The sequence below is a fragment of the Brachionichthys hirsutus genome, chromosome 10, assembly GCF_040956055.1.
Source record: "Brachionichthys hirsutus isolate HB-005 chromosome 10, CSIRO-AGI_Bhir_v1, whole genome shotgun sequence".
NCBI lineage: Eukaryota > Metazoa > Chordata > Actinopteri > Lophiiformes > Brachionichthyidae > Brachionichthys > Brachionichthys hirsutus.
The window spans coordinates 14,290,753-14,434,931 of record NC_090906.1 but is presented as its reverse complement, the minus strand read 5'-3'; the positions used below and the strand labels follow the sequence as shown (position 1 = coordinate 14,434,931).

At 47.0% G+C, this 144,179-nt stretch overlaps 1 protein-coding gene across 1 annotated transcript; it reads right to left on the bottom strand.

The window, feature by feature from the left end:
• Positions 1-28,866: 28,866 nt before the first annotated feature.
• cadm1a (cell adhesion molecule 1a) lies at positions 28,867-136,381 on the bottom strand (the record flags this gene model as incomplete). Its single annotated transcript, XM_068744569.1, has 11 exons — positions 28,867-28,985; positions 29,961-30,089; positions 46,680-46,712; positions 70,296-70,379; positions 79,522-79,694; positions 86,065-86,161; positions 95,382-95,540; positions 102,992-103,129; positions 103,836-103,988; positions 119,768-119,914; positions 136,360-136,381. Coding segments are annotated over 11 exons (1,254 nt in total), but the record flags the coding sequence as incomplete, so codon positions are not given.
• Positions 136,382-144,179: the final 7,798 nt, after the last annotated feature.

Here is a 144,179-nt window from a genome sequence, read left to right as displayed (position 1 = left end):
TGCTAGCGAAAGCCACCACAACGATGTAAATGGTAATGCTGCTTGTTTCTGTTTTCTGTATCCAGGACCGAGTGGATCTCAGAAATACATCGCCACCCAGCCATTCTAACTTTCTATGTTTCAGCTCCAGTCTCCAGCTCAATGTTCTTCACACAAGGATGGTTGATCTCCGGGGCTGTTGCATGCTGGGCTAACTCTTCAGGGGCTGTCCCCGTGGCTTGATATGTGCAACCCGGCTCCTCTGGTCTCTGCTGGGTGGCGCATGCTTCTCGGGCGGCCGCCGGTGTTCCGCTAGGCTGCCATGCGGGGGTGCTGGCCTATGCGTTTGGGATGGCACTGAGCTGGCGCAGTCTGTCACTCCTCTGCTGGTAGTAGCGGCCGGGGTCCGGCTGGTGACCTGGCGTGGCCATGGCCCCCTCACCTCCCCTCCCTCCACCCTGACCTCTCTCCTCCACCCTCCCCGTCCCCTGCACGCCCTCTTCTCCTTGGTCTCGTCTCCTGTCCTGCCTCCCCCTCTCCCCTCTCCTTCGCCTCCCTTCCTCTCCCCTCGTGGTCTCCCCCTTCCCCTCTCTCCCCGCATCTCCTCTTCCGGCATCCTGCCTCCCGCCGGGGCCTCGCGGCTCCCTCCTTCCTGGGGGCTTGATTATGGGGGATGGGTGGGATGCGTCGGGGGCGGCGCTCGATCCAGGCCCTGTGCATGGTTGGGCCCTCTGACACATGTGGGTGGGATGGGTGAGGCTGGGGACTATGGTCGGGCTCCCTCCTCCCCCCGCCTGGTTGGCTGGGGCCTCATGTGCTGCGCCTCTTAACTCACCACCTTAGCACAACACATTTGTAAATATACACATAGGGATGCACCTGGGGGGCCTGGTGCTGGGGGGCGTTCACCGAGCGTCCCTCTGCAACCCCCCCCCCCCCCATTTTAATGCACCACATGGGGTTACGTGGGTGCTAGGCGGGGAGATAAGGGGGAGGGCGCAGGGCAGGAGTGCGCCGTTGCCCTCTTCCGCATCCCCCGTCTGGCCCCTCCTGCCCCAAATTTTAACGCACTACATACATGTGTATATAGCACCTGGGTGTCCACACATTCACGGTGTTGGGAGGGTTCCCCAGTCTGGGATCTGGGGAGCCATATAGACAGGGTATGGGGGGGGTTCACAATCAATTTATTTATTTTTGGCCTTGGCGCGGCATGTGGGGCCTTAGCGGGCTGGGCTTGGGGTGGGACGGTGGTCCGGCCTCCTGCTCCCTACTCTCCATCCCAGGGAATAATACTCTCCTCCCAAATGGCTGTATAGGGTCGGATAGGGCTGAAGCCCCTGCACTGTCTACTCCCGTTCCCCAGACGCTGGTTCGCTGGGTTGGGGGGTTGCCCGAGCTCGGCGGTGGGTTGGGTGGTGGGGGGGAGGGGTGCGGTGGGGGGGAGGGGGCGGGGGGGCGCGGGGGGTGGGGGTGGGGGGCGGTGGTGGGGGGTGGGGGGTGGGGGTGGCTGGGCCGTGGGGGGGGCTGGGGGACTGTGGGGGGTGTGTGGGATGGGTGGAGGGTGCTGGGCGGGTGGTTGGGGGGGGCGTGGTGTTGGGTGCTGGTGGGGCACCAGGCCGGCCCGCTGTGCCCCGTGCCGCTGCGCTGGCCTAGGTTTCGTCGGCTGTGTTGGTGTAAGTCGCCCCCGGGCCCTGGACTGGTTCTTCTGCGTGTGGTTCTGGTGGGGCCATGGTGGTCGTTCTTGGGTTGCTGTAGCTGCTTGGGGTGATCTGGGGGCTTATGTTGCCATTGTTGGGTCCGGGATGGCTGCCCCGTTCTTAGGTGGAGGTTTCACGCATGCCAGATCCACCACTCCAGCACCTATTAAAACTCGTTTAGAGAGTCAACCCCGCACACAGATCTCTGAGTTGGTGGAGGTTGCTGGGTTAGTGCTTGTGGCTCTCACTATGCTCTCTCTCTTTTTCCTCAGATCTGAGAACTTGGTGATCCATACTTTCCTCTAGAGGCTGATGTGAACCTGGTGTATTGGGACAACTCTTGGTGATGATTGGATGGAAGGGGTAGAATTAAGGGGCACAAATAAATCCATTGCACTTTCTTCTCAGAACACTGTGTATTTGTCACTTTTTGTTTGTTCATGTTGTATGTTCACTGCGGTGTGCACAGCCCTCTACGACGGTAAGCAGGTAATAAAATCAATAAAATAGGAATAGGCTAGGCTGCCAAGAGGGCAGGTGACGGTCACAATCACTATAAGAATAAAAATTGCATAGAACTCCAGCAGTGACTGACGTTATGTCCGTCACTGTGGAGCACGAATGCAGACAAGGTAAAAAAAAAAAAAAAGCTTGTTAGTAGCACTATCAATGCTATTTAGTATGAAATAATAAAACATATTCACATACGGATAATATAATATAACCAATAAACCGTTGGTTTAGTGTCAGCAGGCTTCTGCAGGGATTCGTGATGATCCTTTTAATCACGTGTTCTGGACGAGGGACGTGAAGAAACCAGGAAACCACAACGTTTAAATCGGTACGTAAGTAACAACCTGGAATAAAAAAGCATAAACTAGTCGCTGAGTTTAAGTGTTACCAAATGTTCGTTCTATGGTTAGTTAGACAGTCACCAGGATTACTTAGCAAAGACAAAGATTAAACTAGTGAGAAATACAATCTAAAAGACACAATTAGTGCACTTTATCCACAGAATATGGGTCTAATTTATACTGAAATATATATTTATGTCACGGCCGAAGGCAGGTAAGAACCCAATTGCGAGGCGGTTGAGTGGGAATACCAAAACAGCTTTTATTGTCGGTTAGGACGGTCAGGCAGACCCGAGGGGGCAGGCAGAGGGAAGGTCCAAGAGGCAGGCAGGGGTCACAAACCAGGAAATCCAGACAGACAGACAGACAGATCCCAAGGGGCAGGCAGAAGGAAGGTCCAAGAGGCAGGCAGGGGTCACAAACCAGGAAATCCAGACAGACAGGCAGACAGATCCCAAGGGGCAGGCAGAAGGAAGGTCCAAGAGGCAGGCAGGGGTCACAAACCAGGAAATCCAGACAGACAGACAGACAGATCCCAAGGGGCAGGCGACGAGACAGGGTCCGGGAAGCAGGCAGGGTCAGTACACGGGAGGCCGGTTTGAAGTGCTGACAATCTGGCAGGGGTGTGGTGACTGAGTAGAGTCTATGTAGTGTCCGGGCTGATTGCTGATGTGATGCAGGTGATGATGGGAACACAGATGCAGATTACAAGATGGCGGCGCCCGTGCGTGCAGCGGCTCCATGCTCCCCGGTCTGGTGCTTAGTTTTTCTTTATTTTTTAGTACTTTTTACAGATTTCTGCGAGGCGACTCTAACATACAGTCGGCAGGATTTACTGGACATCGGCCTGAGGCTCAACATTACCGTTAACTCGGAATACCAACGCTCACACGGAATCCCGCAGGACATAGCGAGGCTACCGGGATCTCCGTGGATGTTGAGCCCGCCTAGCAAGCGACGGAGACGGCGGAGGCACAGGAAGCAGAAGCGAGGATGCCGGTCGGGCCTAAAGGTTAGGCTACAAAAACAACCACTCAGACCAACGCTCCCGAGCCTCTTCCTGACCAACGCCAGATCCATCACTCACAAAATGGACGAACTGGATTTACAACTCGCGACAAACAGCTTCGTCCAGGACTGCAACGTTATGTTCATCACGGAGACGTGGCTACAACCGCTGATCCCCGACGCTGCAGTCCAGCTAGCGGACCGGACGCTACACCGGCACGACAGAACGGGAGACTCTGGTGAGAGCAGAGGGGGGGGCTGTGTGTTTACGTGCACAACGGGTGGTGTTGTAACAGCAGGACCGTTGAGACCCATTGCTGCCCTAATATCGAGGTTCTGGCAGTCTCGTGCAGGCCTTTTTATCTACCAAGGGAGCTAACGGTTGTCATCGTGATAGCTGTTTACATCCCGCCCGATGCTAACGTTAGCATAGCCCTCGGCCTGCTGCGTGCGAGTGTAAACAAGCACCAGCTCGCTCACCCCGACGGAGTCCTGATCGTTGCCGGTGACTTCAATCAAGCATGTTTAAAGACTGTTCTGCCAAAGTTCGTCCAGAACGTGAAGTGTCCCACCAGAGGGGACAAAATCCTGGATCGTATTTATTGTAACATTAAACACGCTTACAAGGACGCCCCCCTCCCCCACCTGGCTGGATCAGACCATCTCTGCCTGCGCCTCACCCCCGCTTACACCCCCCTCCGGAGGAGAACAAAGCCACAAATAAAGACAATAACAACGTGGCCTGAGGACGCTCTCCCTCAGCTACAGGACTGTTTCTCCAACACTCACTGGGACATTTTCGACAGCGACAACCTGCAGGAATATACAGACACCGTACTTTCCTACATCAAGAACTGTAAACGGATCCGGGTTTTCCCCAACCAGAAACCTTGGATGACCAGTGAAGTGCAGGGACTCCTCAGACTCCGCAACACCGCCTTCAGGTCTGGCAACAAGACCCTCTACAGCAGGGGTCCCCAAACTTTTTCCTGTGAGGGCCACATCACTTTTCCCTTCTCTGATGGAGGGCCAAGGCCAGTTTGTACAGGAAAATTGTGATGATGGCAGGGGGGCCTAAACATTCAGGGGCCGAATGTGGAGGCAGGCTGTAGTTTAGGGTTCATCTCACCATCACAACTACACACAGTGACATGAACGGAGTGTCACACACGCAATGCCTCTCACACCCAAACTCAGTCTCTCTCCAGCACTATCAGGAAGTGCAGAGGGGAAGAACGACTGGATCAATCAGCTGATCCAATACAGCTGCAGAGGAGCAAACAACAAACCTCAGATTATTGTAAAACACCTGAATGCCGCACGCCTTGGTTTCGAACCCAGGATCTTCTAGCAGGGAGTCGAGCGCACTACCCACTACACCACCTAGATGTTACCCCACCAGACATTAGGATACATAGACAGTAGCATTGTTGACTTTAGACCAGAGGCACTGGTTTAGAATCCAGTACAACGTCACCTGGTCTGAGACACGCCCACTCCACATAACACAAAAGGAAAAAGCACAACATAACAACACAACAACACAGCAACACAGAACAACATAACAACACAACAACACAGCAACACAGAACAACATAACAACACGCTGTGGTCTGAGATGTCAACTTATTATTTGACAGGTACGACTTTAGTAATACCTAAAGTTTCCTCACCTATACGGTGGCGTAGTCGGTAGGGTTACCGGTCTACTGCCAGAGAAAGTGGGTTCGCATCCAACTGTGGGGGTGGAGTAGGGGTGGCAGGGTAGGCCCGGGGCCTTACCTGGGCGGAGTGAACTGGACCACTGGTCCACTCCAGAAGATTGCCGGCTGAGGTGATCTTCTGAGGAGGAGGATGGACAGGTTTGTCCATCCTCCTCTTTGAAGTGTCCTGTTCAACTTTGTTCATTTCTCTTTTCACCAAACCCCCAAATCTATAACTTTCAGATGTAACAGCATCAAAATATGAATTCGAAGGACAGTTCATTCAAAGTTTCATTTTACACAAATGCTTTGAGCCTAAAAAACAAAGGAACCAGTACCTCAGTTTTATTTAGGAAGTTCTCGGTCATCCAGGAGTTAATGTCCTTAAGGCACGTCTGAAGTCTAACCAACTGATCAACTTTGTCTGGCTGAACTGACAGGTACAATTGTGTATCGTCTGCATAGCAGTGGAAATTTATGCTATGTTTCTTAATAATGTTACCGAACGGAAGCATATACAGCGTGAACAGAATAGGTCCAAGCACTGAACCCTGTGGAACTCCATATTTAACTTCAGTGTACGTAGAAGATTCATCATGAACACGTACAAACTGGAATCTATCAGATAAATATGATCTAGACCAGTTCAATGCAGATCCTCTAACACCAACAGATTGTTCCAGCCTCTGTAACAGAATCTGATGATCTATTGTGTCAAAGGCTGCACTGAGATCTAATAAAATAAGCACGGAGACAAGTCCATTATCAGACGCTATTAAAGGTCATTGGTGACTTTAACTAATGCTGTCTCTGTGCTATGATGAGCTCTGAAACACGACTGGAAAACCTCAAATAACTGATTGTCTTGTAAGAATTCACACAGCTGACTGGAAACTGCTTTCTCTAGAAGCTTTGACAGGAATGGAAGGTTTGAAATTGGCCGATAGTTAGCCAAGATATCAGGATCCAATGTTGGTTTTTTGAGAAGCGGTTTAATGACTGCTGTTTTAAAAGACTTGGGTACATAGCCTGTGAGTAAAGATAGATTAATTGTATTTAGCAAAGCAATACTAATTGAGGGGAAGACTTCTTTAAGTAGCTTAGTTGGGACCGGGTCTAAGAGACAAGTGCACGGTTTAGATGAGGCAATAGCTGCACTCATTTGCTGCAGGTTAATGGGGGTGAAGCTATCCAAGTAACTCTCAAGAGTAACAGTCGTATCTCTACTTCCATCACTCAGGGAGGGGTCAATGCCACACGAAGGCAGACGCTGATGAATGACGTCCCTAATAGATTCGATTTTGGTACTGAAGAAGTTCATGAAATCTTCACTACTGAGACCTGTCGGAACAGAAGGGTCAACAGAGCTGGAACTTTGTGTTAGCCTAGCTACGGTGTTAGAGAGAAACCTTGGATTAGATTTGTTCTCTTCTATTAGATGAGTAATATGCTGCTCTAGCTTTGTGTTAGCCTAGCTACGGTGTCAGAGAGAAACCTTGGATTAGATTTGTTCTCTTCTATTAGAGATGAGTAATATGCTGCTCTGGCTTTGTGTTAGCCTAGCTACGGTGTTAGAGAGAAACCTTGGATTAGATTTGTTCTCTTCTATTAGAGATGAGTAATATGCTGCTCTAGCTTTGTGTTAGCCTAGCTACGGTGTCAAAGAGAAACCTTGGATTAGATTTGTTCTCTTCTATTAGAGATGAGTAATATGCTGCTCTAGCTTTGTGTTAGCCTAGCTACGGTGTCAGAGAGAAACCTTGGATTAGATTTGTTCTCTTCTATTAGAGATTAGTAATATGCTGCTCTAGCTTTGTGTTAGCCTAGCTACGGTGTCAGAGAGAAACCTTGGATTAGATTTGTTCTCTTCTATTAGAGATGAGTAATATGCTGCTCTAGCTTTGTGTTAGCCTAGCTACGGTGTCAGAGAGAAACCTTGGATTAGATTTGTTCTCTTCTATTAGATGAGTAATATGCTGCTCTAGCTTTGTGTTAGCCTAGCTACGGTGTCAAAGAGAAACCTTGGTTTAGATTTGTTCTCTTCTATTAGAGATGAGTAATATGCTGCTCTAGCTTTGTGTTAGCCTAGCTACGGTGTCAGAGAGAAACCTTCGATTAGATTTGTTCTCTTCTATTAGAGATGAGTAATATGCTCCTCTTGCCTTGCGGAGCGTCTTCCTGTACATTTTGAGGCTGTTTTTCCAGATTAAACAGGACTCCTCCAATTTAGTTGAGCGCCACCTTCTCTCCAGTCTTCTGGCTGTTTGCTTTAACAATCTAATTTCAGAATTGAACCACGGAGCTTTCCTTTTTGGTTTTAGTTTTTTAATTCTTAAGGGGGCGATGGAGTCAAGCGTTGTGCGCATCAAGTCCCCAGCACCACCTACAGGATGATCTATGTGGGAGGGGCTAAAGTTACCACACGACTCCCCAGTAGACTAGCAAACTAGCTTATCATCATCATCCCGGGTGGATTAACCAAAGAACTCCAACCGTTCAACGTTAAACTGCGAGCTGCGTGGGAGCGCTGGACGACAGACGGAGAACACAGTTTCACTCAAGAGTGGAAGGCAGCGCAGCGCCACAGTTTGTAAATGGAGGGTAGCTGCTAGGGCTAACTGTCTGCTAGCATTGTTGTTCGAGCCTTCGCAAAAGCCGGCATCATTTCCGAGGCGCCGCACGGCACGGAAAGTGACTCTGACAGTGAAGAAAGAGGCCGGCATGTTTGACGGAGATCTAGCGCAGCTGTTCAATACAGAAACAGAGGATGAGGACTTTGATGGGTTTGATTAATGACGATTAAAAAAAGATGTGTACCAAACTCAGTTTTCCTCCTGCTCTATTTTGCGCACCTATCATGCCCGCACCTTTTGAGCCAGCACGCCCTATGTATGTTTAAAATACAGAAAAAGCAGCCGTTAATGAGACAGCGCCTAATCACCAGGTGCGCCTTATGGTCGTGAAAATACGGTAGTTCCTAAACTGCACTTTCTAAACGCCTTCTCTCCCTCCGATTGTTGCAGGGGTCAGCGTCCAACAAAGGTTTGCAGATGAAATGGACTAATTGTGTCGTTGTGGCCCTGTCCCAGTTTGAGAGCCAGAGTTTGAACTCTCTTCTGGTTCAAGGTGGAAGACATTTCATTTGACAAGGAGGTAATGAACCCGTGCAGCCATTATCTCAGATAACCCATTTGAGAGACTGGTGGAGCGCTGATGAGATTTCTATTAAGCATAGTTGGCTGATTTCTCTATTTTGTTCAGTGGCAGAAAAGCCCTTTTTACACGTTGCCAATTTACTTTGAACTCTCAGAGTTGCCAAGGATCATTATATCAAGGAGCTTCAAACGCTCACCCTTTACTTAATGATTCAAAGGCAACAACAGCCGACTGCGAGCTAAGAACCTCTGATGCATACTCAAGACACAGAGACAAACGCTCGACACACTCCTCGTTCCTCTGTGTGAGTCGGAGCAGGATTCTGCTCGCAGGAGGAACCTTTTGAATTTCGGAGAACTTTTCTGGTTTTAAAATCCATTCTGTTTCAGACTCGGTCATTAAATGCCAACTTTACCTCAGTTTCCAAACAAGAACCACAATCAATAACATCTAGCATAGTATAATTAATGTGTAATAACAATCAGAGATTATGTTTAGTGGTAATAACATGATATCAGAGGTGCGTGTTTGATATCATCACCCTCAGATTTATAATCTGGCCTCTGCGCTTTGCTTACTCTGTAAGTGAAGCAACACAATGAATGCAGTGACTCGAAATGAGATAACACACAAAAAGCAACGCGCTGAATTCTGAATGGAAATCAAAGCCCGTCTGTAAATAACGCACGGCTCTGATCTAGCTCTCGCAGTAATGCAGAGTGTAATGCATTATTAATCGGCACTTCAAAATAGGCTAATCAATTCATTATGAGTTTACGTGATTAGTTAACACTTTTAGTGGATCGACACACGCACAGTTGATTCATGCATTTATTTAGCTGGAATCCATACAGTCCATTATGCACAGACCGGGAAAGAGCCGCGCATCGATGAGCCTCGAGGGGAGCAGAACCACAACAGAAAGCAGACTCCAGAGTCCAGGTGAAACCGCTGCAAACTGCAAGGTGCTTCTGCGTGAACGTTTATGCAGGATATGCAAATGAGGGGACGAATGAGAGGGTCACCGACCGAACGCCACGACACTCACAAGCCTCTGAAGAATAACCAGAATGCCACTACAAATCTGGTGTTTGTGAAGAAGTCTGCATCTGATCAGCCGGTTCAATCCCTGCATTGGATCTGTGGCTCGGGAGGCTTCGCAGCACGAATGCTCAAATTATGAAATGGTAAAATCTGAAGCCATGTGTGCCCCAATTAGTATTTATCAGCTCCTGAATGCACGTCAGTCTTTATTTGTTCCTTGCCTCCTTGTATATGCATGATATGAATAATGCTGTGTATGCTAATCAGCTGACGGACCGAGAGCAGCATCTCAAAGCATCCTTCTGGAAAATCAATCGTCTGTGTGCAGCCTCCTGAGCATCCACAGCGGCGCTCACCACACCCTGCTGGACTGGGCTCTGATTAGCAGCATCCCTCCTCCCCTCACAGATGCTTTGTGCCTGATTTTAACCAACTGCTTTACATTAGCTAGCCCTTCCTTCCTCTCGGTGGCCTTGCCTCTGCTTGCTCTCTGGCTTTGGCAGACCAGTGCAGAAAAAAAGAAAAGAATTCAGGGAACACATCTATCAGAAAGCAGCCGGCCAGGCGCCGGCGCTCTGAGCCAAGACAGAAATATTGACAAAATGTCTGCTGGCCATCTTATTATCTTGCTCAGGGTTGCAGTTGGTAAAATGCTGGAGGCAGCGGCGCTGAAGAGGGTGGAAATAAGTCAGTGTTTGCAGAGCTGGAAAACATGGACACTCTGTTGTTGATATGATTATTCGAGCTGGAAGCAGAACCCAAACTAGAATGGATCCGATAAGAATTGATTCGCCCACGACTGTTCAGCTCACGGTGCGAGTTGATGGGATATTGCTGTGGGGAAATGGGCCAGACGCCAGTTGCTCTTCTGAGAATACAGTGTCCGAGACACGTAATGAAATGAGCCACGATCTCATTGGTGGTGGAGGGGTGAGGGGCGGAGCTGAAACAGGAATCTGTTGGACACTGAGGACGGAGCGGCGCAGTGGAAAGGAAGCAGAAGGTGAGGAAAGCATCGCATGCAACACGATGACCTGAAGCATGAAGACACGCGGACACTGCGTCATCCGAGGACGGGACAAAGGGGAACTGACCTCTATTATGACTCGTTCTATTTAACTTTCCATCATCCTTTCATTTCTTTCATGAGCAGCGCCTCTTTTCAGACACTTGGCGGATGCTGGTGAAGATGTCTTCTTGTCACATTTTGGGTTTCAGCAACACGGCGCAGAGCGACATGAGTCAGTGGGACTGGCGACTCATCTGGGCCAATGAGGGGCCAGAGTTTTAAGCATGTCACCACCTGATTGATCTCAGCTGTAACAATATTTAGACTTGGTTAGCAGTTATTATTTACAATCACCCAATGTAAATAATCAATGACATCTAATCAACACGTGATGACGACTTTAAGAGGACGTTTGCTGCGCCCGACTTTAGAGCTGTATACAAAGCGTTCTCGGTCTGACTGTCGGGCGAATCATCAGACATCGTTTCTGGGTGCATCATCACAATGACCCTGGAGAGCCGCGGAGATTCCCTTCACACTAACAGAACTCTGGCCAGTGGTATTCACATCGAATGAAACAAAATGTTCCTTTCTCTAGCACATTACGTTTACTAATAGAAACGAGAGAGAGACATCGGAGGTGCAAAAGGTCAAATTAACATCCGGTGGTGACCACTTAGAATGGGTCTCTCACCCAAGAGGCTCATGGGTAATGGGCGTGGTGTTGCGCCCATAATGTTTTGGCGCTCCGTTTGCATTCAGTCTGTCGTTGGGATCTGAACAGTAAAGAGCTAATCCACCTCCGTCTCTGAGTCGTTCCTCATCCTGCCACATTGGTGACCCCGAATTGAACATGTTTGAAGAAGCAGAAGGCAACGTTTCCTCGTCGGCCATGTCGCCCCGACTCGCACAACCGTCCGGTTTCACCGCGTCTGTGAAACTCCCGGAGTTCTGGCACAACGACCCGGCTCCGTGGTTCCAGCATGTCGAGGTGCTTTTCCACCTTCGAGGAATCACCAAGGACGACTCAAGGTACCCCCTGGTGGTCGCGGCCCTGGACCAGCAGTCCACACGCCGCGCTCAAACAGCTCCTGCTCCGGCGGTTCAATCTGTCCGCCGCGGAGAGAGCGGACAGACTCCTGTCTCTGCCCGGATTGGGCGACGGTTCAGCGGTCGACCTTATGGACAATATGCTGTCGCTGTTGGGCTCGGATGAAGGCGGCTTCATTTTCCCACAAATAAGTGTGAACTTGTGTGCACTGTCGTTGTGTCCTTAGGCAAGGCACTTCACCCACATTGCCCGGGCGACCAGCAGCAGACTACAGTTGAAGTGTAACTGCTGTAAACCAATTCTACCTTCGGGTACAAATAAAGTCACCGTTTTACCTTTGTGGCTGTAGGTTTGAGTGGGACTTCGTTACAGCCTCCACGACTGTTCCCATCATCGGTGCAGATTTTCTGTGTGCAAATGGTTTACTGGTTGATGTTGCTAATAGACGATTGATGCTGTGTCTTTTGCAACTTTTCCATGTCTGACAGGGGGATCTGGGCCGCTGATGCATGCGAGTTTTTCAACATCGGGCGGTTCGTTTCTGCGGTTACTGGCAGATTTTCCGTCGTTGACCACGCCGGCCTTTTCTACCGCGGTTGCTAAGCACGGGGTAGAGCGCTTCATTCCCACTGCAGGTCCACCGGTCTTTGCACGCGCACGGCGCCTTGACACGGTCAAGTTGACTTCGGCGAGGGAAGAGTTTGCTACTATGGAGCGTCTGGGCATCGTGAGGCGTTCGAACAGTCCTTGGGCATCGCTGCTCCACATGGTACCCAAAGCGGATGGGTTGTGGCGGCGATTCTCGCCGCTTAAACAATAATACCACGCATGACCGCTATCCCATTCGGCATATCCAGGATATCCACCCCAGCGAACACTTCCCCAAATAGCAAAAGTCACTGGTCAGTAAGACGATTCACATTTACTTGAATTAAAGGCTTTATTTCATTTATTGCTGCCCTTTGTTGTTACTATGCCATGTCAGATTTCACACAGTTCAGCTGCCCTGGGGTAGATACAGTTACCCTGGGGCAGATACAGCTGCCCTGGGGTAGATACAGCTTCCCTGGGGTAGATACAGTTACCCTGGGGCAGATACAGCTGCCCTGGGGTAGATACAGCTTCCCTGGGGTAGATACAGTTACCCTGGGGCAGATACAGCTGCCCTGGGGTAGATACAGTTACCCAGGGGCAGATACAGTTACCCTGGGGCAGATACAGCTGCCCTGGGGTAGATACAGCTTCCCTGGGGTAGATACAGTTACCCTGGGGTAGATACAGCTTCCCTGGGGCAGATAGTTACCCTGGGGCAGATACAGTTACCCTGGGGTAGATACAGCTTCCCTGGGGTAGATACAGTTACCCAGGGGCAGATACAGTTACCCTGGGGTAGATACAGCTTCCCTGGGGCAGATACAGTTACCCTGGGGCAGATACAGCTGCCCTGGGGTAGATACAGTTACCCAGGGGCAGATACAGTTACCCTGGGGTAGATACAGCTTCTGTGAGGGTCATGTGGCTGTACTGGCTGATTGGCCTACGACCCACACCTGGTTGCTGCCTCTCAGCCCAGACACACCTGAGGCTGATTACGACCGGCCTTCATAAGCCCTGCTCCGCCCGCTGTTCCTAGTCGGACTATTTTTCATGGATCGTGTCCCTGCTTACAGAACGTCTTTCTGCCGCTCCTCATCCCTGGGATCTGCCTTTGTTAGAGTTTGTATTTTGAGCTTGCTTATTTGCTTTGTTCTTTTGGCTGTGTCTTTTTGTTTAACCAGATATTTTCGTTGGGCTCCAGCCACCCCGTAACCCGTGCGCAGCTCCGGGATAGTGACTCAACTGATGAACATTCCAGTAAAGCTTATAGTCACGTTTGTACTGTCTCCGTCCTCTGTTTCTTGGGGTCCTCTCGCACCAGTCCGTAACAGTAATAGTCCGACCACAGTAACATGGACCCCGCAGAGACGGAACGGGTACGTCAAGCCCTTTCTAGCCAGGGCCTCCTAGTCCGGCAGCACGATGCCTCCCTCAGGGGTCTCGCTGACGCCCTGGACCAGCTCAGCTCTACCGTGGCGCAAATGGACGGCCGAGTTGAACGCATTGCCGGGGCCGCGGCGGGGATCCCTCCACCCACCTTCTCCCGCGAGCCGCATATCCCCACGCCGGAGAGATACGCCGGGGAACCGGGGAGGTGCGCGCAGTTCCTGCTGCAGTGTTCCTTGATTTTTGATCACCAGCCGGCAACTTACAGCACCCAGAGCGCCAAGATCGCCTTCCTGATAAGTCTCCTCTCTGACCGGGCCGCCGCCTGGGCGCTCGCCGCCCATTCCAGCGGGGCGGCCTTCCTGGACTCGTACCCGCTATTCGTGGCCGAGATGCGGAAGGTATTCGACCACCGCGTCTGCAGCAGGGACGCCGGCAGCCGCCTCCTTTCCCTTCGACAGGGCTCCGCCACCGTCGCCCATTTTTCGGTAGACTTCCGTATCACAGCGGCAGAGAGCGGGTGGGGACAGACTGCACTCCAGTCAGTTTTTTTAAGGTGCCTAAACGACGATGTCAGAGACGAGTTGGCGGCACGGGACGAGGCCAGGTCACTGGAGGAACTGGTGGCGCTCGCTATCCGTCTGGACGACCGCCTCAGAGAGAGACGCCGTGAGCGCGCTGAGACCCGGGGAGTCCGTGGATCCATGGGCCCCCGGCCATTACGGAGGCCCGACTTGGGTGCCTTCGTCCCCCCGGAACCGGCTGCTGCCACCGCTTCTCCCGGTTCTGGTGAGGAGCCAATGCAGCTGGGGAGAACCAGCCTCTCCAGGGTGGAGCGTCAGCGTCGCCTTCAGCAGCACCTGTGCCTCTACTGTGGTGAACAGGGTCACTACCTCGCCTCCTGCCCCATACGGCCCAGAAGCGCCACTCCGCCAGCCGGGGGACGGGCCCTTCTGAACCGGGCAGCGTCCTCCCTCCACACAGTCAGCGGGGTTACAATTCGAGGTACGATCCGTTTTCTGCAAGATTCTGTTCCGGTGCACGTTCTGATCGACAGCGGATCAGACGATAACTTTGTGGACTCTGAACTCTGTACCCAAGCCGGCATCCCGCTGGTGACGCTTGCTAGTTCCATGGACGTCTTGGCGTTGGATGGGAAGCGCCTATCCAAGGTCACACACCGCACGGCCCCTGTCACCCTCCAGTTGTCAGGAAACCACGCTGAGGTCCTTTCTTTTTATGTTTTCTCGTCACCCTCTGCTCCGTTGGTGCTCGGACTCCCCTGGTTACAGATGCACAATCCCCACATAGACTGGTCCACCGGGTCGGTAGCCAATTGGAGCGTTTATTGCCACTCTAACTGTCTCCGGTCAGCTATCCCTCACTCCGGTCACACCCCTCCGTCCACTCCGCCACCGGCCGACTTATCCAATGTTCCGACGGTGTATCATGTCCTCCGTGAGGCTTTTAGCAAGACCCGCGCTCTGGAACTACCGCCTCACCGACCCTATGATTGTGCTATCGATCTGCTCCCTGGCTCACCTCTCCCTTCGCAGAGGCTGTTTAATATCTCCAAGCCAGAGAGGGAGGCCATGGAGACGTACATAACCGACTCCGTGGCGGCAGGCATCATCCGTCCGTCCTCCTCTCCGGTCGGGGCGGGGTTTTTCTTTGTCGAGAAGAAGGACAAGAGCTTGCGCCCCTGTATCGATTACCGTGGCCTCAACGCTATCACCGTGCGCAACAAATACCCCCTTCCTCTCATAGACTCGGCGTTCGGGTCGCTTAGTCAGGCCACCATTTTCACTAAGCTCGACCTCCGAAATGCCTACCACCTCGTCCGTGTCCGCGAGGGGGACGAGTGGAAGACGGCGTTTAACACACCTCTCGGTCACTTCGAGTATTTGGTTATGCCGTTCGGGCTCACCAACGCACCGGCGGTTTTTCAAGCCTTAGTGAACGACGTGCTGAGGGATATGCTAAATCGGTTTGTTTTTGTGTACCTCGACGACATTCTGATCTTCTCCCGCAACCTGGACGAACACGTCCAGCAGGTGAAGTTGGTCATCCAACGGTTGCCAGAAAACAAGCTGTTTATCAAGGCCGAGAAGTGTGAGTTCCACACCACCTCTGTACGGTTTTTGGGTTTTGTGGTAGAACAGGGACAGATCAAGGCGGATCCGGCTAAGGTCCGAGCTGTGGCAGAGTGGCCAGTCCCTGATTCCCGCAAGCAGTTGCAACGGTTCCTCGGTTTCGCCAATTTCTACCGCCGTTTCATCAGGGACTACAGCAAGGTCGCCTCCCCCTTGACTCGGCTCACATCCCCTAAGACACCGTTTGAGTGGTCCACTGCCGCCGCCGCCGCGTTTAGCCGTTTGAAGGCCCTGTTCACGTCGGCCCCCGTACTTATTCACCCTGACCCGGCCCTTCAGTTTATCGTGGAGGTGGATGCTTCCGACACTGGGGTGGGGGCCGTGCTCTCGCAACGGAACCCGAAGGATTCCAAGGTGCATCCCTGTGCGTTTTTCTCCCGACGCCTATCGCCTGCAGAACGGAACTATGACGTGGGCAACCGGGAGCTGCTGGCTGTGGTTCTGGCGCTCCAAGAATGGAGGCATTGGTTGGAAGGCGCAGTACAACCTTTTGTGGTGTGGACGGACCACAAGAACCTGTCCTACCTCCGCTCGGCGCGCCGCCACAACTCCCGCCAGGCTCGGTGGGCGTTGTTCCTGGGACGGTTCCAGTACACGCTCACCTACCGCCCTGGTTCCAGGAACACCAAGCCGGATGCGCTTTCCCGGCAATTCGCCCCCATGATGGAGGAGGGGGTGGTGGAAGCCATCGTTCCCCCATCTTGTGTCGTGGGCGCCGCTCGCTGGGAGGTGGAGCGGACCGTCCAGGAGGCCCAGGGTGATCGACCGGTGCCAGGCGATTGCCCCCCCGATCGGATGTTCGTCCCACCAGCAGCTCGTCCGGAGGTGCTACAGTGGGGGCATGCCTCCAGGGTAGCCTGCCATCCTGGAGTCAACCGCACGCTGGCGCTGCTGCGCCGGAGCTTTTGGTGGCCATCCATCGCCGCCGACACCCGGGCCTTCGTCTCCGCATGCGCGGTTTGTGCCCGCAGCAAGGCTTCGCATCGGTTGCCGTCTGGACTTCTCCAGCCGCTGCCCATACCCGGACGCCCCTGGTCCCACATAGCCCTGGATTTCGTCACCGGCCTTCCCCCTTCCGGTGGTAACACTGTCGTGTTGACTGTTGTGGACCGGTTCTCCAAGGCAGTCCACTTCGTTCCTCTGCCGAAGCTCCCGTCTGCCTTGGAAACCGCACAACTCATCACACAGCATGTATTCCGGCTCCACGGTATCCCCCTGGACATTGTGTCGGACCGGGGCCCCCAGTTCATCTCCCAGGTCTGGAAGGCGTTCTGCCGTGAGCTGGGTGCTGCGGTCAGCCTGACGTCAGGGTACCATCCCCAGTCCAATGGCCAGACGGAGAGGGCGAACCAGGACCTTGAGGCGGCTCTCCGTTGCGTCTGTTACCAACGACCTTCGTCCTGGGCCGCCCAGCTGCCCTGGGTGGAGTACGCTCACAATTCGCTGGTGAGCTCTGCTACGGGGGTGTCGCCGTTTGAGGCGTCGTTGGGGTTCCAACCACCCCTGTTCCCGGCCCAGGAGGGTGAGGTGGCAGTTCCTTCTGTCCAGGACCACTTGCAGCGGGCCCGCCAGGCCTGGCGGGACACCAGGGAGGCCCTGACCCGCACCGCGGCCCGGAATCGGCAGTTGGCGGATCGTCGTCGTGCTCCAGCTCCCCCGTACCAACCGGGCCAGAAGGTCTGGCTCTCCTCCAAGGATCTCCCGCTGCAGGCGGTCAGCAGGAAGCTGGCCCCGCGCTACATCGGCCCCTACGAGGTGGAGCGCATCATCAACCCCAGCGCCGTCCGCCTCAAGCTGCCGCCCGCGCTGAAGGTGCATCCTGTCTTCCACGTCTCCTTGCTGAAGCCGGTTGCCTCCAGCGATCTGTGCCCTCCGGCCGACCCCCCTCCGCTCCCGCGTCTTGTCGACGGCCATCCGGCTTATACTGTCCGGCGGTTGCTGGACGTTCGCCGGCGGGGTCGGGGTTTCCAGTACCTCGTGGACTGGGAAGGGTATGGGCCTGAGGAGCGGTCGTGGGTTGCCCCGTCCTTGATTCTGGACCCCGACCTGTTGGTTGACTTTTATCGGGACTTCCCGGACAAGCCTGGTCGGCCGCCGGGTGGCGTCCGTTGAGGGGGGGGTACTGTGAGGGTCATGTGGCTGTACTGGCTGATTGGCCTACGACTCACACCTGGTTGCTGCCTCTCAGCCCAGACACACCTGAGGCTGATTACGACCGGCCTTCATAAGCCCTGCTCCGCCCGCTGTTCCTAGTCGGACTATTTTTCATGGATCGCGTCCCTGCGTACAGAACGTCTTTCTGCCGCTCCTCATCCCTGGGATCTGCCTTTGTTAGAGTTTGTATTTTGAGCTTGCTTATTTGCTTTGTTCTTTTGGCTGTGTCTTTTTGTTTAACCAGATATTTTCGTTGGGCTCCAGCCACCCCGTAACCCGTGCGCAGCTCCGGGATAGTGACTCAACTGATGAACATTCCAGTAAAGCTTATAGTCACGTTTGTACTGTCTCCGTCCTCTGTTTCTTGGGGTCCTCTCGCACCAGTCCGTAACAGCTTCCCTGGGGCAGATACAGCTGCCCTGGGGTAGATAAAGTTACCCTGGGGCAGATACACTTGCCCTGGGGCAGATACAGTTACCCTGGGGCAGACTAACCGGAGCGAGGCTGCCAATTTGTGCCATCGGCCCTCCTGACCACCACCGACATTCACACAGGCAATGTGGGCGAAGTGTCTTGCCCAAGGACACAACAACAGTGTGCCGGAGCCACACATGCCGGAGCTGGGAATCAAACCGCCAACCTCTCGATCATAGGACGACCCGCTCAACCACCTGTGCCACCGTCGCCCCATTAAGGAGTATTTTATAAGTAGAATTTGTTTGTTGTCCTTCATCACCTCAGGACATTAATTACGGATCCATCTCCTAAAATAATTGCATAGAGACATACAGTAATACTTCAACATACGAGTATTCCGAGACACGAGCAAAATATTTTATTTGAGCATATTTAACACCTGCAGGCTGGTGGTTCGAATCCGACTTGTGGCTTTTCTGTGAGGAGTTTGCATGTTCTCCGCGTGTCTGCGTGGGTTCTCTCCGGGTTCTTCGGAGAGAACCAAAGACATGCAACTTAGGCGGATTGGTGATGCTAAATTGACCGTAGGTGTGAGTGTAACTGATTGTCGGTTACTGTGTTTCCCTGGCGGCTTGTCCAGGGTGTACCCCGCCTCTCGCCCATTGACTGCTGGGATTGGCTCCAGCTTGGCCCGCGACCCGGTAATGGACAAAGCTGTTAAAAATGAATTCATATTTAACAGCTCACAAGATGTGGAGCAGCTAAATATTCTTAAATATGAATTGTGGCGAGAGCCCAAAGTACAGTAGTAGCTTTAATACGTAGTGTAAATCATTACGCCTGCGAGAGCACGGATGTGATTGTGCACGTCCTCAAAGCGTCACAGCGAGGCTATGGGAGCTCAGCCGGCTAGCTTAGCAGCGGTGTTAGCATGTAAAGTCAAGTTTCTCACTGCAGAGCAAAACATGGAAACCCATTCACTGACGGAGAATACATAAACGAACGAGGCTTTCCTGTAGACTGCGGTAAGTTTTACACTGATTTATAGATGAATGTGTTTAAATACTGCAAAAAACCCCTCTAAAATCAGATAATTTAGAAAAGATTTTATTTAAGTCGTAAGTGTTGGCACTCTGGGCTTGAGAATATTGTAAAGTGGCACGCGTCATGAAAAAGGTTGCCGATCCATATATATATATTTAGTTCTTTATGACGTCATGAACCATCTTGTAGTCGTTAGAGGAAGTGCGGCGTTGCTCTTGATACTCTTCCTCGGTGGAACACGGCTAACTTCCACCCTTGCCGATGGAGCTAAATGATACAACGCAGGTTAACGTCAAAGTTTTTCAAGTTGGTTTGTGACTGATTTAATTTTTAACATCCTTGCATGTCCTAATTGCTGCATATTTCTTCCAGCGATCAATGAAAGTCGGTGGGTTGCTCACCTCGCAGACCATCTAGCGCTCAGCTCCTGCTGCTGTCCCTGCCAAAGAGCACATTTGTAAACTGTCATCTTTTGATCCAACGTGAGGCTCTGGTAACTTTGAAGGTAGTGGCAGGCATGAAACACGATCGAAGGTACAGTGATGTTCAAAGGGACATCAGAGGGAGGTCGCTTTAATTGCGAAGTGACCTGAGAACTCGTCCGTTTCCTCTGGACGCCAGTCAGCTCGGATGTCTCGTGTCTGCTGGGAGGCTGCCCAACGCTGCGAGGGTGACGGAAGCATTTAGAGCCTGGTTGAGTCCCTGAACAATATACAAACAGTTGCCTCGCATCCGTCCGGCTGGGAGTCCAGCAAATGCAATAAGATGAAACGCCATTGATGCTTCATGTTAGGAAAGACTTTGTTACGACATGTACAGCAACGTGACAAAAGCTGCCAAGAAACATCACTAATGACGCTGAGACCAAGTTCAGATGGGTAGGCCGTCTCTCAGACAGAGGTCCCGAGTGCGATCACTAAACCGGGGCGGCAGCGGCTCAGTAAGTTGGGCCTTGGGCTGGGAAGCAAGGTTATAATAGTTCTTGATTTTTTTATTATAGTTTAGTTTAGTTTAGTTTTGAATTTGTTTTCTTTAATTCAGTTAGTTTTAGTTAGTTTTTATTAGTTTTAGTTTAGTTTTTATTAGTTTAATTTAGTTTTTATTAGTTTAGTTTAGTTTTTATTAGTTTTAGTTTTTCATACTTTGGGTTATTTGTCAGATGCAGGATTAAAAAATAATAAAATAATACAACTCAACAAAAGATAACATATAAAACATTTATTCAGTAATTTTAAACAACCAACCGTAGCTGCTAACGTGCTACAGAGTTTAGCCTTCTCACTCTGGGCTTGGCCTCTGTCTCTTAGCAGCACCATTATCTGTCACAATGAGCAGCACCACGTCTTCTTCTAATGTCTCATTGATGCAGAGAGCAATGCCCCCCCCCCCCAGAGCCTCCAGGTGGATGATACAAACATGAAGGATGCTGTTCATCCCTCTTGCTCCAACCATCCACACAGAGGGTCATCTTCCTCGCAGCCTTTAATGTCTCTCAGTTTGTGCTTTGCCTTTTCCATCTTCGCTCCAATAACGTTATTCCCTCATGCGGCTGATCTGAATTTTGCCTCGAGTGAAAAGGGGGCTGCTTCTCTTACGGGGGGGCTACTCAGAGAGGACATTTTGTCCAGGTACTCGCAGCTAGCTTTCTTGTTTCTCTCCATCGTAATAAACAAATCCCACACGGGGCTCTAGTGCTTCCTCCCAACTTTCGTCACCAACCCGACTCTAGACGAGCAGCGACTCGAGGCGCCGGACGGAGCCGCCAGCTCACGTAAAACTCCTCGAGCAAAATAAATCCATTTCAAAATTGATATGGATTCCAGGTGCGCCGATCATGGCGGCGCCTTCACCCTATGCCCTCTCCGCATGCTCTGGGGAGCCTGCATGTGTGTGTTTCAAGGGGCCCGTTGTACCAGGGTGTAAAGATAATGCCATTGTGTGTTTGCATTGTATCAACGACAGAATAAAGCTTTCTTCTTCTTCTTTTGTGCACTTCTAATAACTATTAAATGATTATTACACCAATATCTACTCTCGCTCATTTGTTGTAGATGTGGCCTCAATAATTACCTCCAGCGAGGAGGAGGCTATGTAATCGCCACCGTCTGTCCGTCCGGCCATGAGCCAGATAACTCAAAAAAGCTATGGATGAGATCTTAAGGAAACGTTGGTAATGTGGCGAGAGGCCTTAGAGTGATGGCGCCGCCTTGATCGGCACACCTGTAACAATTTGGGGGCAATTGCCGGCCCCTCTCCAGCCAGCGGCACACATGCTTCACTCCATCCGGGCTGGGACTCGAACCGGCAGACGCTCCGCTTCCCAAACCAAGGCTGAACACACTGAGCCACCGCCGCCCCGACGCGTCAGTAATCTCTCTCTCTCCCTCTGTTTGTCCCTCGTTCTGTCTCTGTCTTGAGCCTAGGTTCTGTCCAAGTTTTTTCTTGCCTCCATCTCCAAAGTTCTTGCAGAATGGATTTGCCAACAGATGTGACTATTTTAGAGCTCAAGTACAAGGACTGTACAATTCATGTATCGAATATCTGGAAGAGGGTGCTGTTGGAGGAGTTCTCTTGCTGCATGTGGATGGACGCCTGACTTTAGTGATGTTGAGACCTGCATCCAGCATCCGTCAGTAAAAGGTACTCTCTCATTCATTTTGATATGGAGTGCAATTATTGTTTGTTGTGTATTGTGCACAAACATATTGTAATCCTTAGGGGATTATCATTATAGAGTTTGTGTTGTACTGTTCCTTTAAATGGCGTGTTATGTGCGCGCGCAGAGCGGAGAGCAGCGCTGCAGCAGAAGCTTCCTGACGTGACCCGGTTAACTGCTCTGTGACGCTGGAATAAATCCTGTTCATGAATCCTCCTCTCCTGATTCATGGTTCGCACCGACGTTACAATATTCAACATTGTTTCTTCTTTAAGGCGTGACCATTAATGATGTCAAAGTGCTTTGATCAAGTCGTTCACCTAAAGAACTTCATGGAGAAGACTGATGAAGATTTTGTACTACAGTACTACAAGTACATGAAAAGCAGAGCAAATACTGTCAAAGTTCTAAAAACACTGACTCTCATTCTGAACTACTTACGATTGCACAGTTCTTTTTTGCTATTTCTGTACATAGAGAGAATATTTTCACTGATGCGAAGGACAGGAATGAGTTGTCTGTACTTTATCTACTTCAGTTTATTTCAAGCACATGTCATTCAAAGAGTTTCATACATACCTGACTAGGAATGAAAGAGTGCTACAAAGGTATGCGGTGGCAGACCAGGAGTAAAATACATAGTTGATATTTGCAGTTGTGTTTGTTTACATTGACTCAAAAAAGCAGTTTATAGGTTTATTCATTGTTTGTTTATGGCTTTGGCAATAATAGCAGTTAAATTATTGTTGGCTGTGTTGCGCTGCTACTGTGATTTGATTGCACTGTTTCTACACGTTTACATTTCTGAGCCGCATTTAAAAATACGTTTTACCACACTCGATCTTGGTGTCCATCTTTTTGCTAACCACAATCTGGTCACCCTATGTTGTGCATGTTTAAAAAATGACATTTGAAAATCTGCTTTAGCATATTATTTTGATTAAAGTATTTTGTCTGCGTGGGTTCTCTCCGGGTTCTCCCTGTGTCTGCGTGGGTTCTCTCCGGGTTCTCCCCGTGTCTGCGTGGGTTCTCTCCGGGTTCTCCCTGTGTCTGCGTGGGTTCTCTCCGGGTTCTCCCCGTGTCTGTGTGGGTTCTCTCTGGGTTCTCCGGCTTCCTCCCACCAAAGACATGCAGCCTAGGCTGATTGGTGACACTAAATTGTCCGTAGGTGTGAGTGTGTGTGTGGCTGGTTGTCTGTCTCTGTGTTGCCCTGCGATGAACTGGCGGCTTGTCCAGGGTGTAGCCCCGCCTCCCGCCCATTGGCTGCTGGGATTGGCTCCAGCTTGGCCCGCGACCCGATAACGGAATAAGCGGTTGGAAAATGAATGAATGAAATGACCATAACACTGTAGACCACCCCCCCAACCTTTTTGCCACGGACCGGTTTCATGCCGGGAAATATTTTTGCGGACCGGGGAGGGTATTAAATAATAAAAGAGGAATATAATCTCACCAATAAACTTTATATAATGCACTTGCAATAACTATTACACAAGTATTACACCAATATCTACTCACCATTAGTTGTGCTCTCAATAATCGCTTCTGTCCTTCATGTTCACATTTTTTTGTGTCATAAATTCCACATTCTTGTTTTTTAATTCGGGTTCTTGTTTTTGTGCCGAAGCTGTTTCGAACCCTTCATTGCTCGTTATCGATGCTAATCTGCTGTTGGAGATGAACCTGAGTTTTAAGTCTGACTCCCGGTTTGTCTGTTAAAATAAGTTTTCTTTTCTTCTTCCTCCTCAGTTGGACCTTTCCCATTAGCGAAGAAGCTCTCCAAAGAGGTTTTTTTGTTTGTTTTTATTAATTTTCGCTAGTTAACGTATCACGTGACCAAGAAAATTCACAGGTGAATGTTGCTGGAAGGTTGCCAGTTGTAATCCCCAGACTGCCAGAGAGGGGTTCGGAGGAGAAAGTGAATGATTGGAGCTCTTTGTGTTGGTGTAGCAAACAATACGAATAAAGCTCAGAATGAATTGGACCTACAGTGAAATTTGATTTGGATGAATGGACCTTGATGTTCTTTTTCTCTGTCCCCCAATCACTTTTAATTTACTGGTGTTGTGGAGGATATGGTTCTCATCATTAATCAGAAAGACAAATGAGTCCCCAGTCGCCCCAGCATGAACGGGCCAAGGAAACAGAGCGGGAGGAAGGAGAGGGGCGGGGTGTATAACTCCAGCCTGCTTTGATTAATTCACCTGGATCTAGAGGACGTGGCTGATATTCTGGATTCTCGTTTATAGCGCTAAACGGCAATACAAAAACAGGTTGCATCATTCAAAATAGTTAATTACGCAGGAGATACTGAAAGTCTTTTCATTTTGATTGGGTCATCTCTGCGCATTTAGGAATGTCCATGTGAAATTACAATCATTTACTAATCAGTGGCTAATTATCTTGAAGAGGTTCTGCCTTGTGAGCGAGTTGCTAAAAGCCATCAATCATGTGATGAATACGCAAAACATTCACTCGCCGTTTGAACACAACCATTCATTTTGGAGGCTTTGTTGAAGTTAGAGGGGGAGTGCATTTTAAATCACCCTACTGGATGAAGCCCGCTCAATTTGTCACACACCATAATATTGACTCTTTTTGCCCACCGTTCCCCTTTAGATGCAGTAATTTCTGTGCGAAGGAGCAGCCATCATTGTGCACTTCCATCCCAGGCCACCAGAAGGCACTCAAGCACCTGTTCCAGAGCTCAGCTGCAGAAACACTTCAGACGGAGGTCTGAGAGGCAAGAGTCCTATTCTAAGAAGAATTCCAACATCTGAAACCTCTCTTTATGACTGTAAGAAACACGTAATCTGTCATCGAAATGCAAATTGATTGGGTCATCTCTGCGCATTGTTAGGGTTTTTCCTAACCCTCTCCCGGTTCTTGTTCTCCTTAGTGGGTGCGTAGTCAATAAGGAGGATTTGGATCAAGATTAAGATATTTATATAATTAACAGATCAGTACAGTTGATTTGGATTATCAGCACTGAGATTCCTCCATGCGTCTCGTGAATGTCCCGTGGCGGAATAAAGACATTTCCTGCTTCGTCCTCGTCATTCCGTCCCCTGTAGGCGGGGATTTGCCCCAGCCAGTCTAAGCCCATGTTTATCTGTGTGTGTGACGTCACTGTTGTGATGCGTTCAATTGAAATCAGTCATTACAACACCAAACTAAATGTGGTGCGTCCCTAGTGGTGTCGGCATGTAATTACGTTGCGGAATCCCATCTAATATGGAAATTCCCTACAAGGTTCATTTATTTGTAAATCTGACTGTGCCTCACCGCACGTCACTGCTAGGACCCCACACTTCAACACGAGCTGAAATGAATCATAGATCTAATTCTCCCAGGTTTCACCTGAATATATTTACACTTTGAGAGAAAATAATACCAACACTGATTATTTTGGACATTGATATCTTTTCCTTTTTATTAAGACAAGAACTCTTCATTGTTTCGTAAAAATGTCTATTTCAGAACCAATACAAAATGTGTATGTGAATGTGGAACTCTTTTTCTCTGTTAAAACATATCAACATTTCCCCAAAACAGCAGAGAGAAAAAAATAATCAATCTAAAAACAATGACTGGTGAAACAAACGAAACAGTTTGGGAATTAAACAAGCGCTCGAAGGCGGTGGTGGTGACGGTAGTACAGCCAAACAGGTTTCTGATCCAGAGTCATTCCAATAGTGTACTCTTTATGACCTATGTCAACACAAAGCAATACTTAACACATATTTTACAGTACACCAAATATTAAGGAAAATACAGAAAACATGTACAACATATATGCAAAGTATCAACATTTCTGCCTCTTGGCACTAAAGTAGTGTGTTGCACTTGATTCAATGATGATGCAATGTACTTGCTGTCACTTCGATTGTAGGTGGGGCCTAAACTTAGCATACTACCTGAGATGCAGTCAATCGGTCAGAAACGGGCCAATATCAAAAAGTGTTATGTTTTATGTGGATTTTCTACTTTATATGGCATTTGTGATATTATATGTGAAATTAAAATGATACGTACAATAATCCAAGATATGACTTATTCAAATTGAATCTTCACCATATCTGAAATTTTCAAATCCACTCAATGTTGTTGCCATATTGTTTTAGCTGTAAATAAAAAAATTGTAGAATTACTCCATCTGCTCCAACGCACAGAATAATTTCATATCCACAAGTAAAATATTAATGCATCAGCCTGAAGGGAGAACACAACAGTCAGTTATATTCCTTTATTGGTAAATACATATTTTGAAGTCTAATTTAAATGGAAGCTGTCACATGCCAATGAAGCGAAATAGTGCTCACTGTAAAATACAAATCACACAATCGCAGTCTGACAAATAATGTGACATCTGCTCTGTACGTCATAAAGCAATAATAACAAGTCTGTTAATAACTTTACCAGACCGTAAAACACCTAGCCTAATCAGAACCCCTCCCCCCATCCTCACCTGTCCACATAACAAACAGAACAGTATCATCAGCATACAGTGTTAACTCTGTGGTAATTCCATTCGTGAGTACAGAACTTTAAAATTAAAGTTTTAACAGGAGAATAAACAGTTGGAGAGAGAGTTGGACAAATCATCTTTGAACCTAATCCACAACATCACATCTGAAGACCACATCTGCAACTGCCCCATCCCTAAAGCCCACGGCTGCAACTGCCCCGTCTAGTGAAAAAGCGTACTCTTCTAGTGAAAACATCGCCCACCTGGACCTCCTACCATCATTTAAAACTCCATAAAAATACACAGATTCCTTACGCTCAGGAAATAAACTGCCTTTCACGAGAACCCTTCTCAAATTGCCTTTGAACATCCTCAAAACCACAATTTCATTATGGAAAGACTGGATGCATGCATGACTATGATATATTAAAGCTATAACATTGTAAATGTGTTGCATTCTGAGCTGCACATTGAAAAATTCCAATCAGATGCTTTAACATGGTACATGTACGTGTCCACACAGCAAGTGGCACAATTAAGCCAAAATAATCCATTCATTTTCCAGTGTTCAGTGTAAAAGTTCCATTTCTTTGACATTGTAATAAAAACCTATTTCAATATGTGATGTGATTTTTGTTGATATATCATATCAATTTCAAACAATGATTTAATCAAATCGTGTCGTATTTCAGTACAAAGTTTGGATTTTGCGGTAAAGTACACTCCAAGTATTGCATGTGGACAGTCAACAAACTTGAGGACAAAGATAAGGCGCCAAATCAGGCCGATAGTAAAGAAGGTTTTTTTTGTTTCTCTACTTACAAGTTTCGTTTTGTGTCCAGTATTATTCTGTCTTTCTCGATCTTCAGAACTTTAAAGTATGGACTCATTTAGTAAACGGCGTGCTGTGTGAACACATAATAATGACAAACCGGCGCGTTGATGCTCCCGCCACAGAGCACGACGTGTGTTTGACCTTTGCCGTTCCTCAGCGCTCCCCAGTTGGCACAGCAAAAACAGAGCCTTGTTTAATTGAAGCAGGTGATACATAAGGAAGAGGGAAGTGGTGAGGATTGGGTCACACATGCAAAAACATGGATTTAGAAGGTGTGATGGGAGCGGAAAGACCGGACCGCCATCCCGTAGAATTTCAGTTTGACAATATCTACTTAATTGGACATTTGCTTGTGTTACATTTTGACAAAACTCACATTGAGCATGACACCAAAGGTACTCTGTTGTAAATCTAGCACATCGTAAAAAAGAATTTCTTAGTAAGGAGTAGTGTAAGACAGGCGTGATTCCATTGGCGTGTGTGAGACACGAGTCTTCTGATGAAACGTTTTACATTGTGTATCTGAAGTTTGCCTTTGGGGATTGGCCGAGGCTGAATCTGTTCTCTGTCTGAGTCTTCTCGACCGACCAAACAAGAAAGCCATTTTCCCTTCCCTATCTTTAAGAGACAGCTATTCAACGCTGAGAGCAGATGGAAATCAATTTTAATCTCATTAAAACTCAATAAAAGATGTTGTGAAATCACGGCTTCCATTCATGGAGAAGTAAAGTACTATTTGTCCTCACTGAAGCACAGACCTGTTTAGAAGAGGTTGAATCTCATCTGAAGAACAAACTGAGGCTGCGAGTCACCAGTTAACCAAATTAGCCCAATAGAATCATTTAATATTGTCCACTTCCTGCTTTTGTCTTGATTGTGTTTTAAATGTTGTGGTCGTCAGGGTTGGAGCAGGACGGGAGTATTGACTACATCAGAGTCGTTTCTAATATATTTCATTTGTACGATGATATGTGTAGGATTCCATGCATTTTTGGAGTTGTCAAAACTTCACGGATAAACAAGTAATGGCTTGAGACAAATCACAGTATACTGGAAAGGTTCTTTTTAATGTAGATGCGTTTTGGAAATGAAAAGTGTCTGTGTAATTTAAACGCTCGTACAAAAGCACACTGATAATTACAAGTGAGAAAAGATGAGACGGGAAAGCGGAGCAACAAGGTTATGCAAAAGAGCATCAACACGAATCCAAAGTATGGAGAGAACAAGGCACAGAATTTTCTGCAAATGGTTGAACAAAATAACATTTTCACCAGCAGTGAGGGAGGTGTTGAATGGTGAAGCTCTCTACAGTGGTTTCTGGCAACGTCTGGCGTGCTTTCCCCTCCCCTCCCCCGACCCCTTCCCGTTCTCAGTTTACTGAAAACCCAAACCCTCCCATTTTTTTGGTCCTTTTTTTATTTTAATTTGTGATTTTTTTACACACAAAACATTCCTGCATCTGCAGACTAGACTAAACAACGGCTTAAAACCATCTTTAAAACCCCGCCTCCGGTCTACCGCTCAAACCCCTCTACTCTCGCGAAAGGTGACCCTCAACAAACCCTAAATCCCTCAGTGGACCTCCCACGCCCGGCCCCCTAAACCGCTCTGGGTCCCAAACAGGGACACTAGAGTGAGGGCTCCCATTTTGATTAGATGTAGTACTCTTTCTTTTCGTCCGAGTTGGTGTGACCACCCTCCGCGTTGATGATGGCTGTATCGGCGTCCGCCGCATCGTCCGCGCCTTTGGCTTCGTGTGTGAAGTAGGTTCCTGGTGGGGGGGATGAAGGACAGTGTCACGGACTGGGCAATGGCCTGCTGCTTAGATGATACAAAAGATTAAATGTGTCTCGACATCCTTCTGCGTGTGTCCTTCACCATCGCGCCGCCATCATTTTCTCTCTTTTTTCACTCGAGATTGGCAGATGAAAATCAGGGTTTTGAAATTACCTCGAGTGTGGCGAGGAGCGTGGCTCACACCTTCAAATTAACCTTGACAGATTCAGCAAGAAAGAAAAGGAACAAGGCAAGCCACTTGAAACGTAATTTACGAGATTCATTGGCTTTGGATCGCGGCAGAGATTGATAACGAAGGCGATGTTCTGGCTCCGGTGAGGAACGGCGCCATCGAATGAGCCATAATAGAAAGAACAGATGCTGCTTAATCCAAAGAGAACGGAGGCAAGATGTTCCGCAGTGCCGGAGATTTAGTGGCGACACTCGGTGTGTAAAAATTAAATGTAAAAAAAAACAGCATCCGCTTCAATCACCTCTTCAGACATTTAATGCAACTCGGGGTTCTGTCTGTTGCTTATCGGGTTGCTTCAGGGAAGTTCTTTGTCTACAAATGGTGAAAATGTGCACAAATAATCTTTCACTTCTGTGTGCTCGTTGCCACAATAAAGATATAGCGTGCGTTCTTAACGCTATACCTTTATATATCTACCATGATTGTGCTTTAATAAACTTTACGTCCAGCGTCTGGTCCACTTCCTGCAGCATTTAGCTCACACCATGCTGTTAGCTAAAGGAAGCAGCATTCGTGTGTTATATTATGTTATTTGAAATAATTATGTGAAGAAAGAACAGTGACAAATCATGAGTGAGTAATAAAAGACAGTTTAAGCAGTAATAGAAGTTTAGTAGTAGCTCTGGGCATCAATTCCAATCGATCAGATGCATGATCACTTTATCACTGAAATGATCAACTGATGCAGAGTTGATTCTCAAAATAAAATAAACCTACCTTTGTGTCTGGCAAAGTATCGTCCCAAGATGATTAGTAGACAGAGTACTGCGAAGACGACCACGGCCACCACGCCCCCGATGACGGCGTGGTCCACCGTTCTGGGCGCTCCCTCTCCGGCTCGTGAGTCTGAAGTCAAAGGAAACGGCTGAATGTGATCAAGGAGCTTAAATCCATGCTGCAGTATCGGGATTGATCGGCTACAAATAAAAACTGATTCTATTACGACAAAGCTTTAGCATTTATCAAATTATCAATACATCAGGGGGCCGGTTAAGCTCGAGACATTTAGAATCAGAATCAGAATCAGAATCAAAAGTGGTTTATTGCCATTGTCAGTGAGGGTTCACAGACGAGGAACGTTTCTCGGTGAAGTCCTGCTACATCTAACATTAATGACAGAATACAAGTGATCTAAAGTTTAGAAGCTCTTCACGGGTGTAAGAGCACGCAGACGCACAATTAACGTTAAAAAACAGACAACACAGAACGCACGAGAGCACCAGGGAGACCGTAGGAGGCGCCGTTACTTAGTAATGTCTTCATTTGTTTTCTAATATAAAAGCCTGAATTTATTCCCCCTTCTTCTCTGGGGCACTTCTAAATCCCATCAGCACCGTGTCGACACCTCCTGATAGGAGTAAATAGCTTGACCTCAGCCTCTCCTGCAGAGGCTGCAGAATACATAATCAATCCCCGGTTACCAAGTCCTCTTCTATGATAGTGTTTGACGAGGGGGGGGCTCTTGAAATGCCTTTGTGATGAGGACAGAGGGGCGCCTTGTATCCGCGCACAGAGACGACGTGGAAACTGAGATGATGATTGCAGAACATTTACATTTCGTCTCGGCATGTTTTTGCACTTTGTAGTGATAATCGGAAAACAGGAACATCTCGGCGTGTAAAACGTGTCGGGGACTTGACAACCAGCCCTTGGAGCTCTGCTGTAAAGGTATTGATCAGGTGAAAGGATCCACGACAGCCCAAAGTTAATTTCCATTTGTTAATGCGATTGGCCCAAAGGAGGAGCAAGTTGTCATCAATAGCCCACGGAGAGAGGGAAGCGAGGAGAGAGGGAAGCGAGGAGAGAGGGAAGCGAGGAGAGAGGGAAGCCAGGAGAGAGGAAAGCGAGGAGAGAGGGAAGCGAGGAGAGAGGGAAGCGAGGAGAGAGGGAAGCCAGGAGAGAGGAAAGCCAGGAGAGAGGGAAGCGAGGAGAGAGGGAAGCCAGGAGAGAGGGAAGCGAGGAGAGAGGGAAGCGAGGAGAGAGGGAAGCGAGGAGAGAGGGAAGCGAGGAGAGAGGGAAGCGAGGAGAGAGGGAAGCGAGGAGAGAGGAAAGCGAGGAGAGAGGGAAGCGAGGAGAGAGGGAAGCGAGGAGAGAGGGAAGCGAGGAGAGAGGGAAGCGAGGAGAGAGGGAAGCGAGGAGAGAGGGAAGCGAGGAGAGAGGAAAGCGAGGAGAGAGGAAAGCGAGGAGAGAGGAAAGCGAGGAGAGAGGGAAGCGAGGAGAGAGGGAAGCGAGGAGAGAGGAAAGCGAGGAGAGAGGGAAGCAAGGAGAGAGGGAAGCCAGGAGAGAGGGAAGCCAGGAGAGAGGGAAGCGAGGAGAGAGGGAAGCGAGGAGAGAGGAAAGCGAGGAGAGAGGGAAGTGAGGAGAGAGGGAAGCGAGGAGAGCAGACGATGCCGCTGCACCTAAATATGACCGAGAATTCATTCTATCATCACCAACGCCTTTGAGCTTGTTACAGCTAAACTTTTACATATTAGAGAGAAAATAAAGAACGCATCATTTCACGAGCCTCTCCGATCCAGGAAGTGGAGACTGAGACACCTCTCCAGTCCTGCACTCGGAGACAGAAAGAGCTGGGCCACACTTCATGAACGAATAGAGGGCGAAACATGGTGCACACCCCGACACCCCCGACACCCCCGACACCCCCGACACCCCCGACTCACCCAACCTGCTGGAACAAAAGAGGTCTGTCAAACTCAACAAAATGGATCTGAAAGGTTATTTTGACATTTCTTTTTAGTTGTGGGCAGATTGAAGTAAAGTGAGCAGGAATCCCACTGACTCCAATTCGCTGTTGTCGGGTTGTTAAAGCTGTGCGTTAACACAATATATTATTACAATGTGAATGTGGGCTTTGGCTTTCAGGAGTGTTTTCCTTGTTTAATTAATTAAGACCCTCTTTTCTTCAAGCTCAGCAGTACTGGCGGTAAGAAAATATAAATCCACTTCACTTTATGCCCGACTCGCCATCTCTGATCTCTGCTAGCTTTGTTTATTAATTTACCAAAACCTGGTTTTTATTTTGCATCTTTTCCGTCAGTCCCATCAGTAATAAGAACATTTGGAAAAAGCGTCTCTGGATCTGAACGATGAATACGATCTTTCCTTTCTTTACATTTCCACGACTTTAATGGTTAACTTTGCTTTCTGTGCTTTGCAGTTGACCTTTCATTATATTGATGAATATTGTTTCTCATTGCTTTGTTTATGTTTTTACTTTACTCATATTTTCCAATGCTACTTCCTCCCTTAGAGGTCTTATGCATAAATTGTGGCTCTGGATCTACAGAATCAGAGATTTGTAAAAGAAACAAATTCATCAACAATAAATAAGGAATTGTTATATAAGGAATATTCATGTTATAAATATATGTCAGTAATCTCTCTCTCTCTTCCCTGTAGTCTTGTGCTCTCTCTCCCTCTGTTTGTCCCTCTCTCTCTTTCAGGTCCTTCTGTCCGTGGTGCTGCAGAACCTGGACCTGTGTCCCTCAGCGCTGATGTCCACGTCGCTAGCATTAGCATTTATAGCTTTATACATTTCGTTTTGTTTTCCATTTTAGTTTTCCATCTCCTTGTGTTTGACTCTCCTCCCTGCAGGTCTTTCCCTGCTAATCCTGTCAGGATGCTGTCAGCTTCTGAAAGCACTCAGTCCCAATAAAACCCTAAAGCCATTTGCACGTCAAATCAGTGAGTATCACTTATGAGCAATTAGCGTCACCGAGTGAAGCGCAGTACAGTATACGTGTGCTATTAGCTCACGCGGGGATTCAAACTTCAAGTTGCACTGTTGTTGGTCAGCGAAGAAAGTAGCGTAAAAATCTATCAGGTATTTGGATTTCACCAGAAAATTAGAATCAAAATAGCAACATTGAAAAAATACTATTGATTTGACAGTTGGACTAGAAAGAGAATTTTCAGGGGAGTCGGACACATTCGTCGCCAAATGCTGCCGCGCTCAAGCAAGTTGACTTGATAGTCTTGGTGTCCTGTTAATGAAATTGAAATAATCAAATAAATATCAGGAGGATACCAAACAAACACGGTGCTGAAACTGCCCCCGAGGCAAGAGCTAGTTAATGAGCTGATATCGAGCTCATCAGTACGAGACACCGGGGACAGACTCTAAAACAGAGCCCCCAATTAAACAAACCTGTCGCCCAGAAAATACATTTATGCACAACTAACTTCCAACAGGAAATGCACTAAAGGAAATGATCTCTCTGGGTTTCAGTGACGGGGAGAGCGAGCTGGAGTCCAGCTTCCAGTTTGTGGATTTAATTTGTGACAGGTTTCCAAGAAAAACAAGGATTTTTGGTTAAATGTTGCAGAAAACAAATGATGCTTTCCTAAATATCAGAATGTTTGGAAACACTGTCTTCATAAAGACAGTTGGTACTGCAGATTAGCTGCATGCAAAAGAGTTAATATAGTGATTTAATTTTACTATACAGTAGTCCCTCGATATAATGCGGTTCATTTTCTACGACTTCGCTGCTTCGCGGAGTTTTTTAGTGCAATTTCAGATTTTATTTTTGCACTTGAACGCGCCTTGAAACGGCGCAAGACGAAGGGGTGCGGTCGGAGGAACTGTGAAATACGCGCGAGTTGCTATTAATCATTTCTCATGTGTTCAACCTCGTAGGTTGATCATTAAAATTAAATTCGTTATTTCTAAAAGCTATCATGTTTATTTGTTAAGCGTTTGTTTTATAGAGCTCTTATTCTCTGTGTAAAAAGAGGCTTTTATTTTGTAGGAGCATAAACGTCACGTCCCTTTTGGGTTTTGTTTCTTCCTGTTGATACATGTAGCCGCTGCCGTTCCGCTGTGCTAAGCTATCCAATAAAGCAGCATGAGAGGCTAAAGACAGCACGAGTAGAATATTTGTTCTTCTGCACTCCAAGCGGCTCTTTCCTCGACCTGCACGCCTTAACATTATTAACAGAAAAACGTTTACTGTACGTACTATATATTTATATTTCTCAAACAAATGTTTAGTTCTGAAAAGGTTTTGATCTTTGGTTTCATTCTATAATACTGAAACAATCTATTTAGATTAATGCCTGACTGTTAAACGTGTATAAAGTGTGTGGTGAGGGGTTTTACAGCCTTAAAACATTTATGTACATGTATAATAATTGAAAAAAAATAAATAAAGATGACTACATTGCGGATTTCACTTATTGCGGGTTGTTTTTGGAACGTAACCCCCGCGGAAAATGAGGGACTACTGTATCTGCAGTACGCCTTTTTGCCTGCCAGTCACGTGATGCGTGTCGAGGTGCCGCCATTGTTTCTGCCAAAATATAGAACAGATTTTGGAACTGATAACTGGCAAATATAAAAGAAAGGCGTAACTAGACCAAACCAGCTAACGGTTTGGCAGCTAATGTTAGCTAAGCTACACCCATGAGAATCAATAACAGTGTAGTTGAAATTTAAACTTAAAGAACATTGTTTGGAAATATGCTTTACTTCGTCAATAAGCTGATGCAGTAAAATGGTCAGGGATGTTTATTTATTTAAAAGCTGCTGGCTGAGCCTAAAACTGATGGAGAAGATGGGACTGAATCATTTTCACTTAGCTAAGCAGTCATTAGCCTTTGTTCTTGTCCGGTTTGTAGTGCTCCAGTTGCAGCTGCTGCTCATTCAAGGAGGGAAGCTCATTTAGTTCTGGCCTACATCATAAATGTTACACAACGCTAGTTGTTTTAACAAACACAAAGTCGCTGCGGATCCGTAACGTCTCGGAATGAAAACGCTTCGGGTGTTTGATGCTTTTATGTTTTATGTCAATCAAAGAGGGAATCCAATCATAATGCCCCACAGACGCTGGTGGGCGGGACAAAGCCCAGCATTGATCCAATGACCGTCCTGTTTCGACGCTCACGCTTGGCTGTGCTCCGTGGCGCTGCGGGGAGAAGTTGTGTCAGTTACCGGTGATAAGTACCGGTAGCTGGTTCTGAACAAAAGATTAAAGTATTATAACGTATATTTAGTCAAAGAAATCTACACCCAGCAGTACATATTTCATCACTTTGAGATTTTCTGGTAGCTGAGAGCAGCTTGGAGTACTCGCTGTACTTCCTCTACCGGAGCGTCACTACGTACAGCTGATCCTGCATTTACTCCGGTGAGCTTTCACACCGCACACCAACCGAACCAGGGTTCACTTTGAAACAAACCGAGACCCACGTATTCAGGCGGACCTTTTTGATCCTCACCAGAGTTCGGAGGAGCTTTCACACCAGCCCAAACGGAGCGGACAATCCAAGGAAAGGAACTCTGGTGAGTTTGGTCCTGTTTGGTCCCGTTTAAACGGGACCAAACAGTGACTGTGAAAACGACATAAGTCAGTCCAGAACTTCTCCTTCTCCTCTAACTCACCTCCTACCTGTGGAGCGTAAGAACTTCTCCTTCTCCTCTAACTCACCTCCTACCTGTGGAGCATAAGAACTTCTCCTTCTCCTCTAACTCACCTCCTACCTGTGGAGCGTAAGAACTTCTTCTTCTCCTCTAACTCACCTCCTACCTGTGGAGCGTAAGAACTTCTCCTTCTCCTCTAACTCACCTCCTACCTGTGGAGCGTAAGAACTTCTCCTTCTCCTCTAACTCACCTCCTACCTGTGGAGCGTAAGAACTTCTCCTTCTCCTCTAACTCACCTCCTACCTGTGGAGCGTAAGAACTTCTCCTTCTCCTCTAACTCACCTCCTACCTGTGGAGCGTAAGAACTTCTCCTCCTCCATTCCTCTTTCCTCTCCTCCGTTATAAACAACTTGAGTCCTGCTCCTCAGCTTCTAGCTTTGCTCCTGGACACACTTCAACCTTCCTCCTCCTCATCATCATGTCCACCAGCTCTCTAGCTTTTCCCTTCATCGTAGGGTCTGTAAGTTGGACAAAGGAGGGACACTTCGCAGATGCCAAACAATTATTATTATTTCCAGACATGATATATTTTGTGTAATTAAGTGTCCCTCAGTATACATTAAGTTGTGCATTTAAAGAACTGCGTATTTGACTTGTTCCGAAGTCTTTTATTTTATACAACCTTTTGAAAAAACATGTAAATAAACATTCCACAAAGAATGGGGCTATCAATTGTTGTGTTTTCTAATCTTGTGTTATTTTAACAGGTAAAAATAATAATATAAAAACTAATTCAAACAGCAGGTCTCCAACCCCAGTCAGACCTGCTGCTGCAGGATGATTCCAGAACGGACTGAGAATCCTCCTGAGCTGCTTCTAGCAGGAATAAACTTGTTCCCGGTCACGAGTTTAGCAGCAGCTGCGTTCTTTAGCGGATTGTTCCGTGTTTTTCCCCGATAAACGATCATTTCCTGTGGCGTTAGTGGCTTTGTTTGGGGGCGGGGCTTATCAATGTTGTGGGAAAGTAGAAGCGCATGCAGTGAACGATGACAGGCAGCTGTCAATCATACCGGAAGGACAGAGCATCCAATCAGAAACGACCTCGCCCGTTTCTGTTGCTTGTGTGAAGAGAGAAAGAGAGAAAGAGAGAAAAGCGAGGAGCAGTGAACCCCACGCTGGTGTCGCTATGACTTTAAGAATTAAAATAAAATATGTGGCGGTGAGATTAAAATGCGGAACACAGCTTCGATTTGCGCGATGCCGGATTTAAGACAAAATGCGCTGCAATCCCGCCCAAAGCGGGACGTCTGGTCACCCTACGTCATCGTCCCGACATTCAGAGTCTCCTCTCAGTCCGGAACTCTTCCATTCCCACTTCTCTCGCTGCTGATGCACTCGTCTTCCTCCTCTTCTTCGTCTCTGTCTTTGACCCACAGTAACTCAATTTCAACCAGCGTCCTGTCAGTGAACAGTGCTGATGGCGGTCGTTGTTAACCGGGCGTCGACCGATCCAGTATGACTTTCATATTTAAAGTTAATGACAAGCTTAATTCTGGCAAAGTTTTAGACCAGATGCCGTTCCTGCTGCAACCGTCTGTATTGATCTGGGCTTGGGACCTGCTCAAGGGAGACACTGGCTGCGCTATGCTAGCTACCCATGCTACCCATGCTACCCATAAGGCAGCACTGGTGGCTTAACATCATGACACACTGAGCTCCTCCCCCTTTATCTGATTATTCATGTTATAAATATATGTCAGTAATCTCTCTCTCTATTCCTGTAGTCTTGTTCTCTCTCTCCCTCTGTTTGTCCCTCTCTCTCTTTCAGGTCCTTCTGTCCGTGGTGCTGCAGAACCTGGACCTGTGTCCCTCAACACTGATGTCCACGTCGCTAGCATTAGCATTTATAGCTTTATATCGCTAGCATTAGCATTTTGTTTTTGTCTGCTCCTGCTCTGTCTCACTATCACTTCCCTATCCATCTCCTTGTTTTTGACTCTCCTCCGACCTGCCATTCTCTCTCTCTCTCTCTCTCTCTCTCTCTCTCTCTCTCTCTCTCTCTCAACCCAGCCGGCCAGACAGATGGCCCTCCACCATGAGCCTAGGTTCTGTCCAAGGTTTCTGCCCGTTAAAGGGAAGTTTTTCCTTGCCTCCGTTGCTCTTGTGGGTCAAGTTGGGTTCTGTGTTTCCCTGCAGGTCTTTCCCTGCTAATCCTGTAAAGCCTTGAGATGACTTTATGTTGTGATCTGGCGCTATAGAAATAAAACTGAAATGAATAAGGCTGTATTGGGCAAGGTCTTTTTACCACACTCCATAATTGAATGTACCGGTACATACCAACCCAATAGCAGGAGATTCTGTTTGGGCCTTGTCTCATCACTGACTCAGCTCAGTCTCCCCCCAAGATGGAGCCTGAATTATAAATGATGAATCACAAGCTGGCTTCAAACAAAGTGTCCTCAGGGCTGAACAAAGCAAGTCAATCAGCGATGGTCAGAAACGCCCACCTGGACTACAGACGTGGAGTAGCTCATTTTCATAAACCAGGCTGACAGAAGCTCGATTAGAGACAGAGGAGATCTCCTAATTGGATCTTCTAATCTGCTAATTAAGCATCAGTGATTTCACTGCCGGGTGATAGAGGGGCAATCAGGAATAATGCGGCGCTACGTGGGTGGGCTGTCATAAGATCCACTTCCATTGCCCACAACACTCTGTTATTAAAGAGTGAATGTAATTACATTCCCAATGAACCTATTTGTTGAACCTATTTAAAAATGTCAGTGAAATATTTCGCCTCTCGCGTGGCTTGCATACAGAGGGAAGGGACTCGGCCCAAGATCCATCGCTTTAAAACATCAAAAGGTGTTTGGGTTGACCATCAAAAAAATCAAAGGCCCCTGAGTTGGCTTTAGGATGAAACCAGCTATGGGGGCGGGTGCCACATGTGTGGGAAGGTTCCAGGAGTGAAGGCGGTCGAAGCCAAAGTCTTTTGCCACTCCTAGCATCACACTCTCAGAGGATGTTTCTCACAAAGTGAGATTAACATGAGAGTTCTAGTCCCCGGTGTCGGTTGGGCTCAGACCTGATACGGAACCAACGGTATGGCGTCGTTGTAGAGAGGCAAAGTCTCTTCTCTTTTGTTACAGGATTCTAAAAGTCGATAAAAACAGTAATATAGGATGGCAAAACGTTTTAATAGATACGTTTCACAAACTGGTACCGCAAAAGTTAGAAACATTTCCTAAAGCAGTTCTTGATTGGAAACATATCTTGCCAGTGATTTGTCTCTGCATTGACGACTGCTGTCTTCTGATATGAGGTCCAGCACTGGTTGCATTATGGGAAACATAGTTTCTATGGAGCCTGAATATTTTCTTTCAAAAATGTCATTTGTGAAACTTTGTGCGAGTTCAAATTTGGGGTTGGAGTCTTTTCAGGCAAATATAAACTTTTGATTGACATGGGAGTGAAGGAAGTGATTTTAATGTAACCTTGCAGCAACTTCTAAACAGAACAAACTTGACCTTTTGATTCAGGATGCAAAAGATGGAAGATAAACTCCTTAATTTGTTCAGAGAAGTGACCAAAACTCAGATTTATCATCCCGGAGCACAAACACAATGAGCCATCGTTAAAAAGACGTTTCTGAAGTCTTTAAATGCAATTCAACTAAACAGAGAAAAGAGGACACTGAATCCTTATTAGCTCCGCCGAGGCGAGGCGGAGGTTATGGAATCGCCGTCTATCCGTCAGCAAGATAACTCAAAACGTTCCGGAGGGATCTGGATGACATTTTCAGGAAATGTTAGAAATGTTACCAGGAACAGATGACAATCCAGAAGAGATCCTGGATTTTGGGTCACTTTGACATTTTCATTAGCATTTGAGCTTCAAATTTTGTTCCTCAATATCTCGGTTAATTATGTTTATGGAATTTTACACAGTTATGTCAGGACCGGGGGGGGGGGGGGGGGGTTCTAGCTCCCGAATTTCATCCGGATCGGATCCAGAATGACGTTAGGAAAAAATATTACATTTTAACAATGAAAACTCCATTTATGGATTCAAAAATCAGTTAAAAATACACATCAAGTCCGATTCACGTTGACTTTTCATGGTTGGTGTATAAAGATACCAAGAACCATCAAACAAACAAAAGAAGATGACATTTTCTGAACAACATAAACTCTCTTCCTTGTAATGAATAACTGTTTGATGCCAAACAGGAGAGGGAGGAGAGGGAACGCAAACGTTTGGGCTCCTTGATGAAAATAAGCCGACAGTACGTTATCTCCTGAGGAACCTTGTTTTTTTTCCGGATGGATCTATTCATCATTTCTATAATCACAGACGGTATTCATCTAAAATGTAAAATGGCGTAATTATGGGCTATAACTGCTCAGTATCTGGGCCACGCCTAGCTCGATAAACACCTTCTAATGGCCTTTAGTGGTCTCAGGAGGGGCTTATCCGAACACATTGAGGACTCTCTGTGGCCCCCAAGGCCAAATGAGTTTGCAGATGCACAGCAGTCCTGTTAATGGGGACAGTGTTGGGCAAAAAAAGAAAGAAGCCCAGTGGAGCTTCTCTCCATCCGCCAGGCTGCCCTTTCTGCGCTCATCAACAACCCCCCCCCCCAACAGTCTCCTCCCCTCCCACTGTCACTCAGCTGCCTCCAGCCTCGGTCATTTCAACAAGGGCTGAAAAACTCCCTGAGATTTCTGCTTGTGGCTGTGAAGCCCGGTTTGTGTGTCTATGTGGGTGCGAGCTCAGGTTGAATTATTTATTTTTAGCCCCCTGACACCAGAGATCTGAACTCCCGCTGTGTTAGAGAGGTCAACTGATGATATGTATGACGTATGTATGATATATGGAGAGTGACATGGCTCATCATCATCAAAAAAAGCAGAAAGTAAATAACCGTCAAAGAGATGTGGAGAGAAAAATACCATCAAGGCCAGAGAAAGATGCTGATTAGATGATCTCCCTTAAGTCAACTCCTGCCCCCCCGCCTGGTAGGAGGAGACAATGTGTATCAATGAAATCTGAGTACACAGCAGAGAGCACCGGGCGAAGGAACTGTGCCAAGGAAATGAGGGACTAATCCTGGAAAGGAAGCCTCAGATAACGGCCGCGTTCACATAGAAGCAGCAAAGAGACGAAACCGGAGACGATGTGCCCAAACGGGCTTTTCATAGCCGACCTAGCCGAGGCTTAAATATGTCCACACATGGAAAAAGTGAGGCTGATGTTTCTCATTTTCGGCATGAGGTTTAGGATCCTCATCAACAGGGAATATCTTTAGTTCAGCAGCTAGTCGGGCTCAAGTTTCAATGCTTGTAGAGGAAGTCCTCGTAGTTCAGCCGGCAGCAACGCGGGGGGGGTGCAGATATTCTGCATTGGCTTCAATCTCTTTGTCAAAGAGAGATGATGCTGAGGAGCCAATGACTCGGAGGAGTCGGGTCTGGAAGAGTTCGACTCCCGTTGGCTACAAGTCAAAGATTAGGATCTTGATTTCCCAATTCCAAATTGGAGGAATCGAATGAACCACAAATAAAACTTCCTTCAAAGCCTTTGACAAAAGAAACAGGAAGGGGAGGGGACCCAACGGAGGAGCAGTATGAGCAGCTACCACCGGAGAGTACGAGTCGCAGTATGAAGACGATGATCACGATGAAATCACGACACCTGATGAGCGGCGCCACACTCACGGGTCAAATGATGCTTTGAGTTCGGATTGGGATGGACATAGTGAGCCTGACCCGGATTCGTCAGAGGAGCGGTTCCGTCTGGATCGGCGAGTAGCCGCTGTTGTACAGTTGATATATTGTGTATAAATAAATGTTATTACAACATCAACAGCTTTAACATCTGCTCTGAGCTCCTTGAAACGCTCTCCTAGTCCGTCGTATCCAGTGTGTGCCAGGAAAAGGGACACGACATGTCTGGGCTGCTTCGTTGGACTGAGCCAGGAGGCGGACAATGTCAAGACTCCTGGATAATCCTGGACAACACCAGCCCCCCCCCCTGCACCGCTTTGTAGCAGAAGAGAGATTCAGGGGTCCCCCCGTGCCTTAAGGGGGTACAATGCCTTGCTAGGGAGTGGGAGGAGGGCCTCAGTATGACAGAGGTGTTACTTGGGGAGGAATTGTAAAAATAAATCTTTTGACAGATGGCCGTCCACCATGAGCCTCGGTTCTGTCCAAGGTTTCTGCCTGTTAAAGGAAAGTTTTTCTTGCCTCCGTCTCCAGAGTTTTTGCTCTTATGGGTCAACTTGGGTTCTGTCTTTCCCTGCTAATCCTGTAAAGTGCCTTGAGACGACTTCCTGTTGTGATCTGGTGTCATATCAATAAAAATGATTTGAATTGAGTCGATTGGTATCTATCTCCGAAATCGTGTATTATATGACAGTTACGTATTGTGAGGTCAGTGGTTTGTATTTATGCTAGGTTAGCTGTGTGTGTGTGTGTATAGTATATACGTGACATGTTATACAGAATTTCCTTTGTGATAAATGATCCATCCTTCTATCTATCTAGCTGTCTGTCCGTCCATCTATCAGCATGCCACACAGATTATGATATGGATTATGTTCAAGATGTGCATCCTGGTGGATTGTTAAATTAAGTCTGGGTATTTTTGAGCAACATTCCCTTCAAGCTTTGTGAAAGCGTCCGCACCTGGACCCACCTCAAAATGCAATCACCTTTTCTGTGACTTTTACCCGCCCCTACATAAAACAGTCTTTGCTGACCCCCTGGTGAGGGTTCTTTAGTAAAGACTGAAGAACACAACGCTCCCTCCCCGCTGGTGGAGATCAGATGATGATATTTAGCGTTGGAGTGTAGCGAACATGTCTCTCACAAACAAAACGCGTAAAGACTGGCTGCTAAAAGGAAAACAAGCCCGTGTGCAAACTGCGTATTCAAATCTACTGTTCAAATCATCGGAAATGCTCATTAAAAAGTAGCTACACCAACCGACCTGGGGATGCTATTTAAGCTTTGAGGAGCGGCGTCGTGTCACGCCCTCCGGCGGGTGCAGCAAAGCAGCGACGGTAAAATCCTTTAGCGGGGCTGAGAGCACGGTGTTGGTCGCTAATCCAAGCGTCACCTCTCTGGAAAATCAGACCTGCTTACAAGAATGGATGGTGAGAAGGGAAAATGGAAAAGGAAATCTGCTGTTCCATATCCAGCTCGCACTGTAGGAATCTTAGAGGCGCTGCTAAAAGCGAGCGACTCGAGAGACAGCGGATGATCTCCAGGACTCATTTACACATCACACATCAAAGGCCCAGGCAGAATAGAGAGGGAATCATTCCACCTTGCTCTGCTAAAAGGTGTTTCCTCCCACCTCACCGTTACCTCTTGTCTGCCCTGTCATCCTCCGTGACAGCTAAGTTGAGTTGATCTGATCCAAAGGAAATGCAATTCACATATTCATGCTGCGTCTGACACAAGTCAAAACCAGGTGACACCCTGCACGAACATGCACTTTATCTGGATGTGTTACGTAGTTATAGCTGATCACTCGGATATTCAAGATCCAGACGGGATTAAAACAACGAATTATCTTCCATTTCTGACCTTCAGGTTGTTCAGTAATTTGCTCTGCAAAATGAGTTGCATACTAACGTCCTGTGAACATGATATATGATACCTGCTATCAACATGATGATGAAGGTGCAGCTTCACAGAGGTGTGAGCAAGGCTGCCAGATGTTCCTCTAGCAACATCATAGGGCCAAAATTCAGTCTGGGAATGATCAGAGAATTGAACCCATGCCTGGAGGCCGGAGATTCTTCAGATTCAAACAGTGTGTTCAGGTTTTTGAAGGGGGGAAAAGCAAATCCTCTAAAACAGGTTCACCGGACCAAATCCATCTCTTCATCATCAAACCAAGTCAATCTTCAAACTGCTGCTGTCCAGCGAAGAAGCTGCCACTGCGTCCCTGTAAACCACCAACAGGGTGGTTTACAGGGACGCAGTGGTGAAGCCGCCTGTCCCTTTGCTCGTCAGGCGACCTGAACCTCCACTCAAAACGAAAGACACCTTTCCCGAACGTGAACCGATCCTAATCCTCCCTGAACAAGAAGACTTCACCGAGCCGGCTGGCCCGGACGGCAGATCGCCGTGATCCGTACCTGACCAAGCATGAGTCCTGCTTGATTCTACCCTGAGCAAAGTGGCCATTATGCCGCTGCATTCCTCTCCAGCTCAATTATACGGCCGCTTTCGCATGCTCGCTGACAGCCGTCCTTTCCCAACGGCCTCACCTCTGGATGGGAAGTTAGTCAGCGCGGCTCATCATCAGCTGAAGCAACTGACACTCCTACCGCCACGCACTTTCATTAGGAACGCTGAGGGACGTCCACCGCCGGAATGACGGCCCCAAAACCTTTCCGTTATGTCATTGGATAAACTTTGTAGACATACAGTACGGATTGGGACTTGCTGTCCGTTTAAACTGTAGGGAATTTCCGGATTAAATGGGATTCCCAACGTGGTTACACGCCGACCAGGGAGCACCACATTTATGTTTGTATCATTATTACTGATTCACCTGAACGCCTCATCTGGTGACGACACACAATGACGCAGATAAACATGGGCTTGGATTGGCTGGGGCAAAGTCCCGCCTTCAGGGGACGGAATGATGTGATGACGAAGCAGGAAGCGTCTTCATTCCACCATAAGGCAGCCACGAGAAACATGGTGGAATCCAGCGCTGATATCTGAACTAACTGTTAATTATATAAATGTGTTAATCTTAACCCACATTCTCCTCATTGACTACGCACCCACTACGGAGAACAAAGAACCGGGAGAGGGTTTGGTAAAACCCTACAGAACACACATTAAAAACAGGGGTTGGCTTCAAATTGGCACCTTTACCTCACGGGTGAAAATATCTTTGTGGCTCAAAAGCTTCTGGGAGCCAGTCGTGCAGCGACGTTTATCGACAGACGTAATAAGATTTGTCTTTATTTCAGCGTTTTACCACTTTCCGGGGTCTCTCATTGTGACTGCCAGGGCCAAAGCTTAATTTATCCGAACATAATGTCTCCACAGCCACTTGTCCGGTGTGCTGGCAGCTCATTTCAGAGCCTCTTATTATCTCTGCGGTGCGTTTAATTTGTTCCCTCCTTGTACCTGCCCTATTTCAGTGCGGAATGGACAATCTCTGGAAAAGCTTTCAGCTTCAATCGTTTCTCAGCTTCCTCTCCCTTTCAGTCATGACAAGCAGGGCATTACCATGGCAACAACATTTGAAAAAATATGGCAAACCAGGCGGTCAGTGCTGAAGCCTCTCTAACAGGAGCTGACTTGGTTTCTCATGCGAGGAAAGGCATGAATTAGCATTTTCCAAATCCATCAGCATTTCCGGAGGCTGAAACCATCTGAGCAATAATTTTATTATTATACGTAATACACACATAATCGGGCTTCAGTTTAATCCACCAATGGATTCTGCATTACCATTAATCTGCTCTTCAACTGGCTGAATCCCGTTCTCCTAACGTTACACATTTACTCATTTAGATTTGTATATATTTGTACTCACTCGGGGAGGAGCAGTGACAACGTTTGATATTTTTCAGCAGGTTGTAGTTTAGAGGTTTCTATGGAAACATTGGTCACCTTTTTGTGAATTCCTAATCTGCACATTCCATCTTCAAAAAATTAAGATTACAACTGATCAAGATCAAAATACCACATGATTAAATTAGTTTTGGGGGAAGACCTACATAAAAAGATCACCAGAGTTTGGATTTTAATTCCCAAAATAAATGAATCCCTCACTGTTGCACGCGATCTGAAATTGCAAATGAAAAACGTCAGTATGAGAGGTGCCTTCGTACACAAAAATAACTCCACGAGGATTAGAAACCGGGAGCAGGGCAGGAACTTCCTCATCTTAAGCGTCTCTATTGCTTCTGAAACTAAAGCCATCCTCTCGGCACTGTTATCAGTCTCAGTCTATCATTTAAAAAGATAAGACGCTGCTTCCACGTCATTTACCCTCACACACCTCAACAAGCCATCAGGCTGCATTTTAGATTAGGATTAAATCTGACCATGAAGCGAAAAGAACGTCTATTGATAGAAAAGAGAGAGAGCTGACCTTTGACACAAACAGTTCATTCATTTAGTCGATCCTGGGGTTATCTGAGGTCGACCCTCACCTGATAAATGAATAATAGCAAGAATAATCTTTGTGTCGCTGGATGAGCAAGAATCAAAATAATTTAATTCAAGTAATTTACCCATCATACACCTTAATTTAAATAAATGTCCCAAGCATAGGTTGGGGAAACTGATACCACATAAAGTCATGAAAATGGATGTAAATGATCCAAAATGGAATTAACGTCAGCAAGTAAATGAGGTCTGTTTTGTCTCTGAACAAAAAGAAGGCATGTCATGCTGGTGATGTCATCAATTCTGGATTCGAGGGTGGGCTATTCCTCTCTTCAGGGAGATGTTGTGATTGGTTAGCCGGTGCCACCGCTTCACAAGCGTTAAAGCAGAAAAGATTTGATGCTGTTGGTCTCAATACATTACAGCTCCCAGACCGACTGGGAGTGTGAGCATCAACCCTGTAGTGGAGCAAAGACCACACAACAAAGACTTTGAGTGATTTGGACAAAGCCAAGACCAGAACCAGGCCCACAGTGCACTATTAGGTCTCTCGGCTGGCCTGGGTATGTCTTGGGATTCTCCCGGAAGAGGTGAGATGTCTGGGGAGAGGGAAGTCTGCGAGTCCCTGCTGAGACTGTTGACTCCGCGACCTGGCCCTGGACAAGCAGTGGAAGAGGGATGGATAGATGGATGGAGTCTTCCACAGAGAAGAAACAGTTGCTAATGCTACGCCAGGCCTCCATGCAGTGTCAGCCAGTGGCGTTAGCATCAAATAGCACATCTCGATCAATCAGTGGATGACTGACGCCGGCCGCGTGGCAGACTGGGCAAACAATGTCAGCTATGCAAAAGTAAAACAGTCATGCAGCAGAAACAGAGTTCAAGATGTAAAAAAGAGGCATCCAGAGGAAAGTAAAGATACCAACCATGAGCTGCAGGTTCGGTCCAGGGCGCAGTGTCTGGGCATACAAGAAGTAGGCAGTTGTGGAGGGAGGTGTGGAACAGGAGGAACAGCATGCAAATAAAGGAGAAACGGGGGAGAAAACAAATGACACCCATAAGCAAGCATTCAGAAGACCAAAACATGACAAAAGACAGAAGGCTGAAGGGAAATCAAACAGAGCCGAAGGCAGTGCAGATATAAACACAAGCTTTTACACACACACACACACACAATGGTGCTGGAGCAGGGCTGCCCACACTTTTTCAGCATGCGAGCTTTTAAAATGACCGAGTCACAAAGATCTACCCACTAAAACATGCTAAACATAGAAGTATTTTCAAATATATCGAGGATTCTTTATGTACAATGTATGCTGATGTACCCTGCGTACCCGCATGAGCTAATATTGAACAACACAATTGAATTAACTCTGAACATGTTTTTGTAATTGCATCAGGTTTGGAAGGACTTCTTGTTATTAATGATGATGTGACTCTCGCAGAACGATGCCTCGGTGGCGGCTTTCGCTTTTGAAGTATGTTGTGTGTAAAATGGCTGCTGTCCGGACAGCTGGGATCTTAATTCATGAACCTTTCTGTTTCTCAGCTCGCTTTTCGGTGGAAAGTCGGTGTCGTATTGTCGTTATTGCGATTGCAGACTGGCAGTGTAAATGCAGCGCAGCTGCTTGACGTTTATTTTGAAATGTGCGCTCTTATTTTGTAGTGCAAGGGGAAGTTGCAGCTGTACTGGAGTTAGCGGCAGAGAGGAACGCTCAGGTTTCATTAGTTTCATTACTCCGAGTATCTGATGAAGAGTACTGCAGGAAGAAAACTGCCTCTTGGTCGTGTTGAAGCAGCCGAAGTGTTCTCCGGTGATCAATAAATAAAACATCTGGAGAGCCATCGATGGGCGGCACAGGCAGAAAGGCGTTTAAACGACATCGTGAAACAAACTCCGCCTCCCATTCCGCGTTAAAGTGATGTGTTTCTGTCTTCTTACTCGGTCCAGCGATGGTGATAATCTTTCTGTAGTTTTAAAGAAAAAAGCGAGGGCTGAAGATCGGACATAACTCGTGACTCGTGCTGTGAGTGAGTGTGTCTGTGTGTGCGTCCAGCCCCTCCCCCCCGGGAGCGAGCGAACGAGTGAGTGAGCAAGAGAGAGAGAGAGAGAGCATGGCGCAGCGACGCTGCACTTAGCGCCTATTTGCGCATGTGCGGTCAGAAAAAACAAGTCGTCATCTGACTGGCTGCCCTGCATGTCAATCAAAAAAGATGTCACCCGGTCGATCGCGATCGACGTAATGGGCACCGCTGTGCTGGACGGTCCACTCAGAGGGGAGTGTGACTACTATTGTGAGAGACTATTATCATGTGCTGAAGGCAGCTTTGGTGTGGAGAGAAGCCAGACTATCAAGAGGAAATAACAAGAGCAGACAACTCAGGGAACGCTCGAGCATCGATTTACAGAGGGGACTTCCTGTTTGCAAGGAGTCCAGGGAAGTTCCAATGCCTCGGCGGCGCCGCTGATTCTGATGACCTTCACCTTCATCTCGTTTTTAAAGCACAGTACAGGACAGTTAGTGAGAGAATAGAAACATCTGTCAATTTAGAAAATGGGCTTTCAGATGCTATCAGCTTCATTCCAAATGTCTGTGCAGGTTCTTAATCATCAGGTCATGTTAAATCCCGAAGAGCAAAAAACCAAGCATCAACTGGACTTGTTCAAGTTTGTTGCAGACATGTCACCTCTCATCCAAGAGGCTTCTTCAGTTCTGAGAGACTTGTCGAGGGTCCAGATGCTTATACTCCTGTTGGTTGTGGATTTTGGGGACAGAGGTCAATACTGCATTGTGTTGCTTTCTCCAGTTTGACAAAAATGACGTGTTTAACTCCTCTCTCAAACGATCAGTCGTCCCTGGCTAAAACTTGGTCGTTACTGTCCTCAAAGTCAAGATTCAGGTCAAAAGAAACAAATGTTTTTGTCAAACTGGATAAACCATCCCTGAACAGAGGAGAAGGATTCGATGTAAAATCAGATCTGTCTTGCGTAGACTTGTGCCAAATATTGATGTCTTGATGCCCTTCTCCCTGTACACCAACTGCTGCACCTCCAGCCATCAGTCCATCAAACTGATTAAGTTTGCGGACGACACCACCCTCATCGGGCTCATCTTGGACGGTGATGAGTCGGCCTATAGGAGGGAGGTGGACCGGCTGGTGTCCTGGTGTAGCAGCAACAACCTGGAGCTGAACAGCCAGAAAACAGTGGAGATGAACGTGGACTTCAGGAAAGTCACAGCCCCACCGTCCCCCCTCGCCCTCACAGACTCCCCTACCCCCATCTCCATCGCGGACTCTTTCCGCTTCCTGGGCACCACCATCACCCGGGACCTCAAGTGGGAGCCGACCATCAGCTCCCTCACCAAGAAGGCTCAGCAGAGGATGTACTTCCTGCGGCAGCTGAGGAAACTCAAGCTTCCAACCCAGATGTTGGTGCAGTTCTACACCTCCATCGTGGAGTCCGTCCTCACCTCCTCCATCACCATGTGGTACGCTGGCGCCACCACCAGGGACAGACACAGACTGCAGCGCATTGTACGTGCTGCGGAGAAGGTGATCGGCTGCAAGCTGCCATCGCTCCAGGACCTGTATGTCTCCAGGACTCGGAGGCGTGCAGGTCATATGAAACTAGAATGAACTATGAGTGTGCACACCAAATTTGAAGTCTCTAGCTCCAAAATTGAGGTCAGAATGGACTCCTGAAAAATTCAGATTTTAGAAAGAAAATTAGCTCTCAGGTCCGGATTGTGATCCAGATCAATGCCATTCTCGGGGAGGACCGAGCCACGGACAGAACCTTGTTTGTGTAAAAATTTCAAGTTGATTGGGTTACTAGTTTTTGAGTTATGCGCTCGGACAGACAAACAGACAAACAAACAAACAGACAGACAAACGCACCCAATTGCAATACCCTCGCTTCCGTTTCGGCGAGGGTAACTATTAGACCAATATCTACTCACCATGAGCTGTGCTCTCAATAATCGCTTCTGTCCTTCATGTTCACGTTTTTTTCTTTCATAAATTCCACATTCTTGTCTTTTAATCCGGGTTCTTGTCTCTGTGCCAAAGCTCTTTTGAACCCTTCATTGCTCGTTAGCGATGCTAATCTGCTGTTGGAGATGAACCTGAGTTTTAAGTCTGACTCCTGGTTTGTCTTTTCCTCCTCCTCTTCTTCCTCCTCTTCCTCCTCCTCAGTTGGACTCTCCCATTAGCAAAGAAGCTCTCCAAAGACGATTGTTTTTATTAATCTTCACTAGTTCACATCTGTTTTTAGTAACGTATCACGTAAAGCATGAAAATTCATAGTCCAATGTTACGTTGGAGAAAATCCGGTCGTTTTTCAAAATAAAACACCTTTTATACGCTAATAATCGATACAACGGAAATTGTATAAATTAGTTATTCTTTCTGTGCGGCCCGGTAACAAATGCCACACGGACCGGTACCGGGCCACGGCCCGGTGGTTGGGGACCCCTGCATTAGAGCACTCTATGGTTCCTTGAGGGATAAAGTGTGTGCAAGTTATCACGACGCAGACAGATGTTTGTACTAGAGAGGTAATAGTACTGGGAGGAGGAGGAGGCCACTGCTATGTCTTCACTGCGCCGACAGGCGGTTCGGGGAATGGAGAATGATTAGCCATATTGAGACCCTGTTTGAAGAACCGAGGGTGCTTGAGTGGGTCAGCTAGATCAATGCTAAATAATAACGCGGGCCAGGTTTAGCACTGATAAATTCTCAGCATATTCGGTACACATTAGCATAACCTTTAGAACAGATCATTTCTCCATATGCACTCAAACATGTGTGGATTATGCAATGCTAACTCAAACTTTGCTGCAAGGTGAAGCTGCTACAAAGATGAGAAGCAGCTCTTCTACCCTTTTAATTTTTAATTTATTGTAATCTTGCATCTGTGGTGTAATTTATTTTGAACTTATTGTTATTTTATATCTGTGGAGTAAAATATTTTATTTTATTTTTATTTTTCATTAATTGAGTAATTTAATATTAGTTTTATTGGTATTGTTAAATGTCGATGATTTATGTACGAAGGACTTTCAACGGAAACAAGACCGCAAGAAATGCTCCTCTGAGACAGGATGTGTGACTGTACTTGTACTGTAATACATGCTACTATGTGACTGTACTTGTACTGTAATACATGCTACTGTGTGACTGTACTTGTACTGTAATACATGCTACTGTGTGACTGTACTTGTACTGTAATACATGCTACTGTGTGACTGTACTTGTACTGTAATACATGCTACTGTGTGACTGTACTTGTACTGTAATACATGCTACTGTTTGACTGTACTTGTACTGTAATACATGCTACTGTTTGACTGTACTTGTACTGTAATACATGCTACTGTTTGACTATACTTGTATTGTAATACATGCTACTGTTTGACTGTACTTGTACTGTAATACATGCTACTTTGTGACTGTACTTGTACTGTAATACATGCTACTGTTTGACTGTACTAGTACTGTAATACATGCTACTGTGTGACTGTACTTGTACTGTAATACATGCTACTGTTTGACTGTACTAGTACTGTAATACATGCTACTGTGTGACTGTACTTGTACTGTAATACATGCTACTGTTTGACTGTACTAGTACTGTAATACATGCTACTGTGTGACTGTACTTGTACTGTAATACATGCTACTGTGTGACTGTACTTGTACTGTAATACATGCTACTGTGTGACTGTACGCGTACTCTAACATTCTATCTAATAAATATATTCATCATCATCATCATCACCCCATCGCCTCACGGCAGCCTCGCCGGCCGACAGTTCATTGGACAGTAATAAAGATCTCACTGTGTACAGATGCAATGTTTATGCGATAGCATCCCCGCTAACCTGCCTAGGATTTAATCAACCGAACAGGAAAGTCGCCGGCCGGTTGTCAGTAATATCCAATATTTACAGTTGCATATAATATATGCCGGCATTCAGGCAAAACTGCATTCTTGAAGTAGTGGCTCATTGTAGCCTGTATTTTAAATTAGTATTTTCATCCCTGCTGCCCTGAGAAGCAGGAAATTACTTTATTATTCTAACATTTCATAATTTGGCCCCGCTGTAATGCATCTTTCAAATAGGAAAGGACTCAACTACCTCAAACTAGACGCTTGGCCTGTGGGTAACATTCATCACTCAGGTGGACCTCATGTGCAACGATAAATTGAGGCATTGATGTGGACACATCAGCTCCATGACTAGTTGCCATGGCTCCCGTGAGCCCTGTTGGCTCGCTGCAACCTGACAAACAGCAAGGTCGTGCCGAGATAACTGGATGGCAATCATTATTCCATTGGCAGAAACGCGTTATGTGGAACCCCACAGCAGGGAAACGGCCAGCAGGCTGATGAGCGTCCGACTGGCAGCTACGTTCTATTTGGGCAACACTTCGCTACACAGTCGCTTTCCATCCGATGAATGGTGGCGGAAAACGATACGTGGATGAAAGACCGTTTGCTGCATCAAGTGCCAACTTATGATTCATGTTGTCAATTTGTCATCACTTATCGGTGGCCTCAAGTTAGCAAAGACACCAATGTATTTGAACGCTAGCGATAACGTTGGGTGGTTCCCGACCGGATCGCGCGCTGTGGGCCTGTTCTGGCTTTGGCTACACCGGTCTATAGCACGTCGAGTCATTGCAGGGTTGATGCTCACACGTCCACTCAGTCTGGGAGCTGTAATGCAACGAGTAACTATTGAGACCAGCCGTGCAGCTCGCTCAATGTCTCGCCTTTACATTCCATCTCCTTATAATCACCAATATTCGTCCAGAACCAAATACGCGTCCGCTTGAAGAAGATGTGTCGGGCTCCAGATGTGCAGCAACGCCGTCGATGCTCTCGCAGGAACTGTGTATCTCCGGTCTTTGTGCCGCTTCGACTCAATCAAATGAGTAGCGGCCGGCTGCTCCAGTGTTAAAGTGGACAAAGAATCAAAGTGAGCAAAATGGGAACAAGAGCACCTTATCTGGCTTCTGTGTGCACGTTAGTCTGGGGATTGTGAGGTGGAGGCACATCTAAATCCATTCACTCATCCATTCACTCATCCATTCACAGTAGCACACATTCACTCATACATTCACTCATCCATTCACTCATCCATCCACAGTAACATCCATTCACTCATACATTCACAGTAGCACACATTCACTCATACATCCTCAGTAGCATACATTCACTCATCCATTCACTCATCCATTCACTCATACATCCACAGTAACATCCATTCACTCATCCATTCACTCATCCATTCACTCATCCATTTACTCATCCATTCACTCATCCATTCACTCATCCATTCACTCATACATTCGCTCACCCATTCACTCATCCATTCACTCATCCATTCACTCATCCATTCACTCATCCATTCACTCATACATCCACAGTAGCACACATTCACTCATACATCCTCAGTAGCATACATTCACTCATACATTCACTCATCCATTCACTCATACATCCACTCATCCATTCACTCATACATCCACAGTAGCACACATTCACTCATACATTCACTCATCCATCCTCAGTAGCATACATTCACTCATACATCCACAGTAGCATCCATTCACTCATACATTTACTCATCCATTCACTCATCCATTCACTCATACATTCACTCATACATTCACTCATCCATTCACTCATCCATTCACTCATACATCCACAGTAGCACACATTCACTCATACATCCACAGTAGCATCCATTCACTCATCCATTCACTCATACATTCACTCATCCATTCACTCATCCATTCACTCATCCATTCACAGTAACACACATTCACTCATCCATTCACTCATACATCCTCAGTAGCATACATTCCCTCATCCATTCACAGTAGCATCCATTCACTCATCCATTCACTCATACAGTCACAGTAGCATCCATTCACTCATACATTCACTCATACATTCACAGTAGCATCCATTCACTCATACATTCACAGTAGCATCCATTCACTCATCCATTCACTCATCCATTCACTCAAATAAATACGAAGGACTTTCAACGGAAACAAGATACATGCTGCTGTGTGACTGTACTTGTACTGTAATACATGCTACTGTGTGACTGTACTTGTACTGTAATACATGCTACTGTGAGACTGTACTTGTACTGTAATACATGCTACTGTTTGACTGTATTTGTACTGTAATACATGCTACTGTTTGACTGTACTTGTACTGTAATACATGCTACTGTTTGACTGTACTTGTACTTTAATACATGCTACTGTTAGACTGTACTCGTACTGTAATACGTGCTACTGTTTGACTGTACTTGTACTGTAATACATGCTACTGTGAGACTGTACTTGTACTGTAATACATGCTACTGTTTGACTGTATTTGTACTGTAATACATGCTACTGTTAGACTGTATTTGTACTGTAATACATGCTACCGTTAGACTGTACTTGTACTGTAATACATGCTACTGTTTGACTGTATTTGTACTGTAATACATGCTACTGTTTGACTGTACTTGTACTGTAATACATGCTACTGTGTGACTGTACTTGTACTGTAATACGTGCTACTGTTTGACTGTACTTGTACTGTAATACATACTATTGTTTGACTGTACTTGTACTGTAATACACACTACTGTGTGACTATACTTGTACTGTAATACATGCTACTGTTTACTGTACTTATACTGTAATACATGCTACTGTGTGACTGTACTTGTACTGTAGTACATACTACTGTTAGATTGTACTTGTACTGTAATACATGATACTGTTTGACTGTACTTGTACTGTAATACACACTACTGTGTGACTGTATTTGTACTGTAATACATGCTACTGTTAGACTGTACTTGTACTGTAATACATGCTACTGTTAGATTGTACTTGTACTGTAATACATGCTACTGTGTGACTGTACTTGTACTGTAGTACATACTACTGTTAGATTGTACTTGTACTGTAATACATGATACTGTTTGACTGTACTTGTACTGTAATACACACTACTGTGTGACTGTACTTGTACTGTAATACATGCTACTGTGAGACGGTACTTGTACTGTAATACATGCGACTGTTTGACTGTATTTGTACTGTAATACATGCTACTGTTAGACTGTACTTGTACTGTAATACATGCTACTGTTAGATTGTACTTGTACTGTAATACATGCTACTGTGTGACTGTACTTGTACTGTAGTACATACTACTGTTAGATTGTACTTGTACTGTAATACATGATACTGTTTGACTGTACTTGTACTGTAATACACACTACTGTGTGACTGTACTTGTACTGTAATACATGCTACTGTGAGACTGTACTTGTACTGTAATACATGCTACTGTTTGACTGTATTTGTACTGTAATACATGCTACTGTTTGACTGTATTTGTACTGTAATACATGCTACCGTTAGACTGTACTTGTACTGTAATACATGCTACTGTTTGACTGTATTTGTACTGTAATACATGCTACTGTTAGATTGTACTTGTACTGTAATACATGCTACTGTTTGACTGTACTTGTACTGTAATACATGCTACTGTGTGACTGTACTTGTACTGTAATACATGCTACTGTGTGACTGTACTTGTACTGTAATACATGCTACCGTTTGACTGTACTTGTACTGTAATACATGCTACTGTTAGATTGTACTTGTACTGTAATACATGCTACTGTTTGACTGTATTTGTACTGTTATACATGCTACTGTTAGACTGTACTTGTACTGTAATACATGCTACTGTTAGATTGTACTTGTACTGTAATACATGCTACTGTTTGACTGTACTTGTACTGTAATACGTGCTACTGTTAGATTGTACTTGTACTGTAATACATGCTACTGTGTGACTGTACTTGTACTGTAATACGTGCTACTGTTTGACTGTACTTGTACTGTAATACACACTACTGTGTGACTGTACTTGTACTGTAATACATGCTACTGTGTGACTGTACTTGTACTGTAATACATGCTACTGTGTGACTGTACTTGTACTGTAATACATGCTACCGTTTGACTGTACTTGTACTGTAATACATGCTACTGTTGTTAAATCTAAATAAAACTGAGGTTCTGGTTCTTGGGCCAAAGCATCTCAGAAATGTTTGTTCTAGTGTTGTCGTTGAACTAGATGGCGTCTCAGTGTCCACCAGCACCACGTCCAAGAATCTGGGGGTAATCTTTGATCAGGACCTGTCCTTTCAGTCCCAGATAAAGCACGTTTCAAGGACTGCGTTCTTTCACCTTCAGAATATTTCAAAGGTCAGGCACCTACTAACCCGAAAAGATGCAGAACAAATAGTCCATGCTTTTGTGACTTCCAGACTGGATTACTGCAACTCCTTACTGTCCGGCTGCCCAAAAAGGTCTATTAAACATCTGCAGCTAATCCAGAACGCAGCAGCTCGTGTTCTAACAGGAACCAGACTGAGAGAACACATTTCCCCTGTTCTGGCGTCTCTGCATTGGCTTCCTGTTAGGGAACGGATTGAATATAAAATCCTTCTGCTCACTTTTAAAGCCCTCACTGGCCAGGCCCCTCCTTACCTTACAGAGATGATTATCCCGTATTGCCCCACTAGAACCCTGCGGTCCCAAAATGCTGGCCTGCTCGTGGTTCCAAAAATTTCCAAGAGCAGACAGGGGGGCGGAGCTTCCAGTTATCAAGCTCCTTTATTGTGGAATCAGCTCCCTGATTGGTTCCTGAGACAGACACCATCTCTATGTTCAAGAGTAGATTAAAGACTTTCCTTTTTAACAAATCTTATAACTAATCGATGCAGTAATCAATATAATCAATATGCTGTCATTAGGCAGCACTGGTGGCTTAACATCATGACGCACTGAGCTCCTCCCCCTTTATCTGATTATTCATGTTATAAATAGATGTGTGCAATCTGTCTCTATTCCCCGTAGTCTTGTTCGCTCTCTCCCGCTGTTTGTCCCTCTCTCTCTTTCAGGTCCTTCTGTCCGTGGTGCTGCAGAACCTGGACCTGTGTCCCTCAACGCTGATGTCCACGTCGCTAGCATTAGCATTTATAGCTTTATATCGCTAGCATTAGCATTTTGTTTTTGTCTGCTCCTGCTCTGTCTCGCTATCACTTCCCTATCCATCTCCTTGACTCGTCTCCGACCTGCCATTCTCTCTCTCTCTCTCTCTCTCTCTCTCAACCCAGCCGGTCAGACAGATGGCCGTCCACCATGAGCCTAGGTTCTGTCCAAGGTTTCTGCCCGTTAAAGGGAAGTTTTTCCTTGCCTCCGTTGCTCTTGTGGGTCAAGTTGGGTTCTGTCTTTCCCTGCTAATCCTGTAAAGTGCCTTGAGATGACTTTATGTTGTGATCTGGCGCTATAGAAATAAAACTGAATTGAATTGAATTGAATACTGTGTGACTGTACTTGTACTGTAGTACATACTACTGTTAGATTGTACTTGTACTGTAATACATGATACTGTTTGACTGTACTTGTACTGTAATACACACTACTGTGTGACTGTACTTGTACTGTAATACATGCTACTGTTTACTGTACTTGTACTGTAATACATGCTACTGTTTGACTGTACTTGTACTGTAATACATGCTACTGTTTGACTGTACTTGTACTTTAATACATGCTACTGTGTGACTGTGCTTGTACTGTAATACATGCTACTGTGAGACTGTACTTGTACTGTAATACATGCTACTGTTTGACTGTATTTGTACTGTAATACATGCTACTGTTTACTGTACTTGTACTGTAATACATGCTACCGTTTGACTGTATTTGTACTGTAATACATACTACTGTGTGACTGTACTTGTACTGTAATACATGATGATGATGATGAATATATTTATTAGATAGAATGTTAGAGTACAAGTACAGTCACACAGTAGCATGTATTACAGTACAAATAACGTCAAACATCCTGTCTAAGAGGAGCATTTCAAAAAAGCCCTTGCAGTCTTGTTTCCGTTGAAAGTCCTTCGTACATAAATCATCCACAATTAACAATACAAATTTAACAATACAAATAAAAATAAAACCAATATTCAATAACTCAATTGATGCAACGTAACATTAGAAAAACAAAAATAAAATGATTTTACACCGCCGATGCAAACTAACAATTAATCTAAAATAAATTACACCACTGATGCAAAATGACAATGAATGACAATAAATTACATAAATTACAATAAATTACAAAGACACATAATATGTGCAACGTAGGTGGACAAAAAAGGAGGGGGGGTTTGATCCGGAGAGAGTCGTGATGACTATCTCCGTTTCTGCCCCCCTGAAAGGTGTATTTTTAGGGCCGTTTTGAAGGAGGCCAAAGAGGTGCATGTTTTGAGGGCAGGAGTCAAACAGTTCCACCCTTAGGGGGCAGTATTGTAAAAAGATGATTTACCCATGTTAGTCCTGTAGGAGGGGGTAATCAGGTTGTTGTTTGAGCTCCCTCTAGTGTTGTGGCTGTGGGTGTCACTAAATCTGTGGAGGTGTTTATTCAGGTATGCAGGGATTGAGGGGACTGAGGGCAGAGCTGCATTGACTATTTTAAATGCCAATCCCATTTTGAGTTGTTTGACCCTGTCTTCTACCCTGAGCCATTTTAGGCTAGCAAAATGTCCAGGAAGAAGGTGGGTCATGGGCCCCAGATTGAGGAGTAGCCGAATCAGCTTGTTTTGGGAGGTTTGGAGCCTGGTTTTCAGGGACATTTTGATGTTTGAATACCAGGAGGTGCTAGCATAGTCAAAGAGGGGCTGAACGAGGGCTCCAGCAAGCGTCCGGAGACAAAAGACATTCTGCCCAAAAATCTTGTTCTCTGATTGACTTTTTTGATCACCTTAGTTGCCATACTATCACCAGACAGGTATTTGTCAAGAACACAGCCCAAATAGGTAATCTCTTCTTTGCTGGAGATGACTGTATTATCAACTGTGACCTTGAAATCATTAACATTTATCTCACGTAGAGAGTGTTTAGACCCAAAAAGAATCGATTCGGTTTTACCAAGATGTAGTGACAGTTTGTTATCCGTAAGCCAAGTACGGATTCTGGTGACCTCAGAGCTGAGAGCTTCCTCAACCTGCACTTTGTCCTCTCCCGAAATCAGGAGTGCTGAGTCATCAGCAAACAGGAACAATTTGCAGTTACAGGCAGCATTCATGTCATTAATGTATAGGAGGAACAGTAACGGTCCTAGAATGCTGCCTTGAGGAACCCCACAGGGTCACCGGGAGGGACGAGGACAAGGTTACGTTTATATCTACCATTTGTTCTCGTCCCTCAAGGTATGATTTCATCCAGTTTACTGATGTGCTATCAAAACCAATCGCCCCTAGTTTATTCAATAGGATTGAATGGTTAACGGTGTAATACACACTACTGTGTGACTGTACTTGTACTGTAATACATGCTACTGTTTACTGTACTTGTACTGTAATACATGCTACTGTGTGACTGTACTTGTACTGTAGTACATACTACTGTTAGATTGTACTTGTACTGTAATACATGATACTGTTTGACTGTACTTGTACTGTAATACACACTACTGTGTGACTGTACTTGTACTGTAATACATGCTACTGTTTACTGTACTTGTACTGTAATACATGCTACCGTTTGACTGTATTTGTACTGTAATACATACTACTGTGTGACTGTACTTGTACTGTAATACATGCTACTGTTTACTGTACTTGTACTGTAATACATGCTACTGTGTGACTGTACTTGTACTGTAGTACATACTACTGTTAGATTGTACTTGTACTGTAATACATGATACTGTTTGACTGTACTTGTACTGTAATACACACTACTGTGTGACTGTACTTGTACTGTAATACATGCTACTGTTTACTGTACTTGTACTGTAATACATGCTACCGTTTGACTGTATTTGTACTGTAATACATGCTACTGTTAGATTGTACTAGTACTGTAATACATGATACTGTTTGACTGTACTTGTACTGTAATACACACTACTGTGTGACTGTACTTGTACATCAACTGTTTCTGATTAAAGGCAGATTAATTCATGTTGAATTAAAATCCAGGTGTCAGGTTACAGGTACAGCACCAGATGATCTGATTGTATTATTTGCTGGTATTACCCAATAATTATGCAGAGGTGTACTCATAAAAATGTTATCGACAAATGATTGCTGTGGAGAGTGGTGGTGGGAGGGGGGCTGCCTGCCAGTGTTCTTCACCGCCTGTCATTCATTCATGGTAATATTAGTTTGCTTATTGACACATTTTTCTTTCCATTCAGTGTCATTGATCGTTGATCGTGTGGACGGGGGACGATCAGTCACACTCGCTGGAGGATGAACGTTGATGACCTTTGCTGAGTCGGTTCTCGTTTCACTAAAGTCACCCTTTCGGCCGCGACTGCAGCTAAACAGAACGGGGGGGGGGGGGGTTGAAGGACATGGTCAGCCGGGCGCCATGGGAAAAGAAACAAAGAAAAACTCTGTTCCCGAAAGCGGTTTGGAGAAGCATTAAAAGAGGCATAATCCCACCCTGACTGGCAGAGCTGCAAGAAATCTGCATTTAGGCCTTCATGAGAATAGCGAGAATAGAAATGTAGTTATTTTCACGTCACTTTCAAAACCTCGTCGAGCACTTAAGAGCTATGTGTGGGGGCTCTCATGCTCTGTTCTGTCTCTCTATGGGTAACATGCATCTCTGATAGGTCGGTTTGGCAGCGGGTTTCTGATCTCTGCGGCGTGGGGGGGCTGGCATAATACGGCCGTATGAGCCTGCTGCCTTCAATCTATATACACAGTGGAAAGCGTGTGTGTGTGTGTGTGTGTGCGCGTTTTAGCCTGGGACTACCGGGTTTGGTTTCATCTCAAGTGGGGAATGAAATCACGGAGAATCCAGAGCAGTGGGAGCAGAACATGCAACTCTGCTTCACGGTTGAGGATGAGACTTTTATATTGGTATTCCAAGCTCACGCCGTTTCAGCGGGGCAGAAGGCGGAGCCCCAGAAACTGGACTTGACTTGAAATTCTTTCGTGAAGCATTCTGTTCCCCAAATAATGGATGATCGAAGTCTGTGCTCATCTTTACTGCACCAAAAATAGCCGTAATCTTGGATATTTATTTTCAATTAATGCATAATGGCGCTGCACGAGTAGCGAAAAGCAGTAGTGGTCTCGTCTTATATTGTTGTTGATGTCGTTCTAAATATCGTTAATGTAAAATCAACCATCTAAAAACGATTAATATCTACGCCCTTTGCTCACTTTTTGGAATGGAGCTGCTGATTTTGATCATTACAGCGACTTTGTTTGCAGTGGCTCATAGTTTGTCCGCCCCCCGCCCCCCGCCCCCCGCCCCCCGCCCCCTGCACACTGGTCGGATCCAGTACTCTCCGGAATTTTTACTGGCTTTAAGGCAGCGGTCCCGAACCTTTTTTGCTCCACGGACCGGTTTCATCTAGGACAATATTGTCATTATCTGCTCGATAATCGTTAATGACGCAGCCGTCCTGGCGTAGTCTAATAATAAATCAGCCCAGTGGTCTTAAGTCAAATGCAAATATCAACAGACAATAAACAACATTTTGTTCATAAATTAATAATCAACAACTCTGTAAACAATAATAATAAATAATTATAATAAAAAACTCGATTCAAGTGACTGCGCTGATTAAGTTTATTTTGAAATATATAGCGACTCACAATCAGCGCATAAACGTAGGAGAAATACCCGATAATTTCTATAACAAGGTGTACAATCAATCAAGTTAGTGGGAGCCCTGAGCGTGCTTCTCTGCAACGGGCCGGTCCCATCGAGGGGTAACGGGAGACAGGACACCAGAAGTGTGTCCCATCGAGGGGTAATGGGAGACAGGACACCAGAAGTGTGTCCCGTCGAGGGGTAACGGGAGACAGGACACCAGAAGTGTGTCCCATCAAGGGGTAACGGGAGACAGGACACCAGAAGTGTGTCCCATCAAGGGGTAACGGGAGACAGGACACCAGAAGTGTGTCCCATCAAGGGGTAACGGGAAACAATGACAGCCGACGTGTGTCCCGTACGTCCAGCCTGTTCCATAGTTTGGTTTTAGTTGCGGTCACTGCAGAAAATCCCACTTCACAAAGACAGGAAGTTAGAAACAGAAGCAGGATTTTCAATGCTTTTTGGACGATCTCTGGATATTCTGCCTTGATTTTAATCCAGAACACAGTTGTTGTCTGAAAAATACTTTAAGGCCACCGTCAGCAGTGGATCTTCTTCTAGCACAGACAGGCTCGATTCACCAGGTTTGTTCACAAATGGGTCGCGGATCCATTCTTTTGCAGTCCGTCGGTCTTTTGTGGTCGGGAAGTACTGCTCAAACTCTTCTATCTGCACAAACTAACCAATCGCGTGACCAAGACCTGTCAAGCCGCACAGATGCATGCAGTCGTGTGTGCGTTATTACGCACACAAGTCACTTTTCAAAATAAAACCTCTTCAGACTGATAATCAATAAAAAAATGAAAACAATTCAAATGTTCTGTGCGGCCCGGTAACAAATGCCTCACGGACCGGTACCGGGCCGTGGCCCGGTGGTTGGAGACCACTGCTCTAAGGGATCGACAGCCGCCACAACCACCGTTGGACCTACTTATGGAAGACAGTGTAATAGCGGACATCTTACGGTATCGTGAGTATTTTAATACGCGGAATGAAAACTGCAAAGTGCGGAAACGGGGAAGATGAGGAGGAGTCAGACAGAGACTGAAGCGTCTGGATCTCCACCGTACCCCGCCCCTCGATTCTAATCTGCAATGCCCAGTCCATCAGGAATAAGGTTGATGAGATCTGAGCCAACGTTACTCATCTGGAGAGATTCAGAGATGCACGCATCATGGCTTTCACCGAGACCTGGCTGACTCCAGAGGACCTGGACACGGACCCAACTCTCAGCGGTTTCAGCTCCGCTGAGGCTTGACAGGGACGCTGACATCAAAGGGAAATCCCAAGGGGGGGGGGGGGGGGGGGGGGGGGGGGGGTCTGCCTCTACGTCAATCAGCGGTGGTGTAAGAGCATCACTGCCAGAGAGACTGTGCACTGAGGACATCTAGCTGCTGTCTGTGTCAGTGCGCCCCTTCTGTCTCCTCCTGTTGTGGACATTCATCCCAAAGCCAACATGAAGAACGCAGTGGCCACTGGCCGCAACGCTACGGAACGATTACGGTCCATCTCTCCTGATGCTCCTCGCTTCATCCTTGGTGACTTCAATCAGTGCAACCTGAAATCGATGAGCAACCTTTATCAGTATATCTCTTGCCCTACCAGATTGAACAATCATAATACCATCTACCTTACTCCAATCTACAAGCCCCTCCTTAAAATGACTAAAGCTGCCACCCGAGAAGTGGAGATGTGGACTGGAAACGCTGTTGAGGAGCTCAAAGGAGCCCTTGAAAGCACAGACTGGAATGTTTTTGGTCGCTCAGATACTGATCTTGATGAGAGGGTTGATGTCATTTCCTCGTATATTCTTTATCTAAAAGACACAATCATCCCCACAAAACGGGTGAAGGTGTTTGCTAATAACAAACTTTGGTTGAATAAAGCAGTGAAGGATGCACTGCACAAGAAACATGATGCCTTTTTACATGGTCATAAGGCAGAAGCTAAAAAAGAGGTTAGATATGAAATTAAGAGGGCTAAGCTACAATATAAAACAGTGAGTTATCAGTTATAAAATGTTCAAGAGTCCGGGACAGAATTATTAAGTGTTCATGAGTCTTACAGCCGAGGGGAAGAAGCTGTTCTTGTGGCGGGAGGTTCTGGACCGGATGGACCGTAGCCTCCTGCCTGAGAGGAGAAGGTCAAAGAGTCCGTGTCCAGGGTGAGAAGGGTCGGCTGTGATCCGACCTGCACGCCTCCGAGTCCTGGAGACATGCAGGTCCTGGAGCGATGGCAGCTTGCAGCCCATCACCTTCTCAGCAGCACGTACAATGCGCTGCACTCTGTGTCTGTCCCTGGTGGTGGCGCCAGCGTACCACACGGTGATGGAGGAGGTGAGGACGGACTCCACGATGGAGGTGTAGAACTGCACCAACATCTGGGTTGGAAGCTTAAGTTTCCTCAGCTGCCGCAGGAAGTACATCCTCTGCTGAGCCTTCTTGATGAGGGAGCTGATGGTCGGCTCCCACTTGAGGTCCCGGGTGATGGTGGTGCCCAGGAAGCGGAAAGAGTCCACAATGGAGATGGGGGTAGGGGAGTATGTGAGGGCGAGGGGGGACGGTGGGGCTGTGACTTTCCTGAAGTCGATAATCATCTCCACTGTTTTCTGGCTGTTCAGCTCCAGGTTGTTGCTGCTACACCAGGACACCAGCCGGTCCACCTCCCTCCTGTAGGCAGACTCATCACCGTCCGAGATGAGCCCGATGAGGGTGGTGTCCGCAAACTTAATCAGTTTAACGGACTGATGGCTGGAGGTGCAGCAGTTGGTGTACAGGGAGAAGAGCCAGGGGGAAAGTACACAGCCCTGGGGGGATCCGGTGCTGATAGTCAGGGTGTCCGAGACCGTAGACCCCAGCCCCACATGCTGCCTCCGCTCCGTCAGGAAGTCGGTGATCCACCAGCAGAGGGAGTCGGGCACGTCGAGCTGGAGCAGGTTGTCCTGGATCAGTCCTGGGAGGATGGTGTTGAACGCAGAGCTGAAGTCCACAAACAGGATCCTGGCGTAGGTTCCGGGGGAGTCAAGATCCTGCAGCATGAAGTGGAGGACCAGATTGACTGTGTCATCTACAGACCTGTTGGCTCGGTATGCTAATTGCAGCGGGTCCAGGAGGGGGCGGGTGAGGGTCTTAAGGGTGGACGACCAGGCACTCAAAAGACTTCCAAGCTGGGTGGTCGAAGCAGCAGTAGTGCATATTTAAACACTGAGCAAGCGGCAGGTCGTTCAGAGCTCGGGGGGGCTTTGGGCTTGTAGTTGCTAATGGCCCTCAGCCCCCTCCAAATTGCTGCAGGGTCGTTAGCAGAGAACCGCTGCTGGAGTCTGCATGAATATACTGATTTAGCGTTCTTCAGCTCCCTGCTAAACCTGTACTTCACCTCCTTGTAGCTGTCTCTGTCTCCGCTCCTGCGTGCTGCCTCTTTCTCACGTCTAATCTGGCTGAGCTTTGACGTGAACCAGGGCTTGTCGTTAGCATAACTCCCCCTGGTGCGCGTTGGTACAATGCGCTTCTCATTGTAGCTGATCCATGAGCAAATGCACTGAATGATTTTTATCTTTGATGAACATGATTTTACAAATGTGCATAGTGACTTGTTTTGTCACTATGTCAGTGAGTGTCCTACCTATCAGGAAGAGCTGTGGACCTGACATGATCACAGGTCAATTTCTTAAAGTTTGTGTGGATCAGTTATGTTTTATTTTTACAGATCTTTTTAACTCATCACTGATCCAGCACAAGGTACCGAGACTGTGGGAGGAGTCTATTTCCCGTGGCCAAGAACAAACACACTAAAGAGCTCAATGACCTTAGGCCGGTGGCTCTCACCTCAATAGTGATGAAAATTCTTGAGCGATTGGTCAAAGACATTTTAACCGACAAGGCTCAGGGCCTGCTCGACCCAATGTAATTTGCATATCGGGCTAATAGAGGGGTGGATGATGCAACTGCCTCCTTGCTTAATTACCTGTACAAGCATCTTGAGGGTACTAAAAGTCATGCAAGGCTTTTATTTGTAGATTTCTCGTCAGCTTTTAACACAATTCAACCACACATTTTAGCTCGTAAACTACTGTCCGCTTCTAAACTAGATGCAGGTTTAGTAAAATGGGTACTGGACTTTTTAACATGTAGACCCCAGTCAGTTAGGCTAATGGTGCTCTATCCCAGAAGCGGCTGCCATCCACAGGCTCGCCCCAGGGGTGTGTCCTGTCCCCATTATTATTTATTTTATACACAAATGACTGCCGGAGCAACCATAAAGATAGGCATCTTTTAAAGTTTGCAGACGACACTGTTTTAATCAGTCTGCTCCAGGATGGTGAAGTCGAGCATGGGCCAGTCGTGGAAGACTTTGTGGAGCGGTGCGACAACCACTTCCTCAAGCTGAACATGAACAAAACTAAAGACATGGCAATCGACTTCAGGAAAACCTCAAACTCAACTGCACCAACTGCAATAAAGGGCTCCCTGGTCGAGTCAGTTGAGTACTACTACACGGGAACGGTGATCGCTCATAAGCTGAAACACGACCAATAGCAATAAAACCCTGATCGGGACGTCCCAAGAAATTAATAAATGCTTCAACAAATAGCTGCATGATTTTGTTTGGATGCTGTAATCTGGACATCACTGGGATAATCTGGGACAATCTCACGTCTGGCAATTTCAATTTGAGTCACCTAAGATTATAAAACAGCAAGTGTGTGTACCCCCCTTGTTAAAGATGAAGGATTATGAAGTTATGCTTTGAAATTCACTACTTTTTTCACCATATACTATATATGGTGAATATATATGGTGAATAATACATAACGTTTAATTTAATTTAATCTGTATTGGATCGGAAGGGAACTCTGTGGCACATCACTCGTCTCCAAAGCTCTCATTTTATCTTTGGATGAAATGATCTGACATTTTACTGCCAGAACCGAAGAGCTGGGAGAAAGAGATGGCAATTATTAATTAATGACGTTTCATTTTTTCCCTATGCAGAATATACACTTCAACATTTATACTTTTTAAATGCGCCTGACATTCAGGTCAAAGGCGGAAAAATCATTCAGAGTTTCACTGACAAAACTTCACAAAACACTTCAAATTGAAAATACAGAATAAATATGTAGTAGATTAAAGGTGAAATGTAGAATTAGCATTAACATTTATAGCAAAGTACATTTTATCACTAAAATACAAAACTTTTTTCTGTAACTGATTCTTCTTTGAAACTGAGTCTGCCTAGATCCCCCCCATTTAATTCCAAATATATTGTGCAGGAAGTATTTGGAAAACTCGGTTCTTTATTGTTATGATTTAGTTTAGTAACTATTATTCCCAGCAGGCACATGAGAAATAATCAACGCCCAATCAGAAACAGGCCTGCGCAGACAGCAGACTCTAAAGCAGCAGAGCGATCAATCAGCTTGCATAGATAGGTATTCTCTTTAATCCAACCAGATGCCATAATCAAGCACAATGCCTGTGATTTCTGCCAGCCTCGTGAGATTTGTTCCAATTGAGCAGCCTGTCAGAGATGCTTTGATTGCCTCCACAGCTCAGGCTGTTTTCTGAGTCAAGGCAGATTGCTGTTTTCTATCTGCCCCCTTTGGAGATTTAGACTCATAATATCCCTGAGCTTTATTTCTCAAGAGCAAGAGAAACATTTCTTATTTCAAAAGGGCCTAATTTTTGGGCTTCTGTTCGGTTTTTGTTGTTGTTGTTCAGTCCCACTGTTCCGCTTCTCCCACAACCAACCAAACTGGGGCGGGATCTTTGAGTCTGAACAATGGGCGTGTTTCAAGTGAAAACCGATCATTGGATTTGCAGCAATTATAAAACGGATGCAACTGATTTCAATATCTACATCTCATCATTATTCAGGCTTCTTAGAGACCGGTTTGTTTTATCTTTTCCCATCAGTCCACGCTGCTTTTGTCCTTCAATCGCGGTTTGGTGCCGAAAAACAAAAAGCTTTCCACCAATAACACTTTTTTACGTGTCCAGCCTGTTGTGAAACATTCACAACATCGCAGCGACTACTGAACAGCAGCGGCGAGGTCGCAGCCTGCAGTTTGCCCTCACAAACACGACCCCGCACACCTGCGCACCGTCGACAAGTAGAAGAACCTTCACTTTGTGCAGTGGAGCACTGTAATGACTCAGCATTCAGCCGTCATGTTTCTGCACTGATCAGTATTTATTAGGGCTGTCAAAAATAACGCCATTAACTATTTTTGGTCGTTAATTACGTAATTCTTTTAAACAAATTTCACGGATGTGCAGTATGACGAATGCAATTTGTCAGGAAATTGGATGGGAGCTAGAGCAAGATGAGTTTATGGATGAACTCAAATACAAAAAGAACGATGATGGTACAGTTAACAAGTACAAGGTTATTTGCAATTAATGCGTTTAAATTTCATCGGAGCTGCTCAAGCTTGAGGTACCATGTGAATGCCAAACACGTGTTAACCGGGTTCAGCAAATGGTTGGACCAGACCACGCTGAATGTGCGCAGAGCATTACCAAAATCAATCTCAGATCATTTGACCAACACAATAGCAAAATGGATTGCAAAAGATCGTAGACCGATTAGCATCGTAGGAGACACAGACTTCGTGGATGTTCTGAAGGTGGCGTGTCAACACTCCTACACTCCTCAATCTGGGGCCCATGACCCACCTTCTTCCTGGACATTTTGCTAGCCTAAAATGGCTCAGGGTAGAAGACAGGGTTAAACAACTCAAAATGGGATTGGCATTTAAAATAGTCAATGCAGCTCTGCCCTCAGTCCCCTCAGTCCCTGCATACCTGAATAAACACCTTCAATAAACGGGCGGCTGTGGCTCAGTTGGTAGAGTCCAGTGATCAGTAAATCAGTGGTTCGAATCCCAGCTCCGACTGTCCGCATGTCGAAGTGTCCTTGGGCAAGACACTGAACTCCAAATTGCTCCCGGTTGGTCTGGCAGCAGTCGCCCACTGGAGTATGAATGTGTGTGTGTGAATGGGTGAATGTGAGGCCTCGTGTAAAGCGCTTTGAGCACCGCAAAGGTGGAAAAACGCTATATAAGTGCAGTCCATTTACTTCAAAGATTCAGGATGCTTTCACACTGCTGCTGTTCGCTCCCTTTTAAACTGACCAGAGTTCCTTTCCTCGGATAATGCGCTCCGTCTTAAATTATCTTCAAAATGTGCCGAACACCCTATGGTCCGCGCGCCCTATGTTTCGTCGCGGAGTGATGCGTACCGGTGCTGTCCTTCATCATAGTATTATAGTCAGGAGCCTCACGGAGTGAAACGTACCGATGCTGTCCTTCACCATAGTATTATGGCGTGCTGACGAAGCGTATTTCCAACTCGAGGCTGTCGGTCCCGCAGCAGAACACGGGAATAGAGCAGCGGCGAAAGAATCCAGCATTAATGAATCAATGGAGGAAGAGGAGGAAGCAAGAAGAAGACCTGCAGCAACTCGGCTCCTGCGATCGGCAACTCCGTGCGCTCCGATCTCACCAATACGGTCTAAACCCAAGTGAAGCAAGCTAACGCGCTAACGGGCTAACTATCAAACTAGCTTATCGTCGTCATCCCCGGTGGATTAACCAAAGAACTGCAACCGTTCAACGTTAAACTGCGAGCTGCGTGGGAGCGCTGGACGACAGACGGAGAACACAGTTTCACTCAGAGTGGAAGGCAGCGGAGCGCCACCGTGTGACTGGATTGTAGCTGCTTCGGCTAACTGTCTGCTAGCATTGTTGTTCTGTGAAGCCGGCTTCATTTCCGAGGCGCTGCACGGCACGGAAAGAGACTCTGACAGTGAAGAAAGAGGCCGGCATGTTTGACGGAGATCTAGCGCAGCTGTTCACTACAGAAACAGAGGATGAGGACTTTGATGGGTTTGATTAATGACGATTAAAAAAAACGGTACCAAACTCTGTTTTGTTCCGGCTCTATTTTTTAAAACGCGCGCTAGTATGCTTGTTTGATTGATGACAATTAAAGATTTGTACCAAACTCTGTTTTTCTCCTGCTTTATTTTGCGCACCTATCATGCCGGCGCCTTTTGATCCGCGCGCCCTTTGTATGTTTAAAATACCGAAAAATCAGCTGTTAATGAGACTGCGCCGAATCAGCAGGTGCGTCATAAGGTCGTGAAAATACGGTAATCATTATGAATCTATTGAAAGTTCTGATTAATCTGAATAAATAGATTCGACAGCCCTAGTATTTATAGATCTTTGTTTGTGAATCACAATAATGTTAAACCAGAATTCCGTAACCTGTAGCTGTGCAGAATATAAATATCAGACAGTTACTGTTTGAAAAAAACAACACTCAGCATGTGAATAGTGTGAAATGTGTGTTCCTTCTGTACAAATCTCATGGCTCAGAGATTAGAATGGACCTGCAGTCTGGATTTGGAAATGTGGAAACATGTCTTCCAGCATTGTCAGGACTTCTGGATGACAGCATCGCTACATCCCCGACCGAGGCTTCCCCGGCCCTTGCCCCGTCGTTCTGCCATTTGCTTTTATTGCAATTTAATATTCACAGCTCCAACAGGGAGCCTCAGCCATGACCTTTAACCCGTTACGTAATGGAAAGCATGTCAAAGCATTTAAAAATGAATGGAGACATAATGACTGGAAGCGAGTGGCCGCCACCAGTCGGACATGAAACATGCAGGTGAGTACGGCTGCGTCTGCACCCGAGGATGGAGAAGCATGGAGGGACTCGGAAATGAGGCGCCGCACGCACAAACACGCCAAAAGAACCAGAATAAAAACAGGCCGTGTGAGGGCCATACTGTACCTTGATTGGCTCCGGGGTAGGACATGATGGTGGTGATGGTGGTGGTGGTGGCTGTGGTGGGTGGAGGGGTAGTGGTGGAAGCATCTGAATGAGAGGACAGATACATGACAGCACAGGGGGGTAAACAATGAGTACAAAGGAAAGTCACAAAAAGCGATGGCAAAGTCCACTGCAAATAGTGACAGTGCATTAAATGCTGTCTGCATTCCAGCAGCCTGGCGACGACTGAGCTCGTTCGGAAGCCGCTTTTAAATTTGCTCACGAGCTGCACACCACGACACGAAGCTCCGACACAGCTAGCGAGAGGAAGTGATTAAGTGTCTAACGAGCAACACATGCTGGCATTGTACTGTCGCTCATAGCATCAGTCCCTCCCACAACGTTCCCTTTTAACTGCATTGACTCGGCTGAATTGTCCAGCTGCAAACAGCTGGGAGAGACATCAGGAATGGCACTTCCCTGGTTCGAGTTGCAGGGGAGCGCTGATATGAGGCCAGTGCCTGGCAATAGGCAGTGGGGTAATGCTGAAAAAGAACAGTAATCCACCACACTTGGTGTAATAAATGAAATCCTGTGTGATAAGAAGGTGAGGATGGTTCCGTGCATGCTGGCCTGCTGCTGCTTAGCTGCTCTTTAACTCCGAAACAAGCTGCAGCTTCAGCTCTCATTTTTTGAAGGTTGAACCAGACACAGAATTTTAGCCACGGTTACTTCCTGCTTTTTAGGCTGTGCACGACGGTTAATGGCTTCATTTACATGAATTGTAATTTTCGGCCCCTTTATTTGCATAAACAAGCCCAATTTCGTGCTTCATGAGTCCCTGGAAACAGAAAAAAAAAAGAAAAAGAATATTTACCCCCCATTTGAGCAAAAACCGTCGCTGTAGGAAATTATTGAGTAAACACTTTGTTGGTGTTTTAAAGATCAACATTTCCAGTAGGAATAAATGGACTCAGAGATGGAGAACACCGGCTTGATTACTGAAATCGAGTGGCAGCATCAGTGGATAACAATTAGAGCACCAAAGAGAAAAGTCCAAAATCATTGATTTTGTAAAATAGGTCTTTAATCTGAAAGGCTTTGAGTTATGTTGCTGACAGACAGACAGACAGACAGAGAGGCAGACAGACAGACAGACAGAGAGGCAGACAGAGAGGCAGACAGACAGACAGACAGAGAGGCAGACAGACAGACAGACAGACAGGCAGACAGACAGGCAGGCAGGCAGACAGACAGACAGACATACAGACAGACAGACAGACAGACAGGCAGACAGGCAGACAGAGAGGCAGACAGAGAGACAGACAGACAGACAGACAGAGAGGCAGACAGACAGACAGACATACAGACAGACAGGCAGGCAGGCAGACAGACAGACAGACAGACAACTACCGCCCTGTTTCCATCCTTTGTTCCATCTCAAAGGTTATGGAGAGAATAATCCAGGAGCAAATCAACCGCTACCTCGCCGAGCATAACCTGCTCTTTGAATTCCAATCGGGCTTCAGAACATCCCACTCCACTGACACATGCCTCATATATCTGACCGACTACGTCAAGCGTGAAGTAGACTCGGGCAAATACTGCGGCATGGTCATGCTGGACCTCCAGAAGGCCTTTGACCCCGTTAACCGTTCAATCCTATTGAATAAACTAGGGGCGATTGGTTCTGATAGCACATCAGTAAACTGGATGAAATCGTACCTTGAGGGACGAGAACAAATGGTGGACATAAACGGAACCTTGTCCTCGTCCCTCCCGGTGAGCTGTGGGGTTCCTCAAGGCAGCATTCTAGGACCGTTACTGTTCCTCCTATACATTAACGACATGAGTGCTGCCTGTAACTGCAAATTGTTCCTGTTTGCTGATGACTCAGCACTCCTGATTTCTGGAGAGGACAAAGTGCAGGTTGAGGAGGCTCTCAGCTCTGAGCTCACCAGAATCCGTACTTGGCTTACGGATAACAAACTGTCACTACATCTTGGTAAAACAGAATCTATTCTTTTTGGGTCTAAACACTCTCTACGTGAGATAAATGTTAATGATTTCAAGGTCACAGTCGATAATACAGTAATCTCGAGCAAAGAAGAGATTACCTATTTAGGCTGTGTTCTTGACAAATACCTGTCTGGCGATAGTATGGCAACTAAGATGATCAAAAAAGTCAATCAAAGAACAAGATTTTTGGGCAGAATGTCTGCTTTTGTCAACAAAAGTGCTCTCCGGACGCTTGCTGGAGCCTCGTTCAGCCCCTCTTTGACTATGCTAGCACCTCCTGGTATTCAAACATCAAAATGTCCCTGAAAACCAGGCTCCAAACCTCCCAAAACAAGCTGATTCGGCTACTCCTCAATCTGGGGCCCATGACCCACCTTCTTCCTGGACATTTTGCTAGCCTAAAATGGCTCAGGGTAGAAGACAGGGTTAAACAGCTCAAAATGGGATTGGCATTTAAAATAGTCAATGCAGCTCTGCCCTCAGTCCCCTCAATCCCTGCATACCTGAATAAACACCTCCACAGATTTAGTGACACCCACAGCCACAACACTAGAGGGAGCTCAAACAACAACCTGATTACCCCCTCCTACAGGACTAACATGGGTAAATCATCTTTTTACAATACTGCCCCCTAAGGGTGGAACTGTTTGACTCCTGCCCTCAAAACATGCACCTCTTTGGCCTCCTTCAAAAAGGGCCTAAAAATACACCTTTCAGGGGGACAGAAACGGAGATAGTCATCACGACTCTCTCCGGATCAAACCCCCCCCCCTTTTTTTGTCCACCTACGTTGCACATATTAAGTGTCTTTGTAATTTATTGTAATTTATTGTAATTTATGTAATCGATTGTCATTCATTTTCATTTTAAATAATGACAATGAAGATTCAAGATTCTTGAATCTTGAATCTTCATTGTCATTTTGCATCAGTGGTGTAATTTATTTTAGATTTACTGTTAGTTTGCATCGGTGGTGTAAAATCATTTTATTTTTCTGATGTTACGTTGCATCAATTGAGTTATTGAATATTGGTTTTATTTTTATTTGTATTGTTAAATGTCGATGATTTATGTACGAAGGACTTTCAACGGAAACAAGACCGCAAGGGCTTTTAGAAATGCTCCTCTTAGACAGGATGTTTGACTGTACTTGTACTGTAATACATGCTACTGTGTGACTGTAGTTGTACTGTAATACATGCTACTGTGTGACTGTAGTTGTACTCTAACATTCTATCTTATAAATATATTCATCATCATCACCACAGACAGACCGACAGGCAGACAGAGAGAACAATGCTTTGACTGATATCATTGAAATGTTGTGGAGCGATGGATCTGCTGCAGGTCATGAAGCTAAGCTAGTAGCTACAACTTTTACACCAGGAATCGTGTAACTCCCCTGATGGCGTCGCTATCTGTTGGTGCATGTTGGACTGCCAATGCACTTCCCTTGAGTCAATGACGTCTAAAAGCAGCAGTGGTCAAAGGAGTGGCTGCAGAATGCTTGTTAAGCACATTTCATTTCCTATCAGATACTTACTTTTTATTGATTTGTCCCTCGGAGGGCAGTTTGGTTTACAGCAGTTACAGTCTAACTGGAGCCTGCTGCTGGTCGCCGCGTGCGCATGCGCCCGGGCAATGTGGGTGAAGTGTCTTGCCTAAGGACACAATGACAGTGCACACATGTGCCTGAGCCAGGAATCGAACCGCCAACCTCTCGATCTTAGGACTACCCTCTGCGCCACCGTCTCCCCCCACAGACGCTTCGGTTTCGATGCTTCAACTTTAATGACGGCTTTACTGACATTTTCTTGTGTCTCACACAGATTTACGGGGGGAGAAGGGATATAACTACAAACCCCACCAATGCCCTTTGACCCCACCCGAGAGGCAGTCCATCTCAGCTGAGGCTCAACACGACTGGGGAACTTGAACCGCCAAACAGTGCAGCACGGTCTCACTCTGTGTGGCCGATGGAAAAGCCTTGTGGGCGTGAGCAGCACCAACCTGTTCTGGTGTACCGCCGAGACACATGGACAATGTCAGCGACGGCGTTGGACACTGGCTAAATGTGATTCAATGAATTCAGATAACTGATAGCGGTGTAACGGTACACTAACATGTACTGTCTCAAACAGATGCTGCAGGACAGCGTCCCTCATTTCTGTCTCAAACAGATGCTGCAGGACAGCATCTGTTTGAGACAGAAATGAGGGACGCTGTCCTGCAGCATCTGTTTGAGACAGAAATGAGGGACGCTGTCCTGCAGCATCTGTTTGAGACAGGAATGAGGGACGCTGTCCTGCAGCATGTTTGAGACAGAAATGAGGGACGCTGTCCTGCAGCATCTGTTTGAGACAGAAATGAGGGACGCTGTCCTGCAGCATGTTTGAGACAGAAATGAGGGACGCTGTCCTGCAGCATCTGTTTGAGACAGAAATGAGGGACGCTGTCCTGCAGCATCTGTTTGTTATTTTGACCAAAGACTGTCACAGATATTTCATATCAGTGTTTTGGAACTGCATTAACTTGTATAAGATTCTTATAAAAGAGTATAATATGGGACCCTTAAGGAATTACTGTATTTTGGTACTGAATATCCAAAAATTATCATTTTTGGGTTAAAATTATATAATATAAGATAGAAATAATCGAAAACATCCACTTTGTAGTCATAAATAATACACAATCAACAAATATTTCGCCTAAATTTCACCCGTGTATAAAATGCTTCCAGTGATGGGATTGCACTTTGTTCTCGTAACATTTTGCACCAGGAGTTTTGCTTCCACTCAAGCAGGGTTTCGCTGTCTGAATAGGATGCTTTGGAACACCTTGCACCTCTGGAAGACACGTTGGACGCCACGTCAAGAGCTAAAGGTGATTTGTGGACAAACTCCCACTTGCTTTAATAGAGAAGTGTAAAGAATGCAGGAAGTCGGCGGCGAGCAATGAAGGCGAATGCTGGTAAAGGAGGCGGAGAAAGAGCTCAATGATTGTGTGAGCGGTGAACAGTGCCCAGTCTCGTTCAACGCCTGCTGGTTGCCTTTCCTAATGCCTTGAAGTCAGAGCAGCTGCGAGACTCGGAGCGCCACAGACGGAATTCTTTTTTGCCGTTAACATTGTTAGTGTCAACTCGTCTCGCACTGTTCTCCATCACTGAGGGTCATCAGAGGAGACGCCGTTCGTTCTGGCTGTCAAGCAGGGGGGGTGTTGCTACGCGGCGGCGTCACGTGGGGTTTTATCACTCGATTACGAAGCCCGAATGCACAGTCTAGGATCTTATGTTGATATTGTGGCAGGTTATAACTTTTAATAATATCAAAACATATGAGGTGCAGAAGAACTTTATTTCATGATGGCCTTTGGGCATTGTGGGTATATTTTTTTAACACCATTGTGTTGGGTCTTCCTGACGAGGCATTTGACCAAGTCACAAAAACAGCATGTCTAAGAAATGCTGCCGATGTCCAAGGATGTGTGTCGTTCATCTGGACTGGAAGATGGGATACGGTATATTAATTATTCGTGCATTCATCCTCCGAACCGCTTCGTCCGTTACCGGTTGCGAGTCATGCTGGAGCCAATCCCAGCAGTCAACGGGCGAGAGGCGGGGCACACCCTGGACAAGCCGCCAGCTCATCGCAGGGCCACACATGCACAGACAAACAATCACACACACACTCACACCTGTGGGCAATTTAAAGTAACCAATTCAACTCATTTGCATGTTGTTGGTGGTGGGTGGAACCCGGAGAACCCGGAGAGAACCCACACACACAGGGAGAACATGCAAACTGCTCACAGTCGGCTTCGAACCTGTGACCTTCTTGCTGCGAGGCAATCAGCGTTGTGCTCGTAGCAGTGCTTTAACATGCATTCTTTCTTGGTTCTTGTTCAAAGACACGGCCCTTTCTACGTAAGCTTATGAGAAAATAACGCCCAGCTGGAGAAACGAGTTACCGAATTAGCTTGTGCTAATGTTGGGTTTTACTCGCGTGTACGGTCACAGAGCTCGCTTTGATCAGCGTTCATGATAGTTATTGTTACTCATCAAGCTGTGTCTACGATCATAAAATCTGTCCCACATCAAAGGAACCGATACGGCCACCAAAATCCGACCTTTCGTGGCGCTCTAAGACTTTGCCACATCCATTCCACACAAAGCAAACACATTAGCTCCGAAAGCAGCCCACGAGCGGATCCAACGCTCAAACTCACTTGTTCTCAGCAGTCGATGACACCCCTGCAGCGTGTCTGATTCGTTTCTGCAGAGCTTGCACCAGTGTGTCTACAAACGTGCCCCCGCCCCCCCTTCCCAGCTTCCCTTCAGGTAAATGGTCGACCTCAGAGGTGCGTGCTGCTGGAGGTGGCGTAAGGACACATTAAAGCCATCAAACGAGTGGCTCTAGCTCTAAATGGACGGAAGCCTTCCGCGGTCTTAATGGTGACTGTTCTCTTTGAGGTGCAGGGCTTTTAGTTGTTTTTTCTCACTGTGGAGAAGTGGCAGGGGATGAGAGGGGGGGCTTTCACCATCAAGCTTTGTTGTTCTGAGGGAGAGATGTGCAAAAAGCCTGCTGCAACTGCACTACTAGAATATTTATGATCACCATCTGACTACAGAAAAACTATTTGTTTTAGCAGAGTAACTCCTAATCCTTGTTTTAGCAGACTAACTCCTAATCCTTGTTTTAGCAGAGTAACTCCTAATCCTTGTTTTAGCAGACTAACTCCTAATCCTTGTTTTAGCAGACTAACTCCTAATCCTTGTTTTAGCAGACTAACTCCTAATCCTTGTTTTAGCAGAGTAACTCCTAATTCTTGTTTTAGCAGAGTAACTCCTAATCCTTGTTTTAGCAGAGTAACTCCTAATCTTTGTTTTAGCAGAGTAACTCCTAATCCTTGTTTTAGCAGACTAACTCCTAATCCTTGTAGCAGAGTAACTCCTAATCCTTGTTTTAGCAGACTAACTCCTAATCCTTGTTTTAGCAGAGTAACTCCTAATTTTTGTTTTAGCAGAGTAACTCCTAATCCTTGTTTTAGCAGACTAACTCCTAATCCTTGTTTTAGCAGAGTAACTCCTAATCCTTGTTTTAGCAGACTAACTCCTAATCCTTGTTTTAGCAGAGTAACTCTTAATCCTTGTTTTAGCAGAGTAACTCCTAATCCTTGTTTTAGCAGACTAACTCCTAATCCTTGTTTTAGCAGAGTAACTCCTAATCCTTGTTTTAGCAGACTAACTCCTAATCCTTGTTTTAGCAGAGTAACTCCTAATCCTTGTTTTAGCAGAGTAACTCCTAATCCTTGTTTTAGCAGACTAACTCCTAATCCTTGTTTTAGCAGAGTAACTCCTAATCCTTGTTTTAGCAGAGTAACTCCTAATATTTGTTTTAGCAGAGTAACTCCTAATCTTTGTTTTAGCAGATTAATCCTAATCTTTGTTTCAGCAGAGTATCTCGTAATGTATGTTTCAGCAGATTAATCGTAATCTTTGTTTTAGCAGAGTAACTCCTAATCTTTGTTTTAGCAGAGTAACTCCTAATCTTTGTTTTAGCAGAGTAACTCCTAATCCTTGTTTTAGCAGACTAACTCCTAATCCTTGTTTTAGCAGAGTAACTCCTAATCCTTGTTTTAGCAGACTAACTCCTAATCCTTGTTTTAGCAGAGTAACTCCTAATATTTGTTTTAGCAGAGTAACTCCTAATCTTTGTTTTAGCAGATTAATCCTAATCTTTGTTTCAGCAGAGTATCTCGTAATGTATGTTTCAGCAGATTAATCGTAATCTTTGTTTTAGCAGAGTAACTCCTAATCTTTGTTTTAGCAGAGTAACTCCTAATCTTTGTTTCAGCAGAGTATCTCGTAATGTTTGTTTCAGCAGATTAATCGTAATCTTTGTTTCAGCAGATTAATCGTAATCTTTTGTTTTAGCAGATTAATCGTAATCTTTGTTTCAGCAGAGTAACTCGTAATTGTGTTGTCTTCCTTATAACATGAAGACGAGGCGTTGACTGGTCTTTTAATATTCTTTATTCGGAGCTTTCTCATTCCCTGTGTACAACGCTATCCCTCGAGCCACGTACCAGTTCCTACTGCGCATGCTCCAACCCTGTGGCATGCTGGGTAATGGAGTTCTTAAACTAACAACACAGTAATTGTTGTTTTAGCAGAGTAACTTGTAATCTTTGTTTTAGCAGAGTAACTCCTAATATTTCTCTTAACACTCACTCCTACAAAAATCGTACCTCAAATTTATATGCTCCATTCCGAATGCAAATCTCAGAAATCTCAAACCAGTCAAATTGGAACAGTTTGTCGCTCCAAATTTATTGAGCTGTTTAGCGTCTTAGCGTTAGCTGAGCACTGATTCCGAAGCCCAAAGTCAAAACTACGAGCGCTTTTTACCGAACTGCAGTCCGGCTCTATTAACCGTCTTCCATCCAATGATCTACTTGATGAAGGGATTATTAAAAAGAGAGGCAGCAATCGAGGCTGACACTGTTTCCACATAATAGCAGCTGTTCATGTAGCAGGCGGTAGCTCGTTGTTTCACTCGTCATTAGCGCAGCGGCGCTGCGGTTGTGAGTAACATGCATTCATCCAGCGTCTGTCAGGCATTGAGAGTCCCTCTTCCCTCCCGAAATAATTTCTCTACAGGCTCTGGGTGCACCAAAAGTAATAGTGAAGTAATGTTGTTTAGTGAAAATGAGCATATTATTAGGGTGCGATGTCCTACAGGGATAAAACGTTATTGCTATTGACAGTGTACCAGAAAACAAATACAGGTGAACAGACTTTGCAGGAGAGTAATGAGGAGGAAACTGTCGGCGGAAGCAGCCAACAGAAAAGACGGACATGAAAGATCATTTTAAAAAATGTCAGCGGCGAAATCAAGAGGCAGATGATCAATATATAATGAAATGATTACATGGATTATAGATCCATAGCGCTAATAATAAAATCTAATAATGATTCCATGGAGCTGATGTGGAAGTTTACTGTTAAATTAAATTAGGTAGAAGAGAATGAGCAATCTCACCAAAAATAAACAAATATATAAAATAAAACCACATTCAATCAATAAGTCATCGGTGTGTTTGCTACAGGCACGAGTGAGAACATGGAACGCTCAGCTGATACGTACTGTCAATAGCCACCAATCAGGGGGCCGGAAAGGAAACACATGATACAATCACTACGGCTTGAAGGTCAGTGTCGTCTGCATACCATAAACGTAAAGGATGTAGTCGTCAAAAGACTCCCCCACCGAGTTGGCGGCCACACAGCGGTAGGTTCCGTTGTAGGACTTGTTCAGATTCTCGATGAAAAGATCAGCGCCGGTGATGACGGCGTGGGACGGCACATCGTCGTCCACCTTGACCCAATTCACCCGCTGAGGCCTGAAACAAAGACAGCAGGGCAGCGGTGAGATCAGCGTGGACGAGCTGCACTTTCCAACCGTGAAAGTGATTGATTATGGGATGGAAACACGCTGGAAGGACTGCCATTACCCCGTACGAGCGTTGAGACTCTTTCCAACCCAGAAGATACAATGAAAGTGCTAATTTACCCAAAGTGCTCCAGCTACAATCCACTTTGCCATGTTTCACGAGTGTTTTGATTGGCTGTGGCTCAGCCGGTTGGGGTTCTGTCTCGTGGGTTGTCTGCTGATTGCAGAATTGTTAGCAGAATAGCTCAAAAGGTTCTCAATGGACTTCAATAACAATACGTGAAAAGGCTGCCTTTGGAATGCAATAGCAGCAATTCAATTTCAAGATTAGGATTCAAGCAGTGGATGGAGGAAGACTTCCAGTCGTGGTGGTAGAACATCCTCTCATGTCTATTGTCTCCTCGACCCGGTTTCCAGCCTGGTCGAGTCTCTGATGTCGTACAATCAGCTAAAAAAGAAAAAGGGATGCATTCCGCTAAATCCTGTGCATGCGTATGTGGAGGCTCTTCACACATGAAGAACATTCAGAAATCCAGAACAACTGAATGAATTGAACTAGAGAAAGCAAGATAAGATACAAAAACAACAAAGCCAGATATGGCATCACTATATGTTCCCTTCATGTGCAGGTAGAAGCAACAAGAACTGTGCAGCAGCTTTGCCTTTCCACGCTGTCATCTTTATGACATGTGGCTGTGTAGGTGGGGGCCTACCAAGCGCCTGTGATTCTTCTCACTTCCATCTTGACTGCCGTTTATAGCTGGGTGACAGATTCCATTTTTATGACGATGAGCTCTGAGCCAGGGAGGGTGCAGAGAAAAGAAGAGACACACAACACTTCTATTCTGCCGGTGAAACTTCCAGCCAGTATTATTTCCCCTGAGCGCGTTCTGATGGTCTCTGATGTTGCATTTTGGTGCTGGTGTTTCCCCCCATTTGAAAACATCTGGTGTGGTGGGGGCAAGCAAATGGAGGAGAGGGGAAAAGACCAGGCAAAGTGTCCCGGAACAGAAAATATTCGATGGCAGTGGTGGGCGGTTTCTATTCTAGCATCTGTTACAAGCACCGTTCCCTCTCAGCTGCGCCCCGCTGATGCGGTCTTTGCGCAGCGAAAATCTCCGCAGCGCACAAAAACAAAATGGACGTCCGCCGCCACAGGTGTTTGAGTGAACAAAGCGGCGTGGCCGATGTGGAGGGAAGACGCTTAATAATAAAGACAAGGCGGACGGGCGGTGGCGTCATCTCAGCACGCCAGAGTGGAAAGGAGACGCGACTGTTTTTAGCTGGAGCAGAAGAAGAAACGGCGAGACTGGGGGAGAAGTGTGAGGCTGTTCTGCAGAACCCACATTCTGGAGGTCATTACTGTGAGGCTGTTCTGCAGAACCCACATTCTGGAGGTCATTACTGTGAGGCTGTTCTGCAGAACCCACATTCTGGAGGTCATTACTGTGAGGCTGTTCTGCAGAACCCACATTCTGGAGGTCATTACTGTGAGGCTGTTCTGCAGAACCCACGTTCTGGAGGTCATTACTGTGAGGCTGTTCTGCAGAACCCACATTCTGGAGGTCGTTAAAGTGAAGCTGTTCTGCAGAACCCACATTCTGGAGGTCATTACTGTGAGGCTGTTCTGCAGAACCCACATTCTGGAGGTCATTACTGTGAGGCTGTTCTGCAGAACCCACATTCTGGAGGTCATTACTGTGAGGCTGTTCTGCAGAACCCACATTCTGGAGGTCATTACTGTGAGGCTGTTCTGCAGAACCCACGTTCTGGAGGTCATTACTGTGAGGCTGTTCTGCAGAACCCACATTCTGGAGGTCGTTAAAGTGAAGCTGTTCTGCAGAACCCACATTCTGGAGGTCATTACTGTGAGGCTGTTCTGCAGAACCCACATTCTGGAGGTCATTACTGTGTGAGGCTGTTCTGCAGAACCCACATTCTGGAGGTCATTACTGTGTGAGGCTGTTCTGCAGAACCCACATTCTGGAGGTCATTACTGTGTGAGGCTGTTCTGCAGAACCCACATTCTGGAGGTCATTACTGTGAGGCTGTTCTGCAGAACCCACATTCTGGAGGTCATTAAAGTGAGGCTGTTCTGCAGAACCCACATTCTGGAGGTCATTAAAGTGTGAGGCTGTTCTGCAGAACCCACATTCTGGAGGTCATTACTGTGAGGCTGTTCTGCAGAACCCACATTCTGGAGGTCATTAGAGTGAAGCTGTTCTGCAGAACCCACGTTCTGGAGGTCATTACTGTGAGGCTGTTCTGCAGAACCCACATTCTGGAGGTCATTACTGTGAGGCTGTTCTGCAGAACCCACATTCTGGAGGTCATTACTCGTGAATGTGTTGAATTCAAGTCCATAATGAGGCTAGAACTCAAACGTGGGTCAATCAGAACCTTCTCAGACGTGGTTCTGCAGCACTAAAATCTAGGAGCTGAAACATCTCAGCTGTTTGTGCTGCATCTCAAGCATCCAGAGCAGAATGAGAAAGAGAACTTAGTTTAATGAAGCGTATTAAAATAGCATCCAGAAATGCTCCTGAAGTGTTTGGAGCAGCCGATGCATAAAGTCAAAGCTGCAGGAGACGAGGACGTCAACCTGGACAACGTGTCCAACCGCTGGAGACGTGAGAGGGACACAGGACACATGAGGTTATACTGTATTTAGCAGACGAGGAGTTCCACATGAATGAATGAATTTATTTTATTTTCGAACATGTATAAAAATATGTAAGTATTTGTAGATACAAAAGAAAGAAACACTGATAAAAAAAACAAAAGATATAACAAAATGCAGCACATAGTTCAAAAAAGGAGTAGGAAGAAGTGGAATACTTATTTACAAAAAATGTCTACCCTATTATTCAGTTTATAGCAAAATATTCAACATAAATACTTGCATTGATAAACCATTAACTACTATCATGTACTCCTCATCATCCACAGTATACCTGTTTAGAAAAACAAATGTTGTACCTCCTTTGCTTGTTAATTTTATGTTTTATTTGTTGATTTTATATCTTGTTTTTATGTTTTTTTTACTCTTGCTTTCAAATATAAACTTTATTGTTATGATGTTGCTCACATTTGTCCGAGGGTCTGCTCAGGGAGTTCGTGTGTTTGCTCAGACACACGAAAAATGAGAGGGAACGTTGGTTACAAGATCCAACAAATACATAAATATGTATCTGCTACGATGGGGTGAGGATGGGAATCGCGAAGGAACACAGAGGATGAGAGGATGAGCCTGCAAGGAGAGAGGAAGAGGAGGCTGTAGAATACAAATGGCTCCCGGCAGCCTTCTGCTGTCTGCTGCCAATGACGGCCCAAATCAGAGCTCGGATGAAGATCACTTCCAGTTCCTGGTTTAATGTATTGATTGTGTTTTCATCTTTATGAAATGAGAACAGGCAGAGGAGCAGAGGAGCAGAGGAGCGACACTGCATTTGCTTCCGTATCTGGATGAATTGCCAACGTGAGGACAGTTTGAGCTCGAGCTCGCGGTTCAAAGTCCAGCGTCGCCCCCACGGATCCATGTCGATTGCATTACGTTCATTTCGTCTCCCTGCTTGGACAAACTTTATTAGCAGATGCAGATATAACCGCATTAGGACCCCCCAAAAAAGAAACGTCAATTATAGTTTAAAATGATCCGTTGTATAGCCCCGGTTGGGTTTGGGGTTAGAGCTAATCAAGGAGGTCCTTGGCACGGAGGCGCTGACCTGAACTGTGTGGCCGTTTGCAGGTTGAGAGGGCAGGACATTGGCTCCCAGGTCTCTTCAGCGTCCTGCAGAGGTTCAGGATTGGCCGATCGAGACGGTCATTTCGATTGTCAGGAAAGAAAACCAGTTTGCGTAGTGAAATTATTGGTTGGTTATTTCTGGGAAACCTTTTTCAATTTAGCGGGAAAGGAATTTGTATTCAATTGTTGAGCCGCATGTTCAGGCGGAGCTTTGAGTGCTGCTGGATGCAAATTAGGACCAACACCACCATCATTAATTCCATTTTCTGCTCTGCCGAAATGGTGATAATTAAACACCGACTCAACAGTAATTGTGATGTGTGTAATCACGACGAGCACAAATCTCCCCTTCGAATGTCTGGAAAAATAAAATAGCAGCCGGTCAATTCAGCAATTATGCATCCAGGAAAGTCGTGAAGGAATGTCTCTCCTCAGGAATGTCTGCCCTCAGGAATGTCTCTCCTCAGGAATGTCTGGCTTCAGGAATGTCTGCCCTCAGGAATGTCTGCCCTCAGGAATGTCTCTCCTCAGGAATGTCTGTCGTCAGGAATGTCTGCCCCCAGCAATGTCTGTCATCAGGAATGTCTGTCATCAGGAATGTCTGTCCTCAGGAATGTCTGGCTTCAGAATGTCTGTCTTCAGGAATGTCTGCCCTCAGGAATGTCTGTCATCAGGAATGTCTGTCGTCAGGAATGTCTGCCCCCAGGAATGTCTGTCCTCAGGAATGTCTGTCGTCAGGAATGTCTGTCGTCAGGAATGTCTGCCCCCAGGAATGTCTGTCCTCAGGAATGTCTGTCGTCAGGAATGTCTGTCCTCAGGAATGTCTGTCGTCAGGAATGTCTGTCCTCAGGAATGTCTGCCCCCAGGAATGTCTGTCCTCAGGAATGTCTGTCGTCAGGAATGTCTGTCATCAGGAATGTCTGGCTTCAGGAATCTCCGACCCTGGGAATGTCTGGGGCGGCTGTGGCTCAGTTGGTAGAGTGGGTCGTCCAGCGCTCAGTAAATCAGTGGTTCGAACCCCAGCGCCGACTGTCCGCGTGTCCTTGGGCAAGACTCTGAACCCCAAACCCCAGTGGGTCTGGCAGCACCTTGCATGGCAGCAGTCGCCCACTGGAGTGTGAATGTGTGTGTGAATGGGTGAATGTGAGGCCTCATGTAAAGCACTTTGTAAGTGCAGAACATTTACCATCTGGTCTCAGGAATGTCTGTCCTAATAATAATGCTTGATTTTATAGAGCGCTTTTCTGGGCACCCAAAGACGCTTCACATTGAGCATTATTCATTCACTCCATACCTGGTGGTGAAGCTAATAATATAGCCACAGGTGCCCCGGGGCAGACTGACAGGAGTGATGTCCTCAGGAATGTCAGTAAGTTGGTTCATCCACAGCTTCTTGTCTCTGCAGCTTGTTCTCATGATCAGCAATGCTTGTCCACCACCTCCACACTCACCTGGTTGTGGAGCTGGTGCAGATTGCAGGTCACTATTTTAGGTTTTTACCGGGCAGGCTACAGACTGACACAACGATCCTTTGCCAATAATCTGGGTTTTTTCCCAACCCTTTCAAGCTCTGACAAAAACAGCCGGCCAAGGCCGTCACCTTTGGAAGAGTTGGCAGAGGAAGTTCATCCTAACGGTTTATAGACACCTGCATAGTTACCCTCGCCGAAGGGGAGGCGAGGGTATTGCAATTGGGTGCGTTTGTATGTTTGTATGTTTGTTTGTCTGTTTGTTTGTTTGTTTGTTTGTCCGAGCGCATAACTCAAAAACTAGTAACCCAATCAACTCGAAATTTTTACACAAGCAAGGTTCTGTCCGTGGCTCGGTCCTCCCCGAGAATGGCGTTGATCCGGATCTGGATCCAGATTCTAGAATTATTTTTACATCTGGAATTGTGCCTGTGCTGTAAACTGCCACTTTAAGAGGGAGGGACACGAATGGCATGATGGGAAAAAGAGTCCAGAAGGAGTCTTGTAGTACGTTCCGGAGCAGCAAGCTAGAGCAGGTTTGGCCCCTCTGATCCGGAAGCCCTGTTTACTGTCTCACAAGATCCAATAGTCTTTTGGAGGCGGAGTCTGCAATCTCTGATTGTCTTTCTAGTTCTAACTTGAATCGCCACGACGATACGACAGGGTCTGTCTCTGATGACCATTTCATCCAACGCGGTCCAAACAAATCGACCTAATAACATAACCTCAAGGCTGAGGCAATTTTAAGCATTGGTACGAACTGGTATTTGTTTATGAGCAAATATGTTATTAGAATTTACCGGGCCCATGAAGAAATGTTCTGTTTAATCTAAAACAAAATTGTGGTATTTGGAGCCAAAGTACAGCATAGGTTTAGTGGTCTGTCAGGCCAAGGAGGAATTGAACCATCAACCCTACAGCAGTGAACAACATTAGGCTATACCTGCTGAGCTGCAGTCACTCGCTTTACGACAACATGAAATTGACGGTAGAAATGCGGCTTGTCTGCCAACGGCACATTCTTAAAACCCTGGAGCCAATCAAGATACAGACTCTCATGTGTGTGTGTGTGTGCGTGTGAGAGAGAGAGAGAGAGTGTTTCGTACTGGGGTTTGCCTTTGGCCTGGCAAGTCAGTTCCAGGTTCTCTCCTTCCCTGGTCAGACCCTGAGGGAATTCTACGACAATCTTTACCTCTGGTTTATCTGAAAGGACAAAACAGAAGAATAAATACATTAAAAAACAGACTAGAATACAATTCAATTCATCTTTATTTCTATAGCATCTGATCAGAACTGAAAGTTATCTCACGGCACTTCACGTGTGTAACAGGGAAAGACAAAATCCAGCCTGCCCTACAAGAGCAAGAACTTTGGAGACAGAGGGAAGGAAAAACGTCCTTTTAACAGGCAGAACCCTTGAATAGAACCTAGGACTTATAGTGGGCGGCCATCTGTCTGGACAGTTTGGGTTGAGAAAGAGAGAGAGAGAGGGAGAGAAAGACAGAGTGGGAAAGACAAGGACAGGTAGGAGGCGAGTATAAAACAAAGAGAGGGAGAGAGAGATCCAGCCACAGGTCCAGGTTCTGCAGCACCACGGACAGAAGGACCTGCAGACAGAGACAGAAAGAGGGACAAACAGAGAGAGAGAGAGCACAAGACTACAGGGAAGAGAGAGAGATTGCTCGCATATATTTATATGCGAGCATATCTGAACATTCAGATAAAGAGGGAGGTCAGTGTGTAAATGGTAAATGGACTGCACTTACATAGCGCTTTTCCACCACTTTGCGGTGCTCAAAGCGCTTCCCATTAGGCCTCACATTCACCCATTCACACTCCAGTGGGTGACTGCTGCCATGCAAGGTGCGGCCAGACCCACTGGGAGCAATTTGGGCTTCAGTGTCTTGCCCAAGGACACTTCGACGTGCGGACAGTCAGAGCTGGGATTCGAACCACCGACCTTCTGATCACTGGACGACCCACTCTACCGACTGAGCCACAGCCGCCCACCGGCTGTGCCACAATGTTAAGCCACCAGTGCTGGCCTATGACAGCATATTGATTATATTGATTACTGTATCGATTAGTTATAAACTTTGTTAAAAAGGAAAGTCTTTCATCTACTCTTGAACATAGAGATGGTGTCTGTCTCACGAACCAATCAGGGAGCTGATTCCACAATAAAGGAGCTTGATAACTGAAGCTCCCCCCCCCTGTCTGATCTCGGAAATTTTTGGAACCAAGAGCAGGCCAGCATTTTGGCCTGGTCTTGGTTCTGGCTCTGAGCTGCCACCTTATCGTGGTGGAGGGGTTTGCGTGTCCCAATGATCCTAGGAGCTCAGTTGTCGGGCGCTATATGCCCCTGGTAGGGTCACCCATGGCAAACAGGTCCTAGGGGAGGGACCAGACAAAGGGTGGCTCGAAAAACCCCTTATGATGAACACAATAAATGGTCCTGGGCTTCCCTCGCCCGGACGCGGGTCACCGGGGCCCGCTCCTGGAGCCAGGCCTGGGGGCGGGGCACGATGGCAAGCGCCTGTTGGCCGGGTCTTCACCCATGGAGCCCGGTCGGGCATAGCCCGAAGAAGCAACGTGGGACCTTCTTCCCGTGGGCTCACCACCCATAGGAGGGACCAGAGGGGTCGGGTGCGATGTGAGCTGGGCGGCAGCCAAAGGCGGGGACCTTGGCGCTCCGACCCTCAGCTCCAGAAACTAGCTCTAGGGACGTGGAATGTCACCTCTCTGGCGGGGAAGGAGCCTGAGCTGGTGTGTGAGGTTGAGAAGTTCCGACTGGATATAGTTGGCCTCACTTCGACACACAGCAAGGACTCCGGAACCACTCTTCTTGAGAGGGGTTGGACTGTCTTCCACTCTGGAGTTGCCACTGGTGAGAGGCGCCGGGCAGGGGTGGCAATACTTATTGCCCCCCGGCCAATCCAAGATCCAATAGTCTTTTGGAGGCGAGGTCTGCAATCTCTGATTGTCGTTTTCTAGTTTGTTATTGGACTTCTGTGCTCGTCACAGATTGTCCATAACGAACACCATGTTCAAGCATAAGGGTGTCCATATGTGCACTTGGCACCAGGACACCCTAGCCCGCAGTTCGATGATCGACTTTGTAGTCGTCTCACCGGACTTGCGGCCGGATGTCTTGAACACTCGGGTGAAGACAGGGGCGGAGCTGTCAACTGATCATCACCTGGTGGTGAGCCAACTCCGATGGTGGGGGAGGATGCCGGACAGACCTGGCAGGCCCAAAAGTATTGTGAGGGTCTGTTGGGAACGTCTGGCAGAATCTCCTGTCAGAAGGAGTTTTAACTCCCACCTCCGGGAGAACTTCGACCATGTACCGGGGGAGGCAGGGGACATTGAGTCTGAGTGGACCATGTTTCGTGCCTCCATTGTTGAAGCGGCCGATCCGTGCTGTGGCCGTAAGGTGGTCGGTGCCTGTCGTGGCGGCAATCCCAAGACCTCTTGGTGGACACCGGTGGTGAGGGATGCCGTCAAGCTGAAGAAGGAGTCCTATCAGGCCTTTTTGGCCTGTGGGACTCCGGAGACAGGTACCGACAGTCCAAGCGGAGTGCAGCTACTGCGATTGCTGAGGAAAAAACCCGGGCATTGGAGGAGTTTGGTGAGTGTAGCAGATGCAGAATGTGTCTTATGAAATTCTTCCAAATGGTCATCTCGTCTGTCATTATTCTGTTGTGTCCTACCTGTTCGTCAGTGTTTGCACGCCTGGTTAGTGACGTCATCGCGCGGCCGTATTGCGCGCATGCGCGGAGCGCCCTCCGACCAGAAATGCTGGATGAGGTCGGAGTTAGGTTTCTATTCAGGCAGTTCCGCTAATTAGTGAATAAGTACAATTATTCCTGGCGCATTGACTCTCAGACCACGGTAAATTATCGCGCATAATGTCTGTCATGTCCTGCATTCGTTTTTGTTACGGTTTTTGTTTTTAGTTTTGGAGTTATTGCCGTGGTTCTGAGAGCTAATGCTATGCTAGCGCCATGCAGCCGCTTTCCTGCTGCGATCAAAGTGGGGCTTCACGTGTTTCCTGTCTGTATTTCATCAGGAAAGGTGTGTTGCAGGAGAGCGGAAGCACACACTGACGCTATTTTGTTTAACAGGTATGGAGCTCTGTCATCTTTTCTTTGTTGTAAAATAATTGTTTTACTTTTACTATGTTGAGAATTAACCCTCGGACCAGAAATGCTGGATGAGGTCGGAGGAAAGGTGTGTTGCAGGAGAGCGGAAGCACACACTGACGCTATTTTGTTTAACAGGAAAGCAATAAACAACTGAAGCTTAGCACGGTCTTCTGGTGGTCCTTGGAACAACACAGACGGGTTACATGAGGCCATGGAAAACGACTTCCGGACGGCTTCAAAGAGGTTCTGGACCACTATCCGGCGTCTCAGGAGGGGGAAGCAGTGCACGGTCAACACTGTGTATGGGGGGAATGGTGAGCTGCTGACCTCGACTCGAGACTTCGTAGATCGGTGGAGGGACTACTTTGAAGACCTCCTCAATCCCACCGACATGCCTTCCAGTGAGGAAGCAGGGCCTGGGGACTCGTGGGTGGGCTCCTCCATCTCTGGGACTGAGGTTGCCGAGGTAGTTAAAAAGCTCCTCGGTGGCAAGGCCCCAGGGGTGGATGAGATCCGCCCAGAGTTCCTTAAGGCTCTGGATGTTCTAGGGCTGTCATGGTTGACACGACTCTGCAACATTGCATGGACATCGGGGCAGTGCCTTTGGATCGGCAGACCGGGGTGGTGGTCCCTCTTTATAAGAAGGGAGACCGGAGGGTGTGTTCCAACTACAGAGGGATCACACTCCTCAGCCTCCCCGGTAAGGTCTATTCAGGGGTACTGGAGAGGAGGGTCCGCCGGATAGTCGAACCTCGGATTCAGGAGGAGCAATGTGGTTTTCGTCCTGGCCGTGGAACTGTGGACCAGCTCTACACCCTCGGCAGGGTCCTTGAGGGTCATGGGAGTTTGCCCAACCAGTCCACATGTGTTTTGTGGATTTGGAGAAGCCATTCGACCGTGTCCCTCGGGGAGTCCTGTGGGGCGTGCTCCGGAAGTATGGGGTGTCGGACCCCCTGATACGGGGTGTCCGCTCCCTATATGACCGGTGCCAGAGCTTGGTCCGCATTGCCGGCAGTAAGTCGGACCTATTTCCAGTGCGGGTTGGACTCCGTCAGGGCTGCCCTTTGTCACCGATTCTGTTCGTAACCTTTATGGACAGAATTTCTAGGTGCAGTCGGGGCATTGAGGGGGTTCGGTTTGGTGACCTCAGGATTGGGTCGCTGCTTTTTGCAGACGACGTGATCCTGTTGGCTTCATCAGGCCGTGCCCTCCAGCTCTCACTGGATCGGTTCACAGCCGCATGTGAAGCGGCCGGGATGAGAATCAGCACCTCCAAATCCGAGGCCATGATTTATTAGATAGAATGTTAGAGTACAAGTACAGTCACACAGTAGCATGTATTACAGTACAAGTACAGTCACACAGTAGCATGTATTACAGTACAAGTACAGTCACACAGTAGCATGTATTACGGTACAAATAAAGTCAAACATCCTGTCTAAGAGGAGTATTTCAAAAAAGCCCTTGCGGTCTTGTTTCCATTGAAAGTCCTTAGTGAGGGAAGGATGGAGCGAGAGATCGGTGCAGCGTCTGCAGTGATGCGGACTCTGCACAGATCCGTCATGGTGAAGAGAGAGCTGAGTCGAAAGGCGACGCTCTCGATGTACCGGTCAATCTTCATTCCTACCCTCACCTATGGTCACGAGCTTTGGGTAGTGACCGAAAGAATGAGATCGCGGGTACAAGCGGCTGAAATGAGCTTCCTCCGTGGGGGGGCGGGGCTCTCCCTTAGAGATAGGGTGAGAAGCTCAGTCATCCGGGAGGAGCTCGGAGTAGAGCCGCTGCTCCTCCGCGTTGAGAGGAGCCAGATGAGGAGCATCTATTCAGGATGCCTCCTGAACGCCTCCCTGGTGAGGTGTTCAGGGCACGTCCCACCGGGAGGAGACCACGGGGAAGACCCAGGACACGCTGGAGAGACTATGTCTCTCGGCTGGCCTGGGAACGCCTCGGGATCCCCCCGGAAGAGCTGGAGGAAGTGGCCGGGGAGAGGGAAGTCTGTGTTTCCCTGCTTAGGCTGCTGCCCCCGCGACCCGGCCCCGGATAAGTGGAAGAAGATGGATGGATGGATGGATGTCGGGACTTGGAGAAAGAGGTACATATACTTGAGGCTTTTTCGATGTCATTGGATGAGAAATGGACAATGGATAGATGGATGGAGGGTTCTAGTGGGGCAATATGGGATAATCATCTCTGTAAGGTAAGGAGGGGCCTGGCTGTTGAGGGCTTTAAAAGTAAGTAGAAGGATTTTGTATTCAATCCGTTCCCTAACAGGAAGCCAATGCAGAGACGCCAGAACAGGGGAAATGTGTTCTCTCAGTCTGGTTCCTGTCAGAACCTGAGCTGCTGCGTTCTGGATTAGCTGGAGATGTTTAATAGCCCTTTTGGGGCAGCCGGACAGTAAGGAGTTGCAGTAGTCCAGTCTGGAAGTCACAAAAGCATGGACTATTTGTTCTGCATCTTTTCGGGTTAGTAGGTGCCTGACCTTTGAGATATTCCGAAGGTGAAAGAACGCAGTCCTTGAAACGTGCTTTATCTGGGACTGAAAGGACAGGTCCTGATCAAAGATTACCCCCAGATTACTGAAGAATGGCCGCAGCCATGATCTGTCAAAAGCAAGTGCTTTGCGTAGATCTTTATACTTCCTGCTTATTTAGCTGTTCCATTATATTCCAGTGGTGTGGTAATAATAATATCATTGACTCATCAGGCTTTTTATTTGTCGCAATTTTTCTTGAGATAGTTTTAAGGACTAAAATATATGAACAATAATGAAGACCCTGGATATGATGTGTTTGTCTCCATGCTAGAAATCCTCGCTCCACGCCGGTGCAGGATTCCAGCTGTTTGTTTTTTGTTTTTTTACATCTCCTCCTGCATGGACTCGGCAGGGTTGGATCTGCCTTGGGCACAAAGCGGAGGGCCCTGCCGAAGAAACAGAGGCAGCTAAAGGATGTTCTTTTGCAACCATGGAGTCTCCGCTGCTCCCAGTCCAGTGACTGCTGCTGGCGATCAAAGGTGTGAGAGAAGATTCTTTTTCTCCTGACAGAAATATAGTGTTCTATTCAGCACGTTATCTGGTTTAAGGATGAATTCTGTCAGTAAGTAAGACAAGAACAAACTCAAGGAAAGTTTGCAAGTGTTTTACACTTTGTTCAATGCAATTTGAAAAAACAAAAAAACAAACATATTTATTTTCCTTTTTATCATCTAGATTTTAGAGATGAAAGGGATTTAATTATCCATATATTTAGCATCCAAATGAACTGCTCCTCCTAGCATGTTTATTCCAAGACGCTGCAGGTAAATGATTCTCAAGTGCAGTCATCTCATACCGGTACTGATTGATCAGCCACAATGATGCACATATAGACTTCTAATTTTAATGCCATTGATTCTTTTTTCATTTTAAAGGGTTAATGCACTATTCTATGTTTGTGCTTCAAATCTGCCTGCAGACGGAAGCCTCGGGCAAGAGTTATGATTTCAAGGCCAGTGGTAAATGTTGACCCTGCTGTCCGACCTCCTAGGCAACAAACAACACGTGTCTGACCATCGCATCTAAATCATGCCCTGTCTTTGTCGTGATGGACAGCGGACGGAGCATGCTCGGCTTTAGACGGCAGCCTTTTAGTTTTGTTTCCACTCCAGGCAATACATGGCAACCTGCAACTTTCTCCTCGCTCGCAACGTTACTTGACCTTGTCATCCCTCAGCCGTAAACACGAAGGACACCCGGCATCTGGAGCCAATTTTAATAGCCCTGAGTCGTCATGGTGCAGCTTTCTTTGATAGAAAAACACACTGCAGTGACAGAACTGGATGCCGTCTGCCACTTCAGCAGAACTGAAATAGTGTTTGCAAGAGGCCCGTTATCATTATGCTAACTGGATGATTTGCTTCATTGTGTGCCTCACCTCATAAGAACTCAAGACAGCACTATCCATCTGACCTCAGGCAGAGCAACCAAGCAACACATAGGCATTACAGGCTGATTTAATTACGCTGTCCTCTGACAAAGGCCTCATTTTGCCATTCCTCGCTACACAATGCCTTCCATTCTGCTCACAAATTGCCCACACAGAGAGTGATTGAAATGTGAATCATCTCGTATATCTCGCTAATCTGCAAACAAACTTGAGGAGAACTGAGCAGCGATGGCAAACGGCTGCTTCATTTCTAATCTACTGGGAAAGGAACTGATTTGTAAACTAACTGGATTATTATACGGGTTGTAGGAAAGGATTGTGTAATTTGGCACAAAGTATAAGGAACGCAGATACAGGCGTCTCATTGGGTTCAGGACGTCGTGCACCATCATTAACTCGCTTGGATTGGCCCAGCGTGGCGATGCTTTTCTCAAGTAACAACTATGAAATTTGGACTAGTTTGCATCTCATTTCCATTTCCTCCCAAATATCATAATGATTAAAGTAAGTTTTTGTCCCAAAAACTGTTGTGTGGTAGGGCAGGCAAATACTTTTCACATGCAAATTGTTCATATTTTGAATTTGTTTCCAAACCCATGAAGCAAACCTTCTATTTCTCCAGTTTGAAAACATAAAGATAAGCTCATCTGAAGGGTTTTGTTGGAGCAACCCTTCCTGTTCCAGCATGTCCGAGTCATTATTGCGCCCTTGAGAGTGAAAGAACTTGAATTCTGATGCGAAGCTCCACATTTCTTTAATAAACAACTGGGGATTTCTTACTTTCCCATTAAAGCGTTGCTCATGCATCTTTGATTTTCTCTTTTAAACCACTGAACCATTAACATATATGTAAAAAAAAAGACCTTTTTTGTAGCAAAAATTTCACTCAAAATGACATCCATTTGTAAAAAGAAAGTTGTATTTGAGCAGGCATGTGAGCTTTTCTTTATCAAAATGCAACAGATGAGCTCATCTCCCCTTCCTGCTCGCCCAGAGAAAGGTCACATCGGTACGATTTTATTCTCTTATTTTATCCTGTGCAGAGGCCAAATGCTCGCAAGGTTTGAGAGGTCAAACTCTATGTTATAAAGAGAGAGCATTTTATTTACTCTGCTAGAGCACGCTATTTTTTTGTTTAAGTTCTGTGATTTTAAGATTGTGACGGCCGTAATCAGTAACCGTATTTTCCGGACTGGAGTATAAATTGCATCAATTCACGGCTTCTTTTATCATTTTGGACTGGCCTTTTCAGAATTCCTCCTTTATTTTAAATGTTCCCGTATTTAAAGATTTCCTCGTACTAATTTCCACAGTACGCCGTACTGCTCAAAAACTACATACGTACACAGGTTCTATTTAATCCAGTTTATTAAATCGCTGGGAAAAACATTTGGCAACTGAGATTGCCGTTTCTCCATGTCGTCCAGCATGCCTCTATAAACGGTGCGAGCTGATTGGGTGTCCTTTGCTCACCGCTCTATTGAGACACCTCCTCGGGCTCCTCTTCATTTTCGGAATCTTTTTCTTCTTGTGTTAGTAATTCCTTACTCATCTCTGACGTGTTGCCGTCATTCATGGGGGCAGCATGTTCGTCTATCAGAAAATCAAACTCGTCCTCAGTTGCATGAAGCCCCCCCCCCCCCCCCCCCTACCTCGAAGCTCTGCCGGCTGCACCGACGTGGTTATGGCTGCACTTTGAATGTCTTGAGGGAAAAGGCCCTTTTAATCATCGTCCGCTTCAGGACACAGATTCTTCTGCTGATCGTTTCAGATCTCATCTCAAGATTTCTCTATTTATCTGTAAAAGTTCCACAAAACACTGGAACTGATTGACACTGCCGTAAGGACGAGGTAAATAAACCGATCACGTGATTTCGATTCCGATCTCGACAAAGAACGATGACAAAACTCAAAGTGCACCCCTCTTCATATATATATTTGTCCTTATACAACATTTAGGACACGACAGTGAAAACACAGACATATATCCTGTAATATGAATTCAACAGCAAGAGGCATGTATTGTGATGCCTCCTAATGATTATAGCGGCTACGAAGCATGAATGAATGACATCGTCTCCCTTTAATGAGTGGGGATGCAGCAGTGCACTCCTCGGTTCCCCTTCATCTGTTCCTGAGGATGAGTTCCTTTCCATGACGCCGCCACATGTCAGACACCAAAGTTTTAGTTGGGAAAAGGATTAAATGTATGCCATTTAATTAGTGGAGATGGAACAGTGTTCTCTCTCACGGTCCAGATTCTCTCGAGCATTTAAGTTGATGAGACAAAGAAAAAGAAAAACTACTTGGAAAATGAAGCTCAAAGTCCCAATGAGCAGAAATACTCACAGTGCACCTCCAAGTATCTCTGCGCTTGGAAATCCTTGACTGCAGGGTGGTCCACAATGCAGACCACGGGCAGGCCATCGTCCTCCTTTCCGACGGTGAACGTCAGCCGGCTGGTTACCGTGTACATCTTATCGTAGGTCAGCTCGACTCTGGGCCTGCCTATGGGAAACAACAATAAGGAGCTTTAAACACAGGAGCTTCGGCATCCATAGAAAAGATGCTCCTAGCAAGCGTAAATATAAGCCAGAAGCTAATCAGCCTGTTACCGATACAACCCATCCCATGGCTGAATCTGAGAGGATTGAACTAGCAGCCGCTCAGGCCAACACATCACAGGGACCTCGCTACCTTGTTCATCTCGTTTTGCCTCTTAGAGATCGTTTTTTTCTCTACATAATGTTCTGTGTGCTGTTTAGGAATGAGAATCGAAAACTGGTTCCCAGTGTTTCAGTTCCATGGAACTATTTGCCATTTTTGCAAACGATTTCCTTGGCGATTCCAGTGGGTGCAAATGACGTCGCTAGGCATAGCGACGTCACTCACCAGGCAGCTAGCAGGAAACACGGCGCCAAGGCGATACGAGCGCTCCAAAGTTTGTCTTTATTTCACAAAGAACGACGACAGCAGGACAACTGGATATAACATCAAGTGCTTCGAGAGGATCCTCCTTAAACACATCAAGGACGCCGTCCCCGCTGGTTTGGACAGCCTGCAGTTCGCCTACAGGGGGAACCGCTCCACGGAGGACGCCGTCTCGCTGACACTGCACTCGGCCCTGACTCACCTGGAGCAGCCTAACACCTACGTCAGGATGCTGTTTGTGGACTTCAGTTCAGCTTTTAACACCGTCCCACCGGACATGCTGGCTCTGAAGCTCCACAGCCTGGGACTGTCTCCACCGCTCTGCTCCTGGGTCAGGGACTTCCTCAGCAACCGGCCCCAGGTGGTGAGGATAGGAGACACCACATCCTCCCCTCTGATCCTGAACACTGGGACCCCCCAGGGTTGCGTTCTCAGCCCTGCTCTGCATCCACTCCACAAACATGGTTGTGTAGTTTGCGGACGACACCACCGTGGTGGGTCACATCTCCAACAACGATGAGACCCACTACAGAGAGGAGGTCCAGAACCTGATGCTGTGGTGCTCGAGTAACAGCCTTGTTCTGAACACCAGCAAGACCAAGGAGGTCATAGTGGACTACAGGAGGTCCAGGAAGACTGAACACGCCCCCCTGTGCATACGAGGGGAAGCAGTGGAGCGTGTGGAGAACATTAAATTCCTGGGCATCCACATCTCCTCTGACCTCTCCTGGACACTCAACACCAGACACCTGGTGAAGAAGACCCAGCAACGGCTCTTCTTCCTCAGGAAGCTGAAGCGGGCTGGACTCTCCTCTGTGCTGCTTGAAGACTTCTACCGGGCCACGATAGAGAGCATCCTGTGTCTCAGTGCGACCGTGTGTGTGTGTATATATATTGTTCCTCTAAGAGAGAGAATTTAGTTTTTGATTTGATTATGTTATGATGTGTGCCTTAAGCCGTGGACCTTCTCACGATTTTATTATGTTCGCATAATGATAATAAAGAATCTTGAATCTTGAATCTTTGAACCAATGTCATGTTTTGGATCAGCCACTTTAGCACATCCTCTACTGCAGGTAACGAACTGAGCATAGCCTAGCATGTTAGCATTATTTGTCTTATTGGAAAACCTACTATTACTAGCTGTTAACGTTGACTCGCTTCTCATGCATTACATTTAGATGACGTCGATGAGAGACAGTCTGAGACGCTAGCAGCACCCGCGCCGATCTAGCGCTAGCTTCTCCATTCACCGAGGCAGGAAGCCATTTATATATTCTTTAAAAAAGGACAGAATTTCTGTAATTGCCACAGAATAGTTTGTTAATTTCGACTAAATAATATTTATTGGAACTAGTATTTGTTATTATTTAAAAAAAACAACCTCAACCGTTAGGTTTCTAAGGTCATATAACTTAAATAAGATATAAAATAAGTTGATGTTAATCAACCTGTTTCGTCTCCTTTTTTCCAAATGAGAATAAGAGAATCAACCAGAATGAAATGAAAATGGAATAGGAATTGTATAAATCTTATTAATTCTCATCCCTACCAAACACATTGGAAAATTGACAATAAAGGAAACATGAATCTTGAGTAAGAAGTCATCAACCATCCGTAGCCAAGAGTCCTTTGCAAGGTTGCCGCGATTTGGAACCTTCGGCAAATCCTTTCATATTTCTATGGTCTTGCAGCGGCAGCCAGCATTTGGCTGCAAATACAAGCGCTTTCTTCTACTGACCTTGAACAACGCGTAGACTTGAATTGAGGCGCGTGTCCTTGAGGATCGTCAGGGAAGGTGAATCAGCTAACAATTGGCTGCTGTCAGGGGCGACTATGCAACTGTGAATCACTCATTAGTCTTTATGAAGCCAGATTTATTGTGCAGCCACCTTTTGCACCGCACAGCAACGCTCCTCTGATTAGTGGCTTGGCCTGAGATATCACACACACATGAAGAGGATGCCTCATCACGCTGCAGACAGGACTGCGAGGGATGAGTAGCAAAGAGAGATTGATTGTCTTTATGCTTTTGTCCTACTTCCCAACCGTATGCTGCACAACTGTGTTCGCGTCCCATCAATGAAACAAATACTTAATGCACAAAAAGGGAACCGGCCTGCCAGGAGACATGCCGGCACGGGGGGAACCGATCTTAATGTGGGCAGTTGCATATATTAGCTCGGTTTTATTTTGCTATAAGCACATATTCTACCCACTCCTGTGCAGCCCAGCCACAGAGATGATTCTATCAGTGTGGGGACATCTGTCTCCTTGGATACTGGGACACCAAACTGCTGCGATGGGCTCAGTCTAAAAGGAACAGGCTGTCATGAATAACCAGCACTAAGTCTTCACGTTCCAGAAAGCTACAGAAACAGGTACCTGAAGGAATCTGCTGCTGCAAAAAAGATGCATTTATGTATCAGGTTTCTGGATCTCCAGCTTTACACTGTGGGACATGCTGGTGAAATGAAAAACATACAAAAAAACTATGTCATGTATGTAAGTTTGCTCAGAAAGACAGTAGGTGCGTTTACATGGACACATTTAACCCGGTTAAAATCCTGATCGGAATAAAAATGCTTCATGGACACACCTTAACCGGAATAGTCTAACCCAATCCAGCCTGATCCGGTCACAATTCTATCCCGATGGAGAGGGGTGCTTTATACCGATTTGTGACCCGGTCAGGGCGCATGAAAACACTTATTCCGATGTTTCGGTACAAGTCGTCCTCACTGCGCGTGTCTGTGACGTCAGCTACACGCGCTGCTGCTATTGCCGGAAGCTAGCTGAAGCAGAGCGAGCGAAAAGCACGGCGGGCGGAAGACAGAACTGGTCGATATCTGAGACAAACATGTTGCCGGAGACATTAAAGGAGGAAACTAAAAGCGCAAACGGGGAAAACGAGCGAAATAACGCTGACGTTTCAGGCAGAAAAGCGCGGAACGATGATTTGTTTACAGCGGATGTCGCTACGCTACGCTTCTTCTTCTACCATTTCCGGTGCTTTTGGTCAAACTGCGCATGTCAGAATATTCTGTTCCGATCAAAAGTGTGATGCATGAACACGCAAATCCTAATCGGATCGGATCTTTAGGGTCCATGAACACGGCGCATCGGATCACAATTTTACTCTGAACTCTGATCGGAATAAAGACATTTTGTCCGCGTAAACGCTCCTAGTGAGGCTCTATCAAAAAAGGGAACCGCGGCTTGGGAGGTAAATTTGGTCTTCAAACATGGACTTGCTTGTTTTCTCACCCCCTGGGCTGGAAGTATCTTCACGTCGCTGCTAAAACAAACTAATCCTGTCGTGCATAAGAACTGACCATTCCTCATGGGAAGGCGGGGGGGGGGGGGGGGGGGGGGGGTTGGTCTCATAAGAGGGGAGGTCTGATCCAAATGTCCTGCATCAAACACGGAGACATGTTGAGGTCGACGTCACCGATGCATCAAAAAGTACACGAGTCAATTGTTTCTAATGAGCCAACACACGGGAGGCTTCGTGATGCGTCGGGCCACAGCAGGAGGCAGACAGTCGGCGTGCGTCGACGCCCCCCCAAAGCACTCTCTCACCTCCAAGCTGCACTTCTTCTCTGCGTAGGTCTCAGAGTCGTGTGAAGCGAGCTTGAGGTTGGCTTCTAAAGACGGGAGCAGCTCCAGTCACCAGACAGCAGGGATGCAATCACTGTTAGCATCATGCTGGAAACCGAAAGTCATAATTATGCAACTTTAACTGGGAACAAAAATGAAGTGACATTTTTTAGAATCTTCTAAAGCAGCTTGAACATTTTTTTTCCGTCTAACGCCCACGACTTTTATTGTTGGACCACATTTTTGGGGAGCAGGAGGGTGTAGTTAAATAAAATATATGTTTCCAGCTCATTGTCCTTACGCTGCCCTGCTGGGGGGGGGGTAAATGAAATCATCCTGTGGATTTCTCATAAGGCTAATGTTTGCGAGAGTCCGGGCTGTTCTTTTCCTTTTTCCCTGCCTCCTTTTCTTCAAAGAGCAGAACTGCGCTGCTGCTGCGTCTGTCTTCGTGATTTTCAGGGCAGCCCAGGAGATATTATGATGGATGGACGCGCGCTGATAAATCAACACACAAAAAGAGGTAAAATAGGAAGAGAAGCTGACATCAGACAGCCTCATTTATCCCTCCAGTAGTTAAAGTGATGCCTGACTAAAAACAAAAGTACTACTACTGCTACTGCTACTACTACTACTACTACTACTACTACTATTATGCTTTCGGCTTGTCCCGTGACGGTCGTCACAGCAAATCAGCCGTCTCCGGTTCACCCTGTCCTTTGTATCCGGTATGAATTTCTCATTTCCGTAGATTCTCATAGTAAATTTGACCAATTTCTCAGGTTCTACAGCCTAAAACTCTAACGACATACAGTAGTCCCTCGATATAATGCGGTTCATTTTCCGCGACTTCGCTGCTTCGCTGAGTTTTTTATGGAATTTCAGATTTCTTTTTTGCACTTGAACGCACCTTGAAACGGCGCAAGACGAAGAGGCGCGGTCGGAGGAACTGTGAAATACGCGCGAGTCGCGACTCGCTATTAATAATTTCTCATGTGTTCAACCTCGTAGGTTGATCATTAAAATTAAATTAGTTATTTCTAAAAGCTATCATATTTATTTGTTAAGCGTTTGTTTTATAGCGCTCTTATTCTCTGTGTAAAAAGAGGCTTTTATTTTGTAGGAGCATAAACGTCACGTCCCTTTTGGGTTTTGTTTCTTCCTGTTGATACATGTAGCCGCTGCCGTTCCGCTGTGCTAAGCTATCCAATAAAGCAGCATGAGAGGCTAAAGACAGCACGAGTAGAATATTTGTTCTTCTGCACTCCAAGCGGCTCTTTCCTCGACCTGCACGCCTTAACATTATTAACAGGAAAACGTTTACTGTACGTACTATATATTTATATTTCTCAAACAAATGTTTAGTTCTGAAAAGGTTTTGATCTTTGGTTTCATTCTATAATACTGAAACAATCTATTTAGATTAATGCCTGCCTGTTAAACGTGTATAAAGTGTGTGGTGAGGGGTTTTACAGCCTTAAAACATTTATGTACATGTATAATAATAAAAATAAATAAAGATCACTACATTGTGGATTTAACTTATTGCGGGTTGTTTTTGGAACGTAACCCCCGCGGAAAATGAGGGACTACTGAATATAATGGAGGCTGTTACTGACAGCCGGTCAGAATATTCCAAGGCTTACACCGTGGGTACGACTCACACCTGCTCCGTCCACCGACACCGTGGGTACGACTCACGCCTGCTCCGTCCACCGACACCGTGGGTACGACTCACGCCTGCTCCGTCCACCGACACCGTGGGTACGACTCACGCCTGCTCCGTCCACCGAATCCGTCGTAACGGAATCAAACAATCCAGCTCAAAATGTCCAGAGTAGAGACGAGAGGTGGAGGAGGGAGCCACGGCTCACCTGTGCCTCTCACCGTCATTGAGGTCGGATTTCTCGATGATCTATTATGTTTTTAAAAAAGTCACAGAACTTTAAACGAGACACACCGGTATGTCTGCCAGGCAACACCAGAACTCCTGTCCTGCTCAGGATGTGTGTCCAGCGCTCCTTTCTTTTTTTTGTCAACACAAGGCTTCATATTTACTCTTGCAGGGTCAATAAAACAACCGTAGAGTCACTTCAAACTGTTTAGTCAAAATGAGATGTTGATTTTTTTTATAAGTGGGCGGTGATTGTTTTTGACTGTTTCACTGGAGATAAGAACGAATCGTTTGCTCTGAATTTCTGTGTTTTCCTGAGGCAGTAAATTGAATCTGTCAATTGCGCAATGGCAAAGCGTGTCAAGCAGTTCCTGTGCTCAAGGGCACCTCAACAGTGCTCTGGAGTTACACTGGCCCCTCTCCACACTCCCCATTCCGTCTGGGCCGGTGGCCTGTCCGGTTCCCAACCCGCCCAAGCACTCGCATGCCCAGGTATCACTGTATTATTACCTTGCTTTCATTCTCACCTGGCTTCTCAATTGATCAAACTGACCTATCGGGGCGTCTCAGCCCAACCTGACCCGTATTTCCTTCATCTCAACAGAAGGAGAACGGGACCAGCATTAGAACGGTCGGCGCTCTCTCGGCCCCTGACTCTGCGTAGCAGTGCGGAGGGGACGCCTCCTGCAGGCTTCTGATCAGGACCGTTGTTTCAAAGCGTTTGGAGAGCTTGCTATTTGGGCTCTGAGGTTGTTCCGGCCAGCAGGAGGCCCGCTCACCCGGGGCTCTGCTCAGAGCTCTGAGGCTCAGCGCCCTGTTATGGAGGCATGAGCGTTGTCACAGCGACAACAGGCTCCACCCACATCGCTTCAGTGGAGACGATGCAACGTCTCAGCAGTGTCCAATTCATTGATACAACCATTAAATGCAAACGGGCTCATTTAACGTATTAATCAGTTATAAAATGATGGTGAACAAGAACAAAGTAGGTTTCTTCATTTAACGGTAAACGTCATTCATGAGAGTTTTAAGAACAAAACACTGTTGATTTTTTCAGCCGATTAAAAGTCGTGCTACCGTGTCATTTGGCGAAAAACCTGAATCCACCACCGATAAATTAAACAAACAGAAAGTGGTTTCAAGTTTCAAGTGAATCTCATTTTAGTCCAATGGTTCCATTTTTTAGTAACAGTGCTGTTAACAAATGGATCCAGTCACGGCTCACTTTCAACATGAAACTACTCTGCAGGCTTTGTGGTTCGGCTTTAAAGCCGACTCAGCGAGTACCGGGGGGGGGCAGGTCAGTCACAGTGGGCAGGATCATCAACATTTGAAGGTGTAATTCTTCTCTTTTGTTTGTCTTCATGTTGCATTTATTCAGACAGCTTTAGAGAGCGGAGGCCGGCATGCTCGGTCGGACTTTGTACTCACCTTTTCAGTGCCGGGCCCTTTTCCCCGCATCACGAAAAACACGCCTGACAGAGGAAATGTCCTGATTGGTGATTATGACTTCCTGTCCGTGCCACAGCTGGCCTACCTAGAAGGTCTTTATCTCCCTTCATCCATCTGATGGTGGCGGCAGGCTTGCTGCTCATGGCGGTGCAGGTCATCTCCGTCTCGTTGCCCTCTCGCAGGACCTCATCGCGGGCCTCGATGAGGGGGTTACCTGGAGGAACTACAACAGGAAGCACAAACACAACACCTTGAACACCGAGCAGATGGAGGACGCCACGGCTCCAGGATGACAGAGCTGCAGAGAGGAGATGTCTGATAAAGCGCAAAACTAGCGCTTCTCGGATTAGCATAGCATGTGATTGATGGGTTTGTGTACCTACAAGCATGCATGGAACATTTAACAAGCATAGAAATAGAAGCAATAGAAACAAACATTATTTCAGGCCCTTTAAAGCAAGGAAGTGAAAAATATCAAAGCTATTTGACTCGGTTTTTCAACATCACTGTCGTGAAAGTTCGAGATATATTGTTATACAAATGATTGCAAATAAGAATTAAACTGCCTTCTTCTGTTTTTTTATTCTACCATTATTCCAAGTATAATAACACAGTAAAGACAACTATACTTTGATACTCAGGGCTGGCTGCAATAAGATAATATCGTATCTATTGTTTTGGAGAGTGGATGATGATGATGATGATGATGATGATGATGATGATGTGATCATTGTGTAAAACTCAGTTTGCAGGATTGCATTACTTTTGTTGAGAAATATCGTGAGTTTCTTTAGCTCACATTAAAGTTCACTGCAAAGTAGCTGTTTAGAGTTTCAAAAGTTTATTTGGTGCAAGAATGAATGATGAGCCCTTTGGCTTTCCATAGCTTTAATCAATAACGTGTGTGTGTGTGTGTTTTGCTCTCATACTTAGAACCGTGATGTCGGCGTAGGCTTCCTGGGGGGGGTCCGTGTACAGCTGACAAACATATCGGCCCTCGTCCGACAGCGAGACGTTGGACAGCGACACCCGCAGCTCGTTGTCTGAGAAGTTGACCAGCTGAAAGCGAGCGTCCTTCAGCGCTGCAGGAGACAAACACGCCAGCGTTTAGCTGCTTGGTCCAACGCACACGCAAATCGAACAGCTTCGTGGGTCCAGCCAGACACGAGCTGCATCGACTTCTCAAGCGTGCTTCAAAGAGCTTTGAGAAAGTGAGAAAAAAGAAAAAAGAATCTGTGATTGAATTAGTGGACAAGAAATCAGCGCGAATCAAAGCGCTCGACAGCGTGAGCGGCGAGACGGAAGCTACGCTTTGATGACTTTGTTCTGAACGGGCGACGGCTCGATGCAGACACGGAACTCACACCAGCGCCAGCGCGTTACCGCGGCGCTCTGCCGTTCGTTCGACCCACAGAACCGATACCTGATCCGGTTCGCCTGCTGCAGCCGCTCTCGTCTGGTGGTACCTGCCTGTTATCAGCTGTAATGCAAAACGACAGCATGTGGTTGAGATGAAAGCCGCCCCGTCTCCGTCTCGCCTTTGATGTGCTGATATTCTCCCCTGATTGGCTGCGACTCCGGGCTCTTTGCACTCCGCATTCTCTTAGCATAGATCTGTGTACTCATCCTCCGGCTCCGCTGCTACTTTCCTTAAAACATTAAACGGGAATAAGATCCGACGCCAGACAGAAGCCGACGTGACGGAGAGGGAAAGCGACGACCGACGCTACGGCTTCACCGAGGATGGGCAGGAGGAAGATGCCCCTGCAGCCAGGCGGCGTCGGGATCCATGTTAAGAGCCAGACGTGGAGGAAGTAAGGTAGCAAGGAAAGAGGCGGGAATATGCATAACCACAATTGATTTTGTGGCTCATTCAACAAGAACATCAAGTGATGTCACGAAGCGGTTTCATCCATTAAGAGAAAATATCTGAAACTCTTGCTCCATGAGGACAGAAACCTTCAGCGCTCTGATTGTAATGCGTTGACACCGCCTGCTTGCTTCCATCTTTGATTATCCCTCAACGCCACCCGACACCCGAGCAGTACCGGCACGCCAGGAAAGTTTGAACAACGTGATCTGTAAACGTAGCGTGCAAGAGGGTTGTCTCACGCCGATGCAAAGATTGGTCGGTTTATTGCCGCCATCAGTTTCCTTTATCCGAGCAGAATGAAGTCCGTATTTCAGCACATGAATAGTACGCACCTAATCAGTGTAGCTTATTGAAAATACTTGTTAGCCCTCATTACAATGAGAGGTCAGACTCTCAGGCTAATGATCTAAATGAATTAAATGATCCAGGATCGATGCAGTACAGACGCAGCACAGAAAGAGCTACGAGACACAACAGGAAATGACGTCAGGCGGCTTAACGCTAGCGGCAGTGCCCAAATCACCGGATGCAGACAGTGTTGATAATGCAGAAGATCAAACAGGAGCTAATTCTGCAGTAGATGTTCCAGAGACGGGGGATCTTGTCACGCAAGGTGTTCAATGAGAAGGCAAATCAGGAGGGGAAGAGATTTGAGCTTAAGCATTACCAGGTTATTGATTCTGAGTTAATATCTTATAAACGGTGCCGTTGCTAGGGGGAGCATGGTGTTGCCGAGGATTCCTCCAATCCGATCTGATCCATTTCACACAAAGAATCAGAAACCGGATCATTTCTCAGAGCTCTCCTGGTCTTCCTTAGCGCCGTTCTGATGTCGACACTGTGCTCGAAGCACGAGAGGAATAGAACCCATTCAGGTGACCTGAGAAAATAACTGCGAGGACACAATTCTCCACCTTCAACATTTGTGAATGCTGTGGGTTTATGGACCGGAGGAGGAACCGGAGTCATTGGTACATTAGAGCAGACTGGACCTCTCTGTGCACAGAGACAGGCTGACCTTTAGCTCTGCGACCTTTTGCAGTAGATGTTCCAGAGACGGAGGATCTTGTCACGCAATCTTCATCTCTTCTTCTGTCATATCCGATAGCGGGAGGAGGACATCGCCGATGTCTGACAAAGGTAGCTGATAGTCAGGTCTTCATTAGGTTAGTCCATCCACGCTGTGAAAGGCTGTCAATGATCCGATCCGTCAGTCTCTGACGGCGATGAAGCCGATTTCTTCGCGGCGCTACGACAGTAGCGCCGTTCTGAAGTCCAGCCAAGGAGACAAAGGGGGCGCCCGGCATTCTCTCTGCCTGCTCATGTCCCTGAATGCAGCATCGCTGGTCGTGCTGATTAGCACTGATAAGGATTCTATCAGCTTTACATATTTAATATAGCGCTCCACGTATTTATGCGTGCGCTGCCGTTAATGGTCATCGCCCACTGTGGAGAGGAAGGAAGTCCAGCATCAGCACACCGTTAGCGCCGTGTAGCGCCGTGTAGTGCCGTGTAATAATAATAATGCTTGATTTTATAGAGCGCTTTTCTAGGCACCCAAAGACGCTTTACATTGTGCATTATTCATTCACTCCATACCTGGTGGTGAAGCTAATAATATAAACACAGGTGCCCCGGGGCAGACTGACAGGAGAGAGGCCATCGGCCCTCCTGACCACCACCAACATTCACTCACTCACAACATTCACACAGGCAATGTGGGTGAAGTGTCTTGCCCAAGGACACAACGACAGTGTACACATGTGACAGAGCCGGGAATCAAACCGCCAACCTCTCGATCATAGGACGACCAGCTCAACCACCTGTAGTGCCGTATAGCGCCGTGTAGCACCGTGTAACGGCGTGTAGCGCCGTGTAACGCCTTGTAGTGCCGTGTAACGCCGTGTAGTGCCGTGTAACGCCGTGTAGCGCCGTGTAACGCCTTGTAGTGCAGTGTAACGCCGTGTAACGCCTTGTAGTGCCGTGTAACGCCGTGTAGTGCCATGTAATGCCGTGTAGTGCCGTGTAACGCCTTGTAGCACCGTGTAACGCCTTGTAGTGCCGTGTAACGCCGTATAGCGCCGTGTAACGCCTTGTAGTGCCGTGTAACGCCGTGTAGCACCGTGTAACGCCTTGTAGTGCCGTGTAACGCCGTATAGCGCCATGTAACGCCTTGTAGCGCCGTGTAGCACCGTGTAATGCCTTGTAGTGCCGTGTAGCACCGTGTAACGCCTTGTAGTGCCGTGTAGCGCCGTGTAACGCCGTGTAGCGCCGTGTAACGCCGTGTAGCGCCGTGTAACGCCGTGTAACGCCTTGTAGTGCCGTGTAGCGCCGTGTAGCACCGTGTAACGCCTTGTAGTGCCGTGTAATGCCTTGTAGTGCCGTGTAGCGCCGTGTAGCACCGTGTAGCGCCGTGTAGCACCGTGTAATGCCTTGTAGTGCCGTGTAGCGCCGTGTAGCACCGTGTAACGCCTTGTAGTGCCGTGTAGCGCCGTGTAACGCCGTGTAACGCCTTGTAACGCCGTGTAGCGCCGTGTAACGCCTTGTAGTGCCGTGTAACGCCTTGTAGTGCCGTGTAATGCCATATAGCGCAGTGTAACGCCTTGTAGTGCCGTGTAACGCCGTGTAGTGCCGTGTAGCACCGTGTAACACCTTGTAGTGCCGTGTAACGCCTTGTAGTGCCGTGTAACGCCGTGTAGCACCGTGTAACGCCTTGTAGTGCCGTGTAACGCCGTGTAACGCCTTGTAGTGCCGTGTAACGCCGTGTAGTGCCGTGTAGCACCGTGTAACACCTTGTAGTGCCGTGTAATGCCGTGTAACGCCGTGTAGTGCCGTATAGCGCTGTGTAACGCCGTGTAGCGCCGAGTAGCGCATTGATTGATTTCTGCTTCCGACTCCAACAAACTGCACTTCATCGCTGAAGACCAGCGAGGGATTAGATCTTACTAGTAAATGTGTCCTGCTGCACGGGAAGATAATTTCACTGGTGTTGAGTTAATCACAGGACAGCTGTAAGACAAACATTTCTTTCGCCAGTAAGAAGCCTGTTTAGGTTTTGTATTGGTTTAAACTCCAACATGAAGATGAAGCACACATTTTTAAACACAAATAACTTTAAATATTGACATATATAACACACAGAAAACTGAAGCAAGTACAAAGAGACTCATCTCTGCTCCCAAAACAGCGTGGCGCTAACTGAGCAATAGAAACATAAAAGGGTTGGCTTTAGAAATGCAGCTCAAAGTAGCAGGATAGTGGAAGTCTGGGCGAGAGGATCACATGGACAGGAAACACGGCCTCAGTATGACGTGGACAGCCTGACCTTGATCTCATGCCTTTGCGGTTTGAAATGCCCGGAACAGGAAAAGCCAAAAATGCTGGTTGTGGCGATTAAAACAAAGGTGAGCATCCATTACGCCGCCGCCGTGATCTCACCGCAGGAATCAGGCTCACACTGAAGGGAACATAGAGTGGATGAGATCAATACACCTGCATGATTTTAATTCCTCTTCCTTTTTCGGCCCCTCTCTGGACTCATCTTCATTCTCTCGCTGCATTTAAATTTGAATAGTTCTTCTCTTGGATGACCCCCATCCAGAGAGAGCAGAGGATGCTGTGTGTGCCACGGCTAAGTGGCCGCAATCAATTGTGATTATTGGCTGCAGGAACGTTTTGAGAGAAGCACATCAAAGTTTTATTATTGGGTGTCAGAGTGGGTGAGACGGGACGGAGCGGGGGTAATTATAGCCGTACAGCCGGCCTCACCCCCCATGAAGTCCAGGCCACCTGAATGCAGAGTGTCCGGCGGCTCGGCTTTAGCAGTTGCTCAGACTCAGAGCGGATTTGATCTTTCTGGCAGAGCTGATTGGTGTTCCCTTTAGCATTATACATCTATAGGATGCATAATTGGAGTTTTATAAGTCTCTGCTCGGTGCCCTCATCGTAGTCAGTTCTGCTTCTGCAGAAGAAACACTCTGGACCATTTCTGGACCGTCAGGCTCTCCGTATCCTTGGTCCATCTTGAGGGGGAATCCCTTTCCGTCTTTTCTCATCGAACATCAGATTTGTTTCAGAAAGTTTCCTAAAGCTTTAGTTGAAGTTTTCTGCAGAAACCTCATCAGCAGCACACAAAAACAAAACTTTAAGTGATTTCAGCTACAGTAAATTCCTCGTGACTGAACGGCTGCCATTCATTGGCCGACAGCAGCTCAGGCTAACTTCTAGCCTCTTTACTGCTGGGTCTGTGTTTTGCCCTTCCTTTTGTCTGTTGTCTACCTGTTTATTGGGGCGTGGCTACGTGGTCACTCTCCAAGCACTTGAGACTTCCTGTCAAAACCGGCTCTATCCAATGCCCCCCCCCTCCATCGGATATTTACATGCACTTACAAAATAAATCGCATATCATTGCTTTTTTCTTCCCTGTGCTCCGGACAGTTTTGGTCGTTTTGACATGTTTACAAGGTTCTCTGTAAATTTTCCCCTCCCCCCACAGAGAGCGAGCAGGTAACGATCAGCCAGAGGAGGGGGGTCTGGCGCCCCCATCATGGCCGCCGCCGCCACCGCATTGCTTTACATTTTAAGCAATGTTAGTCCCAGCTGGAAAAACTCCTACTCTCTTTAATTCTTGCATTGCCTGCGCAATCCGATGGCGTGATGTTTGCGTGACATTTTTCTACAATAAATTGTTCTGTATATCGTCCTGAAATCTCGCAATTAGAACAGCTATTTTGGTTTCAGGAGACCTGCTGCATCAACCAGCAAAGACTGGAAGACGAAGTCGTTCATTGACAGAACTGATTATTTTTAAGAACTTCTTGGAGCCTAACATAAACACAATGTTTCAAGGATCTGTCTCTTTGAGTGTACTGGTCTGACTGTAAATGCCCCCCCCCCCCAACTAAAGAGCTCTTCATATTTAAAGCAATGCGGCGGCGGCGACCACTCCACTGACACATGCCTCATATATCTGACCGACTACATTAAGCGTGAAGTAGACCCGGGCAAATACTGCGGCATGGTCATGCTGGACCTCCAGAAGGCCTTTGACCCCGTTAACCATTCAATCCTATTGAATAAACTAGGGGCGATCGGTTTTGATAGCACATCAACAAACTGGATGAAATCGTACCTTGAGGGACGAGAACAAATGGTAGACATAAACGGAACCTTGTCCTCGTCCCTCCCGGTGAGCTGTGGGGTTCCTCAAGGCAGCATTCTAGGGCCGTTACTGTTCCTCCTATACATTAACGACATGAATGCTGCCTGTAACTGCAAATTGTTCCTGTTTGCTGATGACTCAGCACTCCTGATTTCGGGAGAGGACAAAGTGCAGGTTGAGGAGGCTCTCAGCTCTGAGGTCACCAGAATCCGTACTTGGCTTACCGATAACAAACTGTCACTACATCTTGGTAAAACAGAATCGATTCTTTTTGGGTCTAAACACTCTCTACGTGAGATAAATGTTGATGATTTCAAGGTCACAGTTGATAATACAGTAATCTCCAGCAAAGAAGAGATTACCTATTTGGGCTGTGTTCTTGACAAATACCTGTCTGGCGATAGTATGGCAACTAAGATGATCAAAAAAGTCAATCAAAGAACAAGATTTTTGGGCAGAATGTCTGCTTTTGTCAACAGAAGTGCTCTCCGGACTCTTGCTGGAGCCTCGTTCAGCCCCTCTTTGACTATGCTAGCACCTCCTGGTATTCAAACATCAAAGTGTCCCTGAAAACCAGGCTCCAAACCTCCCAAAACAAACTGATTGGGCTACTCCTCAATCTGGGGCCCATGACCCACCTTCTTCCTGGACATTTTGCTAGCCTAAAATGGCTCAGGGTAGAAGACAGGGTTAAACAACTCAAAATGGGATTGGCATTTAAAATAGTCAATGCAGCTCTGCCCTCAGTCCCCTCAATCCCTGCATACCTGAATAAACACCTCCACAGATTGAGTGACACCCACAGCCACAACACTAGAGGGAGCTCAAACAACAACCTGATTACCCCCTCCTATAGGACTAACATGGGTAAATCATATTTTTATAATACTGCCCCCCCTGGACTGTATTGCCAGCTCTCACTACCTCAGCAGAGCAACAAACATTCTCCCCCCCGGGACACACCTTGTTCAACCTGTTGCCCTCCGGACGGCGCTACAGGTTGAACAAGAGCAGGACCAACAACCAGGACTAAACAGGACAGCAACTCACCACGTGCAATAACTAATGTATACTACTACTATATGCAAAGTACTGGACAATCTCTCTGCATGGACTGTTGATCGCTTTAAACTTATGTTGTTATATCCTGCAATTACTTGAATGTTCTGTTATCATTTGTATTTTCTGTTGTTTTTAGACACCAGACGGAGCAGCGCTCCTAATCTCATTGTGTAGCTACTATGCCATGACAATAAAGGCTTTCTATTGTTTCTATTCTATTCTATTCTATTCTATTTTTAATTTTAATTTACTGTTATTTTGCATCAATTGAGTAATTTAATATTATTTTTATTTGTATTGTTAAATGTCGATGATTTATGTACGAAGGACTTTCAACGGAAACAAGACAGCAAGGGCTTTTTAGAAATGCTCCTCTTAGACAGGATGTTTGACTGTACTTGTACTGTAATACATGCTACTGTGTGACTGTACTTGTACTGTAATACATGCTACTGTGTGACTGTACTTGTACTGTAATACATGCTACTGTTTGACTGTACTTGTACTGTAATACATGCTACTGTTTGACTGTACTTGTACTCTAACATTCTATCTAATAAATATATTCCTCATCATCATCAACAATGCAACACTAGGGCAACAGCAATCATTGGAGGCTGATCCCGTCCTCTCCGACGAAATCCAGGCTTTTCAAGGTAAAATGAGAAATGCCACAGATATTCCTGAAGATTCCCAGCCTCAATCTACAAACAGGAGTCGGAAGAGTGGATATGTAGCCACCGGATAATCTGGGCTGAGCATCAGCTCTGACCGTAGTCAGATTCTCCCCAGGATGGATCGGTCCAATTCTTCTGCCGCATGAGTCCACCTTAACCTCTTTGTTACGATCGTGTCGCTGGCGTTACTGTTTCTATGCCCGGTTTTACAGTAATAATGCACCACCGTTACTGGGGACCGGTGCCGGTGCTCCAGTCGGAGAGACTGACTTTGACCAGCAGGTGGTGCTGGTGCCATGGCCGTAATGGCGGTTGGGTGTGCCCTCACAATCCGTAATTATAGGGTTAAGCAGTTACCGGACCAAATCTTTCCTCCACATTGCAGACAGTTCCAGTAGCTGTTCTTCCGCACGTTAGCGGCTAATTGAAGCTAGCTGCCTTTTAACCCATCCAGTGGCGAGAGCTATTGTGACATGCAATGTAATAAGTCATTATGGAAGAACTTGTTTGGGTCAGTCAGGTTTCAATCATCACTACACATTCTCTTGGTCTCGTGGTGTTCAGCATGTTTCGCTCCGTGTGGGAATATTTGATGGCGATGTTTCGCTCCGTGTGGGAATATTTGATGGCGATGTTTCGCTCCGTGTTGGAATATTTGATGGCGATGTTTCGCTCCGTGTGGGAATATTTGATGGCGATGTTTCGCTCCGTGTGGGAATATTTGATGGCGATGTTTCGCTGCATGTGGGAATATTTGATGGCGATGTTTCGCTCCGTGTGGGAATATTTGATGGCGATGTTTCGCTCCATGCCGCCTCAATAAGCTTTCTCATGAAGCTTTTCACCCTGAACGGTTCCTCGGAGATCAACAACGAACTCTTACCTTCTGAGGATGTTCGCATGCAAACGTTCAAGTGCGCCTCTTCTTCTAAGTAGCCAAGCGGGAAATTACAGCAAGCACTTCTTTGATTTCGTGTCTTTATGAATATGAGAGGCTTTAGCAGTCGCTAGCATTGAGACTGTGATGTTAATGAAGCTAATTTATAACCAAGAGAAGAATCTTGAAAGATTCTTCATATAGTTGGTGGTTTGTCTCATTCAGGCGTTTACTATTGTACTCATGACTTTATATGAAGCACAGCAGGGCTCTCATATTAAACGGGTCATTGTGCCACTGAAGCACCCCCCCCTCTGGGTACAAACAACAGTCCGCACTAGAGCGGATGTTTGTGATTCCCCAGAATAAAACCGCTGCTGCTCTGTGACAGGTGAGCACGGCGCGATGTTCTGAAGCCACTCCCCTGTGGAACACCTGTGGACGTAGTTTATTCCAGCCCGCAGAGACTGCAGGTCAAGCTGCACCAAAGGTAGACTTTAAATGAGCTTTCATGAATGTATTCTGATCCTCCGGTATCGGAGATGATCTCATCCTGACTGTTGGGATTACAGAATAACAACCTTTATTTAAAACAGACAAACAAACAAACAACAAGTGGGAAATGTTCTAAATCACAATGGAAACTTTTCTTCTAGTTTTTCCATATTTTGTGGAGTCCCTCAAAATTTCCTTTAAACTTATATTAAAAATTTGGAACAATTCCACAAAGATAAGAAAGCAGCATACAATGCATGGAGCTGTAGAATCTCATGGATTCAATAAAAAAATACAATAAAATACGACAATCATCAGAGCTACTTTAGGTGGACACAAAGGGTCAACCCAAGGTCACGGAGAGTGGAGCTACTCTGAGTGTAGAACTCTTCTTCCTTTCTTTCCTTTCACGCTCTCTCGCTCTCCATCTCACACTCCAATCCACTGCCGTGGATTCAGAGATGGAAGAGGTGATATTTAGAAGATGTTATTTGGAAGCTTGGTCGGGTCCATTCCATATTGAAGCAGCGCAGCTGCTGCAATGAAGCCGGGGGATCACAGGAGATCAAGGAGCCCTCCTTCAAAGAACACCTTGGCCTTGACAGCCAGTTTGTGGGAGTCGGATCACAGTTGACTTGGCACAGCAGCAGATAAATACCGAGCTCAGAGTTTGCCCTTGTATGATTTGCAGAAGGTCTGTTTCTAAATTGGTGAAAAAGATTAAGCAAGGGGTCGCGAGTACCGAGGAGGGCCTGAAACTGACCTCGGAGGGGCGCAGGAAGTCTTCGGGGACTTGGATTACAGAAAGTTTAAAATGATTTAAACATGCGCACAGCAAACAAGATGGTTTAAAAAAATCCCATGTTGTCTGATTCCTTCAGTCGTGCTTTTCAGTTTTGTGCGCCAAATATAAAAGCGAATGATCGCCCTCATAGGCCCTCAGATTATGACAGTCCTGCAGCTAACACGTTAGCACCGGGAGCCCCTGAACATGAATGATTTTAGGTTAAGCTATTGAACCTTCAATCTCAGGTTTCGGTCTCCACTATCTGCCAGCTAAATATACAGTATATATAATGAATTATAGTTATTAATCCAATGCCAATATATATATATATATGTAAAGCGTCTTTGAGTATCTTTACACTATATAAAAGCAATGCATTATTAGGCCCGAGCGCCTATCCTAGGCGTAAGGGGCTATTGCTTTTGCAACGCAGAAGACGACAAGTTGACGAGCGCAGCTCGTCAACCCTCGGCATCCAACGATGCCATGAGGACGACCAACACACTCACGCACACACACACACACCAACACTAAACAACACACACGCACACACACAGAGATCCTCAAACACGAGTTGACGAGCGCAGCGAGTCAACTCGTGTTTGTAACTGTCTTCCGATGGTTGACGAGCGCAGCGAGTCAACCATCGGGCGACCAACACACCCACGCCCACACACACGACACTCAACAGCACACACACACACACCCCGACACGAGTTGACAAGCGATGGGGAGGGGTCCGACGCCAACTTTGTCGGACAGCCACGAAATTCGGTACAGACATGCGTCATGTCAGGGCAAAAAATATATATATTATGGCCACGCCCCCAGACACACAGGAAGGCGGCCATATTGGATTGAATCTCCTGATGGCAGATGGCCATATAATCCAAATAACGATTTGACTAAACTGTGAGCTACTCATGCAGCTCAAATCTAAACACTTGTGAAGCACTCAGGACAAAAGCGGCGTGCGTCGGCGGGTCAGCTCAACGGCCTGTCGGCCGGCGAGGGCCTCCAACGCCGCTTGCGGCTTTAATTATTATTATTATTATATAATAGATATGAATGTATTTGATTCAGGCTGTTACGAGTGGAGAAAGAAATACTGTGCCAGCCTTCAACTTTCTGCAACTAGGAGATGTGAAAATGATGTTTTATTCCATCAGGCATAAAAACACAACATTTAAATGAGAACTAGAAAGCTTGCGTCCAAGGACAGGCAGGCCTCCACTCATAGAGGAAACTCAATTTGCCAACGGGGACTCGACCACGCACCCCGTCTCAGGTGAATGTGAGTTCAAACACCGCAAAAATGTGAAAAATAAGGGAACTGAAGAAGCCAATTATGAGATGCACACCTTCAGGCCGCCAGAAAGCATCTGTGGAATGTCATTGCATTCTATCCAGTTGGCTTCTGTCCTTGCTGTTACATAAAGGCTACGTAAAAACGCCCCCTGGGTCGGGGGTAAATACTAAACAGCGACATTTCAGCCACCTGGATACAACCATCAAATGTTTTCTCGACCTACAGGAGGTAAAAAATGCCTAACTTCTGACTTCTTCCAATCGTTGGATTCAGCCATCACAAAATTCTACTGGAAAATTAAAAAAGCAAGAATTAGTCTATCTACCCTTCAGAGGAGTAAATCTAAAGGAGGCCTGGAAGCGCCACATTTTATGAATTATTACTTGGCTAACCAGCTACAATATCTTGTACTATGGATGCACCCGAATAGAGACTCTAATTACTGGTTAGAATTGGAACAGAAGGACTGCAAGGATATTAGACTCGCAGATCTCCCCTTTATCACAACAACCATTAAACGGCATAACTGTTTTAAAAACCCGATGATTTCTTCCACCTTGTCCGCCTGGTGGAAAGCGTTAGAAGTTACAAATTCTAAACTGGAACCCTGCATGTTCTCTCCAATCTGGAATAACCCTGACTTTCAGGCTAGTAATCAACCTTTCCATGTAGGTATGTGGGAACAGAAGGGAATCTCTCAACTCCATCATCTCTTTCATGACAATACGTTTATGTCATCTACAAAATTGTTCCAAAAATATGAACTCGGAAGCGGAAATTTCCTTTACTATCTTCAGGTAAAGAATACAATTAAGAAAAGAATTCCAACGCTCCGGGGCCCGCCTCAGCCACCTGTATTTGTTATGGAAGTCACAAAGATTTCCCCGACAGTTAAAAAGACCCTTTCTAAGATTTATAAACTACTCTCAAGCACAGATACGTTACTTCTTCCCATCTCAAAATGGGAGACGGATCTGTCACTAACCTTAGATCATGACTTTTGGACACAAATCTGTGAAAATGTATTTAAAATGACAAAACACAGAAATCTTCAACTCATCCAGTATAAGATCCTTCATAGAACACACATTACTCAATATATGATGAAGAAAATGGGCTTCTCCGAATCTGACATCTGCTCTCAATGCTCCCAAAATACTGCTGACACTTATTTCCATGCCCTATGGTTGTGCTCACCCGTCCAGGATTTCTGGGTCGTAGTATCACATAGACTGTCGTCCATCTTAGATTGTACGTTCCCTTTATCTCCGATCACTTGTCTACTCGGTGACTTGGCAGAAATCGTTATTTCTAAGAAACATACGCACCCCACACTCGCAGCCCTCGCCATCGCCAAGGAAACAATCCTCGTTAACTGGAAAAATAAACGGTCTTTAAACATCAACCATTGGTTGAATCTCCTCATAGAACACATATCAATGGAGAAAATCTCTGCTTCCAAAAAAAAATAAAAAATATTTGAAATATTTTACAGAAAGTTGGTCTCCTTTTATTAAATCATTAAATATAAATATTGCAACCTGATTCTGCCTGCTAGCAAAAGCCACCACAACGATGTAAACGGTGATGCTGCTTACATTTTTTGCATGACTCATCTTGTTTCTGTTTTCATTTAGGAACCCGGTTTCTGTCTCCAGGACCGAGTGGACCTCAGAAATACATCACCTCCCAGCCATTCTAACTTCCTATGTTTCAGCTCCAGTCTCCAGCTCAATGTTCTTCACACAAGGATGGTTGATCTCCGGGGCTGTTGCATGCTGGGCTAACTCTTCAGGGGCTGTCCCCGTGGCTTGATATGTGCAACCCGGCTCCTCGGGTCTCTGCTGGGTGGCGCATGCTTCTCGGGCGGCCCCCGGTGTTCCCCTGGGTTGCAGTGCCAGGGTGCTGGCCCATGCGTTCGGGATGGCACTGAGCTGGCGCAGTTTGTCACTCCTCTGCTGGTAGTAGCGGCCCGGGTCCGGCTGGTGACCTAGGTGTGGCCGTTTGCCCCTCACCTCCGCTCCTTCCTCTCTGACCTCTCTCCTCCACTCTCCCCGTCCCCCGCTCGCCCTCTGCTCCTTGGTCCCATCTCCTGTCCTGCCCCCCCTCTCCCTTCTCCTTCGCTTCCTCTTCCCTCCCCTTGTGGTCTTTCCCTTTCCCCACTCTCCCCGCCTCTCCTCTTCCGGCATCCTGCCTCCCGCCGGGGCCTCGCGGCTCCCTCCTTCCTGGGGGCTGGGTGGGAGGCGTCAGAGGCGGTGCTCGACCCTGGCCCTGTGCATGGTTGGGCCCTCTGGCACCTGTGGGTGGGAGGGTTGAGGTTGGGGGCACTATGGTCGGGCTCCCTCCTCCCCCCGCCTGGTTGGTCGGGGCCTCATGTGCTGCGCCTCTTAACTCACCACCTTAGCACAACACATTTGTAAATATACACATAGGGTACATGCACTTGGGTGGCCTGGTGCTGGGGGGCGTTCACCGAGCGTCCCTCTGCAACCCCCCCCCCCCCCCATTTTAATGCACCACAGGGGTTCGAGTGGGTGCTAGGCGGGGAGATAAGGGATAGGGTGCGGGGCAGGAGTGCGCCGTTGCCCTCCTCCGCATCCCCCGTCCGGCCCCACCTGCCTCAAATTTTAATGCACCACACACATTTATATATAGCACCTGGGTGTTCACCCATTCTCGGTGTTGGGAAAGTTCCCCAGTCTGGGATCTGGGGAACTAAATAATCAGGGTATGGGTGGGTTCACAACTTTTGGCCATGGCGCAGCATGTGGGGCCTTGGCGGGCTGGGCTTGGGGCGGGATGGTGGGCCGGCATCTTGCTCCCTCTTATCCGTCCCAGGGAATAATACTCTCCCCCCAAATGGCTGCATATGAGTTGGGTTGAGCTGAAGCCCCTGCGCTGTCTACTCCCGTTCCCCGGACGCTGGTTCTCTAGGTTGGGGGGTTGCCTGAGCTCGGTGGTGGGGGTGGGGGGTGCGGAGGCGTTGGGGTGGGGGGGGGGGGGGGGGGCTGGGGGGCTGGGGAGGGTGTGCAGGATGGGTGGAGGGTGCTGGGAGGGAGGCGGGTGGTTGTGGGGGGCGTGGGGTTGGGTGTTGGTGGGACGCCGTGCCGGCCCGCTGTGCCCCGTGCCGCTGCGCTGGCCTTGGTTTTGTCAGCTGTGTTGGTGATTGTCGCTCCCGGGCCCTGGGCTGGTTCTTCTGCGTGTGGCTCTGGGGGGGCCCCGGGGGTCGTTCTCGGGTTGCTGTGGCTGCTTGGGGTGATCTGGGGGCTCATGTTGCCATTGTTGGGCCCGGCATGGCTGCCCCGTTCTTAGGTGGAGGTTTCACGCATGCCAGGTCCACCACTCCAGCACCAATCAAAACTCGATCTGAGAGTTGACTCCGCCCACAGGTCTCTGAGTCAGTGGAGGTTGCTGGTTCAGTGTTTGTGGCTCTCACTATGCTCTCTCTCTTTTTCCTCAGATCTCCTGAGAACTTTGTGATCCAGACTTTCCTCTAGAGACGAATGTGAACCTGGTGTATTGGGACAACTCTTGGTGATGGTTGGATGGAAGGGGTAGAATTAAGGAGCACAAATAAATCCATTGCACTTTCTTCTCAGAACACTGTGTATTTGTCACTTTTTGTTTGTCCATGTTGTGTGTTCACTGCGGTGTGCACAGCCCTCTACGGCGGTAAGCAGGTAATAAAACTAATAAAACATGAATAGGCTAGTCTGCCAAGAGGGCAGGTGACGGTCACAATCACTATAAGAATAAAAAGCATAGACCTCTAGCAGAGACCGACGTTGTGTACGTTGTCACTGTCGAGAACGAATGCAGATAAGGTATAGGAAGAAAAAAAGAGGTAAAAAATGCAAAAATGTTTTTCTGATATTTCAATCCCAATGAATTTTCTCAAGTAAATGAATAGTAAATAAACATCAATGGCCTTCGTGGAGAGATTGTCATTACGTTCATTTATAAAAACAGCAGCTCATTGGCTGTTGAGGGGCTGCCATTGATTTTATTAACCTCACTGTATTAATATTGCTGCATTATGTAGGTCAAATTTCATGCAGCTCCCCGGATCCCTGGCAAGTAATGCAAGCGAGTGTTGCATTACCCAACCCGACTGAATTCACACGCTGTTCTGAATACGTGCACCTCTTATGACCCGCGTCTGAATTTATTGGTTTGGTTTTTCAAACTCAGCTGGTCAGCTGAACTGGTGAAAGCGATGTCAATAAAAACATCACAGAAGGGCTTTCCAGGTCGTATGATCGTACCCAACTGCCTCAGACTATAATAAAACCCACATGAAGACCCAGATGAAGGATTCCTCCCCTGCCAGCAGGCTTTGCTTTTACCAGCTGCGGCCTACTTTCTCCTCTGATGGACGAATAATGACAACAAACCAGCTTTTACAGATGAACTTTTCCTCAACAGCGTCATATCATCTGCAGAGAAAGACAGGAACTCCCATTTTTACATTATATATTATATATTCATTGATAAGTCAAATGAAATCGGTTGGACTTCTTTAGCCACCGCACAAACAATAAAACGACAAATCGAAGCAACTTCACCAACAACATCAGCCTCAATGTGAGGATGTAAGTCCAGCAGCTACACAACACTCACGTCTCATGTCTCGGAAGTAAATCGTCTGTCTGTTGGGGTTGAGCAGCTGGATGACCGAGTCGTCGTTGTTCTTCACCCGGCAGCTGATGATCGCCATCTCGCCCTCCACCACCGACACGTTCTCCGTCACCAGGTTCTGACTCACCACTGGGGAGGAGAAAGACATCCGGAAAGATCAGCGCCGATGCAAAAGTCAGGGGGACAAAGGCACGGGAAATCTGAAGACAGTTGGAAGCCAGATACAAATGTTGCAGCATAAACGGCCGTCCGGCGTGATAATGGAACCGGGACGGAGACTGAGATACAATTAAACGCAGGATAAAAGCCAACGGAGTACAAATGAGCTATCTGGCAATATAGAACAAACTAGGGCTCCAGAAAGACACAACACAATAGATTCAAGAGGGACAATTATGTCCGCAAGAGCGAAACCTTCCTTTAATCTCAAAGTTCCATTAAAATGACTGAGTCTAACACAAATTCAGTGGAACACTGAACAAAGCAGAACATCCAACTCGTTAGGGAAGCTTATATTCGATGAGTACAAAGAGCACTGTGTGCGAATCGGCAGGTCAAAGCCACTGAAAGGGCCACAACAAAAACATCAGACGTCTCCAGACAAGTAATGAACGGGATAGATTTTTGTTGGTGTAATATAACATTTGGAGGTGGCAGCTCCAAACACCTTAAAGTGTGTCCGTAGTAAGAAATAGAGCCGACTGGGCAGGAAGACTGGCCGGCAAGCCTGTGGGCTGAGAATATCTAGCCGTCAGCGGCCGTCAGCGGCCGCACAACGAAATCTGGATTCTCTATCTGTGTGCTGGCTCGATTTGAAAAGGTTCAGTAATCTCATATTAGACAGCTTTGGGGTCGCGTCCCTTGATGTGGGTGATGACATTAAATGATGTCAGTGGGGGCTCCGAGCTATGTTTGTTTAACAACTAAATCATTTAGCGACGGGGTCTTTACGTCGTCCTTAAGCGAGGACCACTTGTGTATATATAATTCCGAATATTTTTGAAATGTCGAGAATTTGACCCAAAAATGTGTATTTGCTCAAAAACCTTTGTAGCCTGACAGGGCAGCCAATCAGAGGAGGGTGAACATACGGCCTTAAGTATTGGCCTATCTTTGTGCAGACGCCAACAGATTAGCTTTAACCCTCTATCTACGGCCGTAGCGCCGGCGCTATTGTTGTCTATGTCTGGTGTTACGGTAATAATGCACCGGAGACGGAGAACAGTAGCGCCGGCTGCAGCTACGGCAGCAGGTAGAGGGTTAATGTCAGGAACATCATAGAAGACATTCGGGCCTTTTCAGGACATCCTCAGGTGGTCATACTGTAATATGGGTGAGATGCATGCCAGTCAAACTGCCCACCTGCTGGTGGTTATTATTATGAACAGTGTGATGCCCAAAGGTAATGAGGCAGAGGTGACCAGAGCCCGACTTCAACAATAAAGGATAGCTTGTTAGGGGATGCTGTCAGGAGAAGAACTACAACCAAACATGTCAGATCCTGCCGAGTCATGCTAGACAAGCTGTACAGGATACGAGGCGTTTCTGCCCTGTGACGGGCGACGCGTCATGCTCCGGGACAAAGACTATCAGTCCAATCGCCACGGCTACATATCAGGAAGAGGCTGCTGGCAGGGAGAAAACCGATGGATGAAGTCTCTCCAGTTCCAAAACAGCATCGTCTCGGCGAGGCTCAGCGGATCCACCCAGGGTTTGTAGAGGATGAAAACTAAAAGGAACTAAAATTTGCATGGCTCCGTTGTGAAGCACCTCTAAAGAGCCCCGTCATGTAGGAGACGTGGACGATGGGGTGGGGAGAGAGAAACTGTATCCAATGATGCTGACAGATAAGGACAGACAGCTCCACAAATGAGATTCAAATCACGTCCCACACTTTGATGTCCTTCCACTGCTGCAGCGGTTCCAGGTCAGACTCTTTGCTTTACGTTTACAAGTCAAGACAGAAGGAAACAGAATTGTCTGAGCTCACATGCATGTCGAGGTATTACAGTGTAAAGAGCAGTGATATTGGGAGAATAAAGCTGAAATAAGGTGAACATTCCAGTCTTACTAATTAGATAAATGGCGCAAGAATGAAGATGAAGTCTAAATTTCCTGTTTCTTTATAACAATACTTTCTTAAATAATACAAATGAAGTCAGTCGAAGAAATAAAGCATGTACCGTATTTTCCGGATTATAAGTCGCGGTTTTTTTCATAGTTTGGTCGGGGGTGCGACTTATAAATCGGAGCGACTTATATATGTTTTTTTTTACAAAATCTGTGAGCGCAGAGACAGTAGCCTACACATTTCTATAACAGGTGTTACAGGGAACTCTGTGACCCGTCAGAATCTGTCGCGGTTTCTGGAGGTTCAGAGTTATCTGTCACACCTGTTATCTAAAAACACAAATTAGAAGGGCTGATTGAAAATGGCGCCGAAAAGAAAGTCATATTCCGCGGCTTACAAGCTTCAGATAGTGAAATATGGAGCCGAAAACGGCAATCGAGCAGCAGAAAGAAAGTTTGGAGTGAGCGAAAAACTTGTAAGGGACTGGCGAAAAGCGAAGGTTACGCTTACTGAAATGAAGAAAACAAAGAAAGCTAATCGCGGGCAACAAGCTAGGTGGCCGCAGTTGGAGGAACGGGTTCACGCATGGGTGCTTGAACAACGTGCTGCTGGGAGAGGTTTGTCAACGGTGCAGTTGCGTCTCCACGCCCAAGTGGTTGCCAGGGCAGGGAATATAAACGGCTTTGCGGGAGGACCTTCTTGGTGTTACCGCTTCATGCAGCGCAAACGCCTCTCTATCAGAGCTAGGACGACACTGTCCCAAAAACTGCCAGCGGACTTCCAAGCCAAGGTTGACAGTTTCAGCGCGTTCATTGAAAAGCATGTAAGTGATCACAACGTGACACCGGATCATATTATTAACATGGACGAGGTCCCCCTCACTTTTGACATCCCCATGGGCCGAAGTGTTGCAGAGAAAGGGCAAAAAAGTGTGAATATCGTTACAACTGGTCATGAGAGATCACACTTCACAGTGGTGCTGGCATGTTGTGGAGACGGATCAAAACTGCCACCGATGGTCATTTTCAAACGAAAAACCATGCCAAAAATCCAATCCTCCTCAGTTGAAGTCGCCGTGAACGCGAAAGGGTGGATTGATCAAGAAATGATAAACTTGTGGCTTACAAAGTGCTACAATAAGCGACCGGATGGCTTCTTTAGAGCACGCAAAGCTCTGCTTGTGATGGATAGCATGAGAGCGCACATCACACCACAGTTAAAAAATAAATTAAAAGTTTTCAACTCCATACCTGCCATCATCCCTGGAGGCTTAACCAAAATACTCACGCCACTTGATATCTCCGTGAATAGGAGCTTTAAGTCAGTTTTGTGTAACCTGTGGGAGCAGTGGATGACGGATGGAGAGCACAGCTTCACGGCAACCGGGAGAATGCGCCATGCAACTTTCCTGGAAGTCATTGAATGGATCGACAAAGCATGGGCTTCAGTGACAACCGCAACCATCCTGTCGGGATTCAGAAAGGCTGGAATAATTGGAACTGCAACTGACGACGAGTCTGATGTAAGCGACGTAGAAGAGGAAGCGGCGTCTTGTCTACCTGCCGAGTTGGGGGAGTTGTTCAAAAGTGACACCGAGGATGAAGATTTCCTTGGATTTCGTGATTCGGAGTAAAACCTGATATTTTGGTAAACGTGTTAGCATGTTCTTTGTGCTATATGTTGTTTGGTGTTGGATTTTATCAAATAAATTTTCCCCAAAAATGCGACTTATCCTCCAGTGCGACCTATATATGTTTTTTTCTTCTTAATTATGCATTTTTTGGCTGGTGCGACCTACAATCCGGAGCGACGTATAATCCAAAAAATACGGTACATGATGACAACAAAGTAGTCATTTTACCAGACTAGAGTTTGTTTCTATTTCTCAATGTGGTCCGATAATAATCGGTAGCATGTTTTTTGTTTTACAAAAACAAACTTTTACAACGTAGAGTTTTTTTTATTTTTATGAATATGTATTTTTATTCGAGTTATAAAAATGCTTTAAAGGAGACATATTCTACTCTTTTTCCACAAGTTAACGCAGTTCCCAGACATGAAATATCTGTGCCAGTATTTGGTCCAAATAGCAAACAGATGCTGCAGGACAGCGTCCCTCATTTCTGTCTCAAGCAGATGCTGCAGGACAGCGTCCCTCATTCCTGTCTCAAACAGATGCTGCAGGACAGCGTCCCTCGTTTCTGTCTCAAACAGATGCTGCAGGACAGCGTCCCTCATTCCTGTCTCAAACAGATGCTGCAGGACAGCGTCCTTCATTTCTGTCTCAAACTGATGCTGCAGGACAGCGTCCCTCATTTCTGTCTCAAACAGATGCTGCAGGACAGCGTCCCTCATTTCTGTCTCAAAGAGATGCTGCAGGACAGCGTCCCTCATTTCTGTCTCAAACAGATGCTGCAGGACAGCGTCCCTCATTTCTGTCTCAAAGAGATGCTGCAGGACAGCGTCCCTCATTTCTGTCTCAAACAGATGCTGCAGGACAGCGTCCCTCGTTTCTGTCTCAAACAGATGCTGCAGGACAGCGTCCCTCGTTTCTGTCTCAAACAGATGCTGCAGGACAGCGTCCCTCATTTCTGTCTCAAACAGATGCTGCAGGACAGCGTCCCTCATTCCTGTCTCAAACAGATGCTGCAGGACAGCGTCCCTCATTTCTGTCTCAAACAGATGCTGCAGGACAGCGTCCCTCATTTCTGTCTCAAACAGATGCTGCAGGACAGCGTCCCTCATTTCTGTCTCAAAGAGATGCTGCAGGACAGCGTCCCTCATTTCTGTCTCAAACTGATGCTGCAGGACAGCGTCCCTCATTTCTGTCTCAAACAGATGCTGCAGGACAGCGTCCCTCATTCCTGTCTCAGATGCTGCAGGACAGCGTCCCTCGTTTCTGTCTCAAACAGATGCTGCAGGACAGCGTCCCTCGTTTCTGTCTCAAACAGATGCTGCAGGACAGCGTCCCTCGTTTCTGTCTCAAACAGATGCTGCAGGACAGCGTCCCTCATGTCTGTCTCAAACAGATGCTGCAGGACAGCGTCCCTCATTACTGTCTCACACAGATGCTGCAGGACAGCGTCCCTCATTCCTGTCTCAAACAGATCCTGCAGGACAGCGTCCCTCATTTCTGTCTCAAAGAGATGCTGCAGGACAGCGTCCCTCATTTCTGTCTCAAACTGATGCTGCAGGACAGCGTCCCTCATTTCTGTCTCAAACAGATGCTGCAGGACAGCGTCCCTCATTTCTGTCTCAAAGAGATGCTGCAGGACAGCGTCCCTCATTTCTGTCTCAAACTGATGCTGCAGGACAGCGTCCCTCATTTCTGTCTCAAACAGATGCTGCAGGACAGCGTCCCTCATTCCTGTCTCAGATGCTGCAGGACAGCGTCCCTCATTTCTGTCTCAAACAGATGCTGCAGGACAGCGTCCCTCGTTTCTGTCTCAAACAGATGCTGCAGGACAGCGTCCCTCGTTTCTGTCTCAAACAGATGCTGCAGGACAGCGTCCCTCGTTTCTGTCTCAAACAGATGCTGCAGGACAGCGTCCCTCATTTCTGTCTCAGATGCTGCAGGACAGCGTCCCTCATTCCTGTCTCAAACTGATGCTGCAGGACAGCGTCCCTCATTACTGTCTCACACAGATGCTGCAGGACAGCGTCCCTCATTCCTGTCTCAAACAGATCCTGCAGGACAGCGTCCCTCATTTCTGTCTCAAAGAGATGCTGCAGGACAGCGTCCCTCATTTCTGTCTCAAACTGATGCTGCAGGACAGCGTCCCTCATTTCTGTCTCAAACAGATGCTGCAGGACAGCGTCCCTCATTTCTGTCTCAAAGAGATGCTGCAGGACAGCGTCCCTCATTTCTGTCTCAAACTGATGCTGCAGGACAGCGTCCCTCATTTCTGTCTCAAACAGATGCTGCAGGACAGCGTCCCTCATTCCTGTCTCAGATGCTGCAGGACAGCGTCCCTCATTTCTGTCTCAAACAGATGCTGCAGGACAGCGTCCCTCGTTTCTGTCTCAAACAGATGCTGCAGGACAGCGTCCCTCGTTTCTGTCTCAAACAGATGCTGCAGGACAGCGTCCCTCGTTTCTGTCTCAAACAGATGCTGCAGGACAGCGTCCCTCATTTCTGTCTCAGATGCTGCAGGACAGCGTCCCTCATTCCTGTCTCAAACTGATGCTGCAGGACAGCGTCCCTCATTCCTGTCTCAGATGCTGCAGGACAGTTTATATAGCGCCAGATCACAACATAAAGTCATCTGATTCATATGGAATAAACACTGATACATATAGAACTAGAAAGACAGTCAGAGACTGCAGACTCCGCCTCCAATAGACTATTGGATCTTGTGAGACAGTAAACAGGGCTTCCGGATCAGAGGGGCCAAACCTGCTCTAGCTTGCTGCTCCGGAACGTACTACAAGACTCCTTCTGGACTCTTTTTCCCATCATGCCATTCGTGTCCCTCCCTCTTAAAGTGGCAGTTTACAGCAGAGGCACAATTCCAGATGTAAAAATAATTCTAGAATCTGGATCCTTCGGCGAGTGTAATGAACTCTGATATATATGGAATAAACACTCATATATATGGAATGAATCCTGATACATATGGAATGAACTCTGATATGGAATGGAGGTCATGTGGTGACAGGCCCAAAGTCTGCAGTTTGCACAAGGCCCTAAAATGGCTGTCAACTGCGTTGCCTGTCGACATCAACACAGTTGCGGCGTACCGCCCGACTCCTCGCTGGACGACCACTGCTGAAATGATGCAGCTTCATTTCCCGCAGGCAGCTGCTCTGACCTGGCTTGTTTCTGGTCCAAACTTCCAGCCAGAGAGTTTGTGGTCCACATTTTAGGTCCGTGATGTCTTTTTATGTGACAGTAATGGTTAAGTTAAGCTGAGTCCCTCAGCCTTGATGAGATGCTTTGAGCTGCATTAACATAACAGAGGCAATGCAATAAAGAGACGGAACCTTTTCCTGATTGTTGTTCCTTTATGTTTTGTTCTGATGAAAATGAAGCTGCAAAAGGAAAAAAAAGAAAAGGTGGAATACACACTTGACAAGATTAGCTTTACAAACTAACCTCTGTCTTTTTTTAATTTCAGGTAGAAGCTATTGCCACGGATAGTACAAAATGAAAACAAATTGTAAAAGTATTTTCATAATAGTGAGAAGCACTATTCTAGCATATGGTTGATGTCTTTGCAAAGTTTTGTAAGATGGAGAAAAAATATTTTTCAATTATGCCCTGGATCAAATGCCGGGGGCATTAAAAAAATGTAGTCCTTGGATATTTTACAAAGGTCTGTCAGAAAGTGTTTGATTTAGGAAACTTCTCCTCAGTGAAAAATGTTTGATGTGAGCAGGTGGTAAAAGAGGGAGACTTATTTCATACAGAGAGACAGACACATCTCTGGCAGGTCAACCAACATGCTGTAAATAAAGCATTCGCGGTGGGGACTAGCGGGGGCTAGTGGGGACCGTGCATTAGCGTTAAATAAGATACCTGAAAGACTGGCCAACTTTTATTCACACCCGGTTGGCTTTAAGACGTTTTCTTACAAGCATCTTAACACCGTTATTATAAGTGGAAATTACTAAATGCACTAAATCTTTACGAGTCTCACATTACCACAAGGGCTTGTATAAACATCACGAGTGCTCTGAGTGATGGAGCAGCAGGAAGTGTTTCACAATCCAGGAAGGAGTCACCTGGTGAGCAGCAACAACAGAAATAACTCGGCTGAAAAGGCATTTCGACACCACCAGCTTTAGGTTTCTGCCTTTCCTCAACAATATTGGTTTTCTTTCTTTGAATTAAGGATGTGAAAGGAGACAAAAAAAAAGAGGCAATAGTGGCAAAAAATGAATCCTTTATATCTGTCGGACAACTGAACAGATGGCTGCCCGCAGTCTTGGGCTCTATTCAAGGTTTCTGCCTGTTAAAGAGAAGCTTTTCCTTGCTTCCGTCTCCAAAGTGCTTGCTCTTATGGGACAAGGTGAGTTCTAGTTGGGGGCGGCAGTGGCTCAGTTGGTTGGGACTTGGGTTGGGAGCCGTGGGGGGTCACGAGTTCAAGTCGTGGCCCAGACAAAGATATGGAGTGTGGACGGGTGGCTGGAGAGGGGCCAGCCTACCGCCGGGGCACTGCCAAGGTGCCCTTGATCAATGTATCTAGCCCCCGCCCAACCAACAGCTCCCGGTGCGTTGACGACAGTGGTACGTTCACCCTATGCGCTCTCCATGAATGCATGTGTGTGTGTGTGGTGTGGATTGATTACAGGGGCTCACTACAGGGAGTAAATGTAATTCCATTGTGTGTGTTTGTACTGAGTACTTTCGCATGAATAATGACACAAGAATAAAGATTTAGATTTAGATCTCCGCTGTTACACCTGTAAAGTGCAGTGGTTGTCACGGGGGCTGGGCCGAACTGGACGCTCTGAACAGGCACGACACAGGATGCAGGTTTGGCTGGCTTAATAGCCCACGAAGGAGCAATGAGCTCAGGGGGAAGACTCGATGAATCCAGCCGGAGTCCCGAGACGAGCTGGGAGGGCGTCGGCAGGGAGGCACCGCAGAACTGCAGAGGAGACGACACCGGAACAGGCTGGGACGTGGAGCCAGGGAGACGACGAACACGTGGAGCCAGGAACTCTGGGAGACGCTGTCGATCCGGCAACGCGTGGGACAAGAGACGGAGTCTTTATTGGGGCAGGTGAGGAGATGAGGCTGCTCGAGCTCAGCCCCGCCCCCTGCTCCAGCTCGGACATAGAGAGAGAGACATTAGGAGGAACAGAATCCTGACATTGGTAGCTTCCTGCTATGATCCCACGCTATAGAAATAAAAAAGAAGGAAAGGATCGGACCTTCCCTGCTATTTCACTAAGAACGTTTGCATCACTGATAAACAGAAGACCGAGAAGTCAAATTCAAAAGGGATTTATTTCCTGTGTGGATGAGAGGGGCTACAAGAGGCTGTATGTAGCAAGAGGACAACATGAAACCAAAAGCACCCTGAGATTACAACAGCCTTACGCTGATGACGAGTCAGACAAAGAGCAGCTTCACAGTCGCAGTCGGACCGAGCTGCTTGCTGCCTGAATGCTGGGCTTGCGTCGCCGCCAGACAGCTGGAGGCAGCTGAGAAAAGGTCAGGACCACTTCAGACAGAGGGATCCCTCTCGGGGAGGATCCAAAGGAGGTGTCCAGACCACCACTGTTCAGACAGCAGCTCAAAGATTTGACACAGAATTCGTGGGAGACGATTCCGGCGGCGCTTAGGGTCGGTGGCCTGAAGCCTCACATGGCAGCAGCCAATCACAAGAAAGGAAGAGGCTCAAGGGAATGAGAATATAAGACAAGAGACAAGAAGTATCTTATTAAGGAATAACATTTTAGATGGCTCAATAGAAGTGATGAAGATATATGGTACCTGTGTGTGTGCTGCAAAATAATTTATACTGAGGGAAGAGCACCGGACAGAGCTGCTCATAAACGTGTGTTCTGTTATTGATGTTTTGTTGTTTTTGCTCCCATTGAATATGTTTATGAGCTTTACTGAGCAGTGAATGGTTTCCTGCAGCCCCAGTGGGCGGCACATCGCCATGCATCATACGGCAGCCGCATTGCATTTAGTCATTAGCTGAAAATAAACAGCTGCAACTTTCTGCGATTCATAATCCTGAGTGGAGTGAATTAATGCAGACAACAACGGGCCATTAAAGAACTGATTGAATGTTCTCACATTGATGTGACCTTGAATCTGTGGAAACTTAAAGCCTTTGTTTCAGCATTGATAGTTTAAATTTTTCCCCCATCAAATATAAGCAAGCAAACGCCATATGAATAAAAACATGACATCATATTCACACCCCCAAAATAATTAAACGTATAGGAGTCAGCATATAGGAGTCAGTATATAGTTGAGTCAGCATATAGCTGAGTCATCACATAGGAGTCAGCATATAGGAGTCAGCATATAGGAGTCAGCATATAGCGGAGTCATCATATAGCGGAGTCATCATATAGCGGAGTCAGTATATAGTTGAGTCATCATATAGGAGTCAGCATATAGGAGTCAGCATATAGTGGAGTCAGCATATAGCTGAGTCATATAGGAGTCAGCATATAGGAGTCAGCATATATGAGTCACCATATAGGAGTCAGCGTTTAGGAGTCACCACATAGGAGTCAGCGTTTAGGAGTCAGCATATAGGAGTCAGCATATAGGAGTCAGCATATAGGAGCCAGCATATAGGAGTCAGCATATAGGAGCCAGCATATAGGAGCCAGCATATAGGAGTCAGCATATAGGAGTCACCATATAGGAGTCAGCATATAGGAGTCAGCACATAGGAGTCAGCACATAGGAGTCAACATATAGGAGTCAGCCTATAGGAGTCAGCACATAGGAGTCAGCGTATAGGAGTCAGCATATAGGAGTCACCGTATGAGTCAGCATATAGGAGTCAGCATATAGGAGCCAGCATATAGGAGTCAACATATAGGAGACAGCACATAGGAGTCAGCATATAGGAGTCAGCATATAGGAGTCAGCACATAGGAGTCAGCACATAGGAGTCAACATATAGGAGTCAGCATATAGGAGTCAGCACATAGGAGTCAACATATAGGAGTCAGCCTATAGGAGTCAACATATAGGAGTCAGCACATAGGAGTCAGCATATAGCTGAGTCATCCATCCCATCCTGCCCCCCCCCCCCCCCGACTAGGCCCTCCTCTTCGCTCAGAGGAGACAGGAGGGACGTACTGTGCCGAATTCAAATAAAGAAATCAAGAAGTAAACAGAGGAGCGGCAAGGGAGGGTAGGGGGGGGGGGGGGCAGGATGGGATGCCCCTGCTAGCTGGTGCTGCTAATGATGAGGAAAATGGAGGGTCATGTGGGAGCCATGGCTGGATGGAAGGAGAGTGAGCTGCTGTAGATCGCTTGAGTGTGTGTGTGTGTGTGTTGGGGGGGGGGGGGGGGGGGCAGATGAGTGTGTCTGCATCCTGTGATTTCTATCCGCAGGCTCAAGTCGTGTGTTTATATTACATGTTGATGCTACATGTCTTTGCTTGTAGGAGTCAAACCAGGTTACCAGGTGTGTGTGTGTGTGTGTGTGCGCCCACACACACACACACACACACACACACACACAGTACGGGGGGGGGGGGGCAGTCAAGTGATTAATGCAGCTGTGTCCTGGGCACACTCATTTGGAAATATATTTCATGGAAGAAAGACAAAGCAGGAGAACGGATTGAAGAGGAAGATGAGGAGGTAGAGGGAGGAGAGGGGAGAAAGGGAGGGAGAGGGACGAGAGGGAGGAGAAGGAGGAGCGGGAGGAGAGGGAGGTAGAGGGAGGAGAGGGATGTAGAGAGAGGAGAGGGAGGAGAGGGAGGTAGAGGGAGGAGAGGGAGGTAGAGGAAGGTAGAGGGAGGAGGGAGGTAGAGGGAGGAGAGGGAGGTAGAAGGAGAAGAGCGAGGAGAGGGAGAAGAGCGAGGAGAGGGAGGAAAGGGAGGAGAGGACCACTGTTGAGAAGACGTTTGGCAGCCGGGGAAGGTCAGTGATGGAGAGGAAGCTGCCGTGTTGCTCTGCCGAAGCGCATCCTACGAAACATTTATTGAGACGGCGTTCGGCCTCTCTCCCTAAATGGGTACCTCCCAACGGTTCGGCCTCTCTCCCTAAATGGGTACCTCCCAACGGTCCGGCCTCTCTCCCTAAATGGGTACCTCCCAACGGTCCGGCCTCTCTCCCTAAATGGGTACCTCCCAACGGTTCGGCCTCTCTCCCTAAATGGGTACCTCCCAACGGTTCGGCCTCTCTCCCTAAATGGGTACCTCCCAACGGTTCGGCCTCTCTCCCTAAATGGGTACCTCCCAACGGTCCGGCCTCTCTCCCTAAATGGGTACCTCCCAACGGTTCGGCCTCTCTCCCTAAATGGGTACCTCCCAACGGTCCGGCCTCTCTCCCTAAATGGGTACCTCCCAACGGTTCGGCCTCTCTCCCTAAATGGGTACCTCCCAACGGTTCGGCCTCTCTCCCTAAATGGGTACCTCCCAACGGTCCGGCCTCTCTCCCTAAATGGGTACCACCCAACGGTTCGGCCTCTCTCCATAAATGGGTACCTCCCAACGGTCCGGCCTCTCTCCCTAAATGGGTACCTCCCAACGGGGCCACAGAGTGAACCAGACAGCATGGCCGGCGCCAACGCCACTAGAAACAGGCTGCGTCAAAGCCCTCGAAAGACCCAACAGCAAAACCTTTCGCATCATCACATGTCTGGACTTTGCAGCGAGAGCACAGCACCCATACAATGATGGTGCTGTGCTGACTTTAGCCTGCCTCGACTCAACTCTTCATCCTCACCAACATGCCGCACTGCCAGGAATCTCACATCACAACCTCTCTGGAATCTCTTCATCATTCTCTCTTGATTTGTTTTTCCATCACGTAACATTTTCCTCATTGTGAATTCAGGAATCTGGTAAATAAAAATAAACCAATCAAGGTGTCTTTAGGCGTCATTTCCAGGAAGCACGGCAAAACTCTTATCCGGTGTTGTTGCTGCTGCTCTTAAAATCAATAAAATCTTCATTGAATGCACTTCAAAATCCGTTTGGCACGTCTTTCCCTTCATTCTCACTTCGTAAAGATGAAACGAACTGCTTTATATTTGTCAGGCTGTCTGAGTGTCTGCTGCCTTCTGATTGGCTGATGAGGTAGCTGTGCAGCCAGTCATTGCACCGTGTGATGATTTCGTCTCCGGCTCTTCTCCCGTGTTGTGTTTTCATTATCGACGTGATTATGGTCGTGTCTGTGCGTTTTCCTGATCAGTGACGGGTCCAAAGAAAACGATGGCGGTGAGTGATTGGACACGCCAGTACGAGCGGAGTACAGTCGAATCTCGGTTCTCGGTTTTTGTTTAAATGTCCCATATTATGAAAAACTCACTTCCCCATGTTTCTACACTATTCTGGTGATTTTGGGTCCTGATCAACCCAAAAAAGCCAAAAAAAAACATATTATGTGTCTTTTTAATTTATTATTATTTTGCATCAATTGAGTAATTTAATATTAGTTCTATTGGTACAGTAGTCCCTCATTTTCCGCGGGGGTTACATTCCAAAAACAACCCGCAATAAGTGAAATCCGCAATGTAGTGATCTTTATTTTTTTATTATTATACATGTACATAAATGTTTTAAGGCTGTAAAACCCCTCACCACACACTTTATACACGTTTAACAGTCAGGCATTAATCTAAATAGATTGTTTCAGTATTATAGAATGAAACCAAAGATCAAAACCTTTTCAGAACTAAACATTTGTTTGAGAAATATAAATATATAGTACGTACAGTAAACGTTTTCCTGTTAATAATGTTAAGGCGTGCAGGTCGAGGAAAGAGCCGCTTGGAGTGCAGAAGAACAAATATTCTACTCGTGCTGTCTTTAGCCTCTCATGCTGCTTTATTGGATAGCTTAGCACAGCGGAACGGCAGCGGCTACATGTATCAACAGGAAGAAACAAAACCTGTTGAACCCGGGGAGAACCCACGCAGACACGGGGAGAACCCTGAGAGAACACACGCAGACACGGGGAGAACCCTGAGAGAACACACGCAGACACGGGGAGAACCCAGAGAGAACCCACTCAGACACGGGGAGAACCCACTCAGACACGGGGAGAATCCACACAGACACGGGGAGAACCCGGAGAGAACCCACACAGACACGGGGAGAACCCGGAGAGAACCCACACAGACACGGGGAGAACCCAGAGAGAACCCACACAGACACGGGGAGAACCCACTCAGACACGGGGAGAATCCACACAGACACGGGGAGAACCCGGAGAGAACCCACACAGACACGGGGAGAACCCGGAGAGAACCCACACAGACACGGGGAGAACCCAGAGAGAACCCACACAGACACGGGGAGAACCCACACAGACACGGGGAGAACCCAGAGAGAACCCACGCAGACACGGGGAGAACATGCAAACTCCTCACAGAATGGCCACAAGTCGGAGACGAACCTGCGACCCCCCCTGACATCGCACCGCGCCCCCCTAGGGGGGCGTGCCCCACCGTTTGAGAACCACTGCTCTGACTTTTTTCACAGCATGTCGCTTTCTCATTTCCTACCTTTGTTCCATCTTCTTCCTCCCGTATGTGGCATTCGTTACTTCCTTCATCTGACGCAGGAGCGTAAATTCAAGCAGAAGGACGCGGCGCCTGCATTTACTCAAACGCTGCAATGGCGGTACGACATTTCTGTCGTGTGCATTAGTTTACAAGTCTTTTTTTAGTCTGGATTAAATTAGTGTCTCGCAAACTAAACTGTGACCTCAACCAGCTTTATCTCCAGGAGTTATTTCACTACTTCAGAGCTGGAATAAGATTCAGAATTCATCCGGAGGATCGATGAGACAACGGGAGTGTGTTCAATCAGCGAGCAGCATCCTCAGCTCACATCGTCCCTCTAAGCATCTCAAGTATTGACGAATGTTGATGGAAACGCATTCGCCCTGGGACTATTGGCGCTGAGATGGCAAAACACATATCCTGTTTGGGAAAGGTTCCTGCTGAACGCGTGATGGAGATTCAGTAGTTTGGGAAAGTGAACCTGTGTTATGAAGCCAAAGCACACAGGATGACAAGCAAACACTGCTGGCGTGTGATTGATTTAGACATTAATCTGAGCAGTACAAAGTGTGTGTGTGTGCGTGTGTGCACGCTTAAATGGAATCTCTCCGTGCACATATGGATAAAACTCCTTGTGTTGTGCTGCCTCCCTCATCCCACCTCCATGCTCCCGTGTCTTCCATTCTACGAGCCACTCGTGCAAGAAAACAGATGTCTGGACTAAAATCTGAAACTATAGGATGACACATATTATGTTGCACTTATTAATTGCCTTAGTAATTTATTGTAATTTATGTAATCTATTGTCATTCATTGTCATTTTGCATCAGTGGTGTAATTTATTTTAGATTTATTGTTAGTTTGCATCGGTGGCGTAAAATCATTTTATTTTTATTTTTCTCATGTTACTTTGCATCAATTGAGTTATTGAATATTGGTTTTATTTTTATTTGTATTGTTATTTGTGGATGATTTATGTACGAAGGACTTTCAACGGAAACAAGACCGCAAGGGCCAATCACTGGCAAACGGCTAAAGGCTAAAGGCTAAAGGCTAAGAGAGCAATATTTTGCTTTTCTGCTCCATCAATCCAACGCAATGAAATAGAACAGGAACACAGATTTGAGATCAGCCTGAACGCTGAGAGCTTATTAGACTGTCCCAATTTGAGTGAGTCAATTCCTCACATTGTTTCTTTTACCTTTGACACAGTTTAGAAGAGATGAAACAGTGTCTTACTGCCGTGGATAAAATAAAGTCAGTCACATTCAAGTCGGATGAGAGGATGATTGCGATTGGCAGCGCACGTCAGGTCGGGTTTGTGTTGCTGCCTTTCTGGCAGTCGGCTCCAGAGACCTTCGCTGCTTGGTGGCGGCGCAGTTTCCTGACCGGGAACCGGCCGGTGAAGGACTGGGCTCCGTCCCACCGACCCCAGAGGGAGGAGCCCTTTCCCTTCGATTCTAATTCATGTACATACTGTATAAATAACTGCCATTGCTAATTGGATTAAAAAGCTAAGTGGATAAGATGCAGGGGTGAGGAGGACTGCAGGCAGCATTTACAGATTAGATTTTCAAAGTAAGGGTATCCATAGGGGTGACGTAATGCAATGTTATCATCATAAAAGTAAAGCAATGTTATTCAAATTCTTAAAATGCAGCTGTGAAACGTATTCGAATTTCATTATTTTTATTTTCAAATGACATTTTAGTTTCCAGAATTGTATCTTTTAATTCCCATGACGTCGTGTTCCGGTCATGCAAACGCAGGAAACACCTTTGCCCCGCTTCAATTGCCTTGGAATTTCATCAGGACATCAGAGTCCCTCTGCCTTTGTCTTTTTAAACAGAATAGGCCATTTTCTCCCTCACTGGTTAATGAAGCTTCCATTGTTACGGTGCTGTTCACGACACGCAACACTTCCTGCACAGATGTTTCAGTGTGCGATTGGAAGAGCAAATGGAAACGGGCTCGCTCCGTCTCTTCTGTGTTATTGATACTGTGGGAATGTGTTTCTGACCACATTAATGCCCCCAATCAGCAACAACACGCGTGCTGCCTTTGTGTAGCCATAGAAACGCTGTCCAGAGGGTGAGCGTCCAATCAGAGGAAGCAAAAACGGGAAACTGAGCGGCTCTGTGTTGCAACATGAACTCTCCAGATCATTGAGTTTGATCGGAGATCTGTCTGTTTAATAGCAGCAAACATGTCGATAATATAGCTAACGTCCCTTAGCATACTGCTAACACGAGACGTTGAAACAGAAGTGTCTGGATGAAGAAGATGCTGAAAGGACGGAGCATGGTGAGGAGGAGGAGGAGACACGTGGGAAGGCTTACCTGGGTACTGTGCAGCTCCTGCATGGAGGGGGAGGGGAAGACAAAACAGAAACGGAGGTTAGCATTCAAAGCCACAATGAACGTTTATTGCCCCATAGAGGTGCATGCACGTAAAATACAGGAGGACAAGCGAGAACGCGAAGCAAAATTACCCACGCTGCTCTGTCCTTCAAAAGGAGAACCAGGAAAAGACCACAGTCGGTTCAAGGCGCGGACAGTCGTTGCAGTTTTAAGCTTTAAGTTTAAGTTAAGATTTTAACTCAAAGGCAAATTCATTACAAATCAGCTTTGATCAGAGTCTCTATTTTTCTGCCCAATAGCCGAGCGTGGAGAGGATGACTCCTCCCCTTAATACCGTTCATCGATATCTGGCGAGTTTCATGCCACTCGTCTGCAGAATAACAAAGATCCTCTGAATCGGCTTTTAAACAAGCAGCATGTCCAATAAGCTCTCGACCGCGGCGCCCGATGACGGATGCAGAACGCCTCGACCGCGGCGCCCGATGACGGATGCAGAACGCCTCGACCGCGGCGCCCGATGACGGATGCAGAACGCCTCGACTGCGGCGCACGATGACGGATGCAGAACGCCTCGAGTGCGGCGCCCGATGACGGATGCAGAACGCCTCGAGTGCGGCGCCCGATGACGGATGCAGAACGCCTCGAGTGCGGCGCCCGATGACGGATGCAGAACGCCTCGACCGCGGCGCCCGATGACGGATGCAGAACGCCTCGACTGCGGCGCCCGATGACGGATGCAGAACGCCTCGACCGCGGCGCCCGATGACGGATGCAGAACGCCTCGACCGCGGCGCCCGATGACGGATGCAGAACGCCTCGAGTGCGGCGCCCGATGACGGATGCAGAACGCCTCGAGTGCGGCGCCCGATGACGGATGCAGAACGCCTCGACTGCGGCGCCCGATGACGGATGCAGAACACCTCGACTGCGGCGCCCGATGACGGATGCAGAACGCCTCGACCGCGGCGCCCGATGACGGATGCAGAACGCCTCGACTGCGGCGCCCGATGACGGATGCAGAACGCCTCGACTGCGGCGCCCCGGAGGGCTGAGAAAGGGACACAACAAAGACAGTCCTAACGTGTTGCGGTCACCGTTTTCCTCAGGACGTCGCCGTGGAAACCATTTCTTTTGGAGTCAAGCGTTTTAAGCTAAACTAAAACGTTCCAGCCTGTTATTTTAAGATCCCAAAGAATTCCGCATGTTATCCAAAATCCTAACAGCATGACGGGGGGGGGGGGAAGCCTAAACCCTCATTATGCAGCCCCCCCGTCATCGAAGAACATTCTGCAGCCAAGTAAGCATCAGGATTCCAGCGATGAAACAACATTTGATGCCAAAACCTTTTTCCTCTTCAACTTTTGCCAAATCTCAATCATGGTGATTGTAATTAGCGTTAATTCCCTCTGGAAACGAGGCGGCGCTCCGAGCGTCTCGACGTAAAGCCGATGAGGAGTGAGAGGGAGGGGCCGCGTTGGCACGTCAGTGAGGAAGAGCGTGGAAACAAAGATTCGAGCTTCGGCTGCGTTCGATCTTGTTACACGCCTCCGTTTGTACGGGCAGGAAGACCAACTCCGACCCCCCCCCCCCCATTCATGTTGCACGCTCCCTTGTCAGGTAGTGTGTCCTGCTTCTTTAGGGGTTGCGCTCACCGAACCCTGCAGACGACCCTTTGACCAACGCTTTAAACTGAACCGCTGCCCGAAAGACGACCACATTATTCTGAAGCGTGCCGACGTCAACCGGGGTGCACCGGAAGCAGGGCAACGGAGCGCTAGAGCCAGTCGGGGGTTCATGAGAGAGGTGAGAACAGTAACTGTTCAGTCAGTGAAGAGTGGGCAAGAAAGACCTGCAGGGCGGCTTGGCCCCTTCGTGGCCTTTGCCATCCCCGCCTGAACCTCCAGAGTTGAGCCGTTAGGACAGAGCAGAGCGTCGGGCCTGTCCAGCGATGATAGGGACATTCACCGGGGCCCGATGTCTCTCTGTCTTTAACGACCCCTCCCTGCCCCAGACATTTTTGGGAAATATTTAGATGCAAAGTGAAGAAATATCGATGATCAGGATTCAGCGATTTTGAACCATGCAAAGCGGGTCGATCAAAAGTTAGGATAAAGTAACGATGGATGGATGATCGCTACAAAAGCAGGCAGAGAGAGGACAGGAGGAAGAGGAAGAGGAAGACATCAGCATGGAAGAAAGGAAAGTGATTGAACTATAAAATGTGACCTCGTTTTATTTCATGCTCGTTGTTTCGTTGCATCAATACAGGCACAAAAAGAGAAACCAGAAAATACAACCGCGTCTTTATGAAACTAAAATATTCCAAAAGAGAAAACTGCAGCAAAGGCCTGGCCCACCCTAACCATAACCCCTAACCCTGACCCCTCCCCCACCCTAACCATAACCCCTGACCCTGACCCCTCCCCCACCCTAACCATAACCCCTAACCCTGACCCCTCCCCCACCCTAACCATAACCCCTAACCCTGACCCCTGCCCCACCCTAACCCTGAGCCTAACCCTCCCCCACCCTAACCATAACCCCTCCCTAACCATAACCCCTAACTCTGACGCTAACCCCTAACCCCTGCCCCACCCTAACCCTGACCCTAAAATAACTGTCATGTAATGATCAGGAATCGTCAAGCAGCACATCTGGATGGAATGACTCAAGCCCTTCGGTTATCGGCGTTGCTTCCCTTCAACCTTCGGTTACACGCACACACGCACACACACACACACACACACGCACACACGCACACACGCACACACACACACACACACACACACACACACGCACACACAGAACCCTGTCTCCAGTCTCAGTATACCAAGCAATAAATCTGATTAAATCTGATCAGCCGCCTGGGGGGCATGCAATTGGACATGATGAGTGTGGCACATCAAAAACGAGTTATCAATAGAAGCAGTGCTATTGTTTTTCCTTTTACCAGCCACACAGCAGTACCTCAGGGGCTGCTCTGGGGTCACAACCCCCCCTGCCCCCGGAGGCCTCAAGGCTACAATCCAGCATTGAGAGCGTGCAGCAAAATAATGAGAGCTGAATTTGTTGGCAGCAGGGAATCAAACTTCAACACCTCGCATTTCACTCGTTTGTCTTCCGAACCGCTTTGTCCGTTAACGGGTCGCGAGTCGTGCTGGAGCCTGTCCGGCAGTCAACGGGCGAGAGGCGGGGCACACCCTGGACGAGCCGCCAGTTCATCGCAGTACTAGCTCTCGTTTCAAATCCAGAAAAGGCTTTCCTTTTTGGTGCCCTTCCAAAATGCTGCAAAGCGTGCAGAGAACTCCGAGCCCCGTCCAGCAGGGCCGCTCCCGCTTCCGCTGCCTTTCCTAGCAACGCCTTCAAGATGGCACCTGTTGCTAAGAGACTCGGGATGCGAGTCTCTCCATCACCGTGCGCCTCTGCTCACCAGTAGGATTCTACTCAGTTATGCACTGAGCTGTAAAGCAGAAACACTGCCCGTTTTATTTCTCCTTTCCCCTTGGCTCGTTCCGGGTTTTCCCTCTCTCCCTTTACTCTCTTCCCCTTGGCTCATTCCGGGTTTTCCCTCTCTCCCTTTACTCTCCTCCCCTTGGCTCATTCCGGTTTTTCCCTCTCTCCCTTTACTCTCCTCCCCTTGGCTCATTCCGGTTTTTCCCTCTCTCCCTTTACTCTCCTCCCCTTGGCTCATTCCGGTTTTTCCCTCTCTCCCTTTACTCTCCTCCCCTTGGCTCATTCCGGGTTTTCCCTCTCTCCCTTTACTCTCCTCCCCTTGGCTCATTCCGGGTTTTCCCTCTCTCCCTTTACTCTCCTCCCCTTGGCTCATTCCGGGTTTTCCCTCTCTCCCTTTACTCTCCTCCCCTTGGCTCATTCCGGGTTTTCCCTCTCTCCCTTTACTCTCCTCCCCTTGGCTCATTCTGGGTTTTCTCTCTCTCCCTTTACTCTCCTCCCCTTGGCTCATTCCGGGTTTTCCCTCTCTCCCTTTACTCTCCTCCCCTTGGCTCATTCCGGTTTTTCCCTCTCTCCCTTTACTCTCCTCCCCTTGGCTCATTCCGGGTTTTCCCTCTCTCCCTTTACTCTCCTCCCCTTGGCTCATTCCGGGTTTTCCCTCTCTCCCTTTACTCTCCTCCCCTTGGCTCATTCCGGGTTTTCCCTCTCTCCCTTTACTCTCCTCCCCTTGGCTCATTCCGGGTTTTCCCTCTCTCCCTTTACTCTCCTCCCCTTGGCTCATTCCGGGTTTTCCCTCTCTCCCTTTACTCTCCTCCCCTTGGCTCATTCCGGGTTTTCCCTCTCTCCCTTTACTCTCCTCCCCTTGGCTCATTCCGGGTTTTCCCTCTCTCCCTTTACTCTCCTCCCCTTGGATGTCTCTGGGACCCAATGATTAGAGCTCTGGGTGCTGTCTTTCTGATAAGGCTGAGAAACCTTCCTCCCTCCAAGACCAATGCCTGTGTCCTTGGGGTGCAGGAAGGAAAAAGGAGCCCAGGGTAATGCCCCCCCGATCCACACCACTTTTTACCCAGTCATGTGTGGTGGCTGAATACCCCACCTTGTCCATCTTTGAACAGATAGGCCCTCGCATTTTCACGGCGGTAAAGAGCAGCCATTGAAATGAGCGTGTCTCGGTGCGGCATTGAGGGACTGGAATTCCTTCTGGGGTGTGTGTTTACTGGGCCATCTGGTAGATTGGGTACACTTATCCCAGGAACTGTGGGACAAAGGAGAGTCATTGTGGATCTGCGCCATTCCGCAAGAGTCTCTATTGTCTAAACGTCCATCTAGCTGCCATGAAGGGGCGATGATACATCACAGGTTATTCACACACAGCAATTTGATATAATTACAACACAGATGAAAAGCCATATCTCTCCGGTGTTTCTGCGGTAACCCCGGCTTAAAAAGAATATAAAGCCATATTTCCATTTCCTGCTTTGCTATAAGTGGCCTCGGGGTTGAGTGTCGCAGTCGTCTTCGAAAGAGAAGAATCACTCCAAATAGGAGACAGCAGCAAAACAGGAGACATTTGAGAAAGTACATAACATGAATAGGAGCATGAAATATTAGCATTCATTCTTAAATAGCAATAGAAATCAGACATCAATGGCTGTGCTAGCCTTTCGCCGTTTCCTCTGGCTAATCCGTGTCTATTTTCTTGTGTCAAGTGCGACGTGATTTTTTTCCGCGGAGCTGAACTCCATACTGAAGATGCTTGTAATGTAAAATGTCAAAAAAAATAACACAGAGGACAATCTAAATTTGAGAGAGAGGAAAAAGAAAGAGCAGCAAGCAGCGTGGCCGAGCGACATCAAGCGAATGACAGATTGATAGGGAGAGGAAAAACAAATCGTCAAGGTGCTTCTCTGTCAGGTCCGTCTCTGGGGTCAGCGGGGGGCCACAGCCATTCATTTGTGGTAATGGAAACCCAATGGCTGCAGCAGCATTGGGACTTGGTGGCATGGAGACACCAAATGACACTGAGATAACCGGAAGACAAGGAACTGATTGGGCTTCTCCTCCCCAGCACTATTAAAGGCCGCCGTGTAACGCATCACAAGTCTACTTGGAGGCATTCACGTTAGTGAAGATGTCAGGTAAATCCTCTTACAATGAACAGACTGTCTTTGACGATTAAAGGATGGACAATATTTAGATATTTGACAGTTCTTGTTTTTTCTGGAGCTGAAACGCTCACGTTGATGCGCTTTGACCCGGCTTGACAGAAATAACTTTACTTTTACTAAAATAAATGCTACTGACAGCTTCCACTCCACTCTGTGTGTGCTGCACACAGCATATACAACAAGCTGTTTTTTGATTGTTGCGCATGCTACATGTAGCTGGCTAATACATTTCCGACTTATTGATCTTTTTTTCTTCTTAATGTTGCATTTATTGACTAATACTCCAGAGCGACGTAAATACGTTAATGGCTGCTTCCACTTCACATGGACCTTGTTCCCACCCTGAGAACTGAGAATGTGGAAACCACACGGAAGAATCCCACATTTTTCCCAGAAGCCACCACGAGGCAGGCTGTCATTACCTTCGCTAAGGAGGTGAAGTGGCTGCTTAGTTTGTCTGGTTGTCAACAGCATTGCACAAAGGCTGTTGATGGATTTTTGTGAAACTCAATGGGAGGGTTGGGGATGTGATAAGATAGAATAAGATATTCCCTTTTTAGTCCCGCAAGGGGAAATTCTGATGAACCAGCTGCATTGTGCTGTGGGTCTGGAAAAAGGATATGACATCGGACAACCAGCCATTTTAAACTTCCTCTAGACCTCAACATCGTTGACATACACATTTAGCTGTGTTCATTTCAGTCGAAATTGTTTTTTTCTCTTAATCAGAGATACGCATGTGGGACAGGAACAGATGATTCAGTTTTTGGAACAGAAGTTAATTGCGATTTCAAGTTGCTATTTTAGTTCCAAATGGAATATTTTGAAATCAAGAGGAACGCATGGGACCCTTTGGAGGGAATGCTCAGCCGTGGTTCTCCCTCGGGCTTCTCCTCAATCCGGCATGATCTTCATTGTTTTTTCCTTGTCATGTCTTCTGTCTCCCCTTCCACCTGCTCTGTCCCAATGTCTCCCCTCGTCCCCCATCAGCCTTTCTTTCTTTAAGGCACACCTTCTTCAAACCCCACCTGGATGACACCTTTCCCAGCATGCATTGCAGACTGTTTTGTGTTTAGTGTGTTCTTCACACTAAACAGTCCTCTGGCACCCCTCCTGCTTTTTTGCAGGAGGGGTGTTGCGATAGAGCAGTTTAAAATGCCCCATTTCCTTCCCCCTCACTTTTTTACTTAATTGAATCAGCCAGTACCGTATCAGATACTGCTAAACAGAATACTGAAACCTATTCACCCTTTCCCTTTGCCATTCGGGGAAGCGGCGGGGCAAGATGGTTCATTCCCGCTGGTTCAGAGCACACGGAAGGCGAGTGTGCCCTGCAGCGAGGCATCAGCCACAACATTCACAACAGAGTCACAAGACCGTCCCGAGCGGAAGATGTTCCTGACCTAAAGCTGCAACGAGCGCTCCTTTCCTGCAGACAGCCGAGCATGCGCCGGACGCTGGAGCTCGTTGCACGGGTTGGGGATTACTGCAGCGTGTTACAGCACCTTATTTCCATGATGTCTCCAACAGCAGTTTATGAGTCCACATGGACTCAGCACGTTTATGCTGTCTGTTCGTGAACCCGTCTGTGTGACACAACGGCGATGCCGATGAATGAGGCTCAGGCGAGCGTCCTGCTGCTGAGGCATTCTCATTTCAAACTGCATCTAAGCTGAGGGGAGGTTCCGTTATTTCTGGCGAGATCAGGCACAAGCTAATCCTCTTATTTCGGAGGTCAGCGCCAATCATTATGTAGAGGGGCGCCATTACAGGTTACACTCCGATTTTCCTGACATAACTCAAGGGACATATTCCACTCATTAATTTATCCATCCTGTTCTACTTCTTTGCATCTTCTGTTTTGCTCTCTCCCAAATATCTACGACCTTCACCAACCACCTTTGCTCTTTTGACTATCATATTTCAATCTCCCACAGCATGCATCCACGTCTGTCTTTTGCAACTCTCTTTTTTTAGTCCAGAGTAGCGTATAATTAAATCTGTAGAGAATGCATGAGCAGGAACATTTAGCTCAGTGAATCAGAAAGCAGAGAATAAAGAGAGGAAGAGATTTACTACAAAGGAAAGGTACAAATTGATAAAAATGATCTTGAAATAAAAAGGAAGATATTTTACAACAACAACTACTACTACTACTACTGGACTGTCTTCTTGTCCCCT